Source organism: Wyeomyia smithii, chromosome 3, assembly GCF_029784165.1.
Source record: "Wyeomyia smithii strain HCP4-BCI-WySm-NY-G18 chromosome 3, ASM2978416v1, whole genome shotgun sequence".
Classification (NCBI taxonomy): domain Eukaryota; kingdom Metazoa; phylum Arthropoda; class Insecta; order Diptera; family Culicidae; genus Wyeomyia; species Wyeomyia smithii.
In genome coordinates, this window is record NC_073696.1 from 240925536 (window position 1) to 241047431 (window position 121896).

The following is a 121896-nucleotide window of genomic DNA, read 5'->3' on the forward strand; positions in this document are numbered from 1 at the left end:
TCGATTCTGGATTTCCACACAGCTTCATAAGGTGACCAGACGACCGATGCGAACTCGAGTATCGAACGAACTAGGGAACAATAGAGGGCACGTAAGCAGATGGGGTCAATAAAGTCGCTTGCCATTTTCAGAACAAAACCTAGTTGACGATTGGCTTTTTGGATTATCGCGGAATAATGCAGCTTGAATGTGAGTTGGTAGTCAAGCAATACTCCAAGATCCCTGACTTCGTCAACCCGTTCGAGTATCTGATCACCGATGACATAGTTGTATAGGATAGGTCCTTTAAGTCGTCGATATGAAATCACGTTACACTTTGCCACACTCACTACCAGGAAGTTTGACTTGCACCAATGAACGAATTTATCCAGTAGCTTCTGGAGTTCTCTGCAATCAGCTTCATTTCGTATGATCAGGTAGATTTCCAAATCGTCAGCGTAGATTAGTACTCCACCATTCGCAAGAAGTATCGTCACGTCGTTAAAAAATATCACAAACAGCAGTGGACCCAGATTGCTTCCTTGAGGCACGCCAGAGGAGGGGGTCAAGCTTTCAGATACTGTTGATCCAATTTTTACGAAGAGCTGTCTGTTGCTCAGGTATGAGCGAAGCCAGCTGCAAATATTGTCGGACATTCCAAGACGATGCAGCTTAGCAAGGAGGATATCGTGATTAACGGTGTCAAATGCGGCTTTGATGTCGGTGTATACTGCATCAACCTGAGCTCCACCATCCATTGCACCGATACAAAATGATGTGAACTCGCACAGATTAGTGTCCACGGAGCGTTTAGGGTAGAATCCATGTTGAGCAATGCTGATATAACTCCTACAAGAGCTGAATAGCATATCTTTCATGATGATCTCGAAGCATTTTGATCCAGCTGATAAAGAGGTTATGCCACAATAATTAGCGATGTCGGACTTTTCGCCTTTCTTGTGCACCGGCAGCATATGGGAAATCTTCCATTCCGATGGGAATACTTGATGTTGAAGTGATCTATTGAAAATCGCCTGGAGGGGAGCAGTCAGAGCAGCGCTGCACTTTTTGAAGATGCAAGAGGGAATACCATCGGGGCCTGGCTTATAGGACTGCTTCAGTTTCTGTAATGCAGCTCCAACCATCGTAGCGTTAATATTAAATACGTCGAAATCTATCACGTCTCTTGGTACTAGACTGACAGCGATGTCTATTTCCTCCGCAGTGGGCACCCGGTTTTCAAACAAGCTAGCAAATTGTTGAGAAAAAAGAGCACATTTGGTTTCCGTAGAAGCGGCATTAACATTCCCTAGGTGCATCAGAATAGGAAGACCATTCTCTTTACGCTTCGAGTTTACAAAGCTCCAAAAACGTTTAGGGTTCCGCCGGAGATCCTCCTCTCTTCGCCTCACGTACCTTTTGTATAGGAAACGGTTATAACCACGGTAGGTTCGACTCGCCTCGTCAAATTGTCGCTTCGCATACAAGCTTCTATGCTGGCAATACTGTTTCAGCAAGTTGGAGCGCCGTCGACGCAGGATGCGAAGGTGCTTGTTGGACCATACAGGGTTTTCCGGCGGCCTTTTTAGCGGTACAGCTTGAACGATGCAATTCTGAATAGTACGATTGAAACAGCTAACTGCGCAGTCAACGTCAGAATTTTGAATCACCTCAGACCAATCAACCTCGGACAGCAATTCGTTTAGAGTGTCGTAGTCGCCACGACGAAAGTCACGTTCAGTCAGATCGATATCTTGGTGGAAAGAAACAGTAGGCTCACAAAGAACAGTGAAGCAAAGAGGTGGGTGATAAGGATCAATTGGTACAACTTCCTCAACGACGGCGCCATCCTTTATAACGGAGTCGCTGGAGAATACGAGATCTAAAACACGGTCTAAGTTGTTTCGTATTAAATTATGCTGCCGTAGTCTGAGGAACGCCATGTTATCGAGAAGGGATTGGCTGGCCAAGGAAATCTGTGACTGTACAGGATCAACAAAGGCATACCCGCTACCAGAACTCTCCCAAGCTAGGCGCGGTTGGTTAATGTCACCCAGCAAGACGAGTTTTCCTATATCGCTAAACTTTCTGCTGATTTCAGAGACAGCATCAATATGAAGCATCACAAAGTTAATGTCTCGGCTTTTATCTGGTGGCAAATACAGGACACCAATGAAAAGTGGCAGTGGCTCAATGGCGGTTTTTACCCATAGATGCTCAATGTTATCGGCAGCCGTGAGCTGGACAACAGATGACGCGTATAACCGCTTTACGGCTATGAGCACGCCTCCGCCCGATTGACGCTGACTGTTAGAGGCACAATGATCAACACGATAAACGCAAAAATCGTTGTTGAAGAGCTGACAAGATTGAATGCGATCGTCCAAATTAGTCTCCGTGAACACGTACACGTCGTAGTCTAACTCAGTGGATGATAGAAACAGTTGATCAATTTTTGTCCTGAGGCCGTTGGTATTCTGGTAGTATATTTTTAGTTCGGATGAAGCATCTGCGGTGAGCGTTACGGTAGGACAGGAGCGACTGCGGGTCGCTGGCTGGAGTTCCTCAGCTGCGTTGGGGACGGCAACGGCTTCGACAGTGCTGGCGGCAAAATCATGTCCGGGTGTCAGACAGGAGGAGAAAAGGCTCGGTTGTTGTAGGCGAGGAGGTCTAGAAACAGTAAACGATTCAGGGTACGAAGCGCTCAGAAAGTCTGCATACTTGCCTGGGTTTACATTTCGGAGAACCCCCTCTCCCACTCCAAACACAGGACCGGGACGACTGCTGAACGCTGGCTGGCATGGCTCGACTGTGACGGGGGGATAAGGGGTTTCCAAATTGCTTGCAATAAATATGCGTCCCAGTGTCCAGTCATCGATTAATCCGTCGCTATCATGTCCGCGTCCGTTGGGGTGCACAGGGGGTCGTTCGCTGCTGGTTGCATCACCGGCCGCCAAAAATTTTCGGACACTCTATTGTCTGAGAATTCACGATAAACGATGCCTTTCGGCCAGGTCGAGGTAGAGAGTGCTTTTGATTTCAAGTTCGTGTCCATACCAATTTTGCAAGAGATGAAAGATAGACTGCTTATATCTCTTCCTTTGGCGACTAGCCGAGTAACCTGGATGTCGTTTGTTCCTAGGCGTTTTTTAACGTAAGCACACATTTGATCAGCAGAAACATCACGTGCAACCCGCGATACGTACAGCCAAAATTTTTGTTGAACTGCTGGTACGGTTGCTATTTCCGAAGACGGCGAGGGAGTACTTCCGGTGCCATGTAGAATCGGACGGTTGCGATTAGTTTTAATATCATTGGTCACACTAAAAAGCCGCCGGCTTCTTATGAGCCGTGGTTCTATACCACTAAGTTGAGTGTTCTTCGGTGTAAGAGAGCTTGAATTTATAAGTGTGGCAAAATTGGTTCTTATTTAATTTTTCAGCTCACTCAGGATTTCAGATTTTAGACCACGCATTATGTCACTATGCGAGTTCAAAGCATGCTCTTGCCCGAGCTCTTGAGCAGCACGAACAGAGTTGCGGTAACGGATGTCTTTCATCAAGGTAGTGCAATCTCGACACAGCCAAAATATTTGGCAATTTTTCATCACCTCTCCAAACGCTTCAGCCGAAATACCAGTGCATCTTGGATGGAAAACAGCGTTGCAAAATCCTTGACAAATAACTTGCCCCTCCGTGATTTCACTGTTGCACGAATGGCAAATATGACACATTTCGAACGGTAGGTTCTCAGATACGAGATATATTACGCCTGAGTTTATGTAATATGCTATAATCCAGCACGAAACTTGGTAGAAAGTTGACACTGCTTCCGATGGTTGCTGGTAGATAGCGTTTTGAGTGAAAAAAAATCGTGCGTAGGTATAGGTAGGCAGCAGCAGTAAACAAAGCGCTGGTACGCGAAACTGAAAAGTTGCTTCTACGGCACTGAGTACTTCACAAATAGTTAACAGTCGTTGGACTATGCACAGACACTTATCGACGAAACTTATAGCAAGCGTAAATGACTTTTATTGCCCAAAAACATAACAAAAACAGCTCGAGAAGTAGAGCCAAAATCAACAACACAATTCACTCTCACAATAAAATGACAGTTGAAAAAGCAGTAACCATTTACATTGTCAAAACAACTCAATCACAGTGGTCATAGCGACCATGTTTTAACTGGTGATCAAAACTATCGATATTTGCATTAGAACTAGTTTACCAGTTAAATTTAACTAATTATGTAGTCATGCGAACAAGCGTGTAATATTTTTCGAGCTGCAATATATTCGCGTTGACGGTGTTGCTGATACTTGTTTGGTTTTTACATGCGAAAAAGAAGGAAGGAAATATTTTCGCTTTTGTCATCACGCACATTTTGACAATTACATATGAGTGTTCACGTAGGTGCGAACAGCCTTAAAAATCTCTTTCAACGCGAATAACCCGAATAAGGCAGGGGGAATCTATCTGTCAAATATCGTGTAACCGTGACCAGCATATTTGGCAACAAGGCGTCCGGTTGTTTTGGTTTTTGTCGTTTTGATTGGAGTAAAATTCAGTAGAATTGTAACGTTCTTTTTTACCAAAACATCATCATCTCGTAGTTGCTCGAAATCGTGAACAATTTTCTCCTTATCGGTCGGTTTTTCTCTAGATTTAGCAGTGTCAGTCATTAGACAAAATATAATCCCTGCTGTGGGCATAAGATTAGGTAACTTCGGTATACCAGGCCAACAGCGGAAGCGCTGATGTTTGCGAGTGAAAAAAGCGGAGAAACAAAAGTGAAATCTCTTGCTTTCGGGCAAGGCTGTTATCGGAATCTACTGATAAGGAACCGTGCCGGGATTTAACGGAATTGTTCGAACGAGGCCCGAATAGTGCAGGGGAATGACGTTGGATGCCAGCGTTTTACCATTAGAGCTGGTAACCACCGCTCAGCCACTAGTTGGGCTATCCGGCTTGAATATGCAACGGAACACTATCAACAAACCGATCTGGGATGCGTTCAACAACAGCAAAAAGCCAGAAAGGTACCTAGATTCTTAAAAGCTGATGGTATAAAATTAGTTGTTTTTGTTTTTTTTTTTTGATTCCAGCGAATCTATAGAATATAAGCTTTTTCCACCCAGCCATGAATTTCCTTTATCAACCAAAACACCAATCCTACGAACGGTATCACTCGATAGGTATCTTGAAACGAAACTAGATGCTGAAACCGCAGAAACATATTTCGCCGGCAAAGACGAAATACACGGCTAGCGGTAGTTTTAATTCAAAAAGGTGCTAGCATTCCTCAAGGAGATGATTTTCTTGCTTCCGAGGGGGCATCCCACTTGACCAGCACCTGTAACATTACCGCAAAAATGCTCTTCGTGCTTCCTCACAACGATAATTGGATGAATCACATAATAAGACCACCCTTCTGGAACTTGCCCAGTCTTACTATAACCAAATGATGAAGCAAATTCGGTCGCATCGAGAACAGCTTACCGAATTCCACCAAAGGTTAAGATTCGACACCAATTTAAACTTAGGTTTATTTCCGAGCTTAAATTGGACCAATTGAACGAGGTTCGAATCGTAGACACCAACTGCCTCGAAGTCAAAACCATAGCTGGTTTCGTGAGCTACAAAATTTGTCGTCTATTTTTCAAACTCAACGCACCAAAGGATTCAATATCGCACTTTAAGAACCACATCGTCAAATATCGCAGCCGAACCGTTCCAAGGAGCTGCTCTCCGAGCACTACGCCTGGCTGAGTGTGCAGTACAGTGCCTTCGGTGAGTTGTTTTGCGACGCAGTCGAGAACGGGCTGACGCCACAAACCCAAAATTCTTTTTTTAAGGGGGGGATTTGTTAGCAGCTTAAGTATTTATGGTAAATATTAGTAAATAATGAGTATGTGTGTCCAATCACAAATGGTGACTTCTCAACACTGTTAGAAATTTGTAATTTCAATTGTTACGATTTGTTTGCTTTCGCAATTAGGACTTATCATTCGTAGGGATTCAAACCTACTTGTACTGAAGTAAACTTACAACTAACTTAATTGCTAACTTATTGACTATAAAGAGAGCTTATCGTAGCAATTGAGGATTGCAACGATTTTTGTCGAAAATTGTTAACAATTTTACTTGACATAGCTTCTAATGTTTCAACGCCAGTAAGTCTGTGTAATTCGAGTGTACCAAACCAAGGAGGACGCTTCAAAATCATTTTCAGAATTTTATTCTACATCCTTTGAAGCGTTTTCTTCCTTGTTAAACAACAACTTGACCAAATCGGTACAGCATAAAGTACTGCTGGTCTAAAAATAAATAAATAAATCAGCAGTTTATTCTTTAAAAAAAGTTTAGAATTCCTGTTAATGAGAGGGTATAAACATCTCGTATATTCGATGCACTTCGCTTGAAAACTCTCAATGTGCTCTTTGAAAATAAGTTTTTTATCGTAAATTAGTCCCAAGTACTTAACCTTGTCAAACTAAGCTAAGCGCTGAAATAATTTCTTTTATTAATTTGTTTATTCACACCTGCAGGCTTATCCACAAATGCTAACGCAGTGCTGTACAGTGACTTTTTCGGTATACGAGTTAATTCGAACATCCTCGTATAAAACCGCGTTAAAACATGACTAATAAAATTTTATGGATTTTTCTGTATGCGAAAAATTTCGAAAGTACCTCATTAATTTTTTTTTATGATAATAAAATTATGGTTTAAGTCAAGCCATCAAGCTCTCATTTTAACAAGATGGTCATCTCTAGTCGTTAGATTTTGAATAGCGATAATAGACCCTTGTTGAAGCTGCTTTTTTTGGTATTTTGCACTACAGACCTGGATGTCTTTTAAAAAAATTGATGCTCATACAAAAATGCATAACGTAATATTCTTCGCATCGCTTTTGGAGTCAATTAGTTAACAGATATACTGTCAGGCTTTTTCTACGCAGTTGCTAACAATGTTTTTTTACGCGAATTTTTTAATTAACTCGGTTTTTACGCGAATTTTCGAATTACCGCGTTTTTTACGACTGTATTTTCATCTCAACTGCTATCTCCGACTTTACTGGTTATTGCCCTAATAAAAGGTATCTTTTTTTTTTCCTGGGCTTGGTGGTTGAGCTCCAATCTTGGGTTCTTATAGCTCTACAGAAACCTTCAAGATAGAGCCACAAAGTTGTTTCAGCTTTGACAACCCAAGGGCGCGTGCTTCCGGGTGGCGGATGGGAGCTAAGGGAGATCGTGAGAGTCAGATACCTATGTTGTAGCCTTCCTACTCTGATCTCGGCATTCTCCTATGGGGAGGATTCATGACAATATTAATTGTTAATAGTTTTGGTGAATTCTCTTCACACGTGGACCAGACCACATTGTGCAAGCTCTGTTCTCATCTAGAATGTGATAATTACATACTTTTTAATTCTGTGCAGTTGTAGTAGCCGTAGGAGTAGAAACAAGAGTCTGTGTTTTAAGGCGAGGTGCGCAAAGAGAAAAGCAGTAAACCCGGCAACCATCTGCTAATGTTTTATTTTATTTGAACAGTTCTGCTAATCAGATTTAACTTCGCATGACTTCAAGTACGCACTGGAAGGTGTCATGAACTTTGTGAGAATAAATAAATTTTTAGGTTTGACTCGCAACGTTTGAGTTCCAATGCCTCACTCGCAATATTGACCACAACTTAAAGACATTTCGTTGAACTACAATTGTGTGTGATTCAAAAAATGCATTCTAAGTACAACACATATTTTGTACGAAATATTAAGTTCGAGATTGTTTTCTTTGCAGCTTCAATTCAACGGTTTTACAAGCGTTTGCGATCTCACTCCTTGCGCATCACGTTTTGGTTTAGTATTTATGTGTCAGTTCTATTTTTTCTTTCGTACAGGTGTTTATTCAGGTGTCTGGTGCGGGGGCGGGACCGATCGACTTTCGATGGGTTTGGGATTGTTTTGGGCCCCCCATGAAGCGGGGAGACCTTGGTTCTGGCTTTCGGTCATCAAGTTTAATTTTTTTTTCACAAATCGGAGCCCTACTCTGATGTATTTGCGTATGTTTATGTATGTATATATGAACGTTTTTTTTTCTTCATATATATTGTTACACTAGAACAAATTTTTATTCTTTTTCTTTTTTTCTTTTCTCTTGCCATTTTTTTCTGACCTTTCACACGTTAAAATGAGTACGATATCGGTGAGAGGCAACAATTTATCATTCACAGATTCACACTTAGAATCGGAAACGGATGAATTTCTTCGATAATCGCCAAATGAGGACAGGGAAATGAAATAAAGAGACAACACAACCAAACATAACCGATCCAAACAAACACCAGAACCAAGGCAGTTGAAAAGAAGGAAGTATCACCACAGCCAAGTTTGTAGATTTTTTTTATTGTTATGATTATTATTATTTCCAGCTAAACTGTTTCTCTTCAGTAATCTCATGTTGACATATATTGTTTTTGATATGTTGCGTTTGCGCTCAACACCAATTGCCCGTCGACCTTCTGGTCGGGGAGCCTCCGGAATCAATTCGCTGTATCTTTCAAAGCAGGCGTTGGCTTGTGTTCGTTTTTGGAGACTCTCTGACTTAGTGACTCGGGCCTGGTGAAGAGCTTCGAGCGCTTGACCCGCTCAGCCTGTAACCTCACAAAAGAACAAAAAAATGTATTTCTAGTTTTGTTTTATTATTATCATTATTATATTTATTTTTATATTTATTATTATTATTATTAAAATTTTTTTTTATTTATTTATTCATTTACTTATTCATTTATTTATTTATTTATTCATTTATTTATTTATTTTTGTTTTTTATTTTTGCTATTTATGTTTTTTTTTCATTTTTAATATTTTTATTTATTTATTAATTTTTATTTTATATATATATATATATATATATATATATATATATATATATATATTTATATATATATATATATATATATATATATATATATATATACATATATATATATATATATATATATATATATATATATATATATATATATATATATATATATATATATATATATATATATATATATATATCAGGGTCGCTTTTTACGCCGGTTTTTTTACGCGGATTCCGGAATTTACGCGGTTTTTTACGCGGATTCCGGAATTTACGCGTTTTTTTACGCGGATTCCGGAATCTACGCGGTTTTTTTACGCGGATTCCGGAATTTATGCGGATTCCGGAATTTACGCAGTTTTGCCCGGATTTCGGTTCCCCTTCACTCGGAATGCACAATTAACGATGGTTTTTTTTACGCGGATTCCGGAGTTTACGCGGATTCCGGAATTTACGCAGTTTTTTTACGCGGATTCCGGAATTTACGCTTTTTTACGCGGATTCCGGAATTAACGCGGTTTTTTTACGCGGCACGTATCCCCCGCGTAAAAAGTGACTTTAGTGTATAAATATATATATACACTAAAGTCGCTTTTTACGCGGGGGATACATGACGCGTAAATTCCGGAATCCGCGTTAAAAAAAAACGCGTAAATTCTGGAATCCGCGTAAAAAACGCGAAATTTCGGAATCCACGTAAAAAAACGCGTAAAAAGCGACCTTGGTGTATTGGTTAAAATCAAATACATGGTTAAATGAACTGAGGTAATAACTGAGTGTGTTATTTCCAGGTGAAGTGCTGTTCGCGATGCGACTTGTTTGGGATTCATGCAGGATGATGAGCTAACCGTAGACAAAGAGCAACACTGGCAAATCCTGTAGCAGAAGCATTTTAAGGAGTTTTACGCCAAAAGTATTGAGTTATTCATGGTCTAAAGAACCAAGGAGCAAAGCGTGTGCGGTGCGCGTTCAAACGGAAAGAAATAGCAACAGTAGCTCGAGCGGACTTCACGACAGGTGAGTTACTTAGCTAAGGTAATAGATCTTCACAGTAAAATCAATTATTAAGTATTTTCTATTTTTTTTAAATTTTTTCTTTCCGGTTTAAAAACTGTTGTTTATATCAATACTTCAAATGTATTGAGCAGACAATACTTTTTACATTGATCGCATTCGGGTTTATTTATTATGAGCTGACCCGGCAAACTTCGTTCAGCCTATTTTGAGGTTTAATTATATAATTTGAAACATTCCAAATTGATTGATTGCGATTTGTTTATAGTCTGCAAATTCACGACGAATCGGCAATAGGATATGATCGAAGTCAAAAGACAAATCGTTTGAAAAGATTGGTTTAATCGGAATGACAACATCCTCGTCTTTTGGCTTCTGTACATCACCTCGATTCTGGAAATATCCATATTGAGTAGTATTCAGTCATTTTCGGCTGTTTCCCAGAAGTTGCCATCTTACAATTCAAAATGGTGTCTGAGGTCGATTTTTATCTCCTTGCATCATTCTGGTTCCGGAGATACTCATATTGGGTGGAAATCAGCCATTTCTGACTGTTTTCCAAAAACCGGAAGTTGCCATCTTACAGTTTAAAATATTGTCTTAGGTCGATTTGTGGCTTCAGTGCATTATTGCGATTCCGGAAATATCCATATTGGGTGGTATTTGGTCACTTTTCCGCTGTTTTTCAGATGCTGGAAGTCGCCATCTTGGATTTCAAAATGGCATTCAAAGACATTTTCTGACCTCTGGGAACCATTCTGGTACCGGAAACTCCCATATTAGAAAGCGGAAGTTTTCATCTTATATTTAACAATGGCGTCTGGAGTCTTGTGCATCATCCCTATCATTTTAGGCTATTGTGCATCATCCCTATCATTTTAGGCTTTTTTCGGAAAATTGGTTGAAATATCCCTCCCCTTACAGAGTACGGAGGAGTGTCAAACCACCATGAATTTTTTTCTTGCTTCTAAAAACCTGAACATATCAAATTTGGGGTGCCAAACCATTATGGACACATTTGTTATCCTTAAAAACATTCACATGTCAAATTTGGTTCATTTTACTTGGTTAGTGTCCGAGATGTGCAGAAATTTGTGTTTCATTTATTTGGGATCCCTCTCTTCCAGAAGAGGAAGGGGTCTCGAACAATTTCTGTCATCTTTCTCGGCCCCTAAAATCTCTCTATACAAAATTTCATGCCGATTGGTTCAGTAGTTTTCAAGGCTTTATGGATCAGACAGACAGAGCTGCATTTTTATATGTTTAGATTTTTAAAGTCTCAATATGTTTTAGTATTTTCATTTTATATTTCATAAAAAATTGCAGACCTCCCGGTTACCAGGTTTAAGCTCAAATTATGAAACAAACAAAAACAACGTGATTGCGGCGACCAAATTGATTAACTAACACCGACCAGTTCCTAGAGCATCAATCAGTAAACCTCGCAAATATCCTCCATTGAAAATGTCGATGATCTTACCAGTATCCTAGGACAATCAGGAATTCATCTTGAAGCGTAGTGGCGTAAGCAAGCTTTGGACACACTTGAGGGTAATTTGTAAGAGCAACTCGTAATTATTGCAACTGATTAAATTTTTACTTTTAGGCAACCGGATATTTGAAAGCCAAACGTGCTGGATGTGGCTCACACCATCCTTATTTATATCAGTAAAAGCTAACGGCAATTTGCGTCGATAATAATATCTTTGTTACCACTTTAAACCCACTGGTGTCCCCTGCTAGACCATAAGTGAAGGCGACATTGATCGGAGGAGAGAAAAAAATTAAGGCACGCCTGTACACCTATACCTGGAATCAAATATGTAAAAACAAACAAGAATCTGCAACGGAATTTGCTCAGAGATACAAAACGAAAAAGTAACAAAAACTATCAGTTTATTATCAGGAAAACCTTTTAGATTATGTTTTCAACTTGATTCCGTTAGGTTTAAGAAAAAGAAACAAAAAATGTTCTACTAGTATCAAATCTATATCAAACTCTGTTACTAACGTATCTATTTCCTAACATAATGAAATAGTATATAAAATAGGCAACCATTGTTAGAAAAACACGCTCTAATAGAATTGAGACTATGTTGAACAACAACTTAATTTCAGGACTTGTTATCAGATCTCATTCAGATTCATGTTTGTTATCAGAAGCATTTGGCAAAATACAAAATTGAATCAGAATATGATATTTATATTTCGTGTAGATATAACGTAATTTTTTTTAGTTGTGCTCTTCTGATCAGGAAGTTCCAAACGAAATTGGAAATCATTTTGCTGCATTTGTTGACGGCTGAGGCAGAGTTATTAGCGTATAAGCCCAACCAGTTCTGGTTCTGATCAATTGTTAGGCTATTTAAATTTTCGTTCTAGTTTGTTTTTGAGCGTAAAATATTATATTATAAGATTTTAATTAAACTAATTCTTATGTCAAAAAATAGAGCCAAAGTAAATATAGTAGTTACTCGAGGCATTATTTGTAGACCGAGCAGCGTAGGACGTTGTTTATTGAAAAGCTGTTCAGCCATAAAAAAAAAATCACGGTAAACATAAATTTCAATCTGATTGTTAGGAGCATTTGTTGTATTTCGTGTAGCGTAAAACGTTATTTTTACAATAAAACGTTATTTTCTATGAGAAATTTTCACATTGAATATAAAAAAAAGAACTGCATCAGCGAAATTGTATTTTCTACCATTTTAGTAGTCGGCTTGACTAGATTGGATCGGTGGTTTTCAACCGACCATTAAATTTGGTCCAAACAACAAATGCATAGTCATTTGTCACCAAAATATTGTCAAAACTACTAAATCATAGTATAACACTTTCATGGTCATCGCAACCATACTCGGTCAATTTCACCATTTGCTTTTAATACTGGTTGATTGTTGATATAACCATAAAATTGTTATCTAGACCACAAAGAGAAGTCAGTTGAAAACCACCGATCAAATCTGCTCATGCTGACCCCTAAAATGGTAAAAATTACTATGTTTTTTTTCTGGGTGTAGATGACTAAACTGTAGTTGAAGAATTTGTTCTTAATCTCCAACACGCATATACGATCAGTGTAGTTGCTGCTTTACCGTTACTGTAGTAGATTTGGTACTTAAAGGAGGTTTGTGCGATAGGGTCTACTACACACAATCTCTTTCTTCGGAATTTGGCCACCGAACCTTCTGAATCGCTACTATTTCGACTCGCTGCCGCTGTAGTTCTCGAGCAAGTAAGCCAGCTCGCGCCGGTTCATTGAGAGATCGGACATTCCAAGTACCCAATTTCCAACCGTTTACCGTTTTCTGTCTCCATGCTCGTAACCTAGGTCTTCAACGATTGTTTCGTTCCGTATTTCTAATTTCGTTGTTCGTGGTTAACCCTGAAAAGATAATCATATTTTGATATGCGTAAAAGGATTATCATGCGCCAAATTGACTCCCGACTTTCAAATAATTGAAAATGCAACTTTTTCTTTATAAATTATCGATGAATGATCATTACGGTGTTAACATATCAATAAATAACAAGAACTAGAGTTTAAGTTTTAATATTTTTCCTTTGGTTGAGAAAAAAAGTAGGAGGGTGGTATTCAAGACACGACCGCATGACGTTGACTACCGTATTCTTAAAAAAAAAAATATTCCATTGAAGCAAATAGTAGAGGGAATTGCAACGCTTCTTTTACAAAACTTCTGTAACAAAATTTCGAGGCTCAAAAAGGTACCAGTTTCCGATTATTCGCGTCCAGAATTCCAGCCATTTTAGTATTTTGCAGTAGCCACCAGCATAACGGGTGAAGGTGGTGAATAAAATTCAACTAACCGCTTCTATTTTAAAACTGCGAGGCACCAAAAGGTGCCAGTTGCCGATTTCTTGTTTACTGGTTTCCGTCCAGAATTCCAGCCATTTTAGTATTTCGCAGTAGCCACCAGCATCACGGGTCAAACCGGCACGAGATGACCGGTACTATTTTGTTTTTCCTCCTTTTAGCTGCTAACACCGAGCGTCCGTATGTACCCGGTACGGTTTAATAATGAAACTGATGGGGTGAAATGTTCGAACGATACGTTTTATACCAAGGCTTCGTCAGATAAATAGAAAGAGGGAGGGGCTACATAGATGATGGAATGGTAGAGACAAATGTTTCTTGAAAGCTGCGCCGGCCGCTGTCATAATATTAACACCAACACAAACATGCATTTTTGCAAGTTTTTTTCCGCTAGCAGCAGCATTTGGTAAAACAGAAAATTCAATTTGCCGCTTCTGTAACAAAATTTAGAGGCACCAAAAGGTGCCAGTTGCCGATTATAGTTTCCTGGTTAGTCCGTCCAGAATTCCAGCCATTTAAGTGTTTTGCAGTAGCCATTTACTACTAAAGCCACCAGCATTACGGGTGAAACCGGCACGAGATGACCGGTACTATTTTGTATTTCCTCCTTTCAGCTGCTATCACCTAGCGTCCGCATGTCACTGGTGCGGTTTTGGAATCAGAATGATGGGGCGCCGGCCGCTGTCGTAAAATTAACACCAACAAAAAGATGCATATTTGCAAGGTTTTTTCCGCTAGCAGCAGCATAAACATCGGAAACAGAAAGTGACAACAACAATAACAACAAAGTCAGATCGATTGTATCCGTTAGTGTCGACTGTGCTTGGGAAGAGAGGTAGTGATTGGCTGCGCGGTATGATTTAGACAATCGATATTAATTACCAATTTTTCAATAGTGTATCTCAAACAATAGTTTGTTTTTGTTACATAAATTTAACCGTAAAAGAATTTCTGATCGATTGATGCCAAAACCTCGAAAACCTGATTATAGATGACTGCAAAATAAGCGCTCAAAACCTGACCACTTTTCTCTGGTTTTCCCTGGTTGAATTACTAGATTTTCAAATTCAGGGGCCTAACTTCGATATAGACGTTAGTCAACGTCAAAAACGAGAAAAAACCAATACACTGTTAGACGAAAAGAGCGCAACATTGCTGAAAGCGAGGATTTAAATTGACGCAGACTATCTTTCCAGGTTTAAGAAAGGTTCAAGAATGGTCGCGACCCATTCGGGTCATGTGGCTTCCATCTTAGGTGCAGCTGGCGGGATACAGCATCTCAATGATTCGGCCACCCGCTCCGAGTCAGACGCTAACCCTAAAATGGGGACACAGCCGCGTACGACCTTCCTTTCCAGTCAGTATACGACCAAAGTTTCCAACGGGAATGGGGTCCTAAAGTTTTAAACGATTTTCTGATTTTTATATATCAGCTGGAAGAGTGCAATTTTCTGAACAAAACGTGATTTAAAAAAAATGTTTATCATTTTTCTTTGATTTCTAAATGAAGGATAAAAATCTGCTCGAAATGCCTTAAATGACAGTTCTCTCATATACCGTACATGAGCGAAACGTCATCTAAGACCTTTCGAGCAGTTTTTTTATTCTTCATTTAAAAATCGAAGGAAAACGATAAACGTTTTTTTAAAAATCTTGCTTGTTTTTTAAAAAGTTTTGCTCAGAAAACGCGGCTTTTGCAAATGATATATAAAAACCGGTATAGCTTTAGGACCCAATTGGTAATTCGTATCCCAGTCTCATTATGGTCTCAAGTTACACATGATAAGCCATTTACCAATCAACAAATGCTCATAAATTTTCGATCATTGCGAAATATTTGCGCATTTCTATTAGGTTGCTTTTAACCAAAATGCTTAGGCGATAAGTCAATTAACAAAGGTTAACCTCTCCTTCTCTTCGTGTTGGGTATTTTTGTCACTGCGACCATTTCTTTTATTATTTGTGACATATGTCCTTTCTACAATCTTGCTGAGTAAGGATAACGTATCACTATAAGTGGTCGTTATAGCTGACCTATCCTTATAAGGTGTTAAGATAGCATCTTTTATTGTAAAATTCATATTTTCAAACAATTTTACAGCAAAAAAAATTAAGCCAGGCATAGTTATTTTAAACTGTAGATCTTCTTTACTCTACAAAAAAGTCATTACAAATCTATCATCAATATTGCAGTAACAAAAGCCTAAAAATCACCCGTAGATATTTGATTTTGAGAATGTTCGCTTCTTAGAAAGAAATTGGATTGAATTTTCATATCTTGTTGTCTAACAGCTCATTAAGCTTTCGTTCAGCCTCAAGCTGTAAATCATCGAAATTGTTTTTTTTGGGATATTATCTAAAATTATTGTATCATAATACCCCTATTTCTCTGCATGTGGAAACCAATGGTAACCTACTTTATTCCTTCGTTTTTCCTTATAAATAGGTATCTAAACTATAGTGAATTCATATATTCGCATTATGAATTCTGATTCTGTATTATAATCGAGCGCTTTGTTGAGCTAACAATCCGATAAACATTTTGTATGGGTTTTTGATTTGCTTGTTCAAATTGCAGTAACAAAAGTTGGCTTTTAAGTAAATGTTACTCAAAAATTTGTTTACTTGTTGTGATAAAATTCTTTGTTTTTTGACAAGCCAACAGTGCAAACGACATTAACTCTATGATGATTACAATTTTGCTCGCAGAAATCGAGGAAAAAAACTTTGTTCATATAATATATGAACAAAGTTTTTCCTCGATTGTCTGCGAGCAAAATTGTAATCATCATAGAGTTAATGTCGTTTGCACTGTTGGCTTGTCAAAAAACAAAGAATTTTATCACAACAAGTAAACAAATTTATATATATATATATATATATATATATATATATATATATATATATATATATATATATATATATATATATATATATATATATATATATATATATATATATATATATATATATATATATATATATATATATATATATATATATATATATATATATATATATATATATATATATATATATATATATATATATATATATATATATATTATATCTGATTTATCTACTCTACCTCCTGAATAAGAGACAGTGAATACCTTTTCCCACCTATTAGTATTCATCATCTTGAAAGCTTCACTTAGCATGGACCGGTTTCCGAGCAACGGGCGACGAGCGACGGTCGGTGATTGTGAAGTAAACATTCGTTACGAAAAGATACGATAAATCGCGATTCTTTGCGTTATTACGCAGTGAAAATTAATCCCTTCGTTTGATAATCAATAATCTAGAGTAGGTACGTGATTAGTGAATCCCTTAGGAGTAGACTCCTGCAAAAGTTTAGTGCAAAATCTAAATAAAATTGTAACCATGTCTTCACCTAATGAATCGAAGGTGAGTCAATCTTGTTGCACGTTACTATTTTGGTTTTTACGTGTTTGTGTTGTTTGCTTCACAGCTTGATGTGTGAAGGATTACATACTAAATAGAATAAGTTATCAAAAGCAAATATAAATTTTACATGAAAAGTGCAAAAGATGACTACATATTCAGTTTAACGATATGTTTTGCTCTTCTGTCGTTTGATACATGCTAACATTCAGTAGAAATGAATCAAAACCACTAGATTTTTTTTCACTCATTAGCCACCACAGTAATTCTTAGTCATCAAGTTTTCCCCCTTTTTTACATTCTTTATAATCCATGATGCGCTTTTTAAATAACAGCTGATTAGAGGACGCCTTTCTGTAACGGAACTTGTATACAAAATTGGCTCAATGTTTGACACCTTTTCGCACTATCAGCCGGATTCATGGATGCCTTTGTGAAAATGAATCACGTTGTTTACCATGTTTTTCATGTCATATTCATTCTACTGAACAATTGAAGTGAATTCTTCAGAGGTAATTTTAAGGTTTTACTCCAGTTCAAATCTAAAGAGTTCCATTCAGGTGTGCGTCTAGCTGTCATCAGGAACGAACATGATTTACGGTTAAATGTAATGTTAGATACAAATAGTCGATGCAGACAATCATCGCACCGGCTCGAAGGGTCGTTTTGTGTATTTGTTTTGCAGTGCAGTGTAAACTCGTTGGTGGTTGAGTTTTGCGGTGTATCAACATGCGTGGACATGTGAGAAAATCTTCTAATCATAGCATGCAACAGTTCCGTTGCGTTTTATTGTACATACAACAATTAATTCGTTGTTATCATTATTCTCTACTGTACCGTCCAATGTTACAGTTTGTTTCGATTTCGTCGAGTTTTTTCGGGCATGCGCACAGCGTGTGCTAGGGTATGTGTGTCTGCTTTAATCCTTCTAATACACTGAAAAAACTGGGCACGCTCCATCCAAGTGTTTCATCAATTGGATATGAAAATGACTCTGCATTGTTATTTGTAGAATTTCTTTCATCGAATTCAATCATTTTTCACTTTCGTTTCAAGTTGTCGCACACATCAACCTACATCCATGAGCCGCACTCCACTTACGTATGATTCCAACATCCCTTTCCAGTGAATTGCACTTGAATCTGCCCCACTGTTTCATCACAGTGATTATCATGTGCGAAACACTTTCAGTTGATTTGTTTTGTTTTTATATGTCAAATGAAGTGCCGTTAGTGCTGAAAGTACAAAAATGGCGACAGATGAAAAGTCAACGAGTGTCATACGGCTCAGAAGTTTTAGGATTTTCCAGACTACATCTGTAAATTTTTGGAAGGTAAGTGATTTATGTCACGTAAAAGAATCGAATTCTAATCTTATTTCGTCATTCCAGCACAAGATCACAGAGATTCTGATGAAAACATCTTTTCGCTAGAGGCAAGTATTTGTTTACTAAAACATCAATAATTTAAATTAAACTTATTTAAATCTTTGTTTACTTTACAGGCTTATTCAACAGAAAAGGATAGTTTTTTATTTGGTGATGAATTTTTATGGTGAAATTTTCATTTTATAAATAAAAAATATATGCAATCATATCCATGTAAAACTGTTTTAATTTTAAAATCGAATAAAAATCATTCGAAGCTCGGTAAATATTCATTTGAGATACAAAATCCAAACACTTTATGTCTATATGTCATAACACCAGAATTGAAAGTGTTTTTCTTTTGAAAATGAGGTGTTGCACGATGAATAATTCTAAAGTGTTTCGCATATGAATTCTATATGTTTTGACCAGTGGGGCGAATTCAAGTGCAAAACACTTTGTAATGCCGTGTCGATTTCTTTCAGTGTAAGGATTTTATCAACATTTTTGCCTCTCTCCTAGAAAGGTATAGCAATCACTTGCAAAACCGAAGATATAAAAGTGCTCCAAAGGGCCGAATGGCATATATCTCTCGACTCAGCTCGACGAGCTGAGCATTTTCTGTATGTGTGTGTGTGTATGTATGTGTGTGTGTGTGTGTGTGTATGTGTGTGTGTATGTGCAGATTTTTATTCTCACTCACTTTTCTCAGAGATGGCTTGACCGATTTTCATGAAATTAATTGCAAATGAAAGGTCTTGTTGTCCCATAAGACCCTATTAAATTTTATTGTAATCGGATTTATAGTTTAGAGGTCATGTATCAAAATGTAAAAATAATGAAACATCGTTATCTCTAAAACCACACAACCGATTTGAACAAAATTGGATTCAAATGAACGGGCTCCCTGAAAACCCCTTGACTTTTGAATTTTATAAAGATTGAACTTGTGGTTCAAAAGTTACGAAAAGAAACGTGTTCTGGAGACTGTTTAATCTCACTCATGTTTCTCAGAGATGGCTGGACCGATTTTCATAAAATCAGTGTCAAATGGAAGGTCTTGTTGCCCCATAAGACCCTATTGATTTGTTTTGCAATCGGAATATTACTTTGACTGTTATGTTTAAAAATGTGAAATCCAGCTATGAAAAGGAACATATTCCGACGACTACTTGGACTCATTCACTTTTCTCAGAGATGGCTGAACCGATTTCCACAAAATTAGTGTCAATTTATAAGTATAGCTGCCTCATAACACCCTATTAAATTTTACTGTAATCGAACTGTAACTTCGTCTGTAATGTACCGAAAAGTGAAAATCACGAAACTTCATTATCTCAGAAACTACACAACCGAATCGATCAATATTATTATCAGACGAGCGGACTAGTTAAGCGTTAACTGATGAATTATGATTGAACACGTGGTTTTAAAGTTTGGCTGCCCTATACGTTCCCATTTTATTTGATTATAATCGAACTTAAGTAATCGTTATTAAATTGTTAATAAAACAACGAAAGTCTATTATCTCAAAGATTACATGACTTATTTGAACATAACTAGTGTCATACGAACGAGTCATCTCTCAAACCTACAAATAACAAATTTCATAACAATTTGATATGTGGCTCAAAAGTTATAGAAAGAAAAAAAAATTAAAAGGCTATTTAAAACGATACCTGCTTTGATCGATATTTGTGACCTCAATATAATTTAAAGTGGTCCCCGTGGTTCTGTGGTTAGCAATGTCGGTCGGCTAGCACTTTCACACGGTGAAAATTTTCTCGACTCAGCACTGGGGCACGGTGTATCGTTGTACTTATCCTACACATGCATAATGTGCCGAAAACAATATTGATAACGAATTCTCACAACTAATCTAGTTGAACGAGACCGCATTAGCCCCCCAGGCTAGCGTGCGATATTGTTTTTATATAATTTAAATGTGGTATCGTACTATTTGAACGTTCCAAATACGTTGATTCCTTGCGATGTGTTTGAAGTCTGCAAATGCACGGAGAATCGGCCATAGGATATGATCAAAGTCAAATAACAAATCGTTTGAAATGATTGGTTTTATCGAAATGACAACATCCTCGACTTTTGGCTTCTGTACATCGCCTTAATTCTGAATATATTCATATTGGGTGGTATTCGGTCATTTTCAGCAGATTTTCTGGCATCAATCTGACACCAGAAATACCCATATTGGGAGGTATATAGTTATTTTGCTTGTTTTCAAAAACTAAAAGTGGTCGTATTTAAATTCAAAATGGTGTCCAGGATAAATGTTTGGTTTCTATGCAACATCTCGATATCCATATTGAGTATTATTCGGTCCTTTTTGACTGTTTCCTAGAAGTTGCCATTAAGCAATTCAAAATGGTGCCTGATTGGTTATTTTAAAATGTTTTTCACAAACCGGAAGTCGCCGGCTTGGATTTCACAATGGTATTTAAGATAATTTCTGGCATCTGAGCGTCTTTCTGATTGAAGAAACACCCATATTGAATGTTATTCGATCATTTTCGGCTGTTTCCCAGGAACCGGAAGTCGCCAACCTAGAATCCAAAATGGGGTCTGTGATCGAATTCAGCTGCTGCGTATCATTTTAGTTCCGGAGATACTCATGTTTGGCGGAAATTGGCCATTTTTGGCTGTTTTCCAGAAACCAGAAGTTGCCATCTTAGAATTCAAAATGGTGTCTGAAGTCAATTTTTAGCTTAGTGGTATTTGGTCATTTTCAGCTGTTTTTCAGAAACCGGAAGTCGCCATCTTAGAATTCAAAATGGTATCTGTGGTCGATTTGAGCTCCTGTGTATTATTCTAGATCCGGATATTATTATATTGGGTGGAAATCGGCCATTTTTGGCTGTTTTCCAGAAACCGTATGTTGCCATCTTACAATCCAAAATGTTACCTGAGGTCAATAATGGAACATATTTGTTACCACTGAAAACTTTCAATCACCAAATATGGCTCCATTTAGTTGATTAGTTCGCGAGATGTGCAGAAATTTGTGCAGAAACATGTGCTTCCAGAAGAGGGACATATTTGTTACCTCTAAAAATATTCACCTGCCAAATTTGGTTCTATTCAGTTGGTTAGTTCTCAGGATGTGCAGAAATCTGTGTTTCATTTGTATGGCATCCTTCCCTTCCAAAAGAAGGAGGGGTGTCAAAACATTATGAACATATTTTTTATCACTAAAAACATTTACCTGTCGAATTTGGTTCCATTTAGTTGATTAGTTTTCGAGATGGGCAGAAATTTGTGTTTCATTTGTATGGGACCCCTCCCTTCCAGAAGAGGGAGGGGTCTCAAACTATCATAGGAACCTTTATCGGCACCAAAAACCCCTACATACAAAGTTTCACGCCGATCGGTTCAGTAGTTTTCGAGTCTATATGGATCAGACAGACAGACAGACCGGACTGAATTTTTATATGCATAGATTACAACACCAATTTTTAAGAGCCCTTAAAGTGAATATACATTTATTGGATTGAAGCGTTCATGTAAATCTATTTTTACAAATAATAAGTTTGAATGAGAAAGGCTGGGTCTGACCGCTAGGTGGATTAATTTAGGTTTTATTGTATGTAATAAAATGCGAAGTTTCCATAATGCAGTTACGGAAAACCAAAATGGTGACTTCTGTATTCTGGAAAACAGCTTACAATGGCTGAATACCACACAATATAGGCATTTTTGTTGTTATGATCAGAGTTGCCAATAAAATTTTCGACTTAACTGGAAAAAAGGCTGAAGAAAAAACTGGAAAAAACTGGATTTCAAATAAATTTAAAAAAAGCAAAAAAATGATGGTGAGTGTGCTTTTCTGTTTTGGGGACTAAATCCAAGGACAGTTTTTTATGAAGCAACTAAAAAGATAACTCCTTGCAAAAAATTAATCATTTTAATCAGAACTGTTTAGTTTCGGGCTTACATTTTGTTAAAGTTATGGAATGGAAAATTTTCTTTAACAGCAGCGCAATTTAAAATTACGCAGAATCAATCTATCTCAAATTAAGAAAATAGAGCAACATTTTCTTCCGTTACATCAGTGAAGTTTAAATTTCAATTATTTCTGACTTCGCTTTTAATAATTTTTTCACTGCTACGCAACAGAAAATAAGATATTAAGATTTTTTTTCATGGTCTGGTAAAATCTATTTGTTTCGTTTTATCTCAACCATGTCACGCAGTCTTTAATTTGACCGTGTTTCGTGCGAGAAGATAGCATACTGAGAATGCTGTTAAGAATAGTCATAATAATTTATCAATCTACAATATTTACGTTTTAAAAATGTTTTCGAAAATTAATCAAAGCTTGAGTAAATAAAAAACTGGATAAAACTGGCAAATATCTGAAAAACTGGAAGATTTTGGGAATAATCTGGAAGATTTTGGGAATAAACTGTAATTTAAAATTTTTGGTAGGATGAACCTGAGAGAAATAAGCTGTAGAATTACAATAACAATGCGTGCTGGTGCAAGTAGCTGCATACGCAGGTGCAATTGCTAAACGCATATACATGCATAGGAAACTACCTTCAAAAATTCATTGCAACTCTACTATGAATTTGAAATGATTCTATACTAACTCCTTAATAATTCTGAAATAATTATTGATTCTTACAAATTTCTATATCAGTTCTTAAATAATTCTCAAATAAAACTTAAACAGTTCTTATACCGTCCTAAAATGACTGTGAAACAACACCGCAATGACGCGAAAGAGATATACGAAATAATTCTTGAACAATCCAAAATTAAACTTTAAAGAATGCTTTTGAAACAAACTAAACATTAAAAATTAAAAAAAAAACTGATGTCTCAATGATTCAACGATATTATACTCATTATATGCACACAATCAGCGTTGATGTGATTGGTGTGTCGAGATATGCCATTAATTTTACTATTTTTATGAATGTCGCGAAAAACCCTTGTCACCTGCATATTGTGATTTCGAGTTTTAGTGCCTAGCGAAAAGATATAAATGCAACAATTTAGCCTCCAATAGATCTATCAATTCCTAAACATGAAAAAAAAAGATTGCGCCTATTGACGTACGAATTCAATTTATTGGTACACATACGAAATTGGATGATGTCGGTTCCGAAGAGCGGCCCAACAGAACATGACGCATTATTCCTATTGTGTGGCCGTTGTTATAGTGAGGTAGCACGACACCCATAGGTTCTATCGAGCGTAGACACCACCCATGCTAGTCTCTGTCTCTCCGCCCGATCGGTAGTGCATGGTAATGTAATTTTGCCACTCGTTTGTACATACTACATACACTCAATAGAGCAACGCGTGCGATGCCGATGGGTTTCGGTGAATGCTTATTTATAGATGACGTCAAAGTTCACCCGTAAAACGGCAAAAAAAAATTAGTTGTTTGAACCATATGTATGCAGGGTTCTATTTTTAAATAAACGTAAGGTAAATTAAATTTATTTCATTTCGCAACCCTTCGATGTTGGGCATCAATGTCACAGTCGGCAACCAATGTTGATTCATCTACCCTGGTAGATGAATCTCAAGCTCAACCCACGTTTTGAACGCAAAATGAAAGAGCTGCTGATGTAATATGTTTGAAAGGTCAATAATACATTATTGTTAATCTTTTTTTTCTGCATATTCCGATGTTCCTGTAGCTCAATAAAAGCAAAGCCTACTGACACTAACAGTTTCTCCCGAGCCGAGACTCGAACCTACAATGACTGGCTTGTTAAGCCAGCATCGTACCTCGGGACCATCTGATAGATGTAGCTCAATATCAATTGTTTTAATCATTATTTCCTTCACAAAACGTACTCCAAATACAAAAATCACGTGGAGAAAACGCGCAGACAATCGACATTGTTGGCAAGTAGAGATGGTCAAGTTCGGGAAAAAAATCGGGCTCAGGTTTGAAAACCCGAAACCAGACCATCTCAAATAAGCATAAAAATAAGATAATGATATCTAATACCATGCAACAGTAAAACTCACTAACATTTCAATACCGTGCAAAATTCAAAGCTTCGGGTCCGGCTCCCAGCCCAGTCCCAGAAAATCGATTTTTCTCGATTTTTTTTATCGAGATTGCATATAAATCTCGACTCGTATGTCGAAAACGGCTTTTAAAACTAGGATTAGACACATAGTTTAAGATTTAGTCTGTACGATTTTACATCGAAGACAAAGAAACAATAAACAATAACTCATTCCGATTCAATGCTATAATCAAAAGCACATGGGAAAATACAGAATCGTTTCAAAATATGTTATTTGTATCTCGTATTGATATATTTTGTAATGTTTTAGTTACGCTCGCGTTGCTGGAAGTCTGCGAAATTCTTGATTGAAGTCCAAAAGCGAAATATCGATGTTTGGCACCATTGTTGAATACAAGATGTCGACTTATGTTTTCTAAAAATATGGGTATAAGTGAAAAATGCTTATACAGCCCCCAATATTGGTATTTTTGTAAGTAACATGATGCCAAGCAACAGTAAATAGATGTCGCCATATCAAAATCCATTTTGAAAATTCCGGTTTCTGTACTGCTGTGTAAGACTAGAGAAGGTTATTTTTTTTAAAGTATTTAGATGCAAACAAGTTTCCCCTAGCTTGGAATCATTTCATCTTAAAAAACAGAAAAAAACCACCTAGCGGTGCAGAAACCTTGTTTACTATTACCACAGACAAAAAGACGTGCCACTCGATGACGATTTCATCGACCAGAAAAATGACGGTTATTTTGAAATTTTGCTTAGTGGGCAATAATGCCGTTAGTGTCGTTATGAATAATCGTGTGTATTCATTATCAAAGACAAAAAACGTCAGTAATGCCGCTGGTATTGATTTAGGCAAGCGTGCACACCCATTAGCGAAGACAAAAACCGTTTTACGAGAGTAAGTTAGTAGGCAATAAGCTCACATGGTGGCGCATGAGTGTAACATTCCGAATAAGGACGAAGATTTTTCAGGATTTTTCTTCGAAGAGGCACGTCTGTTTGTCTATGCTTTTACTATATACTTATTATGCTAGTAAATCGTATACCAATGTAGGAAATCAATAAAAATTTCAATAATGAACTTAAAAGACGTGATTTTCACAATTATTGGGAATGTTATCACTGGAGTGTATGAGTCTTATTTTTTCGATCACAATTCATTTTTTAAAGCTGGCTGATGGTAACAAATTATTACAGGATTTCAAATGCTCTATTATTTCCTTATTACCTTAGAAGCGATAGCGCAAAATTGCCTTTAAGGTAACAAACCTATTACTAAAAAGGCAATAAAATTCTTCCCCAGTCAAGTAACAACACATACTGTCATATATTTAGCACGTGTTACGGGATTACGACCATCTAATAATGGTCGTGCAACCACATGCAAGATTTTTTCTGTCATAAACTGCTCCCTTTCCATCTCAAGTTAAAAAAAATCACACACCGTCGCATATCTTGCACATGTTACAAGTTTCTTCAATCTCCAATTCATCCGGTGAGCGTGTATTAGTTCGCTCGTTGTATGCATACGGAGTAGAGGAAGAATATGACAAGAGCTGCCAAGCAGCATTTTCCCGTCATAGAGTATGCAAACGTTGATGATTTCAAAGACTTGAAATGCGTCTTTAAATGACATCACGATCTGTAAACTGCGTTAGAGAAAAACAAAAACATTCGCTTTCTTGCAAGCTATTTAAAACACATACTCATTGGTTCATGGAAACTCATTTGCACCTGTTTGAAAATACAAAACTCGTGCCCATCCAGAACAATATTCGCAACTTCGGCAACTCTGTTCAGACAGTATAACATATTTTCATTTCATGTAAACACTGGGGGACGAAACGAAAGTGTTTCTAATTAGACATTTGAGGTTGACGGGTGAGATTCTCATTATGTGTGGATGAAGGGAAGCAAAAATGAATCTGATCGTTGCATCAATACAAATGCAGCGAGTGAAGTCTTGCTAGCACATGCACTGCGGTGCTTGGCTGTATGTTCTCCTGCAGAAACACATACAAGCGTGTGCCTGTCAGTGCGTCTTGAACTGTCCTACAGGTCAGACGTTTTTTCGGTTGCTTGTGGACTGGTCTTTGACTGCCTATAGCTTCAAAGTTTGTGTTTTGTCAGTGTGTCTTTTAAAGACTACCTGAAAGTTATTTCCCATCAGTCTTTCTCAAGACTACCTACTTTTGAATTTAACATTTGTTTTAACTTTTTTCGTACCACCTGAAATGGCTGGACGGAAAAAGAAACCTCGCATCGCTGCGGGGAGGAAAAGAGAGGCATCTCTTTCTGACACTTCGAGTGTCTGTAGTGACAATCCTTTTGATATTTTGCCTGAGCAAGAAGCTGGTGAAATGGAAGTTGTTAATAATGAAACTATACAAAATATAAAATCTTTAAAAAAGGAGAAAGTTCCACCTATTGTGGTAACTATTTCTTCTGAATTTAATATATTCAAAAAGGAACTTTCAACGTTTGTTTCTGACGTTAAAGTTACCTATCAAATTGGCCGTAGAGGTGAATGCCGCCTATTAGCCGACTCAGTAAAGGGTCGTGATCGTCTTGTCCAGTATTTAACTGACAAGATGTACAAATTTTTTACATATGACACCAAGAACGCCAAGCCGTTCAAGGTTGTCTTGAAAGGTCTCACCAACGATCAAACCGTTGATGAGATCAAACTTACTTTAACAGAATTACTTGGCATAGCCCCTACCCAAGTAATTCTAATGAAACAAAAATCACGAGGCGAAAACAGTCAGAGAACTGGAATTTCCCTTGTTAATTATTTAATTCATTTTAACCGCAATGAGGTTAACAACTTAAAATTTTTTGAAAAAGCACATGCTTTGTATAATGTGCGTGTAAAGTGGGAAATTTATAGGAAGTATGGCGGAGGTGAAAAGCATATCACCCAATGCCGTACTTGCCAACGTTATGGCCATGGTTCCAAATTCTGTAACATGGACCAAAAATGTCTTAATTGTGGAGACTCTTCTCACAAAAAGGACACATGTCCTGTGAAAGAGAGTAAAAATTTTCGCTGTGCGAATTGTAACGGCAACCATATGTCAAATTTTTATCAATGCCCAGTCCGGTTAGCAATTGTTAAGGCAAGGCAAGGTAAACAAAATTCAATTTCTCAATTAAAACCAACTTCAAAACAAAATTCTCCAAGCGTACCAGTGACGCATAGTTTACCTACTCATTTGCATACCCGTTTAACTTATGCACAGGTTACAGGTAGTTCGAACATTATACCGCCTAGTGTTGGTAGTTCGAAAATGACCGTTAATATGGGTAAGCAAAACACGCTAGAAAATAATTGTACACCTATCACTCCAGCTAATATTGCTACCGAAAATATTTTTTCTAATGTCAACTGCCTGGGGCCTATTACGGCAGGTAAACTTTCTTTTTTGCAACAGGCAATGTTCGATCTTATGAACGCCATGTTGCAGGCAAAATCAATGTTTGAAGCCATTCAAATAGGCACAAATTTTACTATTAAAATTGTTTCTAATTTAAAATTTAGCAATGATTTTAAATAAAACAATTAAAATATTAAATTGGAATGCTCGCTCATTGAAGGCCAATGAGAATGAGCTTTTTAATTTTTTAACAGTAAATAATGTGCATATTGCCATTATTACTGAAACATTTTTGAAACCTAACATAAAATTAAAATATGATCCCAATTACGTGGTTCATAGATATGATAGGATTCAGGGTTCCGGCGGTGGAGTTGCAATTGTTATTCATCGCCGAATCAAACATCGTGCTCTTCCCCATCTTGAGACGAAAGTTATTGAAACTTTGGGAATTGAAGTTCAAACTGAACTTGGGATTTTATTTATTGCCGCAGCATATTTACCATTTCAATGCACACGCGAGCTCAAAAATTATTTTAAAGGTGATTTACAAAAACTCACCAGAAATCGTTCGAAATTTCTCATAATCGGCGATTTTAACGCTAAACATCGTTCATGGAATAATTCTCAAAGTAATTCCAATGGAAAAATTTTATTCAATGATTGTTCTTCAGGATACTATTCTATTTTGTCTCCGAATAGTCCTACATGCTTTTCTTCTGTAAGAAACCCTTCAACAATTGATTTGGTGCTAACAGATCAAAGTCATGTGTGTAGTGATTTGATCACACATGCTGACTTTGATTCTGACCATCTTCCAATAACTTTTTCTTTATCACATGAATCAGTTTTAAACCCTATGAGCTCTGTTTTTAATTATAACAAGGCTAATTGGGAAAGATACAAAACTCATATTGAGAGAAATTTCAATAATGAGCTTGATTTGCAAAACGAAGTGAATATTGATTCCGCTTTGGAAGCATTAAAATGTGCAATTGTTGATGCCAGGAATTATTCTGTTCCAAAGGCTCAAGTGAAATTTGATTCATCAATAATTGACGAAAATCTTCAACTTCTAATTCGTTTGAAAAATGTCCGCAGACGTCAATATCAACGTTCTCGTGACCCTGTTTTTAAAACTATTTATAAAGATTTACAGAAAGAGATTAAACATAGATTTACTCTTCTGAGAAATCAAAATTTTGAGACTAAAGTTGAAAAATTGAAACCATATTCAAAACCATTTTGGAAGCTGTCGAAGATTCTTAAGAAACCTTCAAAGCCTATTCCAGTTTTAAAAGATGGTGAACGTTTTCTTGTATCCAATGAACAAAAGGCTCAAAGACTTGCTCAGCAGTTTGAGAGTGTTCATAACTCAAATTTGAATTTTGTGAGTCCAATTGAAAATGAAGTCACACGTCAATTTGATTTAATTTCTTCCCAGAATTTTTAACCTGCAGAAATAATTGAAACTAACTTGAATGAGATTAAATCAATTATTAAAAATTTCAAAAATATGAAAGCACCTGGTGACGATGGAATCTTTAATATACTAATCAAACATCTCCCTGAGAGCACAATGGAATTTTTAGTGAAAATTTTCAATTGCTGCTTCAAAATTGCATATTTTCCCAAATTATGGAAAAATGCAAAAATTACTCCAATTTTAAAGCCGGATAAGAATCCAGCTGAAGTTTCAAGTTACCGACCAATCAGTTTGCTTTCTTCAATAAGTAAACTGTTTGAGAGAATTATTCTTCACAGAATGATGTCACACATCAACGAAAATTCAATTTTTGCAAATGAACAGTTTGGATTTCGCCATGGGCATTCCACTACTCATCAATTGCTCAGAGTTACTAATATGATACGAGCTAACAAATCTGAAGGTTATTCCACTGGAGCTGCTCTTTTAGACATAGAAAAAGCATTCGACAGTGTTTGGCATAAAGGTTTGATTGCGAAATTGCAAACTTTTAATTTTCCGATTTTCCTTATCAAAATTTTAAAAAATTATCTTACTGATCGAACTCTGCAGGTTGCCTATCAGAATTCAAAATCTGATAGATTTCCTGTCAGAGCAGGTGTACCTCAAGGTTCAGTCTTGGGGCCAGTCCTGTACAACATATTCACTTCAGATCTTCCTGATTTGCCTCCAGGATGCACAAAGTCATTGTTCTGCGATGACACAAGCATTTCCGTAAAAGGAAAAAGCCTTCGTGTCATATGCAGTCGATTGCAGAAAAGTTTAGATATTTTTTCTTCCTACTTGCAAAAGTGGAAAATCTCTCCCAATGCTTCTAAAACTCAAATGATAATTTTTCCGCATAAGCCTAGGGCTTCTTTCCTCAAGCCAAACAATAATCACGTTGTCAAGATGAATGGGGTTATTTTAAGTTGGTCCGACAAGGTTAAGTACTTGGGACTAATTTATGATAAAAAACTTATTTTCAAAGAGCACATTGAGAGTATACAAGCCAAGTGCATCAAATATACGAGATGTTTATATCCTCTCATTAACAGGAATTCTAAACTTTGTTTAAAGAACAAACTTTTGATTTACAAACAAATTTTTAGACCAGCAATGCTTTATGCTGTACCGATCTGGTCAAGTTGCTGTTCAACAAGGAAGAAAACGCTCCAAAGGATTCAGAATAAAATTCTGAAAATGATTTTGAAGCGTCCTCCTTGGTTTGGTACACTCGAATTACATAGACTTACTGGTGTTGAACCATTAGAAGCTATGTCAAATAAAATTATTAACAATTTTCGACAAAAATCGTTGCAATCCTCAATTGCTACGATAAGCTCTCTTTATAGCCAATAAGTTAGCAATTAAGTTAGTTGTAAGTTTACTTCCCCTTTTCTGACAAGTAGGTTTAAATCCCTACGAATGATAAGTCCTAATTGCGAAAGCAAACAAATCCTAACAATTAAAATTTCAAATTTCTAACAGTGTTGAGAAGTCACCATTTGTGATTGGACACACATACTCATTATTTACTAATATTTATCATAAATACTTAAGCTACTAACAAATCCCCCCTTAAAAAAAAAAAAAAAAAAAAAGCGTGTGCCTGTCATAATTTTTGTTACTTTTCGGTTATTACTATTTGTGTATAATGCGCAGTCATAAGACACAATAAGTAATAAGAAATTGCCCTAAAGTAATAAAATGCTCCCCGTTTGCGTTGGGTGTACGTATAATAATCGTAAGAATGAACAAAAATCTTGTTTTGCGATAAAATTTGTGACGATCAAATACTAGAAGATTTTTTTGAAATGAAATATATATGACTGCTGTTGAAAATTATCAATTCAATTCTATTTCGAATGCGTTTTCCGGAAATAAAGGTTTTTCGCGAGATTTAAGGGTCGAGAACATTGAACCAAGGTTGTTTGGTGAATACCGAAAGGCTTTCAGCACTTTATAACATTTGCTGCGGTAAGGAGAAGTGAGATAACATGGATACTCTGTCTTCACTGACTCCTAAATTAGAAACTAATATTTATATTATGCAAAAGCGTAGTGTGTCATATTATACATCTTTGACACATCTTTTCAAAATATCTGGATCGCCAATTGCGTCATATTTGCCCGCTGTGGGTTCAGGTTTTACTACAATGTCTAACCCCCGAAAGGAAAAAAGATACGTCCATTTATTTCGAATTTCAACATTTTTTGACAAAAGTAAAAGTAGGGGAAAAATGTGAGAGTGAACGTAAACGTAAATTGGGAATAAAAAGTTAAATCAATTACTTCGACAGGGTAACAAGGGTAAAAAAGCGGCCAAAGTAAACCTTATTGACGACTTTGTGGTTAATAGGTCTTCGTACGATTTTCCACAACAACAACAGAATCTTCTAAATATGGGTCTCAATTACTCAGTTCCCGCGAAACTGAACATTGCACAATTGATCATTGAAATTGAAACAGGTATCGTTAGTTGCAAACTTTCTTCAACACAAGCTAGTGAGGTACGCGGTCATTAAAGAGTTGCGCGACACACAAGTTTTCTACTTAAAAGCAGACAAGGTTAATAAAACTTTCATCATGGACAAAACTGACTATGATGAACAGATGACCCAAAAAATTGATAACGGTCCATATTTTAAACTACGAACTAATCCACTTGCGGAGATAGTAAAACGAGTTGAGAACACAATTAGAGACTTGTCCATTTACTCATCTTTTCATCATAGTGCCCTTATCATTGAGCAATAAACGTGCGCTATCTATATTTTATCAGTTGCGATCGAGAAAGTCTCTCTGCGGGAGCTTTATGCGCTTACTCTTTACAATACAAGCTTTCTGATGTTGCGTATTTTGCTTTCTACACACAGAGTGCATTTGCTTTTAGTGCGCGAAAAAAATAATCAACTCATTTGTTTTTTTCAACATGCTTCAGTGTTCTGTGCAAATTGTATGAGCCTCTTTGTTACCCACGATGAGTATGCCAAGACTGGTTATAATGAGAGCACCATTCAGGCCATTATAAACAAAAAGAAGCGAGTTCAATTTAGAGAATCTTTTACAACACTCACCCCTAATTACAGAAGACCTGAAAAGAATAGCTGTGGAATATGATGGGGCCTTAACACGTCAACTTCACTCAAAATTCAAAAGATTTGGCATGGAGATTGTCTACACTAGTAGAAATACCCAACTCAAAACAATATTGGGCTCCACTAAGGACTCAATTTTTTTTTTTATTATTATTATTTATTTATTTCCATCTGACCCGTAGTGGTCTTAATGAAATGTTGATACACTAACAATAACAAACAAAGAACAAAGTGCAACATTAACAAACACATTTCCAGCAATACAAACTATCTAACAAGCACATGAAACATTTTTAAACTATCTTATGCACTACATGAGTCGTCTTAACCTATTCTTGAAAACATCTATGGTTACATTGAAGTCAAAATAGTCAAAAAATCTATTGAATACGTCACACATCGCCCTTTTAGGTTCGTTCTGGCCGTAGTTAGTACGTTGGTAGTCAAGCCATAGAAAGTTCCATGATCTCAGGCTTCTCGCAGGCACATAGATGTTGAGTTGAGAGAGAATGGCCGGGGCATCAATTTGTCCAGCGAAAAGTTTCCCCACAAAAACAGCTCTCGATATATTTCTCCTTTTTGCTAAAGTGTCCATATCCAGTAAACGGCAGCGATCAATGTATGGAGGAAGCTCACTCGGGTTACTCCATGGTAGAGTACGTAGTGCATAACGGATGAACCGGCTTTGCACTGACTCAATTCTATTTTTCCAAATCTCCGCATTGGGGCACCAAACAACAGCAGATGTTTCTAGCACCGACCGCACCAGGGAAAAATATAATGAACGCAGGAAATATGGGTCTAAAAATTCTTTGGCGATTCGAATTATAAACCCTAGGTTCCTATTCGCTTGTGCAATTATGCTCGTGTAGTGATCTCTAAAGGACATTTGAGAATCTAAGAGCACACCAAGATTCTTAACTACAGTGACTCTTTCAAGCGGCTGACCAGAGATTGTGTAACTCCACAGGATTGGATTTTTTCTACGGGTGAATGAAATCGCAGAGCATTTGGAGATACTAACTGTCAGGCAATTGCGTATGCACCAGTTATAGAAAGCATCAATATACTGCTGTAGTTCCTCACAGTCAGCTGTAGATCTTACGACGAGGAAAATTTTCAAATCATCGGCGTAGATTAATTTACATCCTGGCGGAATGACAAAACAAACATCGTTGAAGAACAAGGAAAATAGCAGCGGTCCAAGGTTGCTTCCTTGAGGCACGCCCGACAAATTTTCAAAACTACAAATTTACAAAACTGTATGACTCGCTGTTTCCTAGTTTCACAGACAGAGTACGACCAACTAAGTAAGATTGAAGCCAGCCGACCAGATTCGATGTTGCACCCAGTCGCTCAACTTTCGCCAACAAGATGTTGTGATCCACGCGATCGAATGCTGCTTTGAGATCCGTGTAAATAGAGTCTACCTGAGCACCATCTTCTAAATGTTTGATGCAATTAGAACAGAACTGTAGCAGATTCGTTGTTGTAGATCTTCCAGGAAAGAAACCATGTTGGTCTACCGAGTTGTACGCTTTGCTTTCGCGAAGCAGGACGCCTCCTACTAATACTTCAAAAAGTTTGGACCCAGCGCGTAATGAAGTTATCCCGCAATAGTTAGCTGTATTTTGTTTATCCCCTTTTTTGAAAACTGGGAACATTGTTGATTTTTTCCAGCGCTCTGGAAATACTCCTTGCGCCAGCGACTGGTTAAATATTAATTTTAATGGAGCACAAAGGGCAGTAGCACATTTTTTAAATACACTGGCAGGAATTCCGTCTGGACCAGGTATCATAGATGACTTTAATTTCTTTATTGCAAGCATGATATCATCGTCGATGAATCGAACATTGCCTAGATTCATTACATTGTTTGGAACGTTTTGAAGAGCATTTTCTACCTGTACAGTGCTAGCAGGGGATACGTCGAATGCACTAGAGAAGTGCTTGGCAAACAAGTTGCAGATGCCATCGCGAGTGTTTGCAACTACTCCTTCCAAAAACATTTGCGAAGGGAGTCCGCTTTCCTTACGTTTGTCATTCACAAAAGCCCAGAAACCTTTGGGGTTTCTTCTGAGGTTTGACTGTACACGTAGGATGTGCTGTGAATAAAGGATACGGTTATATGCTCTGTAGTTATTACTGGCCTGGGTGAAGTCTCGCTTTGTCAAGGGATTCCGTTGATGTGTGTATCTGCGAAGTGCTTTTGCTCTCAAACGATGGATTAAATAAAGCAGGGGTTTATAAAGTTGCTTGTTGCCAATGCAACAAGGTTTATATTGGGCAAACCAAAAGAAACCTGGGAATCCGTTTTAAAGAGCATATGGCAGAAGTCGCCAAAGCATGCAAAGTTTCCAAAAATGATCCACCACACCTTTTCAAATCAAAAGTGGCTGAACATATCTTTAATGAAGGACATCCACTAACTTCGGATAACATTCACCTGCTTCGCCCCGTTAACAATTCATGGAAATTGGACGTATCTGAAAGTTTAGAAATCTACAAACACCATCCATCCACACTGCTCAATAAAGACGTAGGTAATCATTTTTCATGGCTTTTCAAAAATCCTACCTAAAAACCCTAGATCCAGTACAGGACAAAAACAACCACAACATATGACTACCTAACTTCAATTTAAGAATTTTCCGTCCACATAAGCACTGATGATGGTTGTATGTAGCAACCGAAATACGTATCTGCGGACGGTATTCGATTTTTTGTTGTAGAATTAAATGGAAACAACTTATTCTCAATATTCAATTCCATTCTACTAAGACGCTCAACAAGAAATTTATTTGAGAGATAGTTAGAAAAAGGGAGAGTGAGAAAAAAAGGAAGATAGTGAGATAAATAGAGAAAGAGAGAGTGATAGAAAGAGAGAGAGAATGAGAGTGAGAGAAAAAAAAGGATAAAAAAGAAAGAGGGAGAGAGAAAGATAGAATGAAAGAGAGAGAGAGAGAGAGAGAGAGAGAGAGAGAGAGAGAGAGAGAGAGAGAGAGAGAGAGAGAGAGAGAAAGAAAGAAAGTGGGAGAAAAAGAGTGAGAAAGAAAGTGAGAGAAAAAGAGAGAGAGAAAGAACGAGAGAGAGACAGATTTTGTGTTTTTCGACTAGATGTTAAATCGGACTGACCTTAAATCGGCGTTTATAACATATTTTGAAACGATTTTGTATTTTCCTATATGGTTTCAATAACATTCAATTGAATCTTAACGAATTATAATAACATATCCTGAAATGATGTTCTCCTGACACAAGTCTAAAAAATTTTTCGTTTCTATCAAAACTTGTTGTTTCTAACAATGCTATATCATTTTGTCAAAAAGCTGATACGTTAGTAACAAGGTTTGATACTAGTAAAATATTTTTTGTTATATTTTCCGTTATTTTAACACCTAGCGGGATCCCATTGAAAACACAACCTAACAGCTTCTGTTACATTTTTATTTTGTCTTTCTGGTCGTCAAAACATGTTCCGGAATTAAGTATTGACTCCTTACAACAAAAGTTAAAGGCAGAATGCTTTCCATTTTTTTTGACTGTCCAAGAAATCTTTATAAAATCGAGATCATGTTAATTTTTTTTTAAACTCTAAGAACTAGTCCGGGTCGTGAAGAATTCGAACATTTCAACTAAAGTGGCACACTGAAATCCACTTTCACACTGTAATTTGCTCAAATCAAATTTTAGTATAAACAAAGAAAAAATGCAAGTAAAGATTCGCTCAATGCAGCAAATACTTTTCTAACAAATGATCAAACCGAATATTATGATATCACACTGGCAAACACATATTTACCGTAATTTCAAACAAATATTTGCTTCATGTGATGTTCGCTTTGGAAGCAAAGTTTTGTGAAAGACTTCTAGAGACGATTCATACCCACAATATTTCTGAACTTCGTACTTATTTTTGTTACGCTGCTATAAACTGAGAACATTTTATTATATAGCAAGCAAATTACGGTACTCTCCACCTTGGTGCCATAGTAACAATGACATGGTTGATTTGATGATTATGTTACGTACTCTAGTTCTAACTAATCGGGACGACTGAGCGGAACATCAAATCCAATCATGAGCCAAGCCTTCGCGCTGCTCACTAAACAATTCATTTGTTCTGCTGTATTAGTATAGAGCACTATTAAACTACTGTAGTCAATCAGTGTACTTTAGCTACGTCGATCGCAAGCCGAAGCACGTGAGGTGTTGAACTGCAATTTGTGTATATAATAAAATATGTTATACACTTTGCGTTCATCTATTGGTGGGCTTATCGTCGTGTTTATCGGAGATGTTTTGCCAATAAAGCTCGCATTATTCCAAAAATAAAAATTATCTGTCGAAGATCGCAGTACATTGATAGGCGGATTTTTTTTGCATGAAATTCAACAGCTAGGCTGCCGCTAGCTAATCGTTCGTAATTTGATAGAATACAAATATTTACACCATATGGCCATATATTCTGCCTACCCTTGAATCATGAGTTAGTCCGTCAAGCGGCACGCAGGAGATTTACCGTTTGGTTGGCAATCAGTTCTCCGGAGTGCAACGTTTCAATTGGTTTAGTGTTCTCACGCGGTGAGGTGATTGATAAAACTATAGTTTTGTGACGTTGTCCGTAAACGTTACTGTTGTTTACGGAAGTGTACACTCTACTTTAGTTGTGATAATAGGCCGGGAGCATGAGTTCCGAGGAAGAGGAATTTGGATTTGAGGTGAGTTATCAGTTATGTTTTTGTGTGATGTTTGAAATCGATGATGGAGCAAAAACTTGTTTACGGCTTTATTATTTTTCTAATTCAACTCTTCTTTCTCGCAGTTCAGCCGCTATTTAATTTGAGTATTCTTAGTTTATATGACCAATAAAAATGCTTATGAAGCAAAGACCTTTTGATAACCGCTTTAGACATATTTAACAACCAAGTGATCCACTTGAAATTTTCAAAAATAACTCTGAAGTTGCTCATCATTTTCTTTTCGTGAAATCATATTTTTCTTGGTTTGAAACATTGTTTTACATATCACTCATGCTATTTCGGTAAGGAATCAAAACATCTTCCAATGCCTCCACCAAACTCTCGAATCGATAGCGCGATTCTTTCGTCTTTTAAATCATACTAATATTGACTGTAGCAATCAAGATTTTATCGTTTCTTGTCGGAAAAAGTATTTGTCGTCACGGTTCAGCCACTATAGAGGATTAGCTTCGTGATTTGACGATAGTTGACGACGTCCAGTGACTTCACGATGAATTCAATCATTATGCCTGGCTCATCATCTGATATGTACGTGCCTTGATCACGTTTTTTTTCTAATGTCTTGAGAAAATACTATTCCGAAGTGAAATGTTAAATAGCCATTCATAATGACGACGTGAGGCAGTATATTTTATTAGAGCCGCTGTAAAAAAAACTTTTGCAATTATAGTGGTGATTCACTCGTACGATACGTTCTCCTTGAGGAATTTTTTCGCACCACCAACCAAGAAGCTAAAAAGTTACACAATTTGGGAAAACTTTTTTCTACAAGAGAACAGAGTACTAGTTTCACAGTAAGCTGCTTCCGAACCGAACTTACGGAAAAGTCTTCAAAACTCTGCAGCAGCTGGAACAACATAGAGTGAAAACTTAAAAAAAAACTAAAAACTATAAGTTTCACTCGCTACAACAGGAACCAAGTTAGTACGTAGAGCATTCGAAGCCTGATTATTATAATGTAATAGTTTTATTAACTAAGAATGCCCTCTTGACCCGAGCATGAATCTGAATAATTACCCCCCATTCGACCCAGCCCGGCTTCAAAGCATGCACTGTAAGCTCGAATATTTTTCAAATTCTCAATTGCGGCAGGAAGTAAAATTTGTGTTGGAGATTTCATCAGTAGCGTTTCGTGTCAGAAGTGTTTGGCACGTGAATATAAATTTCTATGTCGAAAGTTTATTAGCTGAGCAGTTTACTGAGGGGTTTCTTATTTCTGAGTGAGCTATTTGTTTGAATACAGTAGGTAGTGGGAAGCAAAACACGCCCGATGCAGTGTTCGAGGAAACGCAACATGGCGTAAACTATAAATGAGTTTGCAATGAAAATTCAAATTTGAAACATTCCTTTGAATTCAATATCTGCTTTTTTTAAACTATGAGACTATTACATCATGCTAAGAACAAATTCCAATGCAATTTACACCTTCCAAAATTATTCAAGCGCTAAAAAACAACTTTGTTAGTGAACACAATTCCCCTGTTCCTACTACAAGTTCAACCGACCGAGAGCGTACCGCACCACCCACCGGGCGGGGGCAGAAAGCACACGTATCCTGTCGGAAAAACATAGCCCATGAAGACACATTTACTCTAGTGCGCTCAATATTTGACCTCGCGATTAGCTCAGCTTAGCACGCAATCCAGAAGAAATTTGCACTGATTCGAGGGTGTAATCGCTAGCGATTGGCAGAACGTAAGCTTCACCATTTTCTGCCCATTTCCGCACCGTGAAAAGCCCGCGCGGATCTTATTTTTGGCTCGCAATCACCCGCGTAAATTGCTACGGTCATGCGAAAATTTCGCTTCGCACTGCAGTTTGTCAGATAGGGCGGCGAGTTGGAAGGCTTTATTTATTGGTCTCTTTAGCTAGTTATGATACGCAGGCCGGGTTGGAAATTATTATCACGAGTGGATTATGGTGCAACCCGACGAATGACTTTGGCCGGTATAGAAATGGAAATAAACAAATGAGCCTGTTGGTATATCTAGACACCATAGAAATTTTCCTATCAGACCGGCTTTTCAGCTATCCGTCCAGGTTTCTGAAATGTTATGAAGATATTTTAATCCGATTGGATACACGAACAATCGTGTGCAAATTTTTATGGCTTGAGTGATATGAATTCGCCTTGAAATGTCTTCAGTTTATTCTAATTTGCCGCTGCGAAACACGAAAACCCTGACTCGAGAAAAAAATAAAATACTGGTTGAGTTGAAGGTGATTTATTTCCTTCTTCCGTAAATGGAGAACAGGATCCTCTTTAACAACATGCTAGTTTAAAGTTATTCAAAATAATATGTGATAATGACAATACGATTTCTCTATCTACCTTCAAAGACATAATGGAAAACCGATAACTGTTTCGTGCGACATTGTAAGGGTCAAGTTGCTTGTAATACTTATAACTTTTTGTAAAAACCATAATTTTGCGATCAACACATTTTTAATCAGTATTTGTATGATTACTTCGGAAAATTAAAACCATAGTTAACGAGTTTGGTTTGTTAACCAATTTCCTACTAATGGGTCACCGTAATAATGTTACTTAAACTCAATGTCATTCCGAAAAGGGTAATAGTAATCACTTTTAGAACTGCTTTCATAAAGACTGTCGCCATAAGGTATAAGCTAGTTGTGAATTTGTGAAAATCGATAGCTGTTGATAGGTTGATAGGTTTCGAATGAATTTCTTAATTGTATGCAATATTTCGAACTTTTCCTCTTTCTTAGCTTTTGCACAAACTTATGTGCAATAATTTGTAATAGTTGTATGCAAGCTTGTATGAATTCTTTTACTATATCAGTCGACTTTAACTATTTGCGAAGATCTGCTTTCATTAGAATAAAAAATCGCTCATTTTGAGCAAATTGTTTCTCATGGTTTATATAGGGTATCGAACGTCTTCGTCAGTGGTTTTCTTCGGCAGTTTTTCTGCAGCAATCTTATGCAAAAGGGGGCCGAAGAAAACCACTGACGAAGACGTTCGATACCCTATTTGGCGAAAATAAATAATAACTTGAATTTTGATTAATCCATGGTCAATTTGGGATAGTCACATAATTTCTTACACGATTTCGGATCATTTTTCAATAGTTGACTGAATAATATGAAATCGTAACTGTTTCAAGTGGTAGGCAAGATTCGCGTCCGACTGTCCAACGTTCGTATCTAGATCAGAGAGGGAGATACGTCTGAACATCCAAAGGATATCAGCGGAAGGCATTGCTGTAGAGTACACTCGTAAAAGTTGATGGACGGATCGATGAGCCAGTTGGAGTGGACCTGAAGCCCATTCACGACGCGGTCAGCGAGAGGTGATAGGCATGACAGTGAAAACTGTATGATGCTTAGTGTCTAGACGTGCTGCCGAAAAGCGACTTCACCGCCGTGGTCACTACGTTCGCTTCATCGTTGAGGTGGAGAATCGCTTCAACAGGCACAACAGGCGGAACCTCTGTAGAGCGATTAACGGAATCAGCAACCGGACCGTGCCAGTTCCTGCCATATCTAGTGACAGAAAGGAGAACCACCATACCATCAAGTCGCAGGTGGTAATAACATTTTGAAGTGGTGTTGAACGGTGAAGTGGGTAAATGAGCCGTCTGGCGGAGCAGTAGAGAAATTGGGAAGGATGGAGCGAGCAGATGTATAGTGAAATTCCCCAAGATTATTCTGATGGTTTTGTTTGAGGAGAGACTACTTACGGCCTGGTTGGAAGGACTCCTATGCGCTATCTATAAAAGAGGACTCAGACTCGACTGTAGTAACTATTAAGGCATGACCTCAATATAAATTCTTTCTCGTATCCTGTTTCATAGACTGAGCCCATTGCAGGGAGTTTTTCTTGGTGAATACCAGTGCGGTTTGGAATGCGGACCAAATATTCATCCTTGACAAGTTTCGAGAATACAACTTGCAGACACCTCATCTCTTTATAGACTTCAAGGCGGCATATGATTCAGTTAAACGCAACGAGTTGTAGCAGTGTTCCCAACAAAACTGATATTGAACTCTTCATGAAAACTACACAAAGTACATGGAGGCTGACAGAGAGCGTGGTAGTCCTACCACTTTCGAACGGGTTGATGAATTTATCTCAGTACACTCGTAACGAGATGAGCCGTGAGATGAAAAGACGAGTTTCGACAGCGAATAGGCTTATTACGGATTGCTTAGTCAGTTTAGGTTCTGCAGTCTACAAATCCGCATAAAACTTGCACTCTATTTGTCGCTGATCATCCCGGCGGCGGTCATGGGCATGGAAGAAGGCCGATCGGCGAGCGCTTAAGGACTTCGAGCGTAGAATCCTGTGATCAATACTTTGTGGCAAACTTGAAAATTGGATGTGGTGTAGGCGCATGGATCACGAGCAGCAATAAGTATAAAACATGCCAGGTTACAGTATTTAATCTAACCACGTTGCACGTACCCGAATAGAGGCCAACACATCGAGGCAAACTCCGCACGCGTTGAATGTATGCTGTCGATGATTTGTCACTATAAGAGTAAAAGTGAGTAGCTATATTAAAATAGACTAAAAGAATGATCGATATTCCGTTTGAAACACCATTTGTATTGATTTTGCTGGCAGGTAATGGAAGTTTTGATTGGATAATTTAATGATCTCGCCATACAGTTCACGAGTACAAAATCATCATTTTGAAATGCCAGAAGCAGTAAAATTAAGACGAATGAACTGCAAGCGTAACTGATTTGCCGTTTCAGTTGCATTTGCAGGGTTAAAAAATCTTAACTAGTGCAACCGTCCTTACCGTACCGTACCGTAGAGATGGCAACTCACTGGCACGTTTCTATTTCTCACACTGAGAAGTCATTCCAACTTCCACTGAGGGTGTTGAAACAATAGCCAGCTATAAATAATAGTCTCTACTGAGTAAATGTACGAAGTGCGAGAATTGGATAAGCGATACAAAACTTGATTCTAGAACTACGTCTTTAACGTTCTGCGGTGGTGTAACGTAAACACATCTGACCGGAGATTGGAAGTTGTGGGTTCGAGTCCCACCTGCTGAACTATATTTTTCGTAGTTTCTACAATTATATTTTCAGTTAATTTAATTTTCTATCTTCATTACTACATTTACTCCTCAAACAAAAAGTAACAGTGATCCATGGCAGCTTATATAAGCTTATATAGGATAGGGCTTATATAGGGCTTATATAGCTTATATAGGATACTTTTGACAGAGGAGAAAGAAGGTGGAGCAGAATTCGGGAAAGGATGTTGTAGGCGGCGTACTGCATTGTAGTCGATCCCCTATTTTTATAGATGGGGCATAAAACTCCTTCCATTCATTCCTTCGGTAGTCTTTCTTTATCCCAAATCCTAGTAATCACAAAGTGGAGAACTCAGCCTGCTCATTACCGGCGGCTCGATTGATCTTTAGTGACCCAATTTCCTGTTTGATCTGTAGGATATCGGGAATTGGGACACTGTTAGCGTTTGTAGGCACTTCAAGGTTAACTTCCCTTCCGTCTCCTTACATTGCTCGCGCTATTGAGGTGCTCATCGAAAAATTGCACCTGTTGACCAGGGAGCAGGTTTTCCTCATAATCCCTACACATATCTGTAATCCTTACGGGATTGGTTCACCTTCTCGTAAATATTGCGCGCCATTAGCTCGAAACAGATGCTCCAGCTCCACAAGATCTCTGTTATCCTACTGGCGTTTTTTTATTCGTTTTGTTTTATTCGGCCTCGTTCCCTCTTGTGGCGATCATCATATAGCTTTTCCAAGCTTGTTTCTCCCTCTCAATCGCTTACTGTCATTCCTCGTTGAATCAGTCATTTTGTCGGCTCGTCGTTACCTCGCCTAGTGCCGTGGTTGTGGCCTCTCCGATGGTCGAGCGTAGCTTGCCCCATCTATCGTCGAGAGTCGATGCAGGTGAAATTTCGGTTTTCGAAAAAATTTTTTTGATGCCAAATGACTCAAAAACGCATGAAACGTCGAGAATTGGTGTCATCTGAAAAAATTTTTTTTTGCAAAAATTTACTCTGGGATTTAGTCGTTTTTTCGATTGTGGAAGGCGGAGTTCAAAATGTTTAAAATTCATCTTTTGAAATTGATCACTAGTCTCTCGAAATAGCTTGTATAATGATATACACTATAACTAGCATCGAATACATTATGTTTCATTAGGGTGGTTCATTTATTCGACATAAGGTGTTTCATAATATTGTGTAAAAATGAGTATAAAAGGAAAAAAATCACTTTTCACTGAATACCAATAGAAAAATTCCTGAAAATATAATATTTGTTATATCATTGTCGTTAGGGTGGCAAAGTTGAATTGGAAAAATTATAAGTAAAATGGCAAAATATTACAAAACAAATTTACAAAATGTATCAAACTACTCTGTGCAAAAAAAAAATTATCTCAACCAAAATTAGGATTGTGTCTCGTGGAAAATGTTGAATGCTTTCATGTCATTTGCAAAATCACACACGGGAGGTACATGGAGTTTTAATATTTGAAGAATGTTTTCGATTACAAGTGTGTTAAACTTTTAGATGAAACGGTGTAAGCTGATGGAATATGTTATACACTAGGGTCGCTTTTTACGCGGTTGGTTGTACCGCATTTAAAAGATTAGATTAGATATATTTATATTAAACTTATTTGATACAGCGTACAAATAATCTTCCGGATCGAGTAAAAATAATCCGCGTTATTGTAAAAATATCCCGTTGAAAAAAACGCATATAAACAACCCGCGTAAAAAGCGACCCCAGTGTATTACTTTGTTTGAAAAATCTACTCTCTAAGACACTTGCACTCGTCTTTCGAATGTTGTACCAGACAATTTATTTGTTTTATTTACCCCAATAATGTCCTTTGTCAACATTTGATTGAACACACAGTGCTCTGGCTTATATAATCGGACAAAAGACTGTATCGATGTTTTTCAGTGATAATGAGAGTATAGGGATCTCAATCAGATACGCAACACAATTGACTCGTTGTTTCTGGGTTTGCGTCGTTTTGACAGTTCGACCATGCATTTTCTGTCAAGTTTACATCATCAGAACGTGAACGTGCCCATTGGCTGAAACTTTGCATAGACGTTTTTATAGGCAAAAAATGCCATTTTGTGCTATTGGTTTAATTTATTGAAACATAACTCATTTTTGAAAAGCTATTGGAAAATGCTAATTCGGATAGGTATTGATGATTACAAAATTTTTAAGATCCAACACGGTTCATTTGAGCGGTGTGACATCTTCGGCAAAGTTGTAGATAATAGTTTTGTTTTTTTTTTAAATATACACTCTGAAAACAAATTAATAATTTAAAAAAAAAATAAAGGAAGGTTATAAATTAATTATCGAAAACAGCCCATTTGAAAAAAACCGATTTTTTTTTATAAAAACTACGAAAATTTTGCTGAACAACGAAACCGGCCATGGAGAAATCAGAAAAAAAAAGTTATATTTTTTAAATTTTTTTTTTTCACAGGGTACATTTATTTTGGAGGAACGAAGTTATTATTTACAACTTTGCCAGATGAACTATGCCAATCAAATAAACCGTCGGCAAAGTAGTAGATAACATTTTGTCTTTTCAAAAAAAATATGCCTCTTAAAAAAAATAATTGAAAATAATATTTTTTTTCAAAATATAATATTTTTTTTCAAAAAATATTTTTTTTTTCAAAAAATGATAACTTATTTTTATTGATTTCTATATGATCGGACTGGTTTCATTGTTTTGGTAATCATTCGTAGGTTTTTTTTAATAAAATCAAGTTTTTAAAAAATGAGCTCTTTTGAATAATTTATTTTTAATCTTTCTTCTAACAATTTTTTGAGTGTAATTTTTTTGGAAAGGCCAAATTATTATCTACAACTTTGTCGGAGACGTCACACCAAGCAAACGAACCGAAGTGCTTTTTTTTATTTTATACTCATTTTTCACAATATTATGAACCACCCTATGCCGAATAAATGAACCACCCTAATGAAACATAGTGTATTCGATGCTAGTTATAGTGTATATCATTGTACAAGCTATTTCGAGAGACTAGTGATCAATTTCAAAAGATAAATTCTAAACATTTTGAACTCCGCCTTCCACAATTGAAAAAACGAACAAGTCCCAGAGAGTAAATTTTTGCAAAAAATTTTTTTTCAGATGACACCAATTCTCGACGTTTCATGCGTTTTTAAGTCATTTGGCATCAAAAAAAAAAAATTCGAAAACCGAAATTTCACGTACCCCCCACCCCCCCCCCTTGGGTGATTTTTGGGTTTTCAAAAAAGCCAAACTTCAATCGCTTTGCGCCACCCCATTTTAAGTCCGATTGAGCTGAAATTTTGCACAGGGTGTTTTTTCGAGCCGGTGAACATTTCGTATAGGGTTTTTTTTTTGAAATTCGAGATGACCATTTTGCCTGGCACCCTAATGTACTGCTACTAAGTGTTGGTCTGAGGTGCTTCCGTCTGTACGTTCTTGATGTCCCGTGGCGAACAGCTGTCGTATGTTAACTGCGCGTAAAACGATTCCTTCTCGTTGTCAAGTCTACCTTCGTGCGGGCAAACATTGCCGTTGACGATGCTGTAGTTGAAGAAACGACCTTTAATTTTCAACAAACACATTTTCTTGTTGATCGCCTTCCAGTTCCGATAGAGCCACGATGCCGAGCTTGCGGGGCTCTAATTGCTCAAGCAGCACCAATTTAGCGACTTGTAGTTCCAGGTACCGAATGCCGAATGTTCTGATTTATGTTTTCTCGATTGTTCGTAGTGTAAATGTTCAGGTAGGCTGCGTTACTAGGGCCCCGCTGCCGATTTTCGTGTTAGGGATGCCATCCTGGCTAGGGCGTACGAGACACTATGTTTCTTGACTCAGTCATCCGCTCCGGGTCGGACGCTGTTGTGAGCCGCCCCTAACCAGGGGAACAGACACTTAGAAAGGTTGGGATTTCTTCCGAGGAAGTCAGCCTCTCTCTCCCCCTTCCCTGTCAACATACGACCGAGGTCTCATCACGGGTTGGTTACCATGCTCTTTGCTTGGTTACTCGTATCCTGGCTGGTACCACGAAGAGATAGGGATAGGAGTTACTTAGCAGGGTGCTACGAACCACAATGAAATAGTACGCACTGCCCAGCCATTTACCAACCACGACCTTATCTGGAGAAAAATGGCTGCGAAGTCGACAAACTTGGAATGTGATCGATGCGTACCACTTGTAAACTTTTTCGAAGAAAATGTAAGGCATGAGCTGAAGGTGATGAAATTGAATTATAGGGAATTTATAGTAAAGTTCATTAGTAGAGAAAACTTAGAGTAACCCGTATTCATATAACACTATTGCAACTAGCGAGTTTATGAATCCTTGAGCGGAAAAATAAAAATTATAAAAAAAATTACATTTTTTGTATGGAATAACCACTGCGTGCAGGATTTTGATCTGTTGTGATATCATTCGGCTGTTTTGCTGTATTTCGCACGTCGTATCAGTTGCAATACCATAGACCTCTCCAATCGTGCATGTTTTGCTGCACTTTACACCATGTATGTAGGATTAAAAATGAGGCAAACAAATCCTTGCATTGATTACAAAATGTTTTTTTTTTTTTGCTGGTTTGAAAGTTAATTTATTTCTACGCGATCTGTGTGATTTGTTTACAAATAGTATTTTACAGTACCGAGCAACTCAAAAAAGAATATATTTTTCGATTTATTCAACTCCGGTAAAGTAAAGCATGAGTCAATTATGAGGCAAACAACTCGAATTTGCTGTGCGTGACTGAGCTGTCAGGAAGCTCTATTATATAATAGTGTCTAGAAGATTCAATTAATCATAGTATAGCATTTCTAGGTTGAATGGTTTTTCAGAGAATGTTTATCTTTTTTGGCTGTTTTTTGTCGCCTGGAACAAGCAAGCACGAGTGTCTGCCAACTTTGACAGCACTCCATCCGCTTGACATAAGAATCGTCGAAAGTCTCTATCTCTCTCTCTCCATTAGTACAAATCAACACCGGCCGGTCTCATTGCGGAACTTCCTATCCGACCAAGTGTGCTACTGGTATCGGCTCACATCTCGTTCATCCGGTTACCATAGGAATCGGAGGTATTATTTCGATAAACCCGGTCGTATTCCTCGGGGTGCACGTCTAGTAGCGGGCTTCGTCGGGCTGCCTGGCCATTTTACTTCCGCGGGGCTGCGAGTGCAAATGCGATGCGAGAGTTCTGCCCGACAGACTTGAGTATCTGCAGCGGTGAAGTGTTTCTATTGAGTTCAAAAGTGTTCTAACTATTCAGTTCTTAAATTGATTCAAAACCAAACAGAAAGTGATGTAAATTGTGCAAATTTGTTCTTATCTACTATTTTCGGTTACCTGCGGTGATCGCATCGACGGAAACTTGGATTCCTGCTTGCGTGGTGTCCATCCAGACGTCGGATTTCTTCAGCGAAGAATTTATGACGAATTCCTCATTGGCTATGGATGCTTGCTTCACTGCGTTTGATAAGGATGGGTAAGTTTTTTTTACGATATTATTTTAGAAAGTTATTGCAAAGGTAAACAAGTTATGAGTGTATAAACAGAAGCTGTCAACATGAAGATAATTGTGTTTTACCAGGAGTCAGTATGTTTAATGTAGAGTGTTGCATGCTGTTTATGCTGGTCTGTCGCAACACAAGATAATTCAAATGAAAATTTATAAACAAAGCCTACTCACATGCAGAAAAGATCTCTGACGTAACTTCCAACGTTCTTATATAATCACATAACCGTTATGTTAAAACTGTTTAATCAAACTACTCAATTTGGCATCTAATTACGTTCCATCGTCTAAAAAAGCAAGGAACCCATGTCGTCTCTTTTAGCTAATATTCAAACTCGCTTATAATATAAATATAAACATCATTTGAAGCAAAGCATATCAGTGAAAATGAAATATTTGCAATTTGTTTGGTATGATAAAGTGACTTCCAATCAAATGTTCGGCTTTTATATTCCCTTGATAGTGGCTGGCAGTTCGATGATCGAAGCTGATATTCGTATGCATATTCTAGTCCCAATTATTAGCATACTGAATTTATCAGGACTACTGTTTCGAATTTATTGGCATGCGCGCAGTTGTGATCTAGCTGCAGAATGCAAAACGGCAACAGCCCGCATCAGGAAGCTCCGAAGCGCGAGCGCTGCGGAAAGCTATAAAACGTGTGTTCACTGATACGGGTGATGCAGTTTACGAGCTTTATTATGTGAAATGGGATTTCCGTGCATTGTGCCGCGAGTAAGTAGTGTGTCATACTATGTGCTGCTATGCAGTGCAAACAATAGGAGCTCAAAAGGCGCACGAATTTGATTAGTGTGAAATATGAGTTTCATGTTCGCGGAGCGTTTTTGGTTTTTTTTAAAGGGGTGATAAAAAGTTTAATAAAACTCAGCCGGATAACATTTTATTGTTTTCGCGGGAGCTTTCCATCTCAGGATGTTAGGTTGTCAACTTTGATTGCTTCCGTTATATTTTAGTAAACCAAGGAATAAAATAAGAATAAAAATTCTCGACTGACCAAGGTCGGTAGTGTTTTGTTTCATATCTCATTCCTGTTAAGTATATTTCGGGAGTACATTGAGCATTGATTAAAAATAAAGAAGGTTGTGTTAATATGTTCACAACAATTTCAATACTACACACACTACAATAACGCATAAGAGATTTCTTCATGTCACTTATTCAGTCACATACTAAATTGTTTTTTGAAAAATATTCAACACAATGTCACGATTGTTTAGTGAGCATCGATGATAAAATGAAACAAAAATACTTATAACCGTTGCAAAAATGTTTAATTCTTGTTGAGTTGGTTTTTATGGTAACCGTATCCATGAGATAAACTGTTAATCACTATGAGTAACAGTATTGCAGTTTTCCCATGATTGCATACGAATAGAAATTGTGTACCGCTGCAATGATTAACCAGCGGTACTCTGTTCCACCTGTACTGTACGGTACTTTTACCTTTACCAGCATGTTCTCTCTTAAGACATCAGTTATTATGAAGTTCTAAAAGCAGGTTAACAAATTGTTTAAGAAAGAGGGCTGTTTCAAACTTTTCAAAAAACCTTTACTTTCGAGACATCAAATTAGTCTATGTTCATGAAAGCAAACAGAATGTACCACAGCATAGAAAACTAAGACGTAGTCCCACATCAAAATCTTACATTTTACTAGCAAGAGGCTCATAAAGAGAGCCATATACATTTTTGTCATAGTACGGCAACTCGGAGATTGTTATTTATAGAACAGCTCAGTTAATTATCACAATTTACACGTTCGTTTAATTTAATAATTTTTCTCATTCTGTCTCGCAATTTGGAATGAAAAAAAAAATGTATTTTTTTGACATCTACAATTATCTGTGTAGCATTCGATTCACATTTCTTTGACATTTCTCTCTATTAAAATATAACGAAAAATTTCTTTTTACACTGTAATGCACAAAGTCTCATCTATAAACCCAAAAATAAACGACTTATTTATGACAAAAAAATATTACAAGTAAGGTAATATGTTTTTCTGTGATTTGTTAAATGTTCTGACGGTTTGTAGAGGCTCTTGAACAACCTTCTTTCAACCTTAATAGTTTAATATATTAGGTGTATCATTCACTAGATATTGTTCATTACCTTAAGAATATCTTACTAGTTTCAAGGAGAACATAGAACGTGTTTGCCTTCAAAGCTGCAAAATTCGTCCCATTTTAAAACGATAAGTTATTCATACATCACATAATAATCAATCTTATAAGATTCTAAGAAAAATTAAAACATTTTCAAAACAAATTAAACTCTCGGCTCTCTAACTGCAAGAGATCCCCAAAACATCGTTTACCAAATTCAACCCACGTCTATTTTTAGACACCAACTCATTTTTCACGACTCAGTCCCAATAATTTCATGCATGAATTTGCATTTCCCCGCATCCACTCAGAACTTATCCACGGGACGATAAGCGAGGGGGTCTAATGAGCGGCAGGCCCGAACAAATTCCCGAAAGCAAAACCAATGCTTCGCGAGGCTCGACTGGCAATCAGGCGACAGGCGCGGGGTGAAAAAGTTTCCGCACATGCTGCTGACGTCATCAGCGATAAACCACCAAAACGGACAGTATGTATTGGCAAACAAATCGGCAAGCCCGCACTACTGGGCCCACGCCCCACATTCGGTTGTGTCATCGTGCACTTGCATAACCAACCGAAAAAAAAGGTTTCCTCTGCAATCGATACGGATGGGGAATCGGATGTAGGACTCAACTCATGGCGTGAAAATTGTTTTTTTGCTGCTTGAGATCATGATGTTGTGATACACGTTGGCTCTCATGACTAGAATACATAATTTAATATGGGAGAACTCTTTGTGGCTTTTTTACGATTCCAATTCAAATAAGCTGAATAGCGAATTGACCTTCATTTAGTCAGTACCCACAATGCCTAGAGCGAGTACACTGCCAGAAGATAAGATTGTGGTGTAACTGAAAACTAACAAATTGACAGTAATGCATAGAACAATGATTGTTCCCATTTTTTATGTACAGTCGAGGAAAATTCGCGTGAAAAGAAAAATTTCTTTTCACTTCGTATAATTTGATGCTGCAAGTTATGAACAATTTACCGATGTTGCTTTCCTGTTGATCATAATAAATAGCCACTCGGAAAATGGGCAATGTCAAAAACTGTGCATTTGATTCACTTCAGGAAACACTCTCTGCAAAGAAACCTTCAAATCAGTACAACAGGATAATTCTGCAATTTGCAGCCAATCCCGGTTTCAGGGGAGGATTGGTTTTTTTTATCATTCGAACCATGACTTCTATGGTCTGGCAGTTGGCACTCCGGCATATTAAGGTCACGATACAACATTGCCATAAAAACTGCAGAAGTGAGCAAATCTGAACCTTAAGCTGTACCCGGTGTGGCTGTAAAACGCGAATTCGCTTTTTATCGGCAATAAATCGTATGCACTTGCCGGAGACTGTCGGCAAGGGGTGGCTACATCCAACCCACTACACCCTAACGGGTGCTCTATCCGGGCAGATTTATTGAACTAGACGATGCACTACGTACGTGCTAGCTTGGATTGATGTGAAGCAACACATCCGTATAAAATGTAGATCGACGGCAGAGCGCCGTTTCCGAGTTACGATGAATTATTCCGGAATCGTGCCTTTATTGTAGGTGTATGTTCGTATTTTTTATAAACCAGCAAAGTGGGATGCACCGGGTGGTCCTCCTTCTGTAGATTGTTTCTGTCTTTATCGTTCACTAGCAGATGCAGGATTTATAAACGATAAAATGGCATGGCGGCAGAAATGTATGTAGGAAGATTACGATTAGCATGCAGGCATGTAAATGTTGGTTTACCAAATGTGAAATTGGTACGTTACTTTGTATTCTTTTTTTCCACTGCGTTGCGATCTTATCAGACTGCAGTTGGTTGTTTTACATATTAGTCAAGTATTAGACCTCGGCAGAGTCGGGCCTATTTGCATCTCATTTCATCACTGATTTGGGTCTTTTGCGGGAGTCGCCAGAAGGGGATTCTCACGACAGTAGTTTGGGCTTTGGGATTTGGGTGTATTACCAAAATGCACGTGGACTGTGAGATAATAGTGATTATACAAAATACAAAATTTCAGCTGAATTGGATATCATTCAGCAGTACCGCAAAGCCGTTAAAATTTACTTCTTTCTCAAAGTGAACATTGAAGAGAATAGTTCAAGAGTTTGAAGCGAATATGCAATGATTTATTCCGTTAGTTACATCGTTGTCTATATTTTAAAGCTTGTTGGAAAGCGGTTTCACTTTTTTAATCGTTGATAAAAATCCACAGGTAGTAGTACATGAAATCGTGGATACCGAAATTTTTTTTGTTACCAAATGTCTTAGAAATGCATGAACGTTAAAATCTAGTGTTATTTAAAAAAATCGAAAAAGTCGACTTTCTGTAACTTTGAATTTTTTTTTTACCTTGGCGGAATATATAAAAAAAATTGACCTTAGAATTTCGGCTAGAAGTAGGGCTTATAAATTTCAACTCAATCGGACCTCGGGGACACGTGCCTTAAAGTGGTCAAAGTTTCACTCTCCGTTCGTTAACTTGGGTGGTGTACCTCAAGGAAGTAACTTGGGGCCGTTGCTTTTTACAATATTTTTTAATATATATTTTGCTTGGTCGTGAAGTGTGAATCGACGACGAAAGATTCAGCAGGCAACATTTGTCGCTAAACTTCTGGACAATGAAATGGACTGTCTCAGAATGCTATCATTACTTGATATTCGTGTCCCATCGCGTGCTCTAAGGACTTCTACTCTTCTCCAAACATGGTTTCATTGCACAGCGAGCGTATGGATTTATTGAGCCTATGTCTTCAATGATACGTGTATTTACTTTTTCGGAAGATTTCTTCGAATTTGGTGCACGTTCCTGTTGTTCTTCAAATCAGGTCAAAACAAAGGTTTAATACCATGGATCTTCAATAAAAGCTCCTAAGTGTAGACCGTTGGGAACCTTCAATTGTAGAATTTGTAGAATACAGTAATCACCCGATTTTATCACCTTGCTGATGCTATTTGGGGTGATAGCATAGCATAGCATAGAATATTTGATCGCCCGTGTGTTGCCCGCGATTGACCAGAATCAGGTGAAATTGCACAAAAAACCGTCAAAATGGTGCCTAGGAAGCTGGCCACGCCCAATGCAGATCAATAGAGGAAGGGATATCGGGAGTGTTAGTTTAATACTTGTTGCTACTAGAGACCGAGGAATCCTCTGCATCATCCACAAGTATCAAAGGAGGGAATTATTGTTAGTGGAAAGGAATTGATCTGGATCCATCGAGGTTGATGGTGCGATCTTTTCTACACAAATTCGCGCACGATATGGTTACTTCTCGGTCTCTGGGCAACCGGCCACCAGGAGACGATATGAATGGAACCGCGCCACGATCTAGATATCTTCGGCATTACGGCATTGCTTACTGCTTGTAGATTTATTTCACTTTCAAAATTAAAATAATTTTTTTCTGTGTAAATATCGAAGAAATATCGACTAACACGTAACAACTTGCACATCCCTACAGACAGACAATGCAGGTGTTACAGCAAAATTTTCCAATTAGAATTATCTTTCTAGCGCTTTATTATTGAAACAAATTTTTCTAACTGGCGCTAGTTATACGAAACAATAATTGAACGAATAAAAGCAGAATACTTAGCATTACATAGGTTCTTCGACCCTTTTCCTTCCGCCTTCGTTCAACATTTACTATAGCACTTTCCACTGTATGACGTAACACTTTGACATTTTTTTTGTTCGTTGGATGTTGGCTTACAAAAAAAAAAAAAACAGAAAAATAAAACACATTTTGCCGGACGATTTTCACATATCGTTCTTTTTTCATGTCAACTTCAAACAATACAAACTTGAACTATTATGTCAATCTAAACTGCAGACTCTTTTTCTATAAATCCAGCAGAATACACTCGATTACGCGAAAACATGACGGAGTAATTTTTAAAGCGCCTACCAATTGCTGTGCTGCCAGAAACTCCTTCACTATTTGGGGTGATAAAATAGAGAAAGTGACAAAACCGGGATTTTTTATTATTATTACTATTTTGCTATAGAATATGCTAAATCAATAACTTAATACGTGAAATTAGTGATTTATATGACTACAAGCAATCTTAACATATGAAAAAGCAGTTTTGTCTGTTTGCCTGATCCGTATAGACGTGGAAACTACTGAACCGATCGGAGTGAAAATTTCTATGTAAGGATTTCTGGAGCCGGGAAAAGTGATTAAGATAGTTCGAGACACCTTCCTGTTTATGAGGGGAAGGCTACCCTATTAATTTAACACAAATATCTGCATAACTCGAGAACTAATCAAGCAATAGAACCAAATTTGACCTGTCAAAATTTTTGAGAGTAAGAAATGGTGATTCGACATCCCTCTGGCTCCCGTGCAAATGAAACATAAATTTCACTACTAGTTTGTTAGTTAAGTACTAGCTTTTGTATGAAGCTATGATTCTGTGCTATTAACATCATACATTTTTCAAGAAACTGAAAGACATTTTTCATGATTTTGAGCTATTTTCTGATGTACTCAAACAATCACATATTTCTCATATAACTGACCCAAAGAGCCATATTCTAATATAATTTAAATAAAATTTGCACTTTTCTAAGTAACATCCAAAATTTTCAAATAGATTGCCCCACTTGTAAGAATCATAATTATCAGAAACCTATACCACCGAAGAATATGGATAATATTGAAACACAACTTTTTTATTCTAATAGATAAAAAAAGTTTAGCAAAAACATGCATTTTGGGGTTGCTGATAACATTATAAAAGGTTTCAAAATTCGGAAAAACTTGGGGATAGAGCTAGAACGAAAATTGAGCTTTTTAGTGGCTTTATGTGGCTGGTAATACCTAGGAGATAGAAATATGATACCATCGGCAAAGTTTCTTGTTTTGAAATCCCCTAAAACTTTGCTGAAGACACTATCCGTCTATGTCAATCTGATGAAAAATTAAATTTTCCATCTAACTTTAGGAGAATTGATCACCCATCTTTCTATTTTAGAAGATGCGTTTCTAAATAGTTATCTTGAAGCTTCTCCGAACATACGTTATGGATATTATTACCATTTGAAACACTATTTAATTAATCGCACGAAAACAGCAAAATTAAACAGTTTTAATGTAAACTACATTTACCCAGAATGATGTTATTCTACACAGAGTTATGCAAAAGTACTAAAATGAATCTGAATAGAAAATCAGTTTACCTTGACACTTTTTCAAACTGGAATTTTATATGATGATAAAATCGGGTGAAAAGGGTAATAAAATCAGAGGCAGACAAAATCGGGGCGCGATATTAATTTATGTATTATTTACTTATCATTATCTATTCTCATCTGACCATATTGGTCTCCATGAAAGTTAGTGGATGGGGAAATGCCTTTTGAGGCCATCCTCATGGAGGCATAAAAACCCCATCATCTTTTGTTAAGAATATATATTAGATTTTTACAAATTGTCAATAATAAAACTACAAACATTACGAACTAACATTAAATTCAACAAATATTACATTGGGTTGACCAGGGTCAGCATATAAAACATAGGTCCTGATATTATTCTATATGGTCAATGAAAAAATATTAGACATAGTCACTTTTCGGATGAATTTGTTCGACGGTTCGCCGAATTCGAAGATCTCTTCGACTGAAGTGATTGCTCGAACACCTCATTGCAAGCGAACATTGAGCGATGCACTCTGGGTTGTAGCAATCCAGCGGACCTAAGTGAGCGTTGCGGAGCGCGAAAATTCAGCAAAGATAGGGTTTTCGGTGAGTCAATTTCCGGTGAATACTGTAGTACTTTTGGCTTGCGGTGATTGAAATAAAAGTTAAGAGCTGAGGAGAAACCACTCAGTTTCCTTTTTTTCTAAAATCAGGACAAATTTTAGAACAATTTATTCACAATCCAAGTTGTGAATTCGTGATCCTTGGCTTGAATAATTTTGTTGATAGTAGTTTCGTGGTAGTTTCGCGAATAAGATTCTGGGATAGATTCATAAATCAGTAACAAGTAGGATTTTCCCATTCCTCCGCAAATTTATCTGTTTCGACATCTATCTATGAACATGTAGGATAAAACAGCAATTGTAGAATTTTTGATGAATGGAGGGATTTCAGCTGGCTTAGAGCCTTCAGAGCTATGTGAACATCCTCTCATTGTCTCAAAAACATGAATGAATGAAGTCAGGGTTCCATGAAAAATATTCAAAATCACGATCTTTATCCAAAAATTGTCAAAAATTTCTTCTGAAGAACGCTTTGAGATAATTTTGAAGTTTTCGTCTGTTTTTTTTTTCATTTAGTGTCTTTTGATGTTAGGTTACATGACTGACTGTTTAAATGACTAACGGTTTAAATGTAATTAATTTCTGGAGTGACTTATGTCTCAGTAGGAACTCTCCCAGTTGGTCTCGAGATACGATGCTGGCCTAACAAGCCAGTCGTCGTAGGTTCGAGTCTCGGCTCGGGAGAGACTGTTAGTGTTAGTAGGATCGTAGCGCTAGCCCCGCAATCGTCCTGTACACTTAACAGTTGGCTGCGAAGTCTGTGTATAATAAACGGAAGGTCGAGTTCCGATACGGAATGAAGCACCAAGGGTTTGCTTTGCTTTGCTTTATGTTTCAGTAGATTAGAAAAGTTCTCCAGTCAATTGGCGACCGAGATTTTATAAATTTTTATTCTCATCTATTAACTCTATCTGCTAGAAAAATGAATTCTGAAATCCTCAAGCTTAAAACTGAACGGTAGAAAAGCGTCTATTGTTATAATAGCTTTTACTGTAATTGCTGTGAAAAGAAATATCACTAGTGAAACGAAATATCGCTATCATGCTTAAAAAACAGTAGACAATGTGTGGTTAAATAAAAATAGAAGGAGGTTGTATCCAAGACACCACCGCATAAATGACGTAGAACTACGTACACTATTAACAAATGCATTGAGTGTTTCATTACCCTAGTAACACAACTGGTTTTATCAAAGTTTTATAGCACTTTTTTGTCTGTATCGAGCGCCATAAAACTTTGATAAAACCAATATTTTTACTTGGGAAATAAGTTGTAATGTCTACTAATGAAGGGTTGTGAATTTCGTGAACCGTATTCAGCATTGTTAGCAGAACGTGCCGAGTTAAAAGCCATACACAGCACACACGCACAAATCATACCATATCATAGACACACACATCATACCATATTATACAGACACACACACACATCATACCATATCATAAAGGCACACACACATCATACCATATTATACAGACACACATACAGCATACCATACCATATCACACAGACAAACACACACATCATACCATATCATACACACACATCATACCATATCATACACACACACACACATATCATACACACGCATATCATACACACACATATCATACACACACATATCATACACACACATATCATACACACACACATATCATACACACACACATATCATACACACACATACACACATCAAACAAATCAAATATCACACATGCTACAGCTATCAACACACGCTAAAACGCTCCTTACACTGCTTCCGGGCCGGGTCCGTGTTCTCTCCGGGATTTTAATGCATTCACACTGCCTCCGTGTTTAAACCGTGCTCTGGCTGAGATCCGACTGTCCGGCACGAATCCGGCCCGGTCCCGGCACTGAAGCAGTGTGCATAGCGCTTAAAGCTTTTCGCACACGCTATAGATAATTCGCTGTATTCACCCAACGATATCTGTATTGGATTACCACTGGTGGGCTCCAACCCAGATCGAAGGGTAGCCGAACTAAACGAGGAACTGCAGCTGCCCACTGCCAGCGCCGTTGCCACCGTCGCTGCTACCAACGGTTTCCACCGCCGCGTGTTACTGCCGCTGCCAGCGCCGGGGGAACGGCAAGTTCAAAATCGGATTTGCTGAACGCAACCTTTGTGCTGCCCACAGTGGGGGAATAAGGCACTCATACAACACACTGTAAAGCTGTTTTCACACATAGTAAATTTAGATTGCTAGGCTAGCTAGATAGCACAGCATGCTGTTGTTTGCCAAAATAAGACCAAGCTTAATCGTGTGGAAGAAGGCCCAAGCCCTCAACCGGCAATCCGAAACGTTTGTTGCTATCGCGCTGCTGCTATGATATGTGACCAACCGGCAAATGATTTTTTCAAGCTGAAAGCAAATTCGGCAAACTAGCTGATACTGGCGCAAACTACTACGCTACGGCTAACTAGGTATGTCGACCTTTTTAGGGAAAGCCAGCAAACGACCAATCAGAGGACGTTATTTTCATTTCAACAAGGCTTGACAATTTGCAATAGTGCAATAGTTCGCAGATTCAAACAACATTTTTCTGCATTTGGGCAGATGCGTGTATAGTTTTCCAATCGTGTGCTGCAAGAATGAAGGAAATCGGTTGAAAAACAACCGACCTTTAAGCATTTGAAAAAGGACAAATTTCGTCCCAGTTTTTCAGTTTGCATCCCTGTGTGGTAAGCTAAAGTAAAACGTAGTTTAACGTCAAAAATCGCTTTACTTAAAATACGGCGTCTCCATCGGATCTGTTTTAAAAGAAACGCATAGTAATTTTTAATTCTGAAGGTTTTAGATAGTGATGCTCAGGTATTTGATCTTCGCTACGTTAGCGTATAAAACTTTGCGGGTACATTTTTGACGTAGGACTACGTCTAACCGCACTATATTGAGACACATTCTGTGGAATCTAAAACCAAGGTGTAACGTCGGAATGAAAGATTCCAAACGGTAACACTGATGTAACCACATAATGGATCACAACAATCAATATGTCGTTGAATTGATGAAATGATGCAGGGTGGCCACTGATTTTACATTTTCGAGTTCCCGCATTTTCCCGACTTTTTCCCGCATGATTGCAAGAAATTCCCGATTGTCAAAAATGGTAGCTCGTTTATGTTCTATCGACGGTTGAACGTCAATTTTTGAACATTAAATTGGAAGTAATAGCGCATATCACTCCTACCGAATTTACTCGGGACATTCTACACAAACAGTTGATTAGTTACATAAAATGCAACTTTTGCCTTTCCATGGTAGACAGGTTAAATATATTTTTTGCGATTTTCTCAAATTTGCAAATCTTACAGTTCAATAATCGTGTTAGCTTTTTTGTGCATTCATTATGTTTGTCTATGTGTCTTCTTAAAATGTGATATAAGCACATTTTCCATTTAATGATAATAACCTATTAGGGCAACAACAACAAACAAAACAGCACTTTGCGTACAACATTTTTTTCCGTTGTGCAAATCATCGGAAAAGGTCATGAGAAGTTAAAAGTGAACATTAAACTACTTAACCTAAAAGTAAAAAATATTTTGATTGAATTGATTATTTAGGGAACAAAACTTGTGACATGGATTTGCGTTTTTTTTCTCAAATTAAAGATAATGTTATTTTACGTTCAGGAAAATACTGCGATTTAACTGTATTTCGTTTATCACGCGTTACATAGATTCAAAACTTTTCAGAAGTGAGTTCACAACTTTTTTGGCATTTTGATTTGTTAGTCCATCAAAGTTGCATCATCTGCCAACATCTTCAATTTGTTTGCATCCAGGTTGTTTATAAGACACGTCCGCAGAGGTAACGTAGAATACGACAGCCTGTCTTATGCCAATGTATTTCTTGGAATAGGTTTGGGAATACACTGAATTGGGGTTAATTCTTCAGATAAACTTTGAGGTTAATTGTGTTTGTCAATGCCATTGATTGACAAGTGGATATTGTGCATACACCCTGTATATACATACGCTGGATGATGGTGGCTTCTCAGCAGTTGTATTTGCCCAACGATATCTGAATCGGATTACCGCTGGTGGGGTCCAACTCAGATCGAAGGGAAGCCGAACTGAAAGAGGTAAGAACTGCAGCTAACCACTACCACCGCCGCTGTTGCACGCTTCTGATCCCATCGCCTACTGCCATCGGTGTTGATGTTCGCTGTGGTTGCCTGCTGCTAGTAAACTGTTTTGCTTGAGGAGAAACAGTCTCTTATATAAGTGGTGGTGGCGGCGGTGGTGATGGTGGCGGCGGTGGCGACGGTGGCGGTGGCGACGGTGGCGGTGGTGGCGGTGGCGGTGGCGATGGCAGTGGTGGTAGTGCCGCACGCGCTATAAACATGCACACACGCGCTACAGGCATGTATACACGCCATAAACATACACACACGCTTTAAAGCAAGCCGCACACCTTATATATTAGGGACACACGCTTCAAATATTCACACACGTTATGTGCATACACCCTGTATATACATACGCTGGATGATGGTGGCTTCTCAAACCACCTGGCGGTGCGAGTCGCTTTCAGTTTCGGGTTGTATTTGCCCAACGATATCTGAATCGGATTACCGCTGGTGGGGTCCAATTCAGATCGAAGGGCAGCCGAACTGAAAGAGGTAGGACTGCAGTTAACCACTACCACCGCCGCTGTTGCCCGCTGCTGATCAACGCTGCCTTCGCCTACTGCCATCGGTGTTGATGTCCGATGCTGCTGCCTGCTGCTAGTAAACTGATTTGCTTGAGGAGAAACAGTCTCTTATATAGCCCAAAGAGTGCATTCCCGGCTAACTAGGTACTCCATTCTGTCGTCCTATTTAGGAAAAGGCAGCAAGCGACCAATCAAAAATCGACATTTGCGTTTCGACATTGTTCAACAATTTTCAATATTACAATAGTTTGAACAATCAGATTACAATTTTTTGCATTTGGAAGGGTGCTTAAATGATTTTTAAATCGATTGCTGCAAAAATGACAGAAATCGGTTGGAAACTGACTGGGTTTAAAACGTTTGAAATTGGACAATTTTTGTGACGCTCTCGATGTTTTCGGTTTTGAAATTGGATCCCTTTATTGAAATTGGGTCCCTGTAATTGTTGCCGTAAGACGTATTCTACGTCAAAAAATGTTATTGGGGACCAACATTTCAAAATAAGTGATTTCGAGACTTAGAAAAGTAACCTTAAAAATCAGAAAAAAGATCTTAAATTATTATTTTTCAAATTAAAAGTTTTTTACTGCACGAACATGTCTTGCAGAAACCGTTAAAAAGGAAACAAATTTATTTTTAATTTCTTTTAAACTTCTCAAGAAAAAAAATGTTTCCTGAAATTTTCGCAAATCCTTTTTATTGGGATTTTTTTTTTAAAGAATTTTTAGTTTTTTATTTCTCCATGATCATCATTGTTCAGTTTACATTATGCAGTTTTTAAAAAAATATTTTTTTTGTTTATTTTGCATAAATATTTTGTTGTTTCTGAATAAATAAGTAGGATTTTTTTGACTAACCCCCTTAAAGTCGCAAAAAACCTTTCTAACAAAAATATATGTATACATAATCGAATCAGAAAAAAAACATTTTTTGTTTATTTTGCATACATCTTTTGTTGTTTCTAAATAAATAAGTAGAATATTTTTGACTAACACCCTTAAAGTCGCAAAAAACCTTTCTTACAAAAATATATGTATGTATAGATTTCGTAGTTATTCTTTATGTTATTGCAGTCAGCCATGGCAAGAACACTACACCGTGCTGCACGGGTGCCACTTTTGCATAGAAACACTACACGGCGTGTATTGCAACTTGCACTGCGTGATGTGTATTGGGTAGATAGTAGATTAGCTAGATTAGCGACTTGCGTATTGGGTAGATAGTAGATTAGCTAAAAACATTGCCTTTAATTTATTTAAATTTTTGCTCACCAGTATTGATTCAAACTTCATAAAAATAAGTATTTGAAAAGAGTCAATCTCTATCACCTCAACCTTAACATTGAAATAGTAATATTGGGGTCCATTCAAATTTAACGTGACATTAATATTGGACTTCCGGAAAACCCTCACCACTTTGTCTAGCATGTTTCCAATACTCAGCACACCAGGCATAAAAAATTTCCTCAGTCCTGCCTGCGTCATGTAACATTTGAACGGACTTTTATGAATTAATAAGGAAGCGCTTATTTATAACGTAACGCAAGAATAATTATTGTTGATCTCCTTTCCCCCTTTGCCATTTTTTTTGTTTAAATTTTCCGTATGGGTTGCAACACTTTGCCAACCCAACACTTTTTCCCGTTTCCTGAGCGTTACATAATTTGTAAACGTTGCCTCGCGATATTTCTGTTTTAGATCAGCTTTACTTTACTTGAAACATTATGGCTCAAAAATCAACGTTTTGGGTCAAAAAATGTTGCGTTACGTCATATTGGACTGAAGGGAACGTCCATTAATTACGTACCGTAAATAAAAACTATTTTCGACCCCCTCTTTCTTCTAGGTAACGCTCTTTGTATAGATCTTCAAAATTTTTAGTATTAATTGCGACGTTTTGTGAGATCTCTACCTCCCCCTGAGCGTTTCGTATTTTTGGACGATCCCTATACGGTATTGCTGCTTTAGGTAAGTTATATTTAAAATTGAAAAAAAAAATAATTTTTTTATGATTCGATTATATACAATTTTATATATAATCGAATCATATATAATCGAGTCAATATATAATCGAGTCTGTATATAATCGAGTCCGACCTGTAATAATATTTTTCGAAAAAGCAGCTCTCTGGAAAGTTAAATTTAGAATATTTTTAATACTCAACTACTGCCAACAACTTTGCCGAAAACATCGCACCAATCAAACAAATCATTCTGCTTCTGAAAAAAAAAAATCTTCAGAAATTTTAACTTCGTCTGTGTTCAAATAATCAACGTTGTAACATTTGGCAACTTAGAATTCAAAAAATAAACTCTTTGAGACATTCAATCAATTTTTGAAATAAAACTACCATCTACCAGCTTTACCGAAAACGTCACACCAATCAAGCTAACTATTTTGGCTTTTAGAATATTTAAAGTATTTTTGTTTATTGACCATAAACTTAGCAGCCAACTATTTAGTGTATTGCAGGGCTAGCGCTACGATCCTGCAGACACTAACAGCCTCTCTCGAGCTGAGACACGAACCTACGACGACTGACTAGTTAGGCCAGCATCGTACCCTAAGATCAGTTGCAATACAAAAAGCATGTGAAAAGTCGTATGCAGCAACAAATAAAATAAATAAAATGTTTTCTTGAAAAACCTCGCAAACGATTATGCTGTTTTCTAAGAACATTTCTGATTGTATTTACATCAAAAATATTTTTTTTTACAGTCAAATTGTATAATTTACAGAAAAAAGTACGAATTCAAAAAATATGTGCAAAAATTAATTTTTCTAAAAACTCTGAAATAATTTGCTCTATTTTGTGGCAAGTTTGTAATGTTTTTTCAATTAACTGCCCGCAAAGCAACTTCGTTCCAAACCCAAATTTTCACCAGCATTGAGTTTCTAAGCGGAAATGGTAGCTTGTTTCGCAAGAGTTCGCCAAATCAGAACTGTGTGCCAATTATTTAATCCTCAATTTGTTTATTCAAATAACAACTAATAACTAGTAATGATAGTAAGATTGTACAGTGAATCTTATTTTGCATTGCTTTTTGAAATTCAAACAGTTTCTGTTGTACATATGAGAATTTATGATTGATTCTCTCACTTAACATGTTTTCTCGATTAACTCACAACTTCCATTCCCAGACCCCGGACCGGTTTTCGACCCCGGTTTCAATTCGCTTTACCATCTTGAGAAGTCCCACAGAGTCCATTCAATTTTTATAGATAACACCAGATTTCGACGTTTTATGCTATTCTAAGACATGCAGGGACCAACTTGCAGTTCTGCTCTTCCAACTCCTTCATCATTTGTATTTGCATCATACACAATACTTTGAAAAAAAAAAGCTTAGTAATAAAATCCCGATTAAATAAAAAATTCCCGACTTTTTCCGCATTTTTCCCGATGTAATTCAATTCCCGACTTTTTCCCGCATTTCCCGTTTTCCCGATTGAGTGGCCACCCTGAACGATGGACAATTTTGTGATTTTTCAGTTATCATTATTGTTCCATTGTTAAACAGTTAAAATTTCATAAAAGTTAGAAGGTCGAATTTTCACGAACAATGTACCAATCACATACGAGCACGCCTGGCACAGACTTCATGAGTAGACACCAATTGGCTGCTGTGATATCCTGTATAGCAGTGGCAAATTTTTTTTTGACAGAATCTCCCCGCCCCAATAGGTTAACTAATGTTTGCTTTAATGAGCCTAGACTATTTTGATGTCTTGGAAGTGAAGCTTTTTCGGAAAGTTTGTAACCACCTCCACTATCAGATAGTTTTACTTCTTTTTCTTTCAATTTGTTAACGGAGACTTTAAATTTTATAATTCATTCGTCTCCGTATCAGACAGTTTTACGTTCTTCTGTTAGAGTGTTATTAAAACTGATGTCTTGAAGGAAAACATGCTGGCACAAGCAACAGTACTGTACCGAGCAATGTATGAATAGAGCACTGGTTACTCGTCGTCTATCAGTGCAGTAGAACTCGATATTCATTTGTGTGCAGCCAATCCAATTGAGGACTACATTGCCGCTGTCGACGCACAGTGGGGCGTATTGGGTTAACGAGTAGGTGTCGTTTTGCGATCTTGGACACGATAGAATTGCCGTTTGAACTGTCATCCTTTTTTTCTTGTTTCGTATAGTAGCAAATATCATAATTCAAGGTGATTATTCGGGTGACGCAAAATACGCTGCGCCACCGGGGACAACAAAATTCTGTACGTGTCGGTAGAGGCAAATAGCAGAGTATATAAATTTGGTGCATTTTACAGATGAAATGCGTTGTTTATTTTTGAACTCTACACTCTGTTTTTCTCAGATTTATTTAAGTAACTAAATATAGAGTATTTAAAAAACAATAGAAAACCAAATTGCTCCATATAGATCTTTGAATAGGTAGTTAAACGAGCTGTACTGATCATTATATTTTGCTAGCTAAATGAATTTAGTTCATTTAGGTGGCGGTATAGAGGAAAACCAAATTCCATTCTAGCCTGGTTTATTTTTGAAGATAACAGACATAATATTGAGACTCTTAAATACGGTATCTTCGTTGTTTTTTGGTATCTTGAAACTGATTAAAATTTTTTTTCTGTTTATTGATAAAATGTTTAAATTGACCTAAATTGAATGTGAACATGTTCATGAAAATCTGCGGCAATTTTTTTTCATCTGAAAACTGTTATTCTTTATCGTTATTTTTTCCACTAATTTGTAACTGCAGGAAATTTTTTTTTTATGTGGCATCTTTGCCGCTTGGTGATCGTTTAGTGAGCCATCTTTCACACGACAAATAAATATAGAAGGAAATTTAATTTCTACTAAATCGTACTCGATTTAGATCTGTATAAAAGGTTGCTTTTTCATGTATTGAAGTAAATAGAATTTAAGGTATTCATGTTAAACCTAATCGCTCGTTTTTGGCACATGTGTGCCAAAATCGAACCGTTACGAAAGTGAAGCGAGACGGCGGAGGCCTAGCGTGGTTGGTAACGTCTCCGCCAACCATGCTCGACGCCTGGGTTCGAATCCCATCGCCGACATAGGTGTCGATGGTTGTGAGCTGGCGTGATCCACTCACAACCAACCATACTGGTCTAGATTCAATCCAAGCCGACATTGGGAAATTTTCTGAGGCGAAAAATCTCTGGGATCACGCCTTCCATCGCATGAGGAAATAAAGCCGGTGGCGCCAGTCCGCCTCCCTGGGCGTCGGTGATTGGCACAACAGTGGCGGAACTAGACCGACGGAATATAAGCGAGAATAAAAAAAAAGAAAGTAAAGCGAGCTCAAATCAAACAGAGCCTCAAAAGGAAATACAAAACTATTGTAGTCCTACGTCAACTATGCGGTCGTGTCTTGGATACCACCTTCCTACTTTTTTAACCTTCTTTTGCGGTATAGGCTTGATTCACATTGAAAATTACGAAAAAATAATGTTTTCTAGTGTAGATTAGAGCCTCAAGAAGAGTGTTACGAGCCGTGGTGACGAAAATAGGAATATTGACCGAAGATTTCCAATCAACGCTGCAAATTTCATCACTTTTTCATTGCTTGCAAGTTTCACATTTCGTGGACATTTTTCTTTAGCTGGCTATTATACCTAAAAAGTATAACAAGATTCAATTGAGCAGAAACTACAAAAATATCAATTGAGTGGAAACAAATTAACATAGAAAAAAAAACATTTTCTACAACAGTTCAATTTTAATTTGCCATTTTCTTATCACCATATCTCTTGAAGGATTCGCATTTGTTTTTATCATTCAAGTGAAATTACTATGTGCAATTCTCCAATGAAACCTATTAATTCGTTTTCTTTCAAATAACTCGGTATTATTCAATGATTTTATGCGAAAAAGTTAGATGTTTTCTTGACGACTGTAATGCTTTTGAAAACTACTGCAAGGTTGTTTCAACATATCTAAGTCTAAGGAAGCCATCATCTCCGAGGTTTTTGGATTTGAGTGAAGCGATAGTTGTGTAATGAGCTCCATTGATATTCCATTCAACGACACCGCACTTGGAGATAGTGGAGATAGTTTTTTTCTCAAATCTGAAACATTCCATAAACCATTCCTGTGTTTTTAGGAGTGTATGCTGTTTTAACCTTTTTTGCAGACCTTTTTAGTTCAAAATAATGTTAATCTCGACACGTTTACACGATAAATAATTTCATTGACCCTTTCCTCGGAGCAAAGAAAATCGACAACTCATTTCAATATCAGTTTATCACAGACATATGTTAATATTTGCTATACAGGAATATCGCACGCAACTGTATTTAAAATTTTAGTAAATTCATTGCAAAAATTTAATTGAAAGAATTTGAAAGTACAATTTATTTTCGTCATAACTTGAAACAATATTGAAATTGTGAATAAGGAAAGGATCAGGTTTGTTAAAGCGCTCATGATCGCTTTTAGTCTGAAATATTTTTATCCTTCTTAAAAACAAGTTTTTACTGCCCTATTTCCAAATATTCATGTGATACTGCCACACTTTGCGTCTGCATGTTGATGATTTTACGAATCAGACAATACATGTAATTCCAATAATTATCGGTTGCGCACTTATACAAACCTACCTTCTAAACCACACAACCACTTATGCGGATCCCATATTTTCTGCGGAATGTCGCACTTCTAGGCAGAATAATTTTACAGCAGGCCTATTGTTCCGTCGCGCGTAGTGCAGACAAAAAAAGAAGCTCCAAAATAAAACTAAATACCACCGAACCCGTCACCGCATAAGTAATTCCCCGGGGGGAATGAATTTTTTAAGTCCTCTTATTTAGCGGTAAAACCGCATCGTGCTCTGCTCTGGGTTCTCAGTCTGAGTCCGAAGCGATAGGCAGCCGCATTGTATTGCAATATTTTGTCGCTTTATGTTTATTGTGTCATGACATACACATTGTTGTAGGATTTCCCAGGCGCTGCCATTAGGAGCCGCGAATTCGGAAAACTTGTGCCCAGCCTACCGCTGCCCGGTGGCAGTGCTGTATGTATGTGTGAAGTTTGTAAAAACACGAGAGCAAAGCCGCGACGACGAAAATCGGAAATTGTTGCCGATAACTCCACACCGACCCTTCATCCAGAGTCGATTTGTTCGGCCTCGGGCACAACGGGAAACTATTGCGGAAGTGGGTTTCCCATTTGCGAAAAAGAGGATAGGGGTGAAGTGTGTTGTCGTTCGCAAAAGTGAGTTTTATGTGTATGTAGTTGTCAACCATGGCGGTTCATTGTCACTTCGGAACATTGCTACCGGAAGGGAACAAAGTATGCATATAAAATGATTTTTTTATTAACTCCCATGAAAAACGTATCAACTTAAAGTCTCTTAAAAATAATGACCATTTTTATGTGATACTATAGTTTTGATGTCTCTTCCTGCAAGCGGATTCTATTTCGACATGCTTTACTACTTATAGTGAGTTTCTAGTGGTAATTTTAATCGCTTCTCAATTACACTTCAGGCAGAACGGAACAGACCACAACCACAGCCTCGGTCGGTTCGGCTACTTGTGTTGGCGGTGCAAAAAGTTTTCCGAAGCGAATGAATTGCCATTTATTGGCGGTTTGGTTCACTACTCTTGGTGAACTGTAAGTTCCACAAAAGAAGTGATTCGACGGAAACAAAAAGTTTTGTGCCCGGTACTTGGAAGCGGTGCGCAATGGGCTGTCAATTAGCAAGTTTCGACATTTAACAATCCAGAAGGGGCAACTTCGCGAACTTCGTAAGGTATAATTCAGACGATTCATGCGGAAAAATCGTCTGTAATGCGATGAAGAGCACGTTAGAGAGTGCTATAGATAGGACATGGTCGACAGTTTTTGGTTCGTTGATGACATTTTCGGCTTATACTATTTTCACAGATAGTGTGCTTTGATAAATTAGCTAATCGTTCTTGATTCGGCATGGAGAATCTCATGGGAATGATACAATAATATAAAACTTGAAATTTTAGATGTTATTTCATTTGCTATGAACTCCAGATTTCTATTTTATTTTGTGTGCAATCTATGATATACAAAAATAATCCACTGCGGTTTGAAATACACCGATTTTGTTATTATTGTAACCTATATTATGGAATATCGGGTAACGAGAGGTTATGTCAAGATTAAAATTTACTACCTAAGATTGATAGGGAAAACTGATGCAATCATTGTAAACTCATAAATATCACTTTTCACTAAAGAATAATGCTCAATATTGACAAGCTTGCGGATATGTGCCAGGAGGAATAGCTTTCTAACATCTTCGAAAACTTTCACCGGCCTTCATTGAACTCTGGCCTTGACGTCGATAGAGCCTCGACCCGAAGCATGTCGTTCTAATCGACTGTAATAGATCAACTCCTCCTGGTTCCACTCACCCACTATAACTCGGTGCTTCGTCTCATTCCACTTTCCTCGACTGAGTAGATGGATGGATGGATGAAAGGCAATCAATTTCTTCAAACAGTAGCAGGAGAAGCAATTTTAATTCGATGTTCATTACCGGTGGCAATGGAAGGGACTTATTCCGGTGGGCAGGAAGTTTGCATAAACAACTACTGAACCCGCCTCCATCGCTGATTTGTGCAGTCCTTCGAAGGCAGATAGGGCATCACGAAGCAGAAGAACCGAAAGTACGACAGGCAACTAAAGCAAAAGCATCGCAGGCAAAGCCTCGAGGTGTAGATGGGGATAATTTTAAATTTCTGCCAAACATGCAATTTCGTAAGAAAACAGAAATTCATACGATAGTTTGAACTTGGATAACTAAGCTATAATCGGGTGGGGTTTGATTTTGATGCAGTTTTTAGTTTTGAGACGATGGATATATTTTGTGGGAGCTGAATGTTGCAACGAGTCAAAGTTCGTGACTCATATTTATTTATGCAGTACTTAAGCTTCGATACCTGAAGTTTGATGAGCGCTGTTCAATTTTTCTGTCAGTTTCGAAAAAAGTTATTCGAATTCGGGCGACAACCTTAATAGAAACTACATTCAAAATCTAAATTTTGTGAAACTTTAATCTTCATTAGCAAATAAATTGCCAAATCGTTCTGTACCGCTGCATGAGATATGGGCGCCAAGGAAAAGTCAAGCTCGCTTTTTAAAATCTCGTTCTACTGACGACAATAGTCTCTAATAGAGTCATAACATGATGATATTTATGCCTCCCTCTGCTACTATTGGGTACGATTCGTGGGTTTGGAGCACCCACCAGCCAGATTGAATGGCCAAACTCCGCCGCAGCTTGCGTTCGTACTGCGGTTCTATTGTTGTTTGAACGATGTTTGAACATAATTTTCGATGCAGATTGAGCGATTAAAAAACAAGGGCTAATTCGATTTTCCAATGTTCTCTGTCGTTTCAGCGACGATCGTCTGTCGTTGGCCGAGTTTACGCTGATCTGCCGTGCGCTGTTTCGGAATGACAAAGGCCACATCTACGTCGTGCCCTCCGATCGGCTGGAGGAGATGTTCGCCGTTTTCGACAAGAATGAGGACGGTTATATCGACCGAGACGAATTTCAGTTCTGCTGGAATCAGTGGATTAAAACGGTAAGCAAGCGAGAATGAGAGAGAGAACGTTAAATGGGTAAATTTTCTTTTCGAGCAGCAACATTTAGAACAAAAGCGGTAATCACACGTCACTCCGTTATGCTTCCATGAAATTTAATCGAATTGAAATATTACGATAGAACATCGATTCGAATAAATTTCCTCTGCGGCGTCGTGTGGCTTAGAGTGCCTCGTTTTATATTGAATCGGCAACGGGAAAAACACACGCCACCATTATGAGAATGCCATCGCTTTATCGAGTAACACCCACTTTTCGCCTCACGGGCCATTTACGTTTGCTTGGTGTTCTTGCAAGATTTGAATCGTTTGGACTTTTAGCAGTGAACTAATAAAGGAATTTCAATGTCAGTGATTGTGAAGAAAAAGTGGCACCTTAGTTAAAAAAGTTATGACTATTATGCCGTTTTGTTGAGTAAACATAATTATATCTATTTTTGTCGCTGTTTCTGGTACGGGAAATATCATAAATCAGTACCTATCCTCAATCCATACAAATACTTTGAGAGCTGAATTAACATAATCATTGTTTTAACCTGTTTTCAGAGCTTAATTGCGTCATTAAGACGTTCTTGTTGATAAATGTTAGAAAGGCTTCGGCCATCAGGCCATATTTTTGTTTAAAGTTCGGAATAAAGTTCAGCAATACATTTTTTTTATGAACGACCATTTCACTTGTTCATAATAAATATCGTTTTGTTTTCGCTGATCTGCCACAGCATCCGTCGAACGGAAGCAATCAGCAGAAAGTTACGTTTTTACGACGGCTTTGAGTGACGGTTAGCAGTAAGTGTAATGATTGATACTTGTTTTGCCGAACCGGACTTTCTCTCTCTCCATCTCTGGTCTGTATACTGACAAGCTTGAATAATGTATGGAGTTCACGACAATAAATTGCGCCTAATGCTACCGACGTTTCTGGGAAAGCATACATGCTAGTCCAAGTTCCACCTACTGACGCACTGCTATACACCGAACACATTTCGATACCAAAAATGTTGTGCAGTTTCAACATAATTTTAAATAACTTACTTTTATTCAACACATTATTCTTTTCTATAAAGCATTTTTTTATGGAAAAACATCATTTATGTCGAGACTGTTGTTGTTCAAATCAAATTTTTCTAACCATTCAAGGTTTCAGTTTTTATTAACAAAATTTTTTCGTCAACATTCACTTTTCAAATGTTTGTGTTTAAGAAACAGATTTTTTTATAAGACTTGAAATCTTTTTATCCCATCTAAAAGACGTCGGGGGCAGAAGATTATTTTTATTAAAAAAACATGATAGAAATCAGAAAATGGTAGTCTTCGAGATACCTAATTTAAAAAATGTGTTTCGAAATCTCTTACCTATTTATTGGCACTTTTTTTTAATCTTTAAAGCTTGTTTGAACATGGTTGAAATTGGGAAAAAAAGTGTGGGAACAAAATAAATATCCGAAAATTAATATCCGAAATATCGGTAGTGATAGCTCGGCAGTAAATTTCAAGTGTGTGAATCCGGAATCCGGAATCAGTGTTTCTTTTATCGGCAAGTCAAAGTGACTCGGGATGTTGCAAACACGAAGAATTCAGAGCCGCTGAGGATTATCATCCAGAGAATCCAAACTTTTATGAATGATATCCAATTTTAGATTACCCCTTCACTGCCGTAATCTCGCAAAACTTTTAGTACGAAGCTTTTTGCAAAAACGTTTGTATTATAAGTAGGACGAATTTCAATTATCTGATCTGTACATAATGCTTTAATATAATTACAAAACTTTGCCGAACGTAGGATTTGCGAAAAAAGGTTTAATAACTTAAGTTATGTTACCAACGTCATTTTGTTGTAGAAACAGCAATTTTTCTTTCACTGTTTCTACAACCGATTGACGTACATCCATCGTAGTATGTGACAAGTGGCTCAATTTTTTTTTTCATAATCAGTCAAATGGCCGCGATTCGAGAATACGTTCTCGGAAATGAATTTAGTTTGGAATAGACCTAATAGCATTCGTGGTCTCTGCCATCTTCCATCTGCACTTCTTCCATACAACAATCACAAGTGCGCTCCAGTTGTCCACGAACATGGATCAAGCTTCGTGGCCTTAGCAAGCTGCAGTGTGATCACTCAATTAGTCAAAAATATCAGAATTATAACAAACCTTGATATTTTGTTACGAAACTTTTTATCAACTTGTGTTCTAAACTTGGTCTCGTTAATAGTTAAAATATCAAAATTACTTACTAATTATCACTAATTGTAACCAGTTTTGTAAGGTTTCTGGCAGAAAAATATTAGAATTAGTTAGAATGTACAATATTTTGTTAATTGATCAACAATCTTGATTGAATAACAATCTTTGTTATAAATATGCTTCAAAAGATACACTTTTGAACATCCAAGTGTATGATAACAGAATTTGATATAATTCTGTACTTTTTATCATTCTCTCATATCAAGAATATTACAAACTTTGTTATTTCTATCAAGTTTAGATGTATTTGTGTTACCCGCTTGTTATAATCGTTCGATCGGGCAATGTTTTGTAGATGGTCAACTTCGTGCCGCGGCGAATTTTATTCGAGCAGAGCGTCCTCCGGAGTCAAAAAAGGCACGATTTCCCGGTGTAGGACCTTGACGATTTTTTCTGCTAATGTCGTTCTCGGTAATCACCAGTTAGCCTAGGTGCACGCACTTATCAACTACCTCGATTCCATCACCGCTAAGCTGAATCCTTGGTCAACACGGTGGATTAACACGGTCTTCTCTCGGGTCAATTGAAGGCTTTTCTGCATTATCCCGATTACCGAAATATTCGTATTGAGTGATATTTCTGGGATTTTTTCCAGAAAGCAGAAGTCGTCATCTTGAGTTTCAGAAAGGCATGCGGACGGATTTCTGGCCTCTGGGTATCATTCTGGTATTTAGCCATTTTGGTCTATTATTCCAGAAACCAGAAGTTTCCATCTAAGAATTCAAAATAGTCTCTGGGGTCGATTCTTAGCTCATGTGCATCATTTCGATCATTTTAAGCTGGTCTTCGGAAAATTTGTTCCAAATATGTGTTTCATTTGTACGAAACCCTGCTCCCAAAAAATTCTACATGCCGAATTGAGTCCCATCTGCTTGATTAATTCTGGAGTCGTTGAATGTAATAAACGCATTGCAAACATAGTTGTGTTGGATTTACGTTACATGGAGTAGAAATGGCGGTAACGTCATTTCGTTTTCGTGAATTACTGTCGCTATTTTTTACACTTTTGATCAACTAACGGCGCCTCTATGTCCAATTTGGTGTGTTCTATCGTTTAATCGCGAAAAACACAAATCTGTCAGGAGATTACGGCACTTCAATACACACTAGGGTGGGGAATCGTTATATGGAAAAAACGAAACTTGATAGCGGAAAGGCAGAACCAAGTTTTTTTGTTCTATTTGAGACCCCAAACAATCCTGAATTTATCGGAAGTCGATTGGTTTTGTCTCCGCTTGGCGCATTGCATTTCAAATTTATAAGGAGATTTGTATGTAAAATTTTTTTTTTTGCATTTTCCATTCTAAAGATCTCAAAATGGCTAAAACCATAGGTTTCATGACATCAAATGGTAGGTTTTTTGATGCCTAACAACTTGGCCGAAGACACTAAAGAGCTAGGGTGTCCCAAAAAAAATACTAGAGCTGTTCAAAGTTGAGTATGTCGAAATTTATGTTGCAAATCATTTTTTCTGCCAACACTGTCCGGTGTACCGGCGTTAGTCAGATTTCCATCAGAAATTACCTCTGACACACGTTGTAGATTCTACCTTCGCCTAGAATATTGACCTGGATTTGTTTGTTTGATTCAGCTGAGTGTATAAACTCGTTACGACAGGTTATTTCTGATGGGAATCCCACTGGCGCCGGTACATTGGTAATGTTGGCAGAAAACAAGATTTTCTGCATTTAAATCGACATACTCAACTTTGAAGAGTTATAGCTCTTCTTGGGGACATCCTAGCTCTTCAGTGTCTTCTGCAAAGTTGTTAGGCATCTAAAATACTATACTTTAACATAATGTAGTGCATTATTCGAGTATTATTGAGCTCTCTAGAAATGTAAATGCAAAAAAGTAGGTTTGCCCAGATAAATTTTCATACAAATTTAAAATGCAATGCGCCAAAAGGAGACAAAACCAATAGACTTCCGGTAAGTTTAGGGTTGATTGGGGCCCTGAAAAGAACCAAAAAAACTTAGTTCTGGAAAATCGATCACTTTACCCCACCCTAATACACACAGTTGTATCAAAAATATAGCTGAGAATGCTAAACACAAATTACGGGTCAGCAGGAAGACGCCAGCCGCCAACATTTGCAAAATACGAGACTGTTTCATAGCTTCGGTTGTACAGTCAAGTTGTTGAAAGGTATGAATTCCGAATTTCGAGTTAAACAAGCAAGCAAATTCTGCCTAATTTTTGAAATCCGCGTACAAGAAGACTTCGCTTGTAAATAATTTTGTTACACCCCATAGAATGGATCGAAATTGAACGATTTAACCCTCCAGTGCCCAAGCCTGCCTTTCGACGGGCTTTGAAAAATCAGTATAAATCTTTATGAACTTTTCTTAAATATTTAGCATAGATTTATAATGATTTCACTGAAGCCCGTCTAGAGGCGGGCTTGGACACTAGAGGGGTTAACATGAAGAACCATAAAAATTATGCCTTGTAACACCCGACAGCAAATAATACAGCATTATGAATCGATTGATGATTTGCTGCTCACTCGTTGCAATAGTTTGATGTACATAACCAGGAATATAGCCAGCAATTCAATGCAAAAAAGACTGATTGAATTTTTTTTCCACCGATAACAGTTATTATCGCTATAGTTGGTTTTCTTCGGACCCGTATAGACCCGTTTTTTTTGTTTGATTCTTAGAGTGATACTTTCTATCGAAAAATTGCCAAATTTTTTTTTTTCAATTTTAAATCTTTAAACATTTGTCACTTTTGAGCTGTTTACTGCCTATAAAAGCATAAAATTCACACTACCAAAAACGTACAACTGAGTAAAACGCAGTAGACGGAGGTAGACCACTGCATTTTTTTCCTTCCTACATTCATCCGGGGAAAATATATATGGCAGAATACCTTTATATGCAAAAAGGTTTTTGTAGTTTCAATCAGTACACTTTAATTGGTCTTTTAATGAAAGTTACTATAATGCTCTACTAATTATTTACAGCTCTGAACCTGTTTTTCATTTATTTGTAACATGGGACTGACCTAAATTTATATTTTTGATCATTTTAGCAATCTATCTCAAAATTTATTCCAAAAGTGATGAAAATTCACATAGGACTGTTATGCATTCATGGCCAGTTTATTCGATATTGAATTTTTGGCATCAAATTAATGGACCTCTCAAAGAAAAATATCAAACTGTTTGTAAAATAACAATTACAAATTTTTAAAAATTTTACCGGAAAATGGTTTGAAAGTTACGAATTTATACTTTATACTGTCACACTAAAAGTCAAACACAAAAATTTGGGTCAAAACAACTATAGCGATTTAGAGTAAAAAATATCGAATAAAACATAACCTATTCTTAATAATCAATTCCATTCTACTAAGACGCTCAAAAAGAAACTTATTTGACAATGGCATTCAAGCCAAACGGGCCATCGAGGTTTTTAAAGTTAAAGAAGAGCATTGCGGGTATACACAAATCAATTTCCTTTCTTAAAAATTGCCTAAAGCACCATGTGACCCCTACTAGTCATAGGGTAAAGGTGAAGAGTCCTTTATCTCCCACCATCGTAAAACGCATGGAAAGAGAATGTTTAAAAAGTAGCATCAAGTTCCTTTATAGTAAACTTAGCTCTATAACGTTGGAATGTTATTCACTTCATTTGAAACTAGCTAAAGTTTTTCCTTTCGAATTTCAACATTTTTTGACAAAAGTAAAAGTAGCGGAAAAATGTGAGGGTGAACGTAAACGTAAATTGAGGATAAAAAAGTTAAATCAATTACTTCGACAGGGTAACAAGGGTTAAAATGCGGCCAAAGTACACCTTATTGACGACTTTGTGGTCAATAAGTCTTCGTACGATTTTTTACAATAACAACAGAATCTTTTGAATATGGGTCTCAATTACTCAGTCCCCGCGAAACTGAACATTGAACAATCGATCATTGACATTGAAACGCCAATTTTTTTTTCAAATGGTGCCAAAACGATTCCACGCCATAACAGTTTATCTGATACAAAGGTCATGAAAGAGTTGCGCGACAAACAAGTTTTCTACCTAAAAGCAGACAATGGTAATAAAACTGTCATCATGGACAAAACTGACTATGATGAACAGATGACACAACAAATTGATAACGGTCCATATTTTAAACTACGAACTTATCCACTTACTGAGATAGTTAAACGAGTTGAGAACACAATTAAGGACTGCAAACCCACTTTGGGCGATACATTACAACATCTTCGAGTTTCAAATCCAGTTCTTCCAAGAATAAAATGCCTACCAAAAATCCATAAACCAGAAAACGAAATGAGGGAAATTATTTCAGTTGTAGGGGCTCCAACAGAAAAAATAGCGAAGTGGTTAGTAAAAGAGTTTCAAGCTTTGCCTAGTAAATTCCCAAGTCGATCGGTTAAGAGTACGGGAGCTTTCGTTGAAAATTTGAAATCTTCGGGTAACATTGAGGCGGATGAGATAATGGTCTCGCTTGACGTGACGGCTTTGTTTCCGAGTGTTCCAGTGAATGAAACCTTGAATCTTCTTGAGGATTGGCACTTGGAAAAAAAAGTCGTGAGTCTCATGAAACTAACCCGCCTTTGTATGAAAGAAAATTATTTCACTTTCCGAGGTAAATTCTACAAACAAACAAAAGGAGCTCCAATGGGGAATCCTCTTTCTCTCTTCTTATGTGAGCTATTCATGGCAAACATAGAAAACAAATTAGAAACCAATAACCTCTTACCAATCCGGTGGTGGAGATATGTGGATGATATTTTTTGTATTTTGAAAGAGACGGAACTTGAAGCGTTTTTCACATCTCTTAATAATATTCACAGAGATATAAAATTTACGATCGAAAAGGAACAAAACAATAGTCTTCCCTTTCTAGACGTTGTTGTTGTTAGAAAGTCTAAGGACTTAGAAATTGAGATTTTTAGGAAGCCAACGAACACAAAACGGGTAATACCCACCACTTCTAGTCATTCCTTCCAGCATAAAATGGCATCCTTCCACCACATGATACATCGGATGGAAACCCTACCCCTCAGTAAAATAGCCAGGCAAAAGGAATTGGAATACATTTTCGAAGTTGCAAGGGTAAATGAGGACACCATTCAGGCCATTATAAACCAAAAGAAGCGAAATCAATTTAGAGAATCTTTTACAACACTCACCCCAATTACAGAAGACCTGAAAAGAATAGCTGTGGAATATGATGGGGCCTTCACACGTCAACTTCACTCAAAATTCAAAAGGTTTGGCATGGATATCGTCTACACTAGTAGGAATACCCAACTCAAAACAATATTGGGCTCCACTAAGGACTCAATTGATGGATTAAATATAGCAGGGGTTTACAAAGTTGCTTGTTGCCACTGCAACAAGGTTTATATTGAGCAAACCAAAAGAAACCTGGGAATCCGTTTTAAAGAGCATATGGCAGAAGTCGCCAAAGCACGCAAAGTTTCCAAAAATGATCCACCACACCTTTTCAAATCAAAAGTGGCTGAACATGTCTTTAATGAGGGACATCCACAAACTTCGGATAACATTCACCTGCTTCGTCCCGTTAATATTTTATAGAAATTGGACGTATCTGAAAGTTTAGAAATCTACAAACACCATCCATCCACACTGCTCAATAAAGACGTAGGTAATTATTTTTCGTGTCTTTTCAAAATCCTACCTAAAAACCCTAGATCCAAAAAACAACCACAACATATGACTACCTAACTTCTATTTAGGAATTTTCCGTCTACCTACTTCTACCTACACGCATATAAAAAAAGGGGTTATTCAGTTATGCTCTTCAACAGTCCACATAAGCACTGATGATGGTTGTATTTTTTTTTTTTAAAGGTGGCGGGGAAATCTGCAAACAGACACCTGAGAAGAGAACTCAGGGTGTGGAGATGAGACTAGGGGAGAGATGCTGGGGTAGTTACACTCGCCCAGGCACCTACTGATCCCTGTCCCGACCCACTAAAACCCCTCCAGTCTCCAGCCCTGGTCTTCCCGGAACGACGGTTAAGTATTACGTCGGGGAGTGGCTTTTGTGCTGATGCACCCTCTTTACTCTTATAACCTCCTAGCTAACTACCTGGAGACTGGTAATTAGCTACCACTGGCGTGTTGGTGGTTGACCCGCCACACACGTTGCAGCTCCAGAACAATCTGAGAGGCGGCCGCACAGACCGCGTTCCAGATGTCCGGGTCGTCGCACATCCTCCGGACTAGATTGTCCGGAGTAGTGCAAGGCCCGCTCACAGCCATCATGTTGCTCCTCGCTCTTACGAAACGGGGGCATACGAAGAAGACATGCTCAGCAGTCTCCTCCTCCTCCACGCACTCGAGACACATGGGGACACCGCGTGTCCGAACCTGTGCAGATATTGCCTGAAACAACCATGGCCTGACAGGATTTGTGTCAGGTGGAAGTTCACTTCACCATGTCGTCTCCCGACCCAGCCGGATATCTCCGGTATCAGTCGGTGCGTCCATCTGCCCTTTGTGAAGTTGGACCATTCCCGCTGCCAGCGGAGCATCGAGAATGACCTTCTGGTACCTCGTATGCCCCTTGTGTCACGTTGGTCGAAACACTCTCTGTCCTCCTTGATGGCGATGCTGATAGGCATCATGCCGGACAAGACACAGATTGCATCGTATGACACCGTATGATACGCACTCGCAACTCTCAGGCACATGAGCCTGTAGGTACTTTCCAGTTTACCACGGTAACTGTTAGTACCTAGCGCTCTGGACCACACTGGCCCACCATACCTAAGTATGGACGAAACCACGCTGGCAAGAAGTCTTCGCTTGCTGCCATAAACCGCTGAGCTATTGGACATCATACGAGATAGTGCTGCAATAGCCGATTAGGCCCTCTTACAGGCATAGTCGACGTGACTCCCGAACGTGAGCTTGTCGTCCACCTTAACCCTCAAGAGCTTCAGGGATCGCTTCGAGGTGATGGTGCAGTCTCCGACTCTGACCACCGCCTGTTGCTCCGATTTACGGTTGTTCACAACCGTGACCTCCGTCTTATGATGCGCGAGCTCCAGTTTCCTGGAACGTATCCAGTCCTCGACCTTGCGTATACAGTGCGCGACCGTCAACTCGACCTCCTCGATAGACTCGCCGTAAACCTCCAGCGTTATGTCGTCTGCAAAGCCGACGATCACAACCCCTACAGGGAACTTGAGTTTAAACACTCCGTCATACATGACATTCCACAACACCGGGCCCAGGATAGAACCTTGCGGAACTCCTGCGGTAATTGGGACGCACTTCTGACCCTCCTCCGTGTCGTAAACAAGTACTCGATTCTGGAAATAATTTTCCAGAATCTTGTACAGCGACACCGGTACATGGATGCTCCTGAGCGCGAGCGCTATGGAGTCCCAACTGGCACTATTGAACGCATTCTTCACGTCGAGCGTGACGATTGCGCAGTAGCGTATTCCCCTTCTCTTGCGCTGGATTGCTACCTCCGCCGTCTTGATGACGGAAGAGATTGCGTCCTGCGTGGACCTGCCCTTCCGGAAGCCTAACTGGTTACTTGCCAGACCGTGTACACCCTCCGTGTACCTCACCAGTCTGTTGAGGATGATCCTCTCAAGCACCTTGCCCGCGGTGTCCAGCAGGCAGATAGGCCTATATGCCGATGGGTCCCCTGGCGGTTTCCCAGCCTTCGGCAATAAGACCAGTCTCTGCCGCTTCCACCTGTCCGGAAAGAGACAGTCATCCAGGCACCTCTGCATGACTGCCCTGAACAGCCCGGGGGCCGTTTTTATCGCCAGCCCGATCGCCAGGTTAGGGATACCATCCGGTCCCGGTGCCTTGCTCACCTTTAGGGATTTGGCGATCACGATGAGTTCCTCATTCGTAACCCTTGCCTCCTCCCCTGCCTCGACACGGCTGTCGTCGCTCACGGATTGGATGCTCGGCAGGTTGGCCGACCATCTCTGGTATATGTCTGAGATACTGGAACGTCGGACGTGAGACTCGACCGCCGGAGGCCAAGGACTTGGCTCGTGGCGGGGAAAGAGTCCCTCGATGATACGCTCCAGCATCGCTAGTGATCGCTCTGCAGGCGCCAGCGCGCCTTTAGTCTTGGCCATTACGATCCTGTAGGCGTCACCCCACGGATTTGTATTGGCACTCGCATATAGCCTATCGAAGCAGGCCCTCTTGCTGGCCTTTATCGCACTCTTTAGCATCGATCTTGCCGAACTGAATGCTGCGCGGCGCTCTGTCCTCTCTTCTTCGTTTCGCGCACGCTGCATCCTCCGTCTTGCACGGAGGCACGCACTGCGAAGGTCGGCTATCGCGTCCGTCCACCAGTAAACCGGTGGCTTTCCATTCCTAGGTTGGCGAGTCCTAGGCATGGTGGCGTCGCACGCCCGCGATAGCATAGCAACTAGTTGGTCAGCAGTCGGGCGGAGCCAACTGCCCCCCTCGCCCTCCCTTATCGTTGCCTCTTCGAATACCTCGGCATCAAAGTGCGATGTCTTCCACCCGCGAACGGTCGGAGTGTTGGCTCTACCCGTCGCTTGCCGCCTCTCGTTGTTGTCTACACTATAACAGACCGCCTGGTGGTCGCTATTAGTGTAGCCATCGCCTACCCTCCAGTTCTTGATCAGTCCTGGGCTGGAGAACGTCACGTCGATGATCGACTCCGCACCATTTCTGCTAAATGTACTTTTGTTCCCAACGTTGGCCAGATCTAGGTTGAGCTTTGCAAAAGCCCCCAACAGGATCTGGCCCCTCTGGTTCGTGAAGCGACTTCCCCACTCAACAGCCCAAGCGTTGAAGTCGCCCGCCACCACCAACGGCGTTAGGCCCGTTAGCTCCATGGATAGGAGGTCGACCATCTGGGTGAACCTTTCGGTAGCCCAACGTGGCGGAGCATAGCAACTGCAGTAGAACACTCCGTTCACCTTAGCAACTACGTACCCTTCTTCTGAGGTTGAGACAACCTCCTGAATCGGGAACTTGCTCGTCGTACATATGGCCGCCAAACTGGACTTATCCGCAACCCAGTTACCGTTTCCGGGAGGGATGCGGTAGGGATCCGATATGACGGCGATGTCCGACAACGACTCAGTGGCTGCTTGGAGTAGCAGCTGCTGAGCCGCGAAGCAATGGTTCAGGTTCAGTTGCGTCACCCTTACGCCCGTGGTTTCGCAGCCGGCTTACCGGCTGGGCACCTGGGGCCTCCCATAAAGTGTTTGGCGTCCCGTTTCCCGGAACATACTGAAAATGTTTAATTCGTTTCACAAAATGTATTACACTTTATTTAAAATGTTCAAACGTCCTAAGGTAGACGATTAATTCGACTTCGCATCAGTTGTTCGAACTCCATTCACATGTCTGCCACCAGTCAACGTAAACACGAACATTTTTTTTCTGTCCTCCAGTCGCACAGTCGCAATATGCAACACGTAGCAGCGTAGTAAACTGTTGCGTGGCTCAGAGTACGGCATCTTCTGCTATCTGCTTCCATCCAATATAAGAATTTTTTTGGGAGAGGTGAGGTGTCATTTTGTGCTACCATTTGTTTTTTTTTGAATTTCTACTCATTTTTGGGAAGGGCTCATGTAGGAATGGTCCTTCGGCAAAGCTGTAGATAGTAATTTTGTTTTTCCGAGAAAGTTTTTTTTGATAAAAAATAGGGTAACCGCTCCTATTTTTTTTTTTTTTTAAGGGGGGATTTGTTAGTAGCTTAAGTATTTATGATGATTATTAGTAAATAATGAGTATGTGTGTCCAATCACAAATGGTGACTTCTCAACACTGTTAGAAATTTGTAATTTTAATTGTTAGGATTTGTTTGCTTTCGCAATTAGGACTTATCATTCGTAGGGATTTAAACCTACTTGTCAGAAAAGGGGAAGTAAACTTACAACTAACTTAATTGCTAACTTATTGGCTATAAAGAGAGCTTATCGTAGCAATTGAGGATTGCAACGATTTTTGTCGAAAATTGTTAATAATTTTATTTGACATAGCTTCTAATGGTTCAACACCAGTAAGTCTATGTAATTCGAGTGTACCAAACCAAGGAGGACGCTTCAAAATCATTTTCAGAATTTTATTCTGAATCCTTTGGAGCGTTTTCTTCCTTGCTGAACAGCAACTTGACCAGATCGGTACAGCATAAAGCATTGCTGGTCTAAAAATTTGTTTGTAAATCAAAAGTTTGTTCTTTAAACAAAGTTTAGAATTCCTGTTAATAAGAGGATATAAACATCTCGTATATTTGATGCACTTGGCTTGTATACTCTCAATGTGCTCTTTGAAAATAAGTTTTTTATCATAAATTAGTCCCAAGTACTTAACCTTGTCGGACCAACTTAAAATAACCCCATTCATCTTGACAACGTGATTATTGTTTGGCTTGAGGGAAGAAGCCCTAGGCTTATGAGGAAAAATTATCATTTGAGTTTTAGAAGCATTGGGAGAGATTTTCCACTTTTGCAAGTAGGAAGAAAAAATATCTAAACTTTTCTGCAATCGACTGCATATGACACGAAGGCTTTTTCCTTTTACGGAAATGCTTGTGTCATCGCAGAACAATGACTTTGTGCATCCTGGAGGCAAATCAGGAAGATCTGAAGTGAATATGTTGTACAGGACTGGACCCAAGACTGAACCTTGAGGTACACCTGCTCTGACAGGAAATCTATCAGATTTTGAATTCTGATAGACAACCTGCAGAGTTCGATCAGTAAGATAATTTTTTAAAATTTTGATTAGGAAAATTGGAAAATTAAAAGTTTGCAATTTCGCAATCAAACCTTTATGCCAAACACTGTCGAATGCTTTTTCTATGTCTAAAAGAGCAGCTCCAGTGGAATAACCTTCAGATTTGTTAGCTCGTATCATATTAGTAACTCTGAGCAATTGATGAGTTGTGGAATGCCCATGGCGAAATCCAAACTGTTCATTTGCAAAAATTGAATTTTCGTTGATGTGTGACATCATTCTGTTAAGAATAATTCTCTCAAACAGTTTACTTATTGAAGAAAGCAAACTGATTGGTCGATAACTTGAAACTTCAGCTGGGGTCTTATCCGGTTTTAAAATGGGAGTAATTTTTGCATTTTTCCATAATTTGGGAAAATATGCAATTTTGAAGCAGCAATTGAAAATTTTCACTAAAAATTCCATTGTGCTCTCAGGGAGATGTTTGATTAGTATATTAAAGATTCCATCGTCACCAGGTGCTTTCATATTTTTGAAATTTTTAATAATTGATTTAATCTCATTCAAGTTAGTTTCAATTATTTCTGCAGGTAAAAAATTCTGGGAAGAAATTAAATCAAATTGACGTGTGACTTCATTTTCAATTGGACTCACAAAATTCAAATTTGAGTTATGAACACTCTCAAACTGCTGAGCAAGTCTTTGAGCCTTTTGTTCATTGGATACAAGAAAACGTTCACCATCTTTTAAAACTGGAATAGGCTTTGAAGGTTTCTTAAGAATCTTCGACAGCTTCCAAAATGGTTTTGAATATGGTTTCAATTTTTCAACTTTAGTCTCAAAATTTTGATTTCTCAGAAGAGTAAATCTATGTTTAATCTCTTTCTGTAAATCTTTATAAATAGTTTTAAAAACAGGGTCACGAGAACGTTGATATTGACGTCTGCGGACATTTTTCAAACGAATTAGAAGTTGAAGATTTTCGTCAATTATTGATGAATCAAATTTCACTTGAGCCTTTGGAACAGAATAATTCCTGGCATCAACAATTGCACATTTTAATGCTTCCAAAGCGGAATCAATATTCACTTCGTTTTGCAAATCAAGCTCATTATTGAAATTTCTCTCAATATGAGTTTTGTATCTTTCCCAATTAGCCTTGTTATAATTAAAAACAGAGCTCATAGGGTTTAAAACTGATTCATGTGATAAAGAAAAAGTTATTGGAAGATGGTCAGAATCAAAGTCAGCATGTGTGATCAAATCACTACATACATGACTTTGATTTGTTAGCACCAAATCAATTGTTGAAGGGTTTCTTACAGAAGAAAAGCATGTAGGACTATTCGGAGACAAAATAGAATAGTATCCTGAAGAACAATCATTGAATAAAATTTTGCCATTGGAATTACTTCGAGAATTATTCCATGAACGATGTTTAGCGTTAAAATCGCCGATTATGAAAAATTTCGAACGATTTCTGGTGAGTTTTTGTAAATCACCTTTAAAATAATTTTTGTGTTCGCGTGTGCATTGAAATGGTAAATATGCTGCGGCAATAAATAAAATCCCAAGTTCAGTTTGAACTTCAATTCCCAAAGTTTCAATAACTTTCGTCTCAAGATGGGGAAGAGCACGATGTTTGATTCGGCGATGAATAACAATTGCAACTCCACCGCCGGAACCCTGAATCCTATCATATCTATGAACCACGTAATTGGGATCATATTTTAATTTAATGTTAGGTTTCAAAAATGTTTCAGTAATAATTGCAATATGCACATTATTTACTGTTAAAAAATTAAAAAGCTCATTCTCATTGGCCTTCAATGAGCGAGCATTCCAATTTAATATTTTAATTGTTTTATTTAAAATCATTGCTAAATTTTAAATTAGAAACAATTTTAATAGTAAAATTTGTGCCTATTTGAATGGCTTCAAACATTGATTTTGCCTGCAACATGGCGTTCATAAGATCGAACATTGCCTGTTGCAAAAAAGAAAGTTTACCTGCCGTAATAGGCCCCAGGCAGTTGACATTAGAAAAAATATTTTCGGCAGCAATATTAGCTGGAGTAATAGGTGTACAATTATTTTCTAGCGTGTTTTGCTTACCCATATTAACGGTCATTTTCGAACTACCAACACTAGGCGGTATAATGTTCGAACTACCTGTAACCTGTGCATAAGTTAAACGGGTATGCAAAGGAGTAGGTAAACTATGCGTCACTGGTACGCTTGGAGAATTTTGTTTTGAAGTTGGTTTTAATTGAGAAATTGAATTTTGTTTACCTTGCCTTGCCTTAACAATTGCTAAACGGACTGGGCATTGATAAAAATTTGACATATGGTTGCCGTTACAATTCGCACAGCGAAAATTTTTACTCTCTTTCACAGGACATGTGTCCTTTTTGTGAGAAGAGTCTCCACAATTAAGACATTTTTGGTCCATGTTACAGAATTTGGAACCATGGCCATAACGTTGGCAAGTACGGCATTGGGTGATATGCTTTTCACCTCCGCCATACTTCCTATAAATTTCCCACTTTACACGCACATTATACAATGCATGTGCTTTTTCAAAAAATTTTAAGTTGTTAACCTCATTGCGGTTAAAATGAATTAAATAATTAACAAGGGAAATTCCAGTTCTCTGACTGTTTTCGCCTCGTGATTTTTGTTTCATTAGAATTACTTGGGTAGGGGCTATGCCAAGTAATTCTGTTAGAGTAAGTTTGATCTCATCAACGGTTTGATCGTTGGTGAGACCTTTCAAGTCAACCTTGAACGGCTTGGCGTTCTTGGTGTCATATGTAAAAAATTTGTACATCTTGTCAGTTAAATACTGAACAAGACGATCACGACCCTTTACTGAGTCGGCTAATAAGCGGCATTCACCTCTACGGCCAATTTGATAGGTAACTTTAACGTCAGAAACAAACGTTGAAAGTTCCTTTTTGAATATATTAAATTCAGAAGAAATAGTTACCACAATAGGTGGAACTTTCTCCTTTTTTAAAGATTTTATATTTTGTATAGTTTCATTATTGGTAACTTCCATTTCACCAGCTTCTTGCTCAGGCAAAATATCAAAAGGATTGTCACTACAGACACTCGATGTGTCAGAAAGAGATGCCTCTCTTTTCCTCCCCGCAGCGATGCGAGGTTTCTTTTTCCGTCCAGCCATTTCAGGTGATACGAAAAAAGTTAAAACAAATGTTAAATTTAAAAGTAGGTAGTCTTGAGAAAGACTGATGGGAGATAACTTTCAGGTAGTCTTTAAAAGACACACTGACAAAACACAAACTTTGAAGCTATAGGCAGTCAAAGACCAGTCCACAAGCAACCGAAAATACATCTGATCTGTAGGACAGTTCAAGACGCACTGGTAACCGCTCTTATATTCATCTCAGTACCTATATTCATCTCATCACGCCTTTTTGATCAATTTATCGTCAAATTTTACCATATTTTCAACGTAAAACTTTCAGCCACTTGAGAAAATCAAGAAGCAAATAGATTTACTTTCAAAAATTTGTAGAAATTTGACGGTAAATTGGACAAATGAGAGAAATAAGATGAATATAGGTGCACCAAGCTGTTGAAATGAATAATGGAGCGATTACCCTCGAATAAAAATTAATTATCTTAACAAGTTTATTTCTTAAATACTAATTATTCTATGATAACTGCAGAGGTTATTATTTAAAAAAAAAAACAATGTTTTTTTATTAGAGCCAAAATTGTTTGTTTGATTCATAGTGTTTATGTCGTTCCAGAAAGAATACACACCGCAAGAAAAAAAAATTACTCGAAAAAAAAAACATTATAAATTATATGTCGCAAATAATTTCTTTTTCATGGATCATCATTTTTTACAGAAAATCGTTAGCTAAACATTGATGGCTGTTTAAGCTTGATGGAATAAAAAATAACAAAAAATTTTATTTAAGAAAACGAAGTTTTTCGTCAAGTTTTTTTACAATCTATATTTTTTGGAAGGACAAAATTATTGCAGCTTTGCCGAGGACGATGGAAATATTTTTTATATTAATATACACTCGGCACAGGAGATAGTCCCGAAACTTAATGTCCCGAGTTTTGTGCTGACATAAATCAAACTTTGAGAGTCCCGTCTGGATGAGTAAATTTTTTTTCACCTTCTACGCTAGTTCAATTTTCACATCTTTGTAAAACAATAGACATTGCTCGCTTTACTCAATTAATAAATATCTTTGCAACTATGTATATTTCTCCTGAAATGACAAAAATACTATCTACAACTTAGCTGATCAAACAAACAATTTTGGCTCAGATAAAAATTAAGTGATTTTGAAAATTTTCAAACAATCGTAAATGCTTAGCTCTCTTATAAAAATTAGTTTAAAAAAAAAAAAATACTTTTTGAGAGACCTAATTATTTTAATTTTTTTTTATTATTTAAGGTTTTAAGGTGTATGTTTTTTCGGGAAGACAAAACAGCTTCTTACTGTGTTTAAAATTTTTTTTTTATTATTTAAAGTTTTACACCATGTTTTTTCGGAAAGACAAAATTATTATCTGCAACTTTACCTAAGACGTCACACCGATCAAACCTTTTTTGTAATACCTTTTTTACATACATTTAATTATAAATTCGGGGCCCATATGGGAGCAGCGTATTCTAGAACACTGCGTACTAAAGCACAGTACAGTGCCTTACGCGTCCTATGTTGCATGGAATTGTTCTTTTGCATCTTGCGAAACTGGGGAAAAGACAAAATTTGAAAAAAAGACGGAGCTACTTACAACATCAATCTGAAATAAACAACGCGAACAGTAAGCGGGCTTGTGTATGGTTAGTCACTGCTTTTCTAATTGATTATTATTTCATTAAAAAAAAATTACTCGAATCGTTTAGTGGTAGTAAGATTTAACGCATTTTAAAACGTTACCATAACATTTGTGTTAGCTACAGAATTTCTTTTAAAATGTCAAAGTATACATAGATAGCATAACTATTAGGGTGGGGAATCGTTATATGGAAAAATCAAAACTTGGCAGTAGAAAGCCAGAACCAAGTTTTTTTTGTTCTATTTGGGGCCCCAAACAATCCTGAATTTATTGGAAGTTGATTGGTTTTGTCTCCGCTTGGCGCATTGCATTTTAAATTTATATGGAGATTTGTATGGAAAAACCAACTTTTTTGCATTTTCCATTCTAAAGAGCTCAAAATGGCTCAAACCATTGGTTTCATGACTTTAAATGGTTGGTTTTTTGATGCCTAACAACTTGGCCGAAGACACTAAAGAGCTAGGGTGTGCCAAAAAAATACTAGAGCTGTTCAAAGTTGAGTATGTCGAAATTTATGTTGCAAATAATTTTTTCTGTCAACACTGCCAGTGTACCGGTGTCAGTCAGATTTCCATCAGAAGTAACCTCTGAAACACGTTGTAGATTCTATTTACGACTAAAATATTGACCGGAATTTGTTAGCTTTGTCTAGCTGAGTGTATAAACTCGTTACAATAGGTTACTTCTGATGAGAATCCTACTGACGCCGGTACATTGGTAATGTTGGCAGAAAAGAAGATTTTCTGCATTTAAATCGACATACTCAACATTGAACAGCTATAGCTCTTCTTAGGGAACATTCAGTGTCTTCTGCGAAGTTGCTAGGCATCTAAAATACTAGGGGTCTTCACATCGAGCTCGTTTACGAATACCCAGCCGTAAACTGTGTATCTTCCGTTACTCGTTAATGGAGGTGAGTATTTTTACGGCTGGGTATTTGTTTACGAGCTCGACATGAATACCCATTATGCTTTACCATAATGTAGTGCATTATTAGAGCATTATTTAGCTCTCTAGAAAGGTAAATGCAAAAAAGTAGGTTTTCCCATATTAATTTTCATACAAATCCATCATAGCTTTATTGCTCCGAGCCCGTCCCATTACATGAATCTGAAAAAGCGTACTTTCATACAATTGCTTCAAATGTACTATTTGTACCATTGCTTCAAATGAGGTGAGACAGCAAGTTTGATTTGCAAAGTTTTTCAGAATAAAGTTGTTTAGTTTATCTATTTATGAAGTCGGTTCTAACGGTTTTTCAACAAATCAGTCACGTATTGCACACTCAAGGGAGTACAAGAAGACTGTGGAACCTTAGCCAACTTCCTAGTAGAAAATTATTCAACAATCGAAACTGTTAGCGTCTCATTGTGAGAAATTAGCTAGATCTGCTCGACGATAAGTTTCAAATCGCGCTGGAGGTCCTATTTTAATCGCGGATACAGTTCAAAGATGAGTGCGACCGATATTTGATCCGACGCATGGTTCAAATGCAATCGAGATGCCACAATGGGGATAACAAAGGATTCTTTGTTTCCTTGCAACGCCCGGTGAATGCTCTTTTCGACCAATACGTGATGAATACGGGTGGGATGTCGTGATAAGTAAATTTATCGTTGACATCGTTTCCTCGAGTGAGTGGGCATTGGCACCATTTGGTGGAACGCTGTGTGTTCTTTTGTGGGTTTGCTTTAGAAGAGGACAGAGATCCGGTTAGTTAGAGGGGGACGAAAGAGGACGTAAAGTGATGGAAGGTAGATACGAAAAGTAAGATGAGTGTCTCTTATTAGTAAGTTTACTGTACAGTCTTTGATGATTCATTGAAGACAACGACTTTCTAGATTTCTTCGTGTTAATAACACGAGAAAAGTATTTAGTTCAAATAGATGATAATAAAAAAGGCCTATTAAATTCAAACCTTCTCAAAATATCAACTCTTTTGCTACTTTAATTCAAACTTCCTCTGTTCGTTTCACTCTTTTTTCCACTAGATCGTACGGCCAGTCAGTGCATTCCTCATTGTGGATGTGCAAAACGACTTCATTAGTGGCTCGCTTAACATCAGCAACTGCAGCGCTCAACAGAATGGATTGGAGGTAAGTTCCTACCTACTATTGCGAGGAGATATGCAAATAGTATCCGGGATTGTGAAGATGTCTATACCATCCTCGCTATAATTCAAGATCTGATGAAGATTTTGTACGAAACATGAAATCCTTCCGATTCAAGGTGGAAATCTACGCAAATCTAACATTTTTGAGATTTTGAACATTTTTGATATTGCTGCTATTCTAAACATTTCCGACATTTTTTATGCCAGAAATTACCTATTTTACTTTCTTCTAAGATGTCCTGAAAATGTAAAAATTAAAATGCTTGGCAACTAGCAGCACCACGTTTTTTTGTTTTGCCCGAGTGGCAAACCAAGCAATTTACACATAAATTAATCCGTTTCTTTTGGGATGCTGCGATGAAATGGAAAACAGCACCCAAATGAATATGTATGGATTCATTGTGGCTGCCCGGTCGGTTTGCTTCGTATGCGAATGCCACCCCTGGCCCCTGCGTGATGAATTATAATGAATTAATCTGTTTGCAAAATCTCGTTTTTTTTCCTTTCGGTAATCTTGATTGGCTTGGGCAAATGCCCAATCCTTTACTGCCAACGATTGCCGAGAAGGGTCAGTCGACTAACGCACACACACTCTCTCTCTCTATACTGCACAACCCGGTTCGACCCGGGCAAGTCCTTTACCAGCGCTGGGGTTCTTCAGTACTGGAGGAAAAACCCCTTGTGATGGTTCATTTTGTCCGAAGGTGAGCTGTGAAATTGCTGTGAGCAGTTTCCTTCCTGTAGCGTCGCCGGTTCCGTCCGGTCAGTAATATGCTATTCCCCTGCGAAGCACAGACAAAGCGACGAAACATTTCGACACGAAAGAGTTTTTCTTTTCTATGATAATATTTTGACAAGGCGGAACCATTTCAGGTACCGTCTGTGAAGGTTGTGATATTTTGAAAAGTTTCCCATGCGACTATCGTGCCAAAGGTGGTACCTTCGGTGGGAACGATTAGTGCTGCCTAGGCGGCGATAGAAGGCGGACATATTATGCGATGAGAAGCGGACCTACGCTTTTTTACGATGCTGACGGGATGTGCATGTTTGCGAGCTACTGAAAACGCAAAAAAGTGTTTAGAAACGGAGAATATTTCTGGTCATGCTGCTTCTATATATAGACGTAAGAACAGGATCGCAAAACTTGTTTGAAGGTAAATTGATCCATCATGTTTGGCGATTTTTCTTTGTAGCTGATAATTTTCCTTTCATCAAAATTGATTTATTATTTATGGTGAAAACACCTTCCGATTGGTCTTCAGGTTAATCCTTGCAGTTATGTGGGGAAAGTATTCGTTGTTCAATTGAATGTTTTTGAAACTCCCACTCTCTTCAAGTAGGTCAAAACTATCCCAAAGTACCCTTTTTTCGATAAAACTTTTCATCTATGCTATAACTGTGAAAAGGGCAATTCTTCCAGTACGTTAGCAGAAAACATGAACCAGTTTGCGTTCGTTACTGGTATACGATGCCGATACATGTACGTACACGAAGTATACGTACATGTATACCGGTGTCATCCAGTTGTTCGAATATGTTAGCCATTATTATGGTTGCAACTATTGCTGCAAGACGATATAAGATCGGCATGGAACACGAAACTCGAAACATTTTCCTATAACCTTGTACGGTATAGTTTGAAGTCATGTTCCGTACGATTGGTCTTTACGATAAAAAGTTCAAATATCACAAGTCGGGTACTGGAGGATAAACAGTGAAATTCAATAGACAGCTATATATGTAGTGCTGTACTGAGCGAAACTACAGAAACTGCAGTGGAATGAATGTACCGAGAAATTCGCCCTCTACTTCTAAACTCTGAGTTGCATTCTGAAATGTATGCGCACAAGTTTTGATTTTTTTTATCGATTATGAATATATAGATGTACTACTACTAGCTGTAATGTGAAATGAAATAACAACTTTTACTAATTGCACTAGAAAAAAATATGAAAGATAAAAAGAATTCTTAGCGCAGTCAAATTTAGAAAATCTATAACGAGCGTCTTAGCAGAGTGATTGAGATCAATGTATGTGGACTGGTACCAGTCCACATAAGCACTGAGGAAGACTGTATGTCACAGTCGAAATATATATTTGCGGACTGAATTTCAATATTTATTTCCAAAAAATTTAGTAGAGTATAACGGAAACCGATAACTATTTCTTTGATTGATCTTAGCGCAGTGCCTTTTCTTCAAAGGTTAGTAAAACTCTCGAGAAATTGATGAGACTCAATGTTGATTCAGTTTATAGATTCAATGTATACGCCTATAGTTTCATGGAGACGCATGGTAGCTAAGAAATGAAAACGTGCACTTCTCATACAAGCTTCAATATTTTTTTTTGCTTGTCTGCTCGACCTTAATGTTTTAGTTTTTTAAATGAGATTTTTTTGCAAACAATAATTACAATATTCAAATGGCTCTGAAAAACAATTTGCCGGACTGTAGGAGCAATTCATCATAAGTTTTTCGTTCTTCGTACTTTTGTTCAATATCCAACCTACCTCGGTTTCCAGTGCTATGCTAAGTTAAACGAAGCCATGCAAAATGGTTGACACCATCTGCGCCCAGATGCTTGCAAATAGCGAAGGAGCAGATTTTATTAGATTCAAAAACACGCCCGTATACCGAGAAACTCAGCGTCAGCCTGCAGAAACCGGAACGGTATTTGTTTAATTTATTTCATCCGCAATTAAATGTAAACCATTGTAGCGGTGTTTTAACTTTGTCAGTTAGGACTTGATTTTCCTCCTTCGGGTAGCAGGTGTTGTTTGAAAACCGCCTCGAGTCATTAGGCCACGAGAAGGCTTCCGGCAAATGTTGCACATTTGAAACGGTTTCGTGAGTAGCAAACGTGTTGATGTGTGGCACACTCGAAGGCTTTTCGACATCCGAATCCCGTGGAAGCAATTGTGCGCTTATCAACTAACATGCCATCGAAAATTCGTTGCCACCAGTTGGAAGAAGGGGAAACTTGTGCACCTTTTGTACGCCAGCCTGGCGTTCCCGGAAGCAAGTGGCATAAAAATTAATGGTGTCAAACTCTCTTCCCTTTTGTTCCCGGTTGGTTCCATGCTGCTACCCTCGTGCAGGTAATTGACCCGATAAACAAACTCCTGGATACGGTGGACTTCGATTCCGTGTTCTACTCGCTCGATTGGCACCCGAGCGATCACGTTTCGTTCATCGACAACATCAAACAGCGGCCCATCCATCCAACCAGTCCGGTGAGTATTTTGGCAGGAGACCAGCGCCAATGCGATTTTACAATCCGAAAGATTTTATTTTGATTGCATTTTTTGTCGTTCGATTTTTAAAGCGCAATCGAAAAAGATAGTTACATTTTATTACTTTCGGAATAAATGAAAAGTAAAATAGTTTTAAACAAATTGGAAACGAAAATGAAAAAATGTTTATAGATGAACATAACTAATTCCATCCACATGCTTCAGCTAAATGCCGACAATGCACAGGTGTACGATACGGTTATCTTCGCCGGTCCACCACCGATGAAGCAGCGTCTGTGGCCACGACATTGCGTTCAGGATTCCTGGGGTTCCGAACTACATAAGGATCTGAAGGTATGTACAACGACTTGGAACGCTTCAAACGTTTAATTCTACTGAAACTTTCAGATCGTCGACCACGGCATCAAAGTGTACAAGGGCACCAATCCGGAAGTGGATTCGTACTCGGTCTTCTGGGACAACAAGAAGCTGTCCGACACCAGCCTCTGTAGTCAGCTGCGGATGAAAGGCGCCTCCGATATCTACGTTTGTGGACTCGCGTACGATGTGTGCGTTGGTGAGTTGATCTAATTGGGTCTAATCTGAAATAGTGCACCAATCAAATCTGATCTGAGGATTTGATTAGATCGATGTATGAATTTTATGCAAGATGCAATGTTATAGTTTATGTGTGGGTGATGATGTAGGTGTTGCGAAAATTCATTAGTTATAGCTGAGCAGAGGATTTTCCTTTTGGGAGAGGTTTTTCCCTAACGAGTTTTGAAGAATGCATACATATCGACACTATACCGACTGATGAGAAAAATCAAATTCCCTTATGACTTTAACGATTACACAGATCCCCATTTTGTTTTTGGCCTAGAATTACGACTTACGGCAGCATAACTCGAAAATTGAAAAAACCGAAACCATTTAGAGCGTCACGGAAATTATTCACTTTCAACTACTTGAAACTCATTCAGTTTCATACGGGTATTCTCTCGTTCTTATAGCAATCGATTGTAAAATTAGCTATGTAAAAAATTGTGATTTTGTGATGTTAATTATTGTCCAACGAGAAACTAGAGCGTTGATGAATCGGCAGAGCAGCAGCTAATTCAAGCGCAGTAAGGTGAGCAGGCGACTTATTCGATCGCAGCGTTCCACATGGACCAACCGACGAACCGAAGTACTGCGTAGCATTACTGAACATGTCCGGACATGTCACGTTTACTTCCAGCCTTTTCGGCCACTGCTAATAGCTGTAAGTGTACCGCTAGAGTGTGTTGTTATCGTTACGTTTTGTTTTTTGTTACTTGCTTGCAGTGTGTGCGGAGCGGAGAAGACTAAGATAACTAGAATCATCCCGTGTCGTCGGTAAATGGCAATCCAAAATCAACGGTTCTCGTCAAGGTTACCCATCAACTAATCAAAAAAGAGAGTTGAGAGAGTGCTTTCACTGTAATTAACCGCTACACACCATTAAATTGATTAATCCCAATCGCGTATATTCCCAAGCCTAGTGCAAATAGACCTAGTGCAAAAAATACATTGACATAAAACAGGCTGTCGTAATTCTACGTCAACCTTGGTCGCGTTTAATACACACTCTGAAAAATATGTACCAGAACTACCAGAAAAATCACGTCACTTACGTCATTGATCATAAGAGAATCTGCCATTTTGCGTGGCATTAGTAACTTTTGCCTAAACTTCACGTACGATTCACTGTTAATTCACGTAAAATCGGTCAAATTATAATGTAGATACTTTCAGTGCGTTGGTATTTGTGTGTTTTGCCCTTGTTAGTGTTAGTATGGCTGTGGTTTGACGTTTCCGACTACGGTATTTACGTGAATTTTTGGGATGCAAAAAAGTCAATATGACGTACAAAGAACACTTGAGCTTCTACAGCTTATTCAGTATCGGAGAATACGCAATGTAACCAGCCAGAATAATATTCAAAAGAAACATATGAATATTTCGAATTTTCAACGAGTACTTTGTTCGTTGGTGAGTTCTTCCCGAATTTCCTGAACGATTGGAATCGTCAACAATCAGTTTCAACTGGAACACCTCCTGCGCCAGCTGCGAACTATGCACCGTAAGCAGTCGTTCCGGCCGTTCATGTTCTCCTGCCAGAAGTGTCGATTTTGATCCAGTAATTATTTAGTAATTATTGATACTTTAAAAATATTTTTTTTATATACGCGGTGTATTCTATTTACTTGAAATTTACGTAGATTCCACCAGAATAACTGGTAAAAAGTACGTGATCGTGTGGGGTTTATTCGTTCTATTTATAGTTTCACCTAAATATCACGTAAAAACGTACGTGAAAATAAGGTTATAATAACCTGACCAACACGTAGATGATTGATTGGTCGGCCTTCGGGAAATCGGCAAAAGTTACGTGAAAAACAGGTGGATGAGATATAAGCACTTTTCCCCGTGATGTGAGATCCGTAATAAGTCGCTAAATAATCTATCTCGACTTGACGTCCCTTATCCAGCATTCCAAGCTGGATAAAGATGAAGTGACGTCGTTCGCCTGTTTGATACTGTTTGAAACCGGAAGTTGCCATCTTGAATTTCAAAATGACGTCTGGAGTCGATTTTCGAACTCTACGCATCACTCCGATTCCGGAAACCGGAAATCAACATCTTGAACTTCAAAAAGGCGGCTGGAGCTGATTTTCGTTTTCTGCGCATCTTTTCGGTTCCGGAAATAACAAAAGTGGATGGCGTTAGGCCGTTTTAGGTTGTATTTTAACAACTGGAAGTTCTTATCTTCAACATCAAAATTTTATCTAAGATCGATTTCTGGACATCATCTTAATTCCGAAAGTACTAATATCAGGTGATATATGATCATTTTTGGTTGTTTGTCTAAATCTGGAAGTCACCATTCTGAATTTCAAAATGGTATCATCTGGAATTCGGTGACATTCGTTCATTTTAGGGCAAATCGACTTCTAAGCCACGGGCGTGAGTGACATAACTGAATCTGAACCATTGCTACATTGTCCAGCAGCTGCTATACCAAGCAGCCTCCGAGTCATTGTTGAGCATAGCCATTGTATCGGATACCGGAAACAGTAACTGGGTCGCGGATAAGTCCAGTATTTATGGCGGCCATATGAACGACGAGCATGTTCCCGGTGCAGGAAAGTTGTGTCAACTTTAAACGAAGGATAACGGAAGGTTCGCTCAGATGGTCGACCTCGTAACCATGAAGCTGACGGACCTAACGCCGTTGCTGGTGGCGGGTGACTTCAACGCTTGGGCTGTGGGGGGAAGTCGCGGTACGAACCAGAGGAGCCAGGTCTTGTTGGAAGCTTTGACAAAGCTCAACCTAGAGCTGGCCAACGTTAGGACCAAGAGAACTGGTGCGGAGTCGCACAGTGTGTCCAAATCGAGAAACGGACGGCAAAACTATTTTTTCAAATCCCATATTATCCATATCTTCTAGAAAGTTGCTTCGTTTACTGCTGTCCTTCATATGCTTTAATGGAATTAGTTACAAATTTCGCCGTATAGAGGGCGCCATACCTAACTTTTGAACGTGACTTGCTGAGATTTTAGAGATACAGCACCTTTTACAAAAAAATTAAAAACAAACCTCAATTTTTAGAGCTTCGAGTTACTCAGCAAACTGTATGTAATAAAATTCTGCACAGCTTTGCAGAAGGAACGTCGTCTATCGAGTCACGTTCAAAAGTTAGGTGTGGCGCCTTCTATAAGGTGAAATTGTAGCTGGTTGCATTGAAGCACATAAAGGACAACAGTAAACGAAACAACTTTCTAAAAGATACTGATAACATTGGACTTCAAAATTTCCTATCTCCGTCCGTTTCAAGATTTAGCCCCATTGTGGTGTCTGTTTGTTGAGCATAGAAACGGAAACGTAGTGTACGCGCCGGCCTTTGTGCTATAAAGAGCGCACAAATGCATGTAAAAATCGGTAACTGCAGTTGGCCACTTATTCGAAACTACAAATAACCCAGTGTAGTTCTGTGTTTTTCTGTTGGTCAGAAAGGTACTCTATCGGATGGCTTCATAAATACTTGAATTCGTTTGCGCCTTTTCGAGTTTCAAATCGAATTAAAAAAAGCCTTGAAAAACACTTTTTTTCCAGTTTTTATTCATGAATGCTGTATATAACAACCAATATATCACTAGGAATTGTTCATCTTGATTTACCGCGTCACTCTCAATTTTATACAGTCATGTTTTAGGCTTTCGAGTTGAATATATGAATGAAAAACTGCCTTTTTAGAAAACGACTTGTAGCTCTGGAATATCAATTTCTAGAGGTTAGAGGTATTCAGAAAACAGTTTTGTAATACAATTTTACACAACTTCGCAGAAGAAACTATTCGTCTTTTAAGTCACGTTTAAAAGTTAGTTATGGTGCCCTCTATACGGCAAAATTTGTAACTAGAAGATATGGATAACATAGGACTCGCAAAAATAGTTTTGCCGTCCGTTTCTCGATTCGGACACACTGTGCGACGTGACGCGACTGATCACAAACTGGCGACGTAGAAGATGGCTACACCAATTATGATCATCAGTCGTTTCCCTAAAGTGTAACCCCAACGTGAGACGGCAAGCTACGGGTAGAGCTAACACTCCAACCGTCCAAGGGTAGAAGACATCGCATTTCGATGCCGAGACATTTGAGGAAGCAACGAAATAGAGCTCGAGGGGTGCAGATGGCTCCACCAGTGCTGACCAATAAATTGCCACACTATCAGTTTACTGATGGACGAACGCGATAGCGGACCTCCGTACAAGACGGAGGACGCAACGTGCGCGAACTGAAGAACATAGAGTAGAACGCCGTGCAGCATTGGGGTCTGCAAGATCTGTGCTAAAGAGTGCGATTAAGGCAACCAAGAGGGCTTGTTATGGGATACCGCCTATAGGATCGTTATGACCAAGATTAGAGGCTTGTTGGCGGCTGCAGAGAAAACACCAGCGATGTTGGAGCGTATCATCGAGGGAGGTTTTGCACGCCACGAGCCGAGTCCTTGGCCTCCAGTGTCACGTCCGACGTTCCAGTATCTTAGATACAGACCAGGGATGGCCTCTACGCTGTTTCGGGTAGCCAAGCAGAAGTGCCTGGATGACTGCCTCTTTCCGGCTGGTGAACCGCCAGGGGACCCATCGGCAAACACATCCATTTGTCTGCTGAACACTGTCGGCAAGGTGCTTGAAATGATTATCCTCAACAGGCTGGTGAAGTATACAGAGGGTACAAACGGTCTGGCAAGTAACAAGTCCGGCTTCTTGAAAGGTAGCTCCACGCTGAATGCTATTCGCTCCGTTACCAAGACAACAGAGGTGGCAGTTCAGCACAAAAGAAGGGCCATACGCTATTGCGCAATACTTCACGTGAAGAATGCGTTCAATAGCGCCAGTTGGGACTCCATAGCGCTCGCGCTTGGAAGCATCTATGGTCCGGTGTCTGTACAAGATTTTGGAAAAAAATTTCCGGAATCGAGTACTAGTTTACAACACGGAGGAGGGTCAGAAGTGGGTCCCAATCTCCCCAGAAGTACCGTAAGGTTTAATTCAGGGCCCGGTGCTGTGTATTATAATTTACGATGGAGTGTTGAAGCTAAAGTTGCCTGTAGGAGTTGTGATCGTCGGAGACTGCACCAAAGCGATCTTTGAAACTTTTGGGGCTTATGGTAGACGACAAGCTAACGTTCAAAAAGCCATGTCAATTATGTCTGTAGAAGGGCCTCAACAGCTTTTGCAGCATGATGATGATTTGAATAGCTCAGCGGTGTACGACAGCAAGCGGAAACTTCTGGCCAGTGTGGTTTCGTCCATACTTTGTTGTGGAGCGCTAGGTATCAATAATTATCGTGGTGAACTGGAACGTACCTACAAACTCATGTACCAGAGGCATGATGCCTTGTAGCATCGCAATTAAGGATGTAGGGTGTTTCGATTGACGTGACGCAAGGGCTATACGAGTTACCAGAAGATCATTCTCGGTGATCAGATGGCAGTGGGAATGGTTCAATTCTGCAAAGGGTAGATAGACGCACTGATTTATTCCGGAGATATCCTGGTGGGCCGGGAGGCGCTATGGAGAAATGAACTTCCACCCGATACAGATTCTGTCAGGCCATGGCGGCTTCAGGATGTATATACACAGGTTCGGGCACGCGGGATCCCCATGTATCCCGAGTGCGTGAATGTGGAGGATACCGCTGAGCATGGCTTCTTCGTTTTCCCTCGTTTTGTGCGTGCTACAACGTGTGTGGCGGGTCAACCATCAACGCGCCTTTGGTAGATGGATGCTAACGTATCCCTCGTTCCGGAAAGATAAGAGCTGGAGACTGAAGGGGTTTTGCTGGGTTCGATTAAATTCAACCCCATTCTCTGAGCTATCTCTTCCGCCACCTTGAAAAAAGAAGAGTATTTACCAGAAACCGGAAGTCACCATTCTAGATCTAACAATAATGTCTAGTCTTTTCGGTCCTCTGGACATTATTTATATTCCGGAAGTATTGATATTAGGTGGTACTCGGCCATTTTAGGCTGTTTTTTTAAAGCGGAAGTCACAATCTTCCCAAATTTACAAAATGGCGTATTGGATGGTATTTGGCCCTGTTTTCTGCTCTGATTGGTCGAAATCTGTGTTGAAAACAAGTCTCTACACTTTTTATTGTACAATAAATTTTCCAATCGACTATCGTAAGAATGAAGGAAATCTGTTGAAAACTTAATGAGTTATAGGTATTTGAAATTACACAATTTTCGTGACGCGAGGTGTGGATTTTTATTTTGTACCCTCTGTAAAACTGAGGGTACAACTGATGCTGTAAAACGTAATTTTACGTTAAAACTTGAAAAAATCCTTTTCTGAGTCAACTGATGAGAATACTGTCTCAATGAATCTTATGGAACTCTGTTTTAAAGTATTATTCTGAATACCATACTTACATGTAAATAATATTGTTATACTACACGGTAAGCGTTGAAAACCCAATAATGGGTTGATATTCACCCACTTTCTATTAGCATACTCGTTAACGTTAGATTGATATGTTTATTAATGGATAAATTTTTCTCAGAAGCTCGATATTTCGTGAATTTTGGACTGTTAGTGCCCGGTGAATTGTTAAGATTTGTGGTCATTGAAACCCTGTTGATGAATTTCGATATTTCAAAGCCATATCAACCCTATATGTACTATCCATTTTTTTCAATATCTCGAAAAGAGTCAGAATCATAACAATATTATCTCGAGACTTCTAGACCTCATGCTTTTTTGCCTTTCTCCTAGAAAGGTATAGCAATCACTGGGAAAACCAAAGGTATAAACGTGGTCCCAATGGCCGAATGTCATATACCACTCGACCTCTTTCGACGATCTGAGCATTTTCTGTAAGTATGTGTGTATGTGTGTATGTGTGTGTGTGTATGTGCAACTTTTTTTCTCACTCACTTTTCTCAGAGATGGCTGGACCGATTATCATAAAATTAATCCTAAATGAAAGGTCTAGTTGCACCATAGGTTGCTATTGAATTTCATTGTAATCGGATTTTTAGTTTAGAGGTTATGTATCAAAATGTAAAAATCACGCAACATCAATATCTCAGAAACCACACAACCGATTTCAATAAAACTAGTTTCAAATAATCGGGCTGTCTCCAGAACCCTTAACTTTTAAATTTGGTTATGATTGAACATATGGTTCATAAGTTATGTAAAGAAAAGTTATTCTGAGGTTGTTTAAACTCACTCATTTTTCTCAGAGATGGCAGAACCGATTTTCACAAATTAGTGTCAAATGAAAGGTCTAGTTGCCCCATAGGTTGCTATTGAATTTCATTATAATCGGATTGTAACTTTGTCCGTTGTTCATAAAAATGTGAAATCACATTATGAAAGTAAACATATTGACTTTCGCCTAACGATCACTGGCTAATTAAAAGGTGGAAAAGTGATCCAAATGGCCGATTGTCATATACTACTTGACTCAGTTCGACGAATCGAGCATTTTTTGCATGTATGCATGTATAGGTGTATATGTTTGTGTGTGGGTGTGTACGTGTGTAAGTGCACCTTGTTTTTCGCACTCACTTTTCTCCGAGATGGTCTGACCGATTCTTTCTACCTTGGTGTCAAATGAAGGGTCCGTTTAGGTTGCTATTGAATTTCATTGTAATGAAATTCTTAGTTTTGGCGCTGCGTCAGAATGTAAAAATCGCTCTTATATCTCAGAAGCTATGAACATGGTTGAATTCAGATTAATGGGCTTTTAAACCCTTAAACAATGAATTACATAATGTTTAAACATGTGGTTTGTAAGTTATAAAAAGAAACGTAACCCGCAGACTGTTTAAAATTATAGCTACGATCAAAATATGTGGCCTCAACATCATTTCAATTTGATATTGTACTATTTCAATGTTTGCGGCCTTGCTCGGGATTGAAGTTGAAATTAAAACTCATTTCTATCATTTCACTTTCTGCCTTTCTCCTAGAAAGGTATAGCAATCACTGCAAAAAATAAAGGTATAAAAGTGTCGTATATCACTCGACTCAGTTCGACGAGCTGAGCATTTTCTGCATGTGTGTGTAACGCTTTCCCAATCTCACTCGATTTTCTCAGAGATGGCTGGACCGATTTCAATGAAATTTATTGCAAATGAAAGGTCTAGCTGCCCTATAAAAACCTATTGAATTTTATTGTAATCTGATTTCTAGTTTCAAGGTTATGTATCAAAATGTAAAAATCACGCAACATCAATATCTCAGAAACTACACAACCGATTTGAACAAAATTGGGTTCAAATAAACGAGCTACCTAAGAAACCCTTAACTTTTGAATTTTATGAAGATTGAACATGTGGTTCAGAAGTTATGAAAAGAAACGTGTTCTGGAGACTATTCAATCTCACTCATGTTTCTCAGAGATGGCTGGACCGATTTTCATAAAATTAGTGTCATATGGAAGGTCTTGTTGCCCCATAAGACTTTAATGATTTTTTTTTGCAAACGGATTATTACTTTGCCTGTTGTGTTTAAAAATGTGAAATCTGGTTATAAAAAAAAAACATATTCCGAAGACTACTTGGACTCACTCACTTTTCTCAAAGATGGCTGAACCGATTTCCACAAAATTAGTGTCAAATTATAAGTCTAGCTGCCTCATAACACTCTATTGAATTTTACTGTAATCGGACTGTAACATCGTCTGTAATGTATCGAAATGCTAAAATCACGAAACTTCATTATCTTAGAAACTACACAACCGATTTGAACAATATTGATATCAGATGAACGGGCTAGTTAAGGGTTAACTGATGAATTATGATTGAGCACGTGGTTTCAAAGTTTGGCTGCCCTATACGTTCCATTTTCATTTGATTGTAATCGAACTTAAGCAACCGTTATGTTTTAATTTGTCAAACAACGAAAGTCTATTATCTCAAGTATTACACGACTTTTTTGAACATAACTAGTGTCCTACAAACGAGTCATCTCTCAAACTTACAAATAACAAACTTCATAACAATTTGATATGCTGTTCAAAAGTTTTGGAAAGAAAAGAAATTCAAAGACTATTCAACACTATACCTGCTTTTATCAATATAAATGGCCTCAACACGATTTAAATGTGGTATCGTACTATCTGAACGTTCCCGGTATCGCTCGTGATTAAATTGTTCGAAATTAAGAGTCATTTCTTTTATTTCGCTATTTCTTAAACACTAACATTACGTCAAATACCATATTTTTTTTACTTTAATTACAACATCAATATTTTAGAACCCAAAGAGTGAATATACCCCTGTATTGGATTTAAGCATTCATGTAAATCTATTTTTACAAATAATAAGTTTGAATGAGAAAGGCTGAGTCTGACCGCTAGGTGGATTAATTTAGGTTTCAAGAATTGAACGGTTCTAGAACTACATCTTGTCATTAGTCTGAAGTTTAACATCAATTATATCTTATCAAAAGCGTCACTTTTCTTCTCTAAAAAGGATTGAATCCCAAAAACCTCCTCCGTGCGCACGGCTATGCCAATCCTACCAATGCAGATGTCTCCTAACGGCTTCACGTCTATCTTACACAGGTGCCACAGCGATTGATGCTCTGTCAGCTGGTTATAGAACGATTCTGATTGACGACTGCTGTCGGGGTGTTGACGTGAACGACATCGAGAGCACAAAGGAAACAGTCATATCGAACAATGGCGTTATCATCAACACCCGGGAGGTTAGTAAAATATTTGTAAGACAATCTTCCTAGTGTAGTAAAATGTACACCAAAAAATTTATCTAAAATGAAAATGAATCACCGATCCTGGTGCGCTGTAAATTATTTTCCATCAAGTTTCGAGCATATTGGACTTGTACAAATGTGACCTCGTTCTGTCGCATCATGTGCTCTTAACTAAATTGCAAATTTTAATAAACATCCGGTCTTCGTGCGCCCGATGCCGCCAACTGGGATGGCTGCGGATGGCAGGATCTCCCGACATAGCAAAATTGAATTCGGCCGAAACCAGATTCATGTACCGGCACCAATTGCTCCTAAATGTACTACACGGTGGGGAAAAGTGTCTGTGTTCACTGCTGTAGCACGCAGTGTATAACCTAGAGGGTAGTGATGTATTTTTTTCTTCTTCTATTTGTTTCTCTTCATTTCCGTTGCACTGCATCCTTCATCCTTCGGTAGGTTAAAGCGATGGTGGAAGGTCGAGACCGTAGGCCGGAGCTAGGCTACAAGCTGGCGATGGAGCTAAAGAACGCCGACTCGGATCTTTCGAAAAATAATGCTTGCCGTCGACAGCAGCAGCAGCAGCCACAACCGGATAGGCCACAGTAAAATTATGACCTACTCCCCCTTCCCACGTTCCTTTCTGAGGCTTCCTTGTTCCACTTATGCTCTTACTACGTACTAGTTTCGGATGGTTAATTTCTTTTCGTTTTTTCTGTTCGTTCGCTCGTCTTGCTCACTCTGACTGGACTGATATTCACCATAGACGGTTAATTTTATGGTGTCTCCGGTGATGTTTATTGTGGAATTTCATTGCAGTAGGTTTCTTCAATTCGATTCCAACTTGTAGTTTGTGGATAAGTAAAAAATGCTTCACTATATTCTTGTATCCACATGAGAGTTACTTTATACTTGATATACTATAATAGGCCGAAAAGTTTTGAAACTATCGAGAAAATATAAAAACTTCTCATGTTGATTAAATTTCTTGTGATGCAACTTTTATTAATAGTGAAAAGTTCTTCCAAATAAAAAAATGATGATGATGGTTATGGTAAAGAATGTGATGATGTTGATCGATGAATTATATCTGATGATATTTTTTGCTGAGTAAGGAAGAATATTAATAATATCACCCTCATTGACAAGTGATATGATAACTATCAATGGGTACCTGCATTAGGAAGCAGCTATTTAGGGAGAGAAAATTCTTGTTTTGTGTTCGAATACTGAAAAGGCTACAAATTTTCTCTGAGAGTAGGTTATATTTTCAAAATAAATCCAAATTGCTATAATGTGAGTGAATGTGTTGTTTTTATACTTTGGAAGCAAATTTCGTAAAAAAATATATTCGAGAAGTATAAATGTGAGAAATTTGTCTTTAAACATTCAAATACAGTCCACATACAAATTGCTCTTACTTAGCAGACATCAAACCGTTTGTAAACTTTTCCAAATTCTGTTTCATTTACTGCTTGTTTGAATTTCTTTTATTCAAGGTTGTGTAAATTTGGAAATTACTCTAAAAAACTGTATAAATTCCTTAAGTTACAACTTTAGAATAGAACGTAAATTTATTCTTGATTGTATCCATTTGAGAAAAAAAAGGATTACTGCAAAACACCACCAGATTATTCATTTTTCTCCAGTGAGTATTGAGCGAGTTTTAATTCCAATTTGTGACTAACTCTAGTATTTCCAATAACATTCCCAATGCCATTAGTTTGGCCTATAGCAGTTTTGAAGTACACACACATAACACGTAGAATGGTAAAAGTACAATAATCAATTAATTAAATTTAATTAAATACATGCTAAAAATGGTGAGGGACAGAATTACAGTATATAAGGGCTACAGACACCGATAGCATCCATTAGACTGCAGACAGGGTACGAAGTATTTATCCCAGTACTTACATCACATTAGTTACAATACACGTTGACAAAATAGGCAACATTTTTTTGCACTTAAGTACCTAATTAGCTTGCGTTTTGCGAAAATAAAAAAAACTCAAAGACAGGAAGCAACAAAATGTGACGTTAGCTTTTAGTAGATGCCACTATTCAACTAGCAGTACAATTTTCGATCTCTTGGAGAATGAAAACAAAAACAAACAAAAAATAGAGTTGTTCGTGCTGCGGAATTTCTCCCAGTGCAGTAGAATAGGTGTAGAATAACACTACCAGCGATGAGAGATAAAAGTTCGACACTAGCCCGTAGGTGAAGGCTAAACTGTTGAATGTAACGAGAAAAAAAAACGGAAACCTAAAAACAGGATAAATGTCATTGTAACATCTGGCGCTTTGGTCCTTCAATTGGAACGTGAAAAGAAATAAACTCCTAATTGTCACGTTCCTAGTTGATTTTCGCAAGGGATGCTGACAACGGTTGGTGGCAGTATGGCCAAGAAGAAACCGAAGAAAAAGGCCTTTCCACTTTCGCAGTTTCCAACGTTACCACCAGTGTTCTTTTCTATTTCCAACCGCCTGCTAGAGCTGTCAGTGACATATGGGCTTCGTTCTATGGCTTTCCCTTTCCCGATTCGACTTACACATTCCGTACCGATCCAATTAAAGGCCAGCTTCTCGTTTGCGTCGATGCATGTTTGATTTGCATATATGCAAACAGACTTCCATTTGCACGTATTGGCCGGGTACTTTTGGGTCTTATCACATCCATAACTTGGGGGATTCAGCTGTCCTTTTCCGGTGGTTTTGGTGAAAATGGAATCAATGGTACTCACTACCAACTTCATTTGCACTACCGTTAGTGCGGTTGCTTAAAGACCAGCTAAGCTGAACTGAACGTGAGTAGAATTGCAATTCACAGCCCTAATGTGGTACTATCGTTGACGGGGCAAAGTTGCTTTTTGCTCGACCCTCGAAGTCAATCATTTGTTATTTACACCCTTGATTCTAAGTTTTCACAGTGACATTCACATGTATCGAATTCAAAGACCCAATTTTTCCGGCGGTGAAGATTGAACCATGTGGAAAATGCTGGTATCGTAATCAATCTCAAATATTTTTCTGAATTTCGTTTTCGTGTGCAAACTGTAGTGCGAGTGATGCTTCTCCTGCAGCGTTTACATTTGGTTACTGGTCAGGAAGAACTATCATCATTGCAGGGACGATAATCATTGTCATTTTGCCTTTTCCGTTGTCGTTCTCGACTTTTGGCTGCCGCTGTCATGTTCGTGGTCTGGTGGACTGATAGTAAGGATTGGATTCAGGAGGTTCACTAATCACATGTCGTGGCGGGAATGGTGACGCGCGTAAAGCGGCACGTCATGCGATATCAAGTGTAGGAATAACTTTGTAGCTGCCAGCTAGAGTTGAGTTGCTAAACGAAGTCGATTTCGATTGTGAAGGAAGGCCCCAGACGGAAGTATCGTTTCCTTCCGCTTCCCCAGAAAGGGCTATAATATTTAGTGTCTTGTGGTAATGTTACAAATCGTTAGTCTCAAATTATAAGCGGTAATTACTTTTTTGAGCAAATCATTTGTACTTTGGTTGGGCTCATTAACAGTTAACATTAGATCGAATGATGATATCGAGATTGGTGATTTGTGAACATTATGAGAGAAAAATGTCTATAGAACTATAGAAATAAGTGGCAATTTGCTACATACGAAGTTAGTTACTACTCGTTCTCAATCACATAACTTGGGAAATATTATATTCGCATCCACGACATGCAAAATACATCTTCAAATATATGTACCTTAATCAATAGCCAAAATATCCGAACATTTCACTTTAATCTACACATCCGAAAAAAAATCACGAAAATTCATTATTTTTCGATCTTCCAGGGTAGGGTCCCCCTTAATGAATCGTTTTTCTAACTTAAAAATCTCTAGTTCTAACTGCAATCAGTATGATACTACCCTAACTAACACGCAGAGAATCCTGAGTGAGAATTCCCAGAATACCTATAACTCGGTGACAGAATCGTGAGAGGAATCGTTTCTGCGACACGAACAGAATCTGTACGAATCGCATTCGGAAAACCTTTCGTTTGATTCCTCCAGTCCAAATGAATCGTGTGAGGATTCATTTCTGCGATACGGACAGAATCTGTGCGAATCGCATATGGAATCTAAATGTAGGAATCTTCAAGAATCTAAATGTAGGAATCCTTAGGTTACTTTTCGACAGAATCGTGAGATGAATCGTTTTTGCGGTACGGACGGAATATTTTTACTACTTGCCAGGGGTTTTTTACGCAGTGTTTTGACTGCACACGTATTTTTTACGCAGATTTTCAAATCAAACATGTTGTTCACGCATAATTTGGAATTACCGCGGTTTTTAACGCGGATTTTTGAATTACGCAGTATGTTTTTACGCGCATTTTTGAACTACAGCGTTTTTTTACACGGATTTTTGTATTACCGAATTTTTTACGCGGATTTTTATAAGGTACGTTTCTCCCACCTAAAAAAAACCTGACTGTATAACATAACACTGAGCAATACGTATCGTAATGTGTCTATCTCTTTTCCAGATGAAGTTGAAGAATGTAACCAACATCATAACGAATATTATACACATTGCGAGACATAGAATGGTAAACTTGCTTCCATTTTTAGATCAAATTGTGCTCCTGAAAAGGCGATGGATTGAGAAAATTAACCCTCTAGTACCCAAATTAATTTATAGATGGACTTCGAAAAAATCACTATTAAGCCTCATAAACGTTTTTTTAGTTCTTATTGAAGCTTTTTAGAGGTTCGACTGAGGACCGCCTAGAGGCGGCACTGGGCACTAGAGGGTTAATACCTCAACTTGATTTAGATTTTCATTTTCTCAGAGTGTTCTACTTACCAATTTAATCCTGTAACTTGTTAATTCTGTTCTGGAAGTATACAAAACCTATGTTTGGAAGTAATCTTGACCAAACATTTGTTAACTGATTGTGGTTGACAAATGAATTTTTTTCATTAAATAAATTCGATTTCAGCCAAACTAGATTCACCAATATTTTTATTTGGCTTTCTCTGATCTGATACTGAAATGATATGATTTAGAAAAACTAAAAATCAAACATATACATATATTAACGACGTAAACTGAACACTGCGACTGACCATGGATTTTACGTTCATCTAGCATCAAGCCGAAGCTACTTCAACTTCTTAGAACGACAATGGAACTTCTCTGAATATGCGAACAGAATTACAAATTTCAACAACTTTTAACCTGACTGATGTCCCGGTTAGAATACACTCATATATTCGTTCGTAGCACCGATAGGTTTCGCATAGAATCCCTAGGATTCCTCAAATTGGAATCGTGGGCGTCTGCGAGAAGGTATCCTCCAGACAACCCTGTCTATGGGACTAGGAATTTCGAATAACAATGAAATTCTCACTTTAACCGTTTTGAGCACGATTGGGTACCCGGGACCCAAAAATTGAAATTATTGTATCTTTTGCAATTTCCATCCGATTTCGATAGTTAGCACCAGAAGATTCAGTGATTTATCTATTCTCAAATAAGCGTCAGTCTTACATTTCCGGGACTCCGATTTTACCGAATCTGAGGAATTTCATGAATATTTGAACAGAATCTAATAACTGTACGTTCAAATTACAAAGTTCAAAGTAATTATTTTGGATATTTTGATGCTAGGCCCTCAAAATGCGCCTTCCGTAATTGATTCCACTGGGGCTTCTAGTGGTCACAAAAACAAACAAATAAAACAAGGTCAAACACCATCCAGTATTGATATTTTCGGAACCGGGATGACATCCAGAGACTGAAAAATGACTGCTAACGTCAATTTGAATTTCAAAATGGCGATTTCCGGTTTTATAAAACAAATTAATGGCCAAATACCACCTAAAATTAGTACTCCCGGAATCAAAATGATGCCTAGAGATTAGAAAACGACTCTGAAAACACTTCGAAAGGCTTGAAATAACAAATCAGAATCAATTCCAGATTCAGCTTAAAATAATTGAAAACCGTTCCCGAAGGTTGTAAAAAGCCAGATGGTTCGCAACGCTGTATTGTAAGAGAAGGTCAAAATAAAATATGATCACAATTCAGCCAAACCGGGCTCAAAAACGCTTCTTAGGTACAGAAAAAACAGGAGAACATGAAAATTCGTCTAAATACATGTAAAACACTATTCGATTTAGGCACATGTTCCTTTATGTCACCAATGCAGATTGCTGGAATCGGTCAACTGGTTACGGATGTATGACCGTAACATGCTCTGGTAATATAATGGTCATGATCAAAGCAGTGCTTAAAACCATGCCATTCCAAATATTATTCGAGTACCTAGTCATCATCAAGTGTCTAGATCGTCATAGCCACACTGACCTGTTCCGGTGACACCTTCAACGACTAAAGGTAGTCTATTGGTGGCATTATCTAGTGCCTAGGTTGCATAAGTTAATTAAGAAGTGAAAATAATTCTTGAAAAATAATTCGTTTCCGGTAACACAAATTCAGTCGTGTAGTCAAGAGTGAACGGAGTATGCATTCCGAATCAACTAAAAGTGCTTGAGAACGATCCTGTAATTCAGAAGAAATAAAACAAAGAAATACAAAGAAAACTATTTTAAATTTGGTTCAAATCAATAAAGTGTTTAAAACTAGAACAAAAGGCCAAAACGAAAATCATAAAATTCAGCGCAATTGTTGAAAAACGCTCCTAAATGATAGAAAAAGGTAGAGCAGGAAAAAAATTTCAAATTTAACCAAAAGTAATGCCATAGATGGATCAGACTAAAAACAAAACAGATTTTAATTTTAACTCACAGCCTAGTTGGAAGCGCCTCAAAGAGTTAAAACCCTAAAAACTTAATAGTGTCTCTGTCAACAAGAATAAAATGATTATATTATATTTCATTTGAAATTTTTGAAAGTATTTCAACATATCTTAAAAATTTCAAAAACAAAACAAGGCCACAACAAATTATTCCAAATTCATCATCAGCCCGATTCCGAAAATTTCCACATTGCGTGGTACTCGGCCATTTCAGGTTGTTTATACAAACTAGAAGTCGCCTGCTTGGAATTCAAATTGACGTCAGGGATCGGTTTTCGGTCTTTGGACGTCAACCCGGTTCCGAAAATACCTATGTTATGTGGTATTTGATCTCGCTTTATTTAATTGTTTTCACCAGAAGCCTCAGTGAAATATGTCCCGGAGGGGCCATTTCGAGGGCATATCACTAGAACACTCGAAACCATTGAAATGGCCTGTAAAAGTAATTTTAGAAAATTTTATCCAATTATTGTGAGATTCTTTTTAAATACTCTTAAAATTTCTCAATTTTAAAACATATCCCCGGAAAACCGAATTCCCGGGAGAGGAGAATTCCTTCGGGGCACCGCTAACGCTCATTTAAAAGTAGATCATTTACTTAATCTTTTGGGGTTAAAACTATCGAAATCGGATGAAAATTGCAAAAGATGCAAGAATTTTAACCCCTGGTTAAAATTCTTGTACCCTGGTACCCCGTCGAGCACTAATGGGTAAAGTGAAAGATTTTGTATCCGAAGAATTATCATGACACGATTCGCAATTTATGCTATCGACTGAGGGATTTTATCAGGGGGTGTTTTTCGGCCGACCCACTGCGAAGCCGAAAAACACCCCCTCATAACACGATTCTCATCCAAGAATTCTAGTCCCATAGACAGGGCATTCCTGAGGATTCTTTTTTCAGGATTCCTTTCCACGAACGGCCACGATTCCAATGTGAGGAATCCCAGGGAATCTATGCGAAACCTGTGTGTTCGTTCGGTTGACGTCCCGAGTAGAATTAATTTGTCTGGTCGAACACATACGATTCGCATAGATTCCCTAGGATGCTCCACATTCGAATCGTGAACTTCCGTGAAAAGGAATCCTGATTATTCAAGAATCCTAGTCCCATAGACAGGGAATTCCTGAGGATTCTTTTTTCAGGATTCCTTTTCACGGACGCTCACGATTCCAATGCGGGAAATCCTAGGGAATCTATGCAAATTGTATGTGTTCGTCCGGGTAGGGTGCCAATCAAAATAATAACCTTGAGAAACCCTATACAAAATGCTCACCTACCCAAAAAAAACACCCTGTGTGAAATTAAAGCTCAATCGGACCTGAAATGGGGTGGCGAGAAGAAATTGTATTTGGGCCTTTGAAAATCGAAAAATTAACCTAACGTTATAGTGTGCAGGAAATTTCGGTTTTTGGCGCCAGATGGCTTAAAAATGCATGAAATCTGGTATCATCTGAAGAAATAATTCATGATTTTGATGATTTTTAGAATTTCCTAAGGTCAAACTACAATCGCTTGCACAAATTTTGCACAGGATGTTTTTTCGAGTACGTGAACATTTTGTGTAGGTTTTTTTTTCTCAATTTTCTGGTTACTTTTTTCCATATAAGTGATTGGCACCCTATAGTATACAATGTGCAGTTATAGTTGTATTCTAAATCAATGAAGTTTCTTAAAATGTGTTTACAAGCTATCAATCCAACCGACGTGCATCGTATCACTACTCACAATTATTATGATGCAATTGCTCGGAAATTTTTAATCAGCAACGTCAGTCAAACCGGTTGCACAGTTCGCGGTTCTAGGCTGCGCTCAGTACGGCACAAGCCTCAGCAGTAGTAACATCTATGCTACGATGACCAGTTGCAATCAGTTAACGGTATTACTGTTAGTAACTCTCGCGATTTGCACGATTGCTCAGGAAATTGATTTTGATGATAGCGTTTGTGGTCGCCAGTTAGTTTCGTTGGAAGGTTTGATTAAAGGAGGCTTCAAGTCTCGTGCTGGTGAATGGCCGTGGCATGTAGCGCTTTTCCACCGAGTCGGCCATAGTGATCAGTTCGGTTACCAATGCGGGGGAAGTTTAGTGCACAAATACCTGGTCCTAACTGCTGCCCACTGTGTCACACTGAGATCCAGTAGGAAACTTAAAGCAACCAGTGATATTCTTGTGAAAGTAGGTCGATTCAATATATCGGAAGAACACGAGGAACAGGGACGGGAGCATGCGGTGGAAAAGATTGTGACGCATTGGCGCTATAAGCCCCTAACGTATGAAAATGATATTGCGATCTTGAAGATGTCAGTTCCAGTTATTTTCACAGACTTTGTTCAGCCGATTTGTTTATGGAAGCGAGATGATGGTATCGTGCTGCCGGATATTTACGGTCTTACTGGAACGGTTGTCGGTTGGGGTTTGACGGATGAAAATAAAATTTCCTCTTTGCTGAACACGGCTAGAATGCCGGTGGTATCCACATTTGATTGCTTGGAGAGTGATCGTAACTTCTTCGGAAATCTTCTGTATGCTAAAGCGTTTTGTGCCGGCTTCAAAAATGGTACTGGAGTTTGTAATGGCGATAGCGGCGGTGGAATGTATTTCCAACATTTCGGACAATGGTATCTACGTGGGGTTGTCTCCTTTAGCAGTATTCAGAACGTGTCCCGAATTTGCGACCTCAAACAGTTTGTAGGGTTTACCGATGCCGGTCAATATCTAGATTGGGTGTACGAAAACGCACCGATCAATCAAAACAGCGATCCAGTACTCGGACATCCGAATATTCATCTTATCAATCAAGGCGATTGTGGAAAAAATGAGTACGCATTCGATCTGCAGGAGGAGAAGAAACCGATTATACAACAGTACCTGTGGATGGCAGCACTGCGACATCCATTCCAATCTGCATGGTATGTCCCATGTAACGGAGTTTTGATCAATAAAAACTATATCCTGACCACTAAATGTGTTAGCTGGAAGTAAGTTACACTGTTTACCTTATAGTTAGTTTTTTTCAAAAAGACATATTTTCAGTGAAGATGTGGCTATCACCTTGGGAGATTATATTACAAGTCAAACGCGGGATTGCGAAAAACGCAACGATGACATATACTTTTGCCTAGATCCCACACAAAGCTTAGGCGTATCAGAGTATTTTCAAAAAGATGAGTTGATTTTAGCTCGGCTATCTTCACCGGCTTGGATTGGCCTGCGGAGTCACATACAAGCCGTTTGTTTACCGACGACCCCGGAGCAACGAGAACGAGTTTACCCGCAGTACATCTTGACGGGTTGGAAGGAATCGGGTAATGATTCAAAGTATCTGCAACGGCAACTAATTGACACCATTCCTCAGCAAACCTGTCAAATGGAAATGGCTAACCGTCAGGGCGCGAGCAATCAACAGAGGAATATCAGTGATTCAATAGTTTGCGCACGCAATGTCGATGTGAAAGGTAGATCTCCTTCTTGTAATGACTATCAACCCGGGACGGCGATTCAGGCAATCGAGGAGAAGTCCAATCGATACTTTCTGTATGGCATACAGACAAGCATTTCGTACTGCAGCAAGCCTGAGTTGTTCATTGCGGTAGCTAAGTACGTTGAGTGGATTCTTGACAACATGAGACCTTAAGAAAGGAGTAATTCTGTTAACGAGTTTCGGATGTGTTGTAGTTTTAGGCATTGCAAAAGTGTGCCATTGCAAACTCTTACTTTACTTTATACACCAGAATGTCTATCATTGCAGCGTCGAACAATGCAGTCTTGTTTTTTTTTTCGAAGTGCAATTCTGACGTTTGTGATAAATTTAGATAATAACTTCGCGTAGAGTTGCAGTTCTTAACGGGTCTCAACCAGTGTTACTACAGGTAAAGTTGAGTCTAAAATGAAACATAGTTATCAAATCCCTCTGTGCAAATTATGTGCCTTAAAGATTACAGGTTTTTGTTAAAAAATACAGACAATTTTTTTCCAATATAATAGCAATAAAACGTAACATCGCAATAGATTCAGCGACAGCACTCTGAACGCATTTTTGCAAACCAAGAACATAATATTGAGCAAGGAGGTCATAGCTGAAAACTGACACCTACTAGCTAAGCCAATGCTTTGCAAAACAGTGTACAAAAGGCAATAAACCTTCTTTTGAGATTTACAAAATAAATAAATAAACAACTTCGTGCAGCAGCGGATGTTATTCAGGCGGAGCGTCCTCCGGAGTCTAAAGTAGGCATGATTTCCTGCCATAGGACGTCGACGAATTTCTCTGCAGTCAGCACTAAGCCCAGCTACGCGAACTCGTCTACCACCTCGATTTCATCACCGCCAATATGAATTCATGGTGGGAGGCTGATACTGTCTACTCTGGAACCTCTTTCTCTCATGTACTTAGTCTGCGTGCGTTTATGGCCAGTACAATTCGCCTGGCTTCAGCCTTTCTCAAGGGTTGGAGCTACAATATCAATGTCATCGGTGAAGCCAAAAGGCTAAACAGACCTCCTGCCACTCGTGTCAATACCAGCCCTACGTATCCCACCTTCCAAAGCGATGTTGAATAGCATGTACGATAATCCGCCACCTTGCCGTAACCCTCTTCGAGATTCGAAAGGATTCGAGAAAGTTCCCGAAAATCGAACTACGCACATCACCCGATCCATCGTCGACATGACTAACCGTGTCAGTTTATCCGGGAAATCGTATCGTGCACAGCTGATCTCGATCGATGGTGTCGTACACTGATTCAAAATAGATGTGGGCACGTTGTAGTCATGGCATTTCTACATAACCTTCCGAACCGCGAATGTCTTATCCGTGGTCCTTCTCCACCTCCAGGAAATCGAGGGCCGGAATCCTGCTGTCTTCTGCTCGTGCACTATGATCAGTTGCCATACCGTCCTCGAGCTCTGCTGCATCGCTGTTCAGATGCCCATCGAAGTGCTGCTTCAACGTTCATCGTTCGAAAAGAGGTTTTCGTCCAAGCTCCTAAATACATCCGTAGCCTTTACGGGAACAGTTTAGTTTCTTGTAGAACTTCCGAGTGTCATCATCTTGGTACAGCTCTTCCATCGCTACGCGATCTCGGTCCTCTTGTTGGCGCTTCTTCTTTCGAAGGACTGAGTTTCAGTTGATCCGTACGCGTCGGTGTTGTTCCACGTTCGCTCTTGTGTGGTGTTGCAGCATTCTCGCTCGTGATGCGTTCTTCACCTCAACTAACAGATTGTATTCGCCGCCAAACCAGTCATTTCTATGATTCGCAGCCCTTGTACCTAGTAGCGCTACAACATTGGTATCTATGTCAGATCGGATGCCCCTCCAGTCATCTCCAAGAGTAGCTGCACCAAGCTGCTCTTCCGTGGGTAATGTTGCTTTGCTGCTCGTATTTGTAACCCTGGCGTTCCACAGTTGCTCATTATTTGGTCGCGGCGTTCGACTTTTTTTTTTTTTTAAGGGGGGATTTGTTAGTAGCTTAAGTATTTATGATAAATATTAGTAAATAATGAGTATGTGTGTCCAATCACAAATGGTGACTTCTCAACACTGTTAGAAATTTGTAATTTTAATTGTTAGGATTTGTTTGCTTTCGCAATTAGGACTTATCATTCGTAGGGATTTAAACCTACTTGTCAGAAAAGGGGAAGTAAACTTACAACTAACTTAATTGCTAACTTATTGGCTATAAAGAGAGCTTATTGTAGCAACGATTTTTGTCGAAAATTGTTAATAATTTTATTTGACATAGCTTCTAATGGTTCAACACCAGTAAGTCTATGTAATTCGAGTGTACCAAACCAAGGAGGACGCTTCAAAATCATTTTCAGAATTTTATTCTGAATCCTTTGGAGCGTTTTCTTCCTTGTTGAACAGCAACTTGACCAGATCGGTACAGCATAAAGCATTGTTGGTCTAAAAATTTGTTTGTAAATCAAAAGTTTGTTCTTTAAACAAAGTTTAGAATTCCTGTTAATAAGAGGATATAAACATCTCGTATATTTGATGCACTTGGCTTGTATACTCTCAATGTGCTCTTTGAAAATAAGTTTTTTATCATAAATTAGTCCCAAGTACTTAACCTTGTCGGACCAACTTAAAATAACCCCATTCATCTTGACAACGTGATTATTGTTTGGCTTGAGGAAAGAAGCCCTAGGCTTATGAGGAAAAATTATCATTTGAGTTTTAGAAGCATTGGGAGAGATTTTCCACTTTTGCAAGTAGGAAGAAAAAATATCTAAACTTTTCTGCAATCGACTGCATATGACACGAAGGCTTTTTCCTTTTACGGAAATGCTTATGTCATCGCAGAACAATGACTTTGTGCATCCTGGAGGCAAATCAGGAAGATCTGAAGTGAATATGTTGTACAGGACTGGACCCAAGACTGAACCTTGAGGTACACCTGCTCTGACAGGAAATCTATCAGATTTTGAATTCTGATAGACAACCTGCAGAGTTCGATCAGTAAGATAATTTTTTAAAATTTTGATTAGGAAAATTGAAAAATTAAAAGTTTGCAATTTCGCAATCAAACCTTTATGCCAAACACTGTCGAATGCTTTTTCTATGTCTAAAAGAGCAGCTCCAGTGGAATAACCTTCAGATTTGTTAGCTCGTATCATATTAGTAACTCTGAGCAATTGGTGAGTTGTGGAATGCCCATGGCGAAATCCAAACTGTTCATTTGCAAAAATTGAATTTTCGTTGATGTGTGACATCATTCTGTTAAGAATAATTCTCTCAAACAGTTTACTTATTGAAGAAAGCAAACTGATTGGTCGATAACTTGAAACTTCAGCTGGGTTCTTATCCGGTTTTAAAATGGGAGTAATTTTTGCATTTTTCCATAATTTGGGAAAATATGCAATTTTGAAGCAGCAATTTAAAATTTTCACTAAAAATTCCATTGTGCTCTCAGGGAGATGTTTGATTAGTATATTAAAGATTCCATCGTCACCAGGTGCTTTCATATTTTTGAAATTTTTAATAATTGATTTAATCTCATTCAAGTTAGTTTCAATTATTTCTGCAGGTAAAAAATTCTGGGAAGAAATTAAATCAAATTGACGTGTGACTTCATTTTCAATTGGACTCACAAAATTCAAATTTGAGTTATGAACACTCTCAAACTGCTGAGCAAGTCTTTGAGCCTTTTGTTCATTGGATACAAGAAAACGTTCACCATCTTTTAAAACTGGAATAGGCTTTGAAGGTTTCTTAAGAATCTTCGACAGCTTCCAAAATGGTTTTGAATATGGTTTCAATTTTTCAACTTTAGTCTCAAAATTTTGATTTCTCAGAAGAGTAAATCTATGTTTAATCTCTTTCTGTAAATCTTTATAAATAGTTTTAAAAACAGGGTCACGAGAACGTTGATATTGACGTCTGCGGACATTTTTCAAACGAATTAGAAGTTGAAGATTTTCGTCAATTATTGATGAATCAAATTTCACTTGAGCCTTTGGAACAGAATAATTCCTGGCATCAACAATTGCACATTTTAATGCTTCCAAAGCGGAATCAATATTCACTTCGTTTTGCAAATCAAGCTCATTATTGAAATTTCTCTCAATATGAGTTTTGTATCTTTCCCAATTAGCCTTGTTATAATTAAAAACAGAGCTCATAGGGTTTAAAACTGATTCATGTGATAAAGAAAAAGTTATTGGAAGATGGTCAGAATCAAAGTCAGCATGTGTGATCAAATCACTACATACATGACTTTGATCTGTTAGCACCAAATCAATTGTTGAAGGGTTTCTTACAGAAGAAAAGCATGTAGGACTATTCGGAGACAAAATAGAATAGTATCCTGAAGAACAATCATTGAATAAAATTTTGCCATTGGAATTACTATGAGAACTATTCCATGAACGATGTTTAGCGTTAAAATCGCCGATTATGAAAAATTTCGAACGATTTCTGGTGAGTTTTTGTAAATCACCTTTAAAATAATTTTTGTGCTCGCGTGTGCATTGAAATGGTAAATATGCTGCGGCAATAAATAAAATCCCAAGTTCAGTTTGAACTTCAATTCCCAAAGTTTCAATAACTTTCGTCTCAAGATGGGGAAGAGCACGATGTTTGATTCGGCAATGAATAACAATTGCAACTCCACCGCCGGAACCCTGAATCCTATCATATCTATGAACCACGTAATTGGGATCATATTTTAATTTAATGTTAGGTTTCAAAAATGTTTCAGTAATAATTGCAATATGCACATTATTTACTGTTAAAAAATTAAAAAGCTCATTCTCATTGGCCTTCAATGAGCGAGCATTCCAATTTAATATTTTAATTGTTTTATTTAAAATCATTGCTAAATTTTAAATTAGAAACAATTTTAATAGTAAAATTTGTGCCTATTTGAATGGTTTCAAACATTGATTTTGCCTGCAACGTGGCGTTCATAAGATCGAACATTGCCTGTTGCAAAAAAGAAAGTTTACCTGCCGTAATAGGCCCCAGGCAGTTGACATTAGAAAAAATATTTTCGGCAGCAATATTAGCTGGAGTAATAGGTGTACAATTATTTTCTAGCGTGTTTTGCCTACCCATATTAACGGTCATTTTCGAACTACCAACACTAGGCGGTATAATGTTCGAACTACCTGTAACCTGTGCATAAGTTAAACGGGTATGCAAAGGAGTAGGTAAACTATGCGTCACTGGTACGCTTGGAGAATTTTGTTTTGAAGTTGGTTTTAATTGAGAATTTGAATTTTGTTTACCTTGCCTTGCCTTAGCGGCGTTCGACTTCGGCGAATGTTATACACCGTCGTCGGTTTTGAGCTCATGCATGCTGTAACAACTGCTAGGTAGTGGTCGGACTGCGGTAGATGTGAAGGTTGATGATGTCGGAGAGGAACCTGCCGTCTATTGCAGCGGTTCTCAACCTTTTTTTGTTCGCGTACCCCTTGGCGATATTTTTCATATCGATTGTACCCCCTGGCTTGGCATGTTTTCGCAGAGTGGGAGAGAGTAGTGATAGATCATGTTGCGGTAGTCTTGTTTAGGTTTCAAATTAAGCTATGGTTTGGTTGATTGCTACAGTCATGTTTTGAGAGCAAGATTGAAAAACAAATGAAGTATTTTAGAGAAAAATTGTTTTGTCCGCCATTACGGATTTTTCTTTCGCGTACCCCCTGAAGTCTTTCGAGTACCCCCAGGGGTACGCGTACCCCAGGTTGAGAACCGCTGGTCTATTGGAACGTGGTCGATTTGATTCCCTGTCTGTTGGTCGGGTGATCTCCACGTGGTTTTGTAGATATCTCTGCGGGGGAATAAGGTACTTCGGACTACCATACCACGGAAGACCGCAAAGTTTACGCACCAATGGCCATTGGTTACCATTACCATTACCGTTACCATTAGACACGGCGTGCAGGCTATCTGGCCCGATTATCGGTCTGTACATTGTCTTTCGTCCTACCCTAGCATTCATGTCCCCAATGACGATGTTCATGTCCCGTTGCGGACAGCTATCGTAGATCTGCTCCAGCAGCGCATAGAACGCTTTCTTTTCATCGTCGGGTCTTCTTTCATGTGGGCAGTGCACGTTGATGATGTTGTTGTTGAAGAACCGGCCTCAATTTATCCACAACTTGCACATCCTTGCGTTGATCGGCTGCCACTCCATCACTCGTTGGCGCATTCTGCCCACTACTATAGAGCCGGTTACCAGTTTGCTGGTGGTGCCACAATTCTGGTACAAAGTAGTTGTCCGATGCCCGCTTTTCCATGCCTTCTGTCCTGTCCAACAAAGTTCCTGCAACGCTACGATTTCGAAGTTGGGTGGATCGTAGACTATCCTGATGCATCCTGCAAAGCAGAGCGATTTTCAGTTCCATGTCCAAAGTTTCCAATCGTAGTCCTTGTTTTGTTGCCTGGGTCCATACCGATTGTTCCGATTCGTATCTCTCACGTTGTTTGTAATATACCGTTTATCGGAACGGCTCGTTTGGCATTCTCCATTCCTGTGTCTCGCCGGGAAACCATCGTGTTAGCTCTATTTATAGTCCCACGCTGACACCAGGACGTTGATCAGCCGCTTCTCACATGGAGATCAGACGCTGTTTTGAGCCGCACTCACTTAGCAGTTGTGGGATGACAACATTGCCCAGGCAACACCAACTAGTTGTGTCCATGTTTTAGGTGGCAGTCTGGTATAATCATATGACTCGTAGAGGTGTGCAATAGGAACTTGCGAGGGTCAAGGCTATGTTTGACGCTCCTTCCCGGTTGCCAATTCACCATTTGAAACCCAAAAAAAAATGTTTCTCCTCGAGTGGTTTTTAGTGAATTAAGATTATGTATGTTTCAACAAGGTGAATATAATTCTAATTATGTTCTAATCATAGCATAAAATCCGCAAAAATTTACTACTGGCGCCATCTATTGATAAATATCCAGAATTTCGTTGAGCACCTAATAATGTATATTTAAAGATAACTATTTAATATTTAATTGGGCATGAATTAAAAGGGTAGCAATTTTTTTCGAATTTTGAAGCATTGTCCGTTTCGGATGAAAAATCATGGTCAATTTTAAATCCACATTTCTTTATTTCGTCATGCAAGTCAAATGCAAGAGTTTATTCTAACAGAATATAAGAGATATAAAAAAAAAGAATAATGTTCGCAGGAAACTTTTGCTCTCCAAAATATTCATTTTTATTTCTTAATTATAACTTGTTTAAAAAAAGAATACAATTTATTTGCCAGGACTGTTTGTTTGCAATAGCATAGCATATTTGATCGCCCGTGTGTTGCCCGCGATTGACCAGAATCAGCTGAAATTGCACAAAGAACCGTCAAAATGGTGCCTAGGAGTAGCAAGCCATTTTCAGTGTACAATTCCTGGTGATCTTTCTTTTCACTGGTCAATAACGTAGCTGGCCACGCCCAATGCAAATCAATAGTGTTAGTTAGTTAGTGTTAGTTCAATACTTGTTGCTACTAGAGACCGAGGAATCCTCTGCTTCATCCACAAGTATCAAAGGAAGGAATTAATATTAGTGGAAAGGAATTGATCTGGATCCATCGAGGTTGATGGTGCGATCTTTTCTACACAAATTCGCGCCCAATATGGTTACTTCTCGGTCTCTGGGCAACCGGCCACCAGGAGACGATATAGATGAAACCGCGCCACGATCGCTGCATACAGGAGAATCGAAGTTTCTAATTATGTCCGGTAACCTACAAATCGTTACCATTAGTATCACATCAAACAATATAAGCCCCATATTTATTGCGAATAATTACGATATTTCGTCGCGGTTATTTTAATTTTTTTGTCGCGATTATTTTAATTTTGTTTTTTTGGCGAATAATTAATTTATTACGATATTTATCGAACGAACGAAACCTGAATCGCAACGTGCTGGAATAGAACCAACGGGCGGGCAGTCTTCAAATAAATGAATGGGTACACTTCGGAAGTCACAACACACCGAAAATCCGTAGCTCACCCAGGCCGAAAACGCATTTGCACCGGAGCATTATGCGCGACCGCTCTATTTCCTCTTACCGACGCATACGCACAGGGACACGGTGTTTCGCGCCGATTATGTTTAACTTCTCGAATAATTAAACTGTGATATCTACTGAGTATAAAAACTGGCAAAGTTTCATGCATTCATAGCTCGAAAATATATGAAAATGCTAATATGCATATCGAACAAAACAGAGTTCTGAGTTGTGATACAAAATTCCAAAACAATCGCAATCACAATTTAGTTGCCATGTCGGCTGACGAGATTTCAATATAATTAAATAAAAATTGTCTATGTGTTTCAACATTTGTTCAAAAGCTGCCAAAAACATAGAACAAGGGCATAAAACTGGACAAAACATCCGTAA

At 38.2% G+C, this 121896-nt stretch overlaps 2 protein-coding genes and 2 long non-coding RNA genes across 6 annotated transcripts; all 4 read left to right on the forward strand.

Moving 5' to 3' along the window:
- The first annotated feature begins 4541 nt into the window (after positions 1–4541).
- Positions 4542–12506, forward strand: LOC129730016 (uncharacterized). 2 transcript variants are annotated; one of them, XR_008728781.1, is made up of 5 exons: positions 4542–5017; positions 5084–8365; positions 9640–9865; positions 11189–11413; positions 11469–12506. It is a non-coding gene; the product is annotated as an uncharacterized LOC129730016 (long non-coding RNA). The 2 variants fall into 2 exon arrangements; XR_008728782.1 differs by having other exon boundaries at positions 5084–5768.
- Positions 12507–16859: 4353 nt separating this feature from the next.
- Positions 16860–18538, forward strand: LOC129730024 (uncharacterized). Of its 2 annotated transcripts, none has more exons than XR_008728784.1 (3): positions 16860–17105; positions 18159–18435; positions 18493–18538. It is a non-coding gene; the product is annotated as an uncharacterized LOC129730024 (long non-coding RNA). The 2 variants fall into 2 exon arrangements; XR_008728783.1 differs by having other exon boundaries at positions 18229–18435.
- Positions 18539–36911: 18373 nt separating this feature from the next.
- On the forward strand, positions 36912–105542 carry LOC129730023 (uncharacterized). Its single transcript, XM_055688981.1, has 9 exons — positions 36912–37146; positions 47614–47696; positions 69672–69858; positions 89638–89742; positions 92857–92991; positions 93217–93345; positions 93400–93568; positions 103104–103246; positions 103709–105542. The coding sequence occupies exons 1-9, from the start codon at positions 37114–37116 to the stop codon at positions 103856–103858; spliced, it is 1134 nt and encodes a 377-aa protein (XP_055544956.1). The 5' UTR covers positions 36912–37113; the 3' UTR covers positions 103859–105542.
- Positions 105543–111861: 6319 nt separating this feature from the next.
- On the forward strand, positions 111862–115005 carry LOC129730021 (polyserase-2-like). The gene is made up of 2 exons (XM_055688971.1): positions 111862–113016; positions 113072–115005. Exons 1-2 carry the CDS (start codon positions 111893–111895, stop codon positions 113670–113672), a joined length of 1725 nt encoding a protein of 574 aa, XP_055544946.1. The 5' UTR covers positions 111862–111892; the 3' UTR covers positions 113673–115005.
- Positions 115006–121896: the final 6891 nt, after the last annotated feature.

What these genes read in the sequence shown, in the direction of transcription:
- LOC129730023 (XM_055688981.1), top strand. Translation starts at nt 37,114, where the DNA reads ATGAGTTCCGAGGAAGAGGAATTTGGATTTGAG. An exon ending in AACTACATAAGGATCTGAAG is followed by an intron (nt 93,346 to 93,399) that starts GTATGTACAACG and finishes TGAAACTTTCAG; the next exon opens with ATCGTCGACCACGGCATCAA. An exon ending in TTATCATCAACACCCGGGAG is followed by an intron (nt 103,247 to 103,708) that starts GTTAGTAAAATA and finishes ATCCTTCGGTAG; the next exon opens with GTTAAAGCGATGGTGGAAGG.
- LOC129730021 (XM_055688971.1), top strand. Translation starts at nt 111,893, where the DNA reads ATGACCAGTTGCAATCAGTTAACGGTATTACTGTTAGTAACTCTCGCG. An exon ending in ACTAAATGTGTTAGCTGGAA is followed by an intron (nt 113,017 to 113,071) that starts GTAAGTTACACT and finishes ACATATTTTCAG; the next exon opens with TGAAGATGTGGCTATCACCT.